The following is a 115,305-nucleotide window of genomic DNA, read 5'->3' as shown; positions in this document are numbered from 1 at the left end:
AACTTCCACAAATTTTAAATAAAATTCATTATAGTCACAAACATTTCCACCAAATGATGGAGAGTAAGGTGAAAAAAACAAGAGAGAGAAAAAGCAAAAAACAAAACACAAAACCCCATATAGTAATAGATGAATAGACTAGTAATACGTAAGGGATAATGCCCGCTTATACCATGGTCCATTACGAAAGAAAAAAATACTGAATAAATTATTAATGCGTTAATGTTGTTTTTACCGGTGAAATCGTAAGTTTTTCACAAGAAGCGGCTGAGTGGACTATTTCGTTGTGACGCGTTGCCACAGTAACAGGTTCTGACACAGAACCTGCAGCTCGGTGGGCAGTTATGTTACACAAACAATTCAGAGGGCGAGTGCAGCTCTTACAGCTTGTGTGTTCAGAGGATGATGCGACATGTTATTTCAAACAGTCAAAGTCCACAGATAGTGTCCTACATCGCTAAATAAGCCTGCAGGCTGCTTTAACAGCGACGCCCCGTCACAGACGTGATCTGGCATGCAGGGGCGCTGCTAGAGATTTTGGGCCCCATGAAAAGAAACTGAGTGGGCCCCCCCTGAAAATTTTAATAGTGTAATACATCCAATTGGCAATTTTAATGCTATTTTGACCACCAAAATAGCATTAAAAGGAATTAAATTAAAACAAATTAAAAGAAAAACATGGCAGGCTAGTTGGTAGGGGAAACACTAAAAATACAATGAAGTTAATTTAGATTCAACTATTTGCTGCAAGATGGATGCTTTATATTTAAAAACCCATCTATCTTTTTTTAAATACTTAATTATCTCATCATAATTACAAAACAAATTACAAATACAAAACTTAAATACAAAATAACCTCGTTCATGAAAATGAAATGCATTTATAATCTGTGGAGAAATAAATAAAATCTCAGCTAAAACACCAAGAAAAACAAAATGGCCACTCATTTTTTATGATTTATTGTATTGGAGGCATTATCATCAGTAAATTAGATGCAAATGGTAAAATAAATTAGGTAGGCTAAGAAACAAAAACTAGCAGGACCTCACATGGTTTATTGTGTTATATAAACTAAATGTAAAACTGTCACAAGCAAACCACTGTGGAGATTTACAGCCAAACAACGGCTGGGAGCGTCTTTAAAGTTAAATAATCACATTTTAAAAGGTAGAACTTTGTGTAATAACATATCAAGGAGTGGTAAAGGTAAACTATTGCTGAGTCAAGCTATTGCAGTCTCATTCAAAATAACTGGTTCTTGCTCAGCCTTTTTCACCAAGAACCTAACATGGAGTTTTCTCCCTGGAAAATCGCTTATCAAGTCCTGAAGTCCAACTTTCTTTTCTATCAGCTGTTCTATTATATAGTATCTCCAATCGTGTAATGTCATGTGTAATAGCATCACAATCATTATTTCTGGTGGCCTTCCACTATTTTGTTTAACTTAAAGGTGTTTTCAGGGATTTTACCAACAATGTCAAGGGAATGTGATCTGACCAATCCTCCACGTCATTGTTTCTCTTATGTAGCAACATGAAGTCTAATTTATCTCCAGATTTGTAGACTCAGAGATGAAGCATTAGATTAGTGGGGGAACATATATGATGCTATATGGTTGTTGCTAGTTAATCTTCTGATATCTAGAAAATATAAATATTTCTCTGAATGGATTGAAAGCAGTCACCCAGTCTGCTGCACTGCAAATGTCTCTGTTCCTACTGCAAAGCAGAAGGATGAGTCCAAACTACTGACCTGACCTAATATTACTATGATAGCTGAGAAAATAAATGCAAACTAATTTTATTTAATATTAATAATTCAGAACTTTTTTCCCATTATATGTTTTTTTCGCCACAATAATCAATTAATTCAACACTCAGCTGCTCACCTCGTTCCCCAGGGGGAGAGGGGAGGGGGGGTCTGGCAGCATCTGCTTCGGATGCTCTCGTGTCTGTTCGGACATGCATGTTTTAGTAGGGCAGCTTGCTAATCGTTTGCCTGCCTTGATTATTTGATTAAAACAACATTGAAATTAAATAAAATCCAGTTTTCTTCAGAAATATGAGCTAATATGGAGCAAAGTGAGCTAGCTTATATGAACAAAGTTTGGAAGAGACAACAAGCTGATGTTCCACAACTTTCCATCAGACGAACTAACTGACCACCTCGCCTCCGAAAGAACTGGGTGACGTACTGTCCACCCTCTGTTCTCTCTCCAGTCTCAGCTTATTTCTTTTCATTTTAAACTTCCCTATTTGGAGGCATCTTACCGTCTTACCATCCACTAGCTGTCTGTCTGTTTCGCTGCTCCACAGCTGAAGGAGCAGGTGGACTGAACCATTTAAGTGAAACATAGAGGGGGGATAAGTGTTCAGAGATGTTTCCAAAACAAAGAAACTTAGTGATACCAATGCATTGTAACTAAAATGTTTATGTGATTGTAGGTTTATCATTGAGTATTAGATAATTTTGTTAGTATTAATATTGTATTGAGGGCCCTTCTGGTCCCCCTGTCAGTCATGGGCCCCGAGAATCCTTCCCCTTTACACCCCCTTTTCGGCACCCCAGCTCCTAAGTCTATTTGACCGGAACTTCTTTCATAGGTGTCCATTATCACTTTTTAATGGACACCTTCCAGCCAATCAGATTCGAGTATCCATACCATAACATACACACTAAATGTGATTTACCAACACTATGATAGAAATAATGACAAACCAAAACAAGAAATAAAGAAAAAAAAAGTTTTTACACTGAATTATGATCATTATTTAGCAATACTTAGCATTATCATCAACAAAAAAACAACTTAAACTACACTAAGTAATGAACACGAGGGAGGACGATATGGAAAAACAACAATAATCTGGCAGAGAACAAATGAAACCAACAATCTGAGAGAAACTAACTAATAAGGAGCAGGTGAAGCAAATTAGCAAAAGAAACCAGGTGTGAAGAGAACAGGAAGTCAGAAGAACATAATACACAAGGGATTGACTTTACAAAATAAAACAGGAAACAAGATAACCCAAATTAAAAGACAAAGAACAGAAACTAAAGAATAGATTAGAGCAAGAATATGAATATGAAGCAAAACCCATAAACTATGACCATTCTGGCCCATTTTGTCTCAACAGTTTGTTCAGATAGAAACCTGCCAGCGAACAAGCGTCTGTGATGATAAAACGAGACTAACCTGTGCTAAATCTGAGGATGGGGTCCTGCTGTTGTGGAAAACTGCAGTGTCTGAGTCAGAAGCAGATCTACAGTGAATCAATACAGCCTCTGCTAATGTTAAGTTTAACTGTTGCCATGGTGACCCTGGCAGTGAATAGTGTATATTTTAGTGACATGGCAACTTATGCAAAACAAAAGCCATCTCACTGGGTGTTCAGCTGCTGCGAGCAGTTTTTAGAGCAACTGACACTAAAGTTTAGATTCATGTCATCTTATAAGATCAGTTCAAGGGCAGAGTCTCGATGAGTAACCTGAGAGGGTAGAAGAGGCAGGAAGGTAAGGGAAGCGAAGGTTGTCCGTAGGTTTCGGTGAACATTCGGGAAACATTTTGGAAAACTGTTGAAATACATGTTTGACATAAATATAAACATTCTAAAATAAAGGTTAAATAAAAAATAAATGAATAAATGTTAATAAATGAAAAATGAATGAATACATGAAATAAATAAAATAAAGCTGGATTTATACTTGTTTGGCCTCGCCGTAGAATGCTGCGCAGGTAGAGAGGCTTGACACACACATCTGCCAGTCCTGACACGCACCCTGCAAGACGAGGTTAAAAGTTTAACCCCGTCTTGCTGCCTGAATGTGTTTTAAAAACACACCAGTTTTTTTAAATCATCATATCAGTTTGAATGCAACCCGACCACCACTCACTTCTGTTAAAACGTGTCTCATCTCAGCCAAAAAAGAGAAAATCCTCTTTTCAGTGGCGATCCTTTGCAGTGTCACACATTTCCAAAAGCTTTTGAAAGTGCAGTTGAAAGAAACACACACAGCTATAGAGACAGGCTTTATTTTCTAGAACAGCGCACTTGGTTTTCCAAGAGCTTGTTGGAAGTTGCCAGCATCTTGATCCTGTAAAAGGTTACGTTAAAGCAAAAAGGTAGTTGCAGGAACAATTTGGAAATAAGCATAAAATTGCACATGCATCTATGGAAAGAGCTCTTTCAGTGAAAACATAAAAGCTATAGAAGATGATAGTCTCTTTCTCAGAGCATGTTCTAATGTTTGGAAGGAGTGCAATATATGAAGAAATCAGACCTGCCTTCAAATATGCCAACAGTAATCAAGTTACCAACTCAGGGATAAGTGGAGGACTGCAGCATGTGAGCTGCAGCAGAGATGGAGCCAGAGAGCTACATCTGAAGACATTGTTCGTTTTTTTCAGAGAATGTTTGACCTGCCCAGACTTTATACACAGAATAGTATGCCTGTAAATGAAGGAAATATTCCAAAGATCTACAGGAATGGCCTCATTTAAGGGATGTCAAGTTGCCTAACTTTACATCTAATCTGTGGAGATGTCTGCTGTCCATCTGACCGGTAGGGAATTTCTTATAAAATACTTTTTGGAATCTTTTAGCTTAACTCAGTTTGTGGATAAACCCTCACACCAACTTGGACACACTCTGGACCTGATTATATCATTTAGGCTGTCAAGATCTCTTAAGAAAATTGCTGAGAAATCCATCTCAGATCATTTCCCTTTTGTTTAATTTGTAGCTCCTGCAGCAGTTGTGTGAGCGACACATCATTACTGCCTCAACTGCAGATGCTTTTAGAGATGCTTTCAAGGACTCACAACTTTGTCTCGCAATTGATCTAATTTTCATTTCTGGACACTTTTCTTTTTTTCTTTTTAATTTTTTATTATATACCACCTGCTTTGAGATCCTGGACTCTATTGCACCCTTTCAACTAAAATCTGCCAGACCAAAGACAGGCCTTGATTATGAGATCACCCACACGATTAGTCAATGCTGCACAAGGACAGATTGGAAATGGAAAAAGGACAAACTACAGGTGTCATTGGAAATGATGAGGGATGTCCTTGCTGATTACCAGAAGGCTGTGAAGGAGTCAAAATCTAAATAACTGATATTATTTCAAGTAGTAGGCATTGTCCTAGAGTGCTTTTTAGTACGATAGACTCCTTCCTTAATCCCCACATTACTGTTTTGACTGTTGCTCCTGTTGCAATGTGTGAGAATTTTCTCCGATTCTTTCGGGACAAGGTACTTCCTGTCAGGCAGGCTTGTGGTGGTATCTGTAATAATGTCTTTCCTGTTTGCTCTGCACAGACTAACACGTTGGAACACTTTCAGTTGGTTTCTGTGTCCCTGAAATCTACAGACCGTCCTCTGGATGTTGTTCCTATCAGAATACTGAAGGGGGTTTGTGGTACTCTATGGCCTAGCCTTCTGTTTCTTATTGATACTTACCTTAGTTCAGGAATTGTCCCCGCTGCTTTTAAACATGTGTTGGTGAGACCCCTTCTTAAAAAAAAAACTAGCCTTGACCCTTTAGTTTTATCTAATTTTAGACCCGTTTCTCGTTTACCCTTTTTATCTAAACTTTAAGAAAAAGTTGTTTTATTCTGTTCGTTCTTTCTGGAGAACAACTCTATTTTATTTCCAATCCGGCTTCAGGTTAGGTCAAAGCACTAAGTCAGCATTTTTGAAGGTTTATAATGATTTTGCTCTGTGGGCTGATGCTAAGTGCAGCCTTTGACACGGTCGACCATACTGTCCTCCTGCCACATCTCAACCATCATGTTGGCGTCAGTGGCACAGCACTGACGTGGTTCCAACCATATCTGTAAGGCGGGAGTTTTTCGGTTTTTCTTCATCCAGTGCGTCTCTCCCCTGTGGTGTTCCACAGGGCTTTATTCTTGGTCCTATTTTTTTTTTTCATTTTACTTGCTACTACACCAAAAGAGCTAAACACAACATAACCTTTCACTGCTATGCTGACGATGCAGATTTATTCTCCGCTAAAGTCAGAACAATAATATTCCATAAGACTGTTAGCAAATTGCATTATGGACATTTAATTTCGGATTAGAGAGAATTTCCTACATTTAAAGGAGGATAAAACTGAGTGTATCGTGTTCAGTGACACTGTGACGGACAGTCCTGGCTCCTTAACTCCGACAGTCAGCTCTGCTGTCAGAAATCTGAGAGAAATTTTGGATAGTTTAAAATTTGATAAGCAAATCAATACTTTTTTAAGTACCAAGACTTCACTTAACTACAGCAACACTCTGCTAACTTGAGAACACAGCTGTCCTTTTCTCTCTCCACTGGTTTCCACTCAAATTTAAGATAGATTTTAAACTTTTACTGTTTGTTTTTAAAGTTCTTAATCGACTAGCACCTCCCTATTTGTTTGGGCTTTAACTGTGAGCGTGGCAGGGATTTAATGTCATCCCACCAGCTTCTACTGAACGTACCCAGGTCTAGGGAGAAACAATGGGGTGACCGAGTTTTCTCAGCTCCGAAGCTCTGGAATAAGCTGCCCCTTATTCATGTCTTATCACAGATCTAGTACTTTTCAAGTCTAAATTTAAAACCTATTTATTTACGATAACGGGTGGTAGTTTTACCATATTTTATTTCCGTTTACTTTTTGATCTTTAAAGCTTTGTGTTTATTACTCATTTATTTTTCTGTATTATTATTATAATGGCTTTTGTGTGGTTAGTCTTAATGATGTTTTATATTTTGTAAAGCATTTTGGTCACCTGAGGGTTGTTGGAAAGGGGTATACCAATAAAGTATTATTATTAGTAGTAATCTTTACAACACAAAGAAAAACAGCAAACAATGTGCTGCATTTATCTCAGCAGTCCAGATGTCTCCTCCATTCTTTCCCATTTGTCCTCAGCAATATAAAGTCTTCTTCAGGTCCAGTCTGAGGACTGGTGTCAACTTTTGATCCTGTATAAAATGCAGGACAGACCTCCAGATGTGGACCGTGTGCAGGTTCCTCTGTCACGTTGGAAAACCTTTTTCACGGGACCTTTTTCTTTTTCCTCAAACTGACAGAGAGCAGGAGGTCTACGCCACGGCCGGGATGAAATACTGCAGCGACACATCTTCATGCAGCAGAATCAGGTGGACGACTGTCTGATGGACGATGTCTGAGGAGACAGGAGGACATCAGTTAAAATACAGTCCAACTCCTGAAGAAGTGAATCAAAGTACCAGAAAAGTATTTCCTTGTTTTACTGCCGACATCACGCCGTCAGCTGAGAACTTACTGCACATGGCCTTGCTGGGGTTGACCTGCTGGCCCATGAGGAACTGCTGCAGCTTCCTGATGTCCACCCTGGCCTCCGCCATGATCTCTGGGTCCCTGCTCTGAGACGGACCTCCGTCCTGAGAGACATCATCACCTGCAGAGATGGAGGAAGATGAGTGAGGGATTAAAAAAAAGAGGAGATGGATTTGGATTCTACTTTCATTATACGTATATAATGTCAAATAAGTTTCATTCTGAGCAGGAAAACCTGAAAAATGCTGCCGTTTTCTGATCTCCTGAGAATGAGGTTTTCTAGGACATTTAAAGTGCAGATAAATACAGCCGTTGCCATGACAACAGTTTCAAAGATGGGGTTAAAACCATCCCTGATTCAGATCATGCCGATGGCCTTTCTACCGCAGAGCTCCTACTGGTGTAAATTCACAAGTTTGATTCTGATGCAATTTATGATTTCAGTGGGAGATTTTATGTTTACTGGCATCACAAATTCTGCCAAGTCATGATTTCAATTTCATTCTGGATCCACGCGATCAATACAAGACACCACATGTTGCTTTAACACGATCACTTCCATTCAGATGAAATTACAAAAAGCAGCTGAAATATTAACAAATAATTTTCTTCCTGAGCTCAGTCAGATACTTAAAAAAAAACAAAGCAAAAATAAAAAAAGAAATGAGTACAGTCTGACTTTCAGATGTTCTTCATCAAATTGAAATAAGACATTTTGGCTGTTAGAATAAAGAAAATGGAAATAATTCAACATGTTCTTTATTAAAAACCTCTTACAAATTATCACTGCAACAACATTTGAGATTTTCTATTTACATTGAAGCTATTGGTTTATTGATTATTAAGTTGATGTATTTTTGTAGATTAATGTATTAAATGTTATTCTAGAAAGATTTGATTTTGGAGAAATACCATCATTTAAATTCCCTTATATCTGGACTATCAGCTGCTTCTAATGAGTTTTTTAAGCATCCAAGCTGATGAAAACATGGGAAATGTTGGAAACCTAGAACATCCTGGTGTGTGGATGACTGAAAGCAGTTGGGATTAAGACCCTTCATGACCAGTCCTGTATTATTTCTGCCCAAGTACAGATTCCGGTGATTTTATAGTATCGTTGCTACGACCGACTGTTTCACCCCATCATGGCCTGGATTCTCTGTATGCCATCCTCATCATAAAGATTGCTAGGACTTTCTGGTGAATGAAGCTTAAACATTAGCTCAAGTTAAAGTTAGCTAATGTGCTGCTGTTGGCCTCCTACTTAGCAACTGCAATCTTCTCGAGTAAAACGAAGTAGCTACAGCTTTTAACACCTCATTAGCTTTAATTTAGCCACAAAACAGTAGAAACTAACAGAGAAGGACCTTAAGTAGGCGATTTATAAACCTTAAACCAGGTGATTTGTGCAGACTCGGACATGATGTGACTCAGCTGGATCCCAGACAAAAGTTCACAAAACTCTTTTCTTCAAATATTTTATAAAATCGTTGGTAACCTCGGACAGTTTCACAATTTGAAAGACTCAAACAACCAAAAGCAACAGAAACATCTGTTGTGCAACTGCAAATGATTACTGTACCAATGTTTGATCAATATTCTCAGCTTACTGATCAATGAGCTGTTACCCCTTCTGTTCAGAAATGACTCCAGCCTAAAGATGAGCAGAAATCCAATTAACAAAAACTAAACTTGCTGTTAAAGCCACTAATTTCCATCCAGCTGTCGTCACCATATTTCGCTGTGATCCAGTTTGAAGGCAGCTGGATTCATCCTGCAGGGAGGCTGAACGTCTTTCCGCCACACTGGATCAAAACACGGATGTTTCCATCCCAGCAGCCCAACTGTTGCTGCTGTTTAAAATCAGGTAAGAGAAAGAAAAAAAAAAGGTGTTTTTACCCCACGGAGGGTTTCCCAGGTCTTTAAAGTGAGTGGTGACAGAAACAAGGTCCGTCTCGATCTTCAGGTTCATCTCTCCGTTCAGGTTGGCCTCGATTACCTGACGCACACACATTCATTCAAACAGAAACATTAGTCGAGTTTCGTCTGAGCTGCAGCCGGTTTCAAGACAAACCTGAGCGCTCTTAAAGCTTCCACATGGAAATCTAAGACTCCGGTTTAATACATCAGTTAGACCAAACTCCTCCAGAGATCTACTGAAATCAGCCTGATGGGACTGAAACATGAGCAGCAATCAGACAAATAACCAAATAAAAAGAGAAATTGGTGAATTTTAGGAATAACCAATTAAAACGTTAAAAACAGAAAAGTATCTGTTTAAAACACATGTAAAATGGACACTTTGGGTTTTGGGTTATTGTTTCTGCAGAGGAAGAGACTAGAGTCTTCACTTAAATTAATTACTAATGATCATTTCATTCTTATAAATATTTATTATTTTGTTAAATTTTAACATGTTAGAAGATGGTTTACTCAGAGATCATTACAACTTTTTGGGTATTTCACTGTGACTTAAAGCTCCAGCAACATGGATTTATGTGATGTGTATGTTAGTAAAAAAAAAAAGCAGTGCAGTCAAAATAAAATAAATAATTATAGTTTTCAGGCACATTTTAATGATGGATTATCAGGTGTTCTGTCAGATGAGCTCTTCTCTCTGTGGAAAGGTTTGGGTCTGTATGTTCTGTGATGGGAATAAACCACATTAACATTAATCTCACACACTCTGTCACCTGATGAAACACTTTAAATCATTTACACTCAGATCTGGAACACAAACACAGCTGCTTACGTCAGATTCAGCTCAGGATTTTCATCACCATGAAGCTGGTTCACTTTTAACTAATCTGTATCACCATAGCAACTGATGCTGAGATCAGAAATGAACACAGATGAAAGCCCCGCCTCCTGACTCCATGACTTTTTCTCATTTTTCCTTCCTGCTTTAGAAGTTTCAGCCTTTTAGGAAGCTAGAATTCTGGTTAGTCCCCTGCTGTAAACTCCACCTCTTTTACATAAATGAACACATAACCAGGGTAAGAAAACTTTGCTGACTAAACTAAAGTTCAGGTCAAATGTATTTATAAAACTCATTTCTGACTACTGGTGATGGCAAAGTACTTTACAAACTAAAATAAATAAAATACACACCAGTATTTCCATGAAACAATTACAACCAGCCATGAACACGCAAACATAACATGGATATGTGGAATTTGCTTCATAGTTCAGGTCATGGTGACATCACAGCGTTCACTGTGATCCATCGCTGCCATCTACTGGTTGTTTAGAGAAAGATCAACCCCGTTAACACGAGGCTTTAGTAGAAAATCTGCTCCTGGTGGCACATTTAGGTTTTTTAATCTTTAAACTCTGCCTCAACAAACATGGAAAACTGTGCCGTCCATGTCATGTTTAACTGTTGAATTAAACATGTTTGGAGCTACAAGGAGGTGTGATCCTACCAGGAAGTTGGAGAGGTTCTTCATCCTGTCCACAACATTCTTCATGGTCTTCAGAGGAGGCAGGTAGATACTCACCTGCAGACACACAAGCAGTGAGACAACTTCAGCTGATGAAGGGAAATGTAAAACAGGAGGAATACTTCATTTGGAAGATAAATATGATGTGGTGCTTGGAAGAGTGTCTCACTTCACAGAAAGAGTGGTACTTACATCGAAGTCTGGCATGTCTGGTTCTTTGAATTCGTGCCAGAGTCGGCGAGGGATGACGTCAACCGGGACGTCGTGAGTGACGACTCGGCTGATGCTGGACAAGGTCGGCTGGACAGGAAAGAGGGAGGTTAAAGCACTCACAAAAAGTTCTATCACTGCTAAACTTAAATCATCATCTCTCGTAAAAGAGATAATAATGCCCTCACAGGGTCAGAAAAAAAGTTGTTTCAAATAGAAACACAGGAAGGGTACAGTGACTCTCACCAGCTCGGCAGCAACAGTGAGGCATGGGCAGTGCTTCTTGGTCAGTTTGACTTTGACAGACTTGGCGCACTGGACTGTCTTCAGGGCTCTGGACAGGTTCTCTGGAGTCACCTCCAAACAAATCTCATTGTCCTCAGAGGACACACCTTCCATCTGGTACTCATCGAAGAAGTTTTCCTTCAGGGAGGAAGAACACACAGAATCAGATGGAGGCAGAAAAGCTGAGTTCATCTTTAAAGTGCTAAGATTCAGATGGCAGACAATAGCAGATAACTGTAGTTGTTCTAAAGTATTTTACATTATACAACATATCATTTTTTCTGCATTTTCACTGTTCAGCTTTACAAGAAACAAACAACAACATTTTGGATTTAATATTGGTCGATCAAAGGATAATTACATACTTATTCATCAGTTTCTCTGTTATTTAGATAGGAAATGCTGATGGAAAACAAAGCCCTGCCTCTCATTTTTTGGATGGTCTTTTATAATCAGTCTCTCTTCTCAGATAGCAAAGAATATGAAGCATAGCCCACATATTGTGCTGTAACTGAGCTATAGGAACCAAAAATGGCCCAGATGATCCCCAGTGCTGTGACAGAGCTCTTCTTCCTCACCTGTGACAGCTCACACCACATGCTGACTCCCCCGTTGGTCACTTTCCCAGACAGAACGAAGAACAGATTATCTGGAGTAAGCCGCAGGACGCACATCTTTGTCAGCTTTGAAATGGTGGTGATGACACCTGAGGATGATGGATGGATGGATAAATAAATAAAAATTAAAATACAAGTTTAAACACGTTCACTTCTATTTGCCAACAATATGAAAATAAAGTCGTTCGTTTTTATTTTTGTAAATATTCTGAAATAAAAAAATATGTTTTAGGTTATTTAACTCTTTTTAGGATAATAACCTGAACAGTTTTTATTCATGTGCCATAAAATTCTAAAACTGTCTTTGGTGTGTTATGGAATTCAAACGTGTGCAACATATATTAACACAGGATCTTACTGATTATATAGCTTTTTTGTGATTTAATTTTCATTATTTTGCACAAAATTGTCGTTGTACAGCTGTGCAAGGACAATAAAGACATCTTATCCGATTACTATTTCATGTTTATATTCGCTATTTTAATTTGCAGTCACCTCTACACCCTTTATTTTATTTATTTTTTTATTTAACTTTTTTTAAGTACAGTGTCATCACATAACAACTCAACAGACTCGTGGATGATGTGGGAAAGTAGCTCAGCATTTTATCACCGCGCACAGAAAGTTGTGCGGTTGTTTCGAGTGAAGCTAACGTGTTAGCAGCTGTTTAAAGAGACTCACGGGTGAAGTGGTTCAGACAGGCGATGTCTATGATTTTCCCCCGGAATTTCATGGTTAATTTGAAGGAGAAGTTTAACAGTTTGGTTAACGTTCTGCTCCCGACGAGGTAGTTTTCAAGCGCTCAGCATTTGTTTGGTCCGTCCGCTTTAAAGGTCCGACCGAAACGTTTGTCTCACAGAAACTGTTAAAGGTTCCGTCCAGACAATATTTTTAAATTATATTAAATCATATACATCAATCCACTGCAAGCGATGTTATATAAACTGATCATTAATATTGGTTGATTGCCATTTACAGCTGTTATTTTATATAACCCTTACATAATAACACGAAAAAAATTTAAATCTTCTGGTATGCTGCTGTAAGATACAATCTTTTGCGTTAAAATTAAATATGGTGCTTTTCTTATTAAATGCACAAATATGCTGAACTGATTATGAGTGTCAACTGTTTTTCTTTTCTTTTAAAGTAAAATCTGTGCATATTCCTGTTTGTTCCTGCATTTTCATGACTGGACTAAACTTAATTGATAACTTAATGTTCTGTGTGTATTTTTTTCTGAACTTGTGGATTTGCCCTTCATGCATATCTTTTTTAAGGTTTTCTGTAAAACACTGAATCCCCTTGTTGTTGAACTTTAGTGAGTAAATGTATTTGAAGAGCACAGTTTTTCCACACTTTATAAAATAGAAAATTAAATTTATTTCAAACTGTCTTAAAACACAAAGATTTTTTACCTACTCTACATGTTGTTAATATTTTTGTTTATCAAGTATTTGCAAATGATCAAATCAATTTAATCTTAAGAAGGAGAGCAAACATAAATCACTATCTTTGACAACTGTAAGTAAGGCCCATTTAAATACTACATTTTGTGAAAATGGGCCCCATGAGATTATCCAAAGTTTCCTTGTTGTGGGTTTGATGCAGGAGCTCATGTGAATTCAAAATTAGTCCTTTTATAGAATCAGCTTTCACTCCTTTTATGCATTTACAGTCTTCTTTTAAATTAATTAAAAATAAGTAACACTGACCAACTGGAAACTGATTTGTCCATATTTTTTTCTTCTCTCTGTGGTGTTACAAATGAAGCCTTGATTTTAGCCTTTTAAATAAAAATGTTCTGTCTAAACTCTGAGCTTATTTACTCTGAAACAAAGGAAAACCAGCTGGATTCCTCCGTAAACCCCTTAAATACCTGGACCAGAGTCCATTTGAAGGTTTCTTACATCACAGGGGCAACCAGAGGTGACTCATGTAACACTACGAGCTGCTCGCTAACTTTATTTAACAGCTGCTTTCACCAAATTTCTGTCAGACATCTTTTCTCAGCAGCAGGGATTCACATTATAAGACTAATCATGACAGAACAAATAATACATTTGTAAAATGTATAATTAACCAGGATTTTACTATACGACCCATATTGGAGTCAAATTTATGTAACATTTTCTCAGATTAATCCTCACAACATCGTACTTTTGACACAGTTTGTTGTAACTGTTTCTAGTAAATTAAAACATTTTGAAATGATAAAAAAAAAAAAACTGAATTATTTGATCAATTCTACACTAATTTACTAATTTTAGCATCAAATTTAGTTGTTTTTAGGCTAAACTGCAGCATAAATATGACAAAACCACAGTGGTGTTGAGAGCCATATCAATACCATCAACCTAAATGTTAAACTCTTCTTGTTATTTTTTTTTCTATTAATCAGTAAATAAATGCTGACACCCTACAAATAAAAAAAAAAGAATCACTTCATATTTAAACTATTGTGTCATAATTAACTTTTTAAAATTATTATTATTTTATACCTCAGAACTCAGATATAATATAATATAATATAATATAATATAATATAATATAATATAATATAATATAATATAATATAATATAATATAATATAATATAATATAATATAATATAATATAATTCTCGCTCCTTCTTCCCATTGGCTCTCCGCTCAGCTCGCTGACCAATAACATGGCGCCGTTGTTGATAAAAGGTTGCTTTGGTCCCCACGCCAGCAGGTGAAGTGGTGAACGTCGTCGGTCTGTTTAAATCGCTGCAGGACTATAATCTATCATTCTGACTTCACTATGGCGCCGCTGTCCATCCAGTCCGGAGTGAATTACGCGAAAACGCTGCTGCCAGAGACTCTAATGAGGTGAGAGGAACAAACAGCTGCTGGTTTTATGTCTCTGAAAACACACGCTGCTTCTTTTATCATTCTAAATGTGAAGATCTGATAGATTTGGTGCGTAATTTGACGAGGTTGGTCTCTTAACAGCAGATAGACATTCCTTCCGCAAGTGTGCTGCGTTTTTCCAGAGCGGAATGTGGAAATAATTAGTTTGTTCCATCCAACAAACTTTAGGCTCCAGTATGCGGAGGAAGTTTGTTTTCTCACAGTGAAACCATCTTAAATCACTTAATTTCACGCTTTCTAGTGAATTTATAGGCACTAATCTAGCTCTTTTCTTCGGTTTTTCAATTTCATGGAAAATATCAGCTCATTTTTAATCTGATGGCAGCAACGCATCTAAAATAGAAAAAAATAGTTCCATGGTGATTTTTGGCATTTTGTAGCATCCCCTCTTAACGACTGTCTGTCAACATCTGGAACATGAGGAGACCAGTTACCGGAGTTTTTGGAGAGGAATGTTGTCCCATTCTGGTCTGATGCAGGATTCTAGCTGCTCTACAGTCCTGGACTTTGGATGCTGGATTTCTGCTCTCATGATGCTTCACATATTTTGTATGGGTGAAAGATCGGGACTGCAGGCAGACCAGTTCAGCAGCTGGATTCTTCTCCTTTGAAGCCATGCTGTTGTGATGGATGCAGGATGTGGTTTAGCTGAAATCTGCCTGTCTGAAATGCTCCTTTTACACCCAGTCATGTTACTGACCTTTTCCAGCCTTTGTTGGGCCAGTTCCAACTTTTTTTGAGATTCGAAATGAGGTAATATTTTCCATGAAATGGTAAAATGTCTCCGTTTCATCATATGAAATATTGTTTATGTTCTATTGGGAATAAAATAAGGGTTTGGTTTTTTTACAGTGTCCCAACTTTCTTGACATTGGGGTTGTACCCATTTTCCCTGTTGCTGTCCTGCATAATTTGATATAAAACTGATTCTTTCTTGCAGGGTGTGAGGCTGTAACTCAGGAAGAACATTAAAGTCTTAAAAAAACACATCTGCAGCCCTTCTCTATAAACCAGATGGCAGAATGAGTGGAAATGCACTGAGAGGCCTTTCTGTAATAAGCATTGTTGTGTAACCTAAAAGTGCACACACACACACACACACACACACACACACACACATACATATATATATATATAACTTATGTCAGAAGCATAGTTCTCATGCTTAGTATGTCCACCTGCAGACTTTAGACTGAACAGCCTCAGTAATCCTGAAAGGAAGTAGTTTTGTAACAGTTAATACTTATGGAAGAATTAATGTGCATCAGCACACAACAACCTTGTGTGAAACACTAAGAGCAGCCTGTTCTTTTCTTGGATATGAACTGGAAAATGAATTCAGAGATGGAGGTTTTGCTTTGAAGAACTGACCTCTTTTATTGGTAGAGAGTAAAACAAAGGAACACAAAAAATATTTTAATAAACAGAAAAACTGTGATGCTGAAGACAGACGGCATCTTCAGAGGTCCACAGTATAGAATAGAATAGAATAGAAATGCTTTATTAATCCCTTTGGAGAGTCCTCAGGGAAATCTGGGTATCAGGTCGGTTCTCCAAAAGAGCTGCAGAAGTCCTACCTGTAGCCAAGAGGGAAAGATTTCACTCAGTCCATGCAGGGGTGCCCAACTCATGCACATCCTGGAAATGAGGAATGTTAACCACAGCGAGGAGGAAACTAGTAGGACACAAATACTTTTTTTTTTTTTTTTTTTTTGTCTCTAAATGTTGCTGCTCAGTATAACACAGACAAAACCTGCAGGCAGAACAAAGAAATGGCCTGAAGGACCCTGGTGTGAGCCTGTGATTATACAGATCAGCAGATTAAAGGTTATTTAAGGCTTCAATCCCACAGCTGCAACATTTAATACAGAGAATCCATTTATAAACCAGACGGCAATCAGTTTTTATTTATAGAACACTTTTTCATACAAAACAAATTCCAACACAAAGTACTTTACATTAGAAATATAAAAATCTTAACCCATTGAACCCCTCAGACCACGAGTCATATATACATACATACAAATAGATAAACACGCGCATACATATAAATAAAATGACGTACAAGCGCTGTTGTAACTCTCACCTGTCGCATTAAACAAAAGATGTTAAAGTGAGAAAATAAAATAATATAAAAAAAAAGGACAATAGAAAAATGGATCAAAGGTCATAAAAAACAGGAGTTAAATATTTAAACAAGTTAATATTGTGTTTAAAGAACATGACTAACCAGATTAAAAGCTGAGAGAAACATTTAAACATTGTTGACCTTTTGTATGTCAATGAGTCACATTATGGGTAGTTTCATAAACCGTAAATAGAAATTGTGAAAGCTGCTTTTCAGTGAACAAGCTCTTTAAATCTGACTGAGATCAGCCAGGAAACGGCTGAGAAACCTTTTTATGTCTGGACGAACCAAGTCAGCCACGACTGTTTGTCAGTCTGAGTTTTCATGAGGAAGTTTTGGCTGCAAAGATTTTCAATTAACTACAAAACATAAGTGATTTTGCTTTTGCTAAATTTAAAACACGACCAAACAATTCAGTTTTCTTCCATCTATGGGGGAAAGCAAGCAAGACAAGTTAAAAATGAGAAATATTTTCATTTTTAGCTGAAATAAACATGAAATATGCTGAAAAATGAATCTCACATTCAATGTTTTTAGACAAAACGATTAATATCAAACTTCATTAAAGCTTTCTTGTCTGTTCTGGTTGTTTCAGGTCTGTGTCGACGGTCCAGACCACCATCTCCCGCCGCATCCTGCCCTCTTCTCAGCCTCGCTGTTACAGAGTCTGCACCCACAGCCGGAGGCGGCGCAGAAATCTGCTGGCGTCCTCTCTTGATGAGCTGCTGGAGCAGGTGAAGACAGACTGTCCCACTGGGACGTTACACGAGCGTTTATAGCTGCTGCTTTTTCATCATCCTGTCAGAAAATTAGCTCGACGATGGCATCTTCTGTGTAATGGTGTCCTTTCTCAGGCAGAGACGGTGTTCATGATGTCCCGTTACAACTTCCTGACCCTGGTCCTGGAGGAGGACGGGGCTGTGGTGGACTCTGAGGAGTTCTTCCAGTCACTGCCCAGCAACATACCGCTGATGGTGCTCGACAAAGGAGAGATGTGGACTGAGAACAAGGTGAGAGTTACTTTATCTTTAAAATGACATTAAATATTATCTGCTACAATCAATATTCAGTCAACATAACAGCACGAAGATGCACTTAAAGTGAACTGTTTCTATACACATTTTGCACAAGTAGTCCCAATACATACCACTAAATACTAAAAATATATATAAATAATAGGGCTGGCTAATGATAATAATAATTACAGTTTACAAATGAATGAATTAGTATTAACAGAAAGAGCCAGTGCTCACAAATATTTAATGTTAACTGACCTTTACTTTTTTACATTAAATGATCTCTTTAGTTGTAATAATCAGTTCAATATTTGATAAATTTGAGACCTTAAATAAAGGTCTCATTTGTGCCACCTTTTTCTTGCCCTCTGGGTACAGATGTAGCTGCTATGCAGGAAGGTTTGTTTTGGGAAAAACTTGATGCTCACAGCCATAGCTGTCCTGTTTTCTGTTTTTCTTTTTCTTGCTCTGCTTCATTATTGTTGTTTTTGTTTGGTTCAGTATGGTCTACTTTGGGGATGTTTATTATGTGGACTTCAGGGTTCTTGTCTGTCTGTCTGTCAGGGGACAATAATGTCTAAGCTAACACGGACGGGCTGAAAAAGAAAAAAAAGAAAAGAATTAAGGTGCTGCAGTCGTCCAGGCAAAGTTCAGACCTCAGTGTGATTGAAATGCTGTGGTGGGCCCCTCAGAGAGCTGCAGAAACCAGTCCTGCAAAACTTAATGAAGTAAAGTAACGCTGGAAAGAAGAGTTTACCAAAATTCCTCCACAACCATGATATAGAGAAGAAAAGCTGAATATTGGTAAATGAGCTTTTACAAGTTGCAGAATCATGGAGTAGATGGAGTTTTTCACAAACTGAGTTTTAGTTTAATAAATAATGAATAATTTCAGCACCTGGTGAGGACCAGGTGATTATGTTCATGTCCTGACAGCTAAAACCTTAGAATTGAACCATTTTCATGTTGAAACACACAGTTGTTTCTTGCAGTTCTTCCAGCAGATGGCAGCAGAGAGCTGATGTTCAGTAAGCGCGTGCTATTTCAAGCTTTTAGAGTTTGGTTTGAAGCCGGTGGTTAAGATATTTACAGATTTGTTTTCTGCATGTTTCAGATCCTCCCGAGTTTCCGCGAGCCAAAGAAGAGCGGAATCGCCAAACTGACCTTTGACCTGTACAAGGTGCACCCCAAGGACTTCCTGTGCTGCCTCGCCATCAGAGCCACTCTGTATGAGGTCTACACGCTGTCCTATGACTTGAAATGCACCAGGGTCAAACACGTCATCAAGTAGGTTAAAATCTGTTTGGATCAGCCTCCAAATCAGATTAAAACTGTCAGTTTTACCTGAACACACCATCCTGTTAACCTGAGGAGGCAGTTTTATCTAATGTTAGCATTTAGTAGCTAACGTTAGCTCACATGTTCTGTGTACATTTCATTCCCTTTCAGTTTGCTGCCTTTCTCTGCTTTTCTACTAACTCTCTCTCTCTCTCTCTCTCTCTCTCTCTCTGTGTGTGTGTGTGTGGTCAGATCGGTGCTTCGCTGCGTCACCTGTCTGACCAGACTGACCGGACAGCTGCTGCTCTGCACGTCCTCGTCGCTGCTGCAGTTCACCGGAGGAGACGAGTGTTAGCGGTTCGATGCTGAGGCGGGACTGACTGATCGGTTCACGTTGGAGACGCCGCGTAGAGCTGAAACAGATGATCAGATCTCAGATGATGAGCATGTTTAACGTCTCCTGTCACTGAATCTCCTTGTTTTATGTTTGTGTGTGTAGATGTAAAGGAGGGAATTCATCATTTCACAGGGTTTTTCTGGATGTTTTTAAGTTTTATTTGAACTGTTGGAAAGTCAGTGGCTGTCAATTTGATTAGTGTGTGATTGTAAATCAAATTTATGAATAAAGGTTAGTTTTTTAGCCTCTGGGGTTTTGTTTTCAAGAGTTTGATGTTTCTTTTCTTTTAAGCGGTGAGTTTGACGTGTTCCCACAGTTTTTCTTCAGGAGGAGCAGCTGGAGTAAACTGACACCAGCAGCAGCTGACCCATGCTTCATCATCCTCCTCCTCAGTGGGGGAATGTCTGGCACATGTTCAGCCAGAGAAAATATCTGTAACAGTCATCTTGCTTGATTACATCCACTCATGCTGACAGTTTAGGAGAAAGTGTGTGTTACAGCCAGCTGATGTTAGTCTGAACCAAGTCCGAGCAGCTTCTGTTTGCAGCTTTGTTGCCGTCTTACTGTGATAAAGAAAAGTGCATTGATTCAAGAAATATACTGCATCATACTCTTGAATTATTCTTACTGGGCATACTTCATGAAGTCCACCTTCGTAGTTCCAGGTTGGACCCCCTTTTAGATTCAGCATGGTGTTGGAAACATTTCTCAGAGACTTTATACCAAACTGACATGATGGCATCACACAGTTGCTGCAGACCTGTTGCCACTGATTTTCAGTCCAGTTCTTGTCATACCTCAGCCTTTTCTCCCTGTTTCCTTCCTTATGGCTTCTTGACGTTTTTCCTTTTCATGGAGACCATTTCTGATGAGGCTTCTGCCCACAATAGATGAATCAACTGAAGGTCCAGTTTGTCCTCCATGTGTCCAGTTACCTCAGACGGCACACCATGCTGAGATATAGAAAGTTTTCAGCTAACCATTCTTTGGCATTTTTTTTATTTATTTATTTTTTTAGCAGTAATGTTAATATCAAACTGTTCTGTGTTTGAAGGCTGCTAGTAATGAAGAGCTGGGTTCAGTTTAAAATTGGTTCTTGTTCATTTGTTATGTGTTGACAACACTGGTTCATCCCTTGAGTTTGGAGCCTTTTTATCTGGTTGAATGGTTCTTAGGTCAGAGTTAAGTGGCTGAAATAAGCCAGTTACAAGGACTAGACCAGAGGTTTCAATCTGCAGCTCCAGAGCAGCAAGTGTCTCTCTGGACCTTCCACAATTACACATAATACATGTTAAAAATGCCAAAGAACTAACTAATGTCGTTATATAGAGATTAAATAACAAATGCATTTTTTTAAATGATTTGTAATTTTTTTTCATTAAATAATTGCATTGAATTTCCACAACAAAATGACAATAAAAGTACCAGTAATATGTGTGTGTATATATATATACATACATAGTTGGAAACTTTGGGCTTTTAAAATTATTTTTACATAATTTTCCACAAATATCTACATTCCTATAGAAAGTCTGTCTATCCTTTTTTTGCAAACGTTTTGTTTTTTCTTTATTTTGAAACCCAAAAATAGATATTAAAAGGTGGTTCTTCAAAAATTACAACAAATTTCCTATCAAAAATGATAAATTGTCTTCTTTTTAAGGTCTGATAACAGTTTTAATTAGCTGAGCTGAGGGAAAATGGCTCTTTGGGTTATAAAGGCTGGAGACTCCTGGATTAGACTGAATATAGCCTAAGTGAAAAAGCAGAACATGTCCAGAGAGAAACTTAAAGTGGTCTTGATCAATAGTTCTCCAGCTTTCTGACTTTTTATAGTTTACAATCTGAGTACTGGGAGAAATGTAAAGCTCTCTACTTAGATCCAAAACTTTATTTTATCATTTAACTTTGGTTTTTAGATGAGATGAGTCAGAACCTTCCTCCTGCTTCTCTGTGGACAAACAGCTCTGAGTTTTCTGCTGACTGGGACGCAGTAAATGGTCACAATGAAAGCGGAATCCCGTGGGATGCCAGTTCCGCGATCAGGGCGTGGTCGCGTGAACGCGCGTGACCGTAGAAGGAGGCGATCAAGCTGGACGCGCACTCGCGCCGCGCAGACACACACCGGCATCCAGCGACAGAGCACAGAGCCCAGAACCGGGAGAAAACACAACCATGAGGGAAATAGTTCACATCCAGGCGGGACAGTGCGGGAACCAGATCGGAACCAAGGTACAGACCCGGTTCTCCTTCTCACTCACAACTTTTTAGCGCAGAATTTTCATGGAAATGTAGATTTTTGTTATCAGAGGCCTTAACTTAAATCAGTTTTTGTTGCTCAGTCTTACAGAAGATCAGTGCTGAGGAGTTCCGGATTGGTTTGGTCGTAAACTGGTTCTGAACCAGCAGAACTTTATTTTAAATCCACTAAAATACAAACTATAGGGAGACTTTATCCAAATAATGCAAAAATGTTTATTCACTTAAACGGCTTCAAACAATCTGAATCCAGATAATGAACAACTTTGCAGAAAAATATGAGTTTTTAATCAATAAATAGACAGTTGCAGCTGCACAGCCTGTAAATCCTCCATTCAGTCAGTCACATCCAGGAGAACGGCGGCATTTTACAGCTGATTATAATGACATTATTCTAATTAAATTAACCAATTTCTGACAAATAAACGTGCTCTTTTCTTAAATAATTTAGTATAACTAAAGTTATTTAAACGAAACTCTCTTTTCTACCAGTGTTCAGATGAAAAGAGGATGTTTCGGTGGAGGATATATTCAGCTGCTCTTCACAGAGTGACTGTTGTGGGGGAGTGAAGTGAACTCTGAGCCACTGAGACTATGCAAGGAATCTGCATGAACACACACTCACACACACACACACAAAGCTGCGCCCGTATGGCTTCTCAGGACTGGATGTTGAAGGAGAGCGAGCAGTTCAGACAGAGAGGAAAGTGAAACTTGAGAACCACGTTCTGAGACTGCAGAGGGATGAGAAAATAACTGAGGAGTGACACATCCTTTTTCTAAACATGACTCAGCCTGTAGATAAAAGTTTCATTTGGCTTCAGATCAGCCTGCAGAAATCAAGAAATAAAACTGTGACTGATTAAAGTCAGTCAGAGGAACAGAAGTGACCTGCATGGGTGGGTTAGACTGCGGACCACACGAAAAAACTCTGAGATTCATCATTTTCACTTTAAAATTAAACAGCTTGTAAAGTTGTAAGAAGGAAAACTAGAAACTCAGTCTGTTTTCCAGCAGGCTGTAGACATTGGTTACGCTTTCCACATAGACGTCTAGACCTCTAATTCAGTGGGTCAGATTACTGTCTGCAGACTTTAATCCAAACCAACTGAACAGAAAATACTGGGACTTGATTGTAGATAGTTGTACAGAAATGGGCTGGAAGTCTGAGTCTCTGTGGAGCAAAGCTGTTCAGAGGATCTGCAGTTTGTCAGAAATTGTGTGAGAAAATCACTGAACATGTTGAAGGACAAGAGAGAAAGTCTAAGACTGATACCTACAACCTTTGATCCTTCATCAAGAATCATAATTTTTAACAGCAGATATCAGCTCATAAACAAGGGAAACCTTTGTCATACTCTACAAATACAGAGATATATTCGCTAACTTGTGCAGAAAAGAAGCCACATGCTGACCTTGTCTGGAGTTCCAGAGGTGACGTCTCTGGACTCGGAGGCATCTGGACGGGACCATCACACAGTGGACAGTGTGATGAATCGGCACGTTCTGCAGACATCACAGCAGCGAGGCTGAGGAAGAAGAGGGTACTGGTGCTGGTCTGGCCTATCTCTAGTAGAGAATGTTGGAGAATTTAGAAATGACTACTACCCTGTTGAACACCTGAAGACAATGTTGGATTCTTTTGCACAAAGATGTTTCTCAAATTATGTCGGCATGACAGTCAGGGGCCAAAGTGAGTTGTTTTAAAAATGTTTTTTCTGTGTTTGGACTGTAATTAATAAGTATGGGGGTTAAAACCGATTAAGACAGAGATGTTGGTCAGTGAACGCACCATGCAGACTGGAATGGCTGAATCATAAAATCAGATGATTAAAATGGTCATCTTTTTCTTTCTGCTTGTTGCTATGGCTGATTCAGTTCTGGGAAGTGATCAGTGATGAGCACGGCATCGACGCTGCAGGAAACTACGTGGGTGACTCGACTCTTCAGCTGGACAGGATCAACGTCTACTACAATGAAGCATCCTGTAAGATGTGTGTCATGAACATCCCCCGCTTGGTGTGAGTTTGTACAAAGCTGCAATGACTCTCCTGTTTGTGTAGCACATAAATATGTCCCCCGGGCCGTGTTGGTGGACCTGGAACCAGGAACCATGGACAGCGTTCGTTCTGGGACCTTTGGACAGCTCTTCAGACCAGACAACTTCATCTTTGGTGATGTGTTTTTCTGTGTTTGGAATGATTAATCTGTGGCGTTATGGAGGTTTGTGATTACAGACGAGGAGCAGCAGGAAACTTTCCAGCTTTTAATCCGTTCAGTAAACAGACAGAGACGACTGCAGCATTTGTTTTATAAACTGATGTCAGAGAAGAGGAGGTGGGATGTTCTTGATGTGTTTTGCCCACCATCTGAGAAATGGGTCGCCACCAGCTGCAGAGTGTATGTCATTTCATGTTTCATACCTGGATTTTCTCTGCAGGTCAGACAGGTGCTGGGAACAACTGGGCCAAAGGTCACTACACAGAGGGGGCGGAGCTAGTGGACTCGGTCCTGGATATAGTGAGGAAGGAATGTGAACACTGCGACTGTCTGCAGGTAAAATAAGGTGTTTTTTTTTTTTTTGTTGTTGTTTATTGGATGGGCTCCAGTGGTGGAGTCAAGAGGCTGGTGGGTCTTAGCCTCAGGGACAGGGTAAGGAGTTCAGAGGGGGGCCCCTCCTACACATCAGAAGCAATCAGGCTCTGATCAGGATACCTCATGGTCACCTCTCTTTGGAGCAGGGGTAGCCAACGTCGGTCCTCGAGGGCACCAATCCGGCAGGTTTTCCAGATTTCCCTGCTCCAACACACCTGACTCAAATTAAATGGATCCAACAGCCTATAAGGATCTCCACAATGACTTGTTAGTTTAAGTCAGGTGTGTTGGAGCAGGGAAATCTGGAAAACCTGCCGGATTGGTGCCCTCGAGGACCGACGTTGGCTACCCCTGCTTTGGAGGGTCTTGGAACACACCCGACTGGGACAAGTCCCTGAAGTGGACCTACAACACTCTGGAGAATGCCTTGGGATCCCTGGACATTGTCTTTGGGGTGAAGGATGTCTGGGGCTTCCCTTCTTGACCTGTTGCTTCTGTGGCCTGACCTCAGATTAGTGATAGTGTGGTGGGAAAGACTTCCACTTTTCACTTTCCCTCCAATTTGCACCTAGCAGGTGCAACCCATTGAGGGGTAATTGTAAAGCAGAGCAGGCAGCTTTTTAGCTGGCTTGGTGTCTGCTTCTCAGGGTGTGGCTTCTTCCTTCTGGGGCTGGTTGGCAATGGCGCGGTCGGTCTTGCTAAGAGACTCTGATCGCTGATTCACCTGTGGCAGTTTGCTGGCCGTGGTTGGGGCAGCCTGTATTGATTCTGCCTTTGTCAGGTGGACTGTCAAGTTTCTTTCAGATACTTGAGTTTCACTTCAGTGGAGAGAAAAGGTTAGACTCAAAAGAATATAGTCTAGACTCGGGTACGATTGGGGACTCGGAATGTTCTTCCGGTCCAAGTTTGCTTTCAAACAGCTCTTTGTTTAATGAAGTGAACCTTTTGAACAACATATTCCCCTCCTTGCTCGAGGTGGTGCTGCATCATTACTAAAGGAGAAGACAAGACAAACAACGAACAAGAAAACTTGCTCATCTATTAATTAATGGAGAACAAGTTCTGTTTCTTATAAGTTGTCATCCATTTCTTACATTTGGCCCACTTGAAGTTAACCAAAACCTATGTTTTTAGGTGAACCAGGGTTTGCTTGTTTGATGCTCATCAGTTCGGTTGCACATTCACACTGCCCCAAACGAACTGGACTTTCTATGCATACAAACCAGGATTAGATTCAGAAGGGCTGGTGTGAATGCACCTTTAAAAAACCAGTGGATTAAACCAACTTTATGTAAAAAACACATGTTGATGAATGGATCAATTTAATAAAGTTCACAATTATGAGAGAAAAACTTCACAGTGCATCTTTGCAGCCGAGTTCTGTTTCATCGGTTTGCTGTAATTCTGCCTGCAGGGCTTCCAGATGACTCATTCACTGGGAGGGGGCACCGGCTCAGGTATGGGCACTCTGCTGATCAGCAAGATCAGGGAGGAGTACCCCGACCGCATCATGAACACCTTCAGCGTCATGCCCTCCCCGAAGGTACCTCATCTGTTGCTACTTTCACTGTGTTGCGTCATTCTGCTGCAGTTATCCAAAATTCATGTCATGACTATGTTTCGGCCTCTCTTCTGTGACACCTTGATGTTTTTATCCCTAAACTGCCTTTGACCCATCAGGTGTCAGACACGGTGGTGGAGCCCTACAACGCCACCCTGTCGGTTCATCAGCTGGTGGAAAACACAGATGAGACCTACTGCATAGACAACGAGGCCCTTTATGACATCTGCTTCCGTACCCTAAAACTCACAACGCCCACCTACGGCGACCTCAACCACCTGGTGTCAGCCACCATGAGCGGTGTGACGACCTCGCTCCGTTTCCCCGGACAGCTTAACGCAGACCTCCGCAAACTAGCTGTCAACATGGTGCCCTTCCCCAGACTCCACTTCTTTATGCCAGGGTTCGCCCCTTTGACGGCGAGAGGCAGCCAGCAGTATAGGGCGCTCACTGTTCCTGAGCTCACTCAGCAGATGTTTGATGCCAGGAACATGATGGCGGCCTGCGACCCCCGCCATGGGCGCTACCTGACTGTCGCCACAGTCTTCCGTGGGCCCATGTCCATGAAGGAGGTGGACGAGCAGATGCTGAACATCCAGAACAAGAACAGCAGCTACTTCGTGGAGTGGATCCCCAACAACGTAAAGGTGGCCGTCTGCGACATCGCCCCCCGCGGGCTAAAGATGGCCGCCACCTTCATCGGCAACAGCACAGCCATTCAGGAGCTGTTCAAGCGGATCTCGGAGCAGTTCTCGGCCATGTTCAGACGGAAGGCTTTCCTGCACTGGTTTACCGGCGAGGGAATGGACGAGATGGAGTTCACGGAGGCGGAGAGCAACATGAACGATCTGGTGTCGGAGTACCAGCAATACCAGGAGGCCACAGCCAACGACAGCGAGGAGAACTTTGAGGATGAAGACGACGAGATCAATGAGTAAGGAGAGCGAACACACCTGGTAAAGAACACTGGTTAACATGGGAAGTCAGAATAATACAGTTTAGTTAATCTAACAGCGAATAGGAGTCACTTCGACTTAGTAACTGTCAGCTGTCAAAAATCAACTTAAAATAAAAACTTTGGAGAGGTTTTTAATTATTAATTATTTAAGATTTGCGCTTTAAAAGGAATAAAATATTTTTATTATTAAAGCATCTAATAGATGTTGAAAAGTTAACAAAATGATGATTATAATTAACCAAGTTCTTCAAATCCAAACATGTACTCAAAACTCATGACACTTTCTTTTCCTGAGCCTCATCAAACCTCATCATACCGATCACATGGATGTTAGAAATGTAAAGATAAGTTATGATACTGTGGTTTGAATAAAGTGGTAACCATTAAATTTAAAGCTAAGCTGCACACTCAACACATTTGTTGCCTTTTGACCTGCAGAGATCTGCCCTGATCACATTTATAAATGTTGTTTCAGGCATTTAAACGCCTACAATAAAGGTTGGTTTTGAAGCTAAAATTTTGGTTAACAGACCATCTCGAGTGTGCGCTGAACTTGCAGCAACAAACGTTGTGTTGCATAGTTGTCTGAAGAAGCTTGCGTTACTGCCCCCTGCAGGACTAAGTGTGGAAGTGATGCTGTGATCTGATGGTGTCTGTTTGCTACAGGCTGACTGGTTCCAGTGGTACCCTAACAGAACCAGTTCCCAAAATAGGTCCCAGACATGTTCGTTGTTCCTCATTTAACTCCTTATTGGCACTTTTTGTATGTGTTTGTGTTATGATTTTTGTACATCTTTACAAGCTGAGAGGTTAAAATAAAAACTTTGTTCAAGGCTTTAAGCTGGTAGTGTGTCTATGTGTTTGCAATCAAATCTGTATCTTGGGTTCCTCTGCATCTGACCTGCTGCAGTATATTTATGATAAACATGATGATAATCTGAATGAACGAGCTGATCTTGTAAAACCACATTATATGGGCATTCAGCTGTGAAGCTGTTCAAACTGAAACAATCCTTTCATTTCCTGTGATACTACTACTTTTTTAAGATGCCTTTTTGACAGACAAAAGTGTCCATGCTGATTAATAACCGGATTTAGATTAAATCCTGCAGCTTTCTGCAAATTTGCTGAACAGGATTTGATTTTATCTGATATTAAATAATACTCACATTATTTTTTTTACAAGCAAAATACTGGCTTTTACTATTTTAATAGTAATAATATTAAGCTCCGATAAGGACCTGATTTAATAAGTTATTCTTTTTCTTCAAACTTCCACAGAATTCAGTGAGACTTGACTTTGCAGTTTTTGCATGATACTCTCTAACAAACATCACAAACATCTGTAACATTCACACTAAACCTCAAGTTCAAAGTCTTTACTATCATAATACAAGTAAAATGAAAATTTAAGGGGGCAACTCTTTAAAGTGCTTACATAATACACTAAAATAAACAATAGTATTAAATATGCATGGACTAAAAGTACAGTTTAAAAATCATAGTAGCACAGAGGATGACATACTTAGAAGAGCAGTATTTACCACTGTTTAAAGAAAAGACTGCAGGTTTTGGGGGGATATTGCACAGAGGTAGGGAATATTTAAGTGCAGGTGGGAGTTGGTTAGTACATATTTGAGTTCAGAGTGGTGATAGATTTGTGAAAGAAATCTGCTTTTTAAGCTTTTTGTTTACAGATACTAAAAGAACAAAATAGCAGGACACTGACCTGCTTCCTGTTCGGTCTGGATTAAATCCTTTTCTTTTTAAATACTCAGTTTTACTTCAGGATCTGCTTTGCATTGAGACTAAGGATGTCCCATTTACAGATTTCTTTTTTGTTATGATTATTATAAAAAACATAATCACAATTTTAAGATTAAGATGATTATTATGCATTATTTTCCCAACTCTAAATGTGTAAAATCACATGAACACAAAGGTCTTTATGTTTAAATTAGGGCTGTCAAAATAAACATGCTAATGCAAAGAGATCAATCTGTGGAAGTAACATGTTTTATTTTTCTTCTTTTTACACAGTAACATGTAAAGTTGTTACTTATGTTGTATCAAAACTCAGAATTTGGCATTATGATTGCAAGAGAAGCTTATTTTTGGCATATCGGTATCTTATCACACCGGGTAATGGAGTCTGCCAAAAACCAGTTTCTCCAGCTTATTTATGAAGACAGTTTGAACCCTACATTTGGCGGATGGCCGCAGGACGACCCATGTGGTATATCAAATAACTTTGTTTTCATTCCGTATGCAAGTTGCGTTGATCTATGCTGCTGCTATCGTTCACACATGATCTTTTAAGGAAAATGATTGTATCATCTCTATTTCAGACAAAACTGAACAGTGAATTTCAGAAATGTAGAAAGGTCCTGTACAGCAGCAGAGCTCAGAGTCCGGCCCGCTGTACTGCTGAGCTGAGCCTGTTAATCTGCCTCCAGCAGCGCCCTGTGTGAGAACTGATTTCCCAGCACTTCTGTTTGTGTGGTGGATTAAATGTACAGCAGCAGCAGCAGTCGCTGTCAAAAACAAAACGCTTGGCTCATGTCTGTGGATCCATTCTCCATCTGTGGCTCTTTGTCTCTGCAACATGCAGTTTTCAGCAGTGTGGATGTTTCACAGCAAGGCTGTTAAATCATGTTGGAGACGCTGAACAGTGATGAAGAGGAGGGACCGTGGTGCTCCGGACTGCTTCATGCTCACAACATGACCAGTCCTTATAAAGGCAACCACCGCCTTCAGGAACAGCTGCCCATATGTGTAGATCATCAACTAACTGGTACCTCCCAAAGTCCTCAATACTGGGACAAAATAAAATTTCTCAAGCAAAGTTTTCTCCTCTTTAACTTTTCACAATCTCCTTCAACTGTGTGTAAGAAATAACTGGAAAATGTCCGATAATAAAGACTGATGGAGGGAAAAAATCATGAGAACTTGGAAAGAGATGACTAAGCTGAAAATCACAAATCTCTGCAGGTCATCTCCACATGTACACGACCATATTGACAAACACATTCTTCTCTGTGTTTGTGCATTTCAGCCTCATGGAAATGCATGAAAATTAATTCTCTTCTAATGTGAATATTTTAGATTTTTCAGCTGTGCAGTCTATGTGTAGACGGGATAACCGTTTACACGTAGACTGAATCCCTGCAGCAGAAATAACATCTGCTCAAGGGCTGAAACACATCTGCAGGGCTTATTTATGACTGCATATGTGTGTTTTTTTATGACCTTAAACTCACTGTTGTCGTTTGTCCAACAGGAGCTGGGATGCAGAGCAGCATCCCGATGAGCCAATCAGAGAACAGGAAGTCAGCAGCCCAGGCAGCTAGAGGTGGAGGCGAGATTAAAAAAAAAAAAAAAAACCTCCTGATTTTTACTTTTATTAAGAAATCTTAACACTGAAGTGTAATATTTCACAATGAGCTGCTTCATAGGATGAGTGTTTGTGTCTCTGGATGATGTTTTCATGTTTGTTGAACAGAAAATAAACAGGAAAAACGTTAAAATGTGCCTGAAATGAAGAGTTTTGCTTTCATATGTTTTCTTAGCAAAGCTGTACCAAAAACCTGAAACCACAAAGCTTGAAGTCCAGAATAATAACAGCCGAGTCAGTGGGCCTGTGAGGACCTCTAGTGGTCCCACCTGGAAACTACAACCTCATTAAAAAGAAATCAGCCTGAAGTCACAGTGATGAGATCGTGTTAAAAACTGTGACAAAGTGCAGGAACAATAAAAGACTTTAATCCTGACACTCACTCTGTCAGGATGTTTTTTTTATTCCTAAATGCATTTCTTAGTAAAACAAATTAGATAAAATATTGAAGTACAGTACTTCAATGTTTAATTTAGATTAATAATCTTTGAAATATGCTTTCATGTTATTTTCCACACCTGTCTCAGAAACACAGAAACTAAGAAAATTTGTGTTTGGTTGTTTGTTTCTTTTTAATAAAACCAGTGGTGTTGTATTATACATTGTTGGGAAGCCTCATTAATCACCTTTACAACAAAGTATAACTTGTAGGAACGGTGCTTCTGTGGAATGAGCAACAGCAATTAAAATCGACACCTACTTATCTCTCTCACACACACTCTCATTCCCAAAGCACCTAACACACACACACACACACACACACACACACACACACACACACACACATACATAATAATAATAATTTAATCTGGCTCGTGAGGAAACGTTGAACGTAGAATGACATTCTAGAGCCAGTGGTGTTCCCATTACCTCCAGAATCTGACACATAACTCCATCCTCCAGGATGACAACACACTCCGCTGGGAGTTCAGACCTCAACCCAACTGAACATTTGTGGGAACCAACACAACCACATTGGTTGGCTTTCAGCAACTGCTGGTTTAAGAAAGGGATGCCAAAATATGACCAGAAGCACCTTCCTTACAAGTTATACCCCGTTCTGAGGTCTATCCCACTCGTATTATTACAGGGAAGAAATCAGTTCAAGCTGACGAGCTCAGAAAGCAAGCTGCATTTTAGGAAATAAAGTTTATTGTTTTAGTCTGACAAATGACTTTAATAGTACAATTTCCTTATAGTCATAGTAAACAACATATGTTTTTATTCTCAACAAATCAAACATTTAAAAGATGTTGTAGTTCCTGATGTCCTGTAACTGTCAAAATTGACCAGTAGATGGTGCTGCAACACAGCTCTATCTCCAAACGAACATCTGCTGCTTCCTTAAGAGTTAGAGGGTTAAAACTTGATTATAGAGAAATGCCTTATTTAAATAAAGGCTTCAGATTTACACAGCAGGAGTAAGAAGGTGAGCATGTGCATTTACCTGCAACATAAATGAATGCACCTTTTCCCCTGATGTAAGCAGCATTCTGTCTCCTCTCCTGCAAATTAAATGAACATAAAACCTGAATGTGCTGAGCCAATATCTTTGCAGAAAATGTCTCTAGTTGTTTAACATACCTGTGAGATGTGCTGCCTCCTCTAACGAGCCAGCTCAGATAATTGGCTGCAGCTAACAAGGAGGCTCAGATGAGTGGATAATGGGAACGAGAGCCATGCCATGGACTGACAACACCTGCAGAGATGAGGATTTAATTGGCAATTACACAGAGAGACTGCTGACAGAGAGTTGCAGAAGCTGCAGCTGCTGTCCTGCAGAAACCAACAGGTTTCTGTTTTCCACATTTTTCCTACAATCTGTGTGTGTGTTTATCATTACTGACTTTGCTTCTATATTTAGACTGAAGCAGACAGTGTGAATCTGCAAGCACTCAAAAGTCATTTTCAAAAGAAAGATAAATAATTCAGGGCTCAGGTGAAATAAATAGTTTTCTTTCCGTAGAGCTCAGACTTTGAAACTTAAAATGACTCTGTTCTGTTCAGTAAACAGAAACTGATGAAACAGCTCAGTATCTAAAACTGCTGAATGACTTTCTGACGCATCACTGCCAGTTTACTTTAGTTAGAGGAGCGAGTTAAAGTGTCTGCAGTACCGCTGTCAGATCTTTATAAGTTCTGTTAGTAAAAACAACTTTCATCAACCTCATTACATATCAATTGGACATCGGATGTCAGGACAACATCTAACACCACCATTACTCCTCGTGACAGCACAGTGCTCATATTCTATTGTTTTTTAATAATCTTGTCAAGTTACAAAGATCATAGATCTTCAAATCTCAGCCAACACCATCCTGACCAAGAGTACCAACATTTAAGACCAACCTAAATTCCTCTGCCTGGTCCAACCAGCTGTCCCAGCACCTCCATTTTACAGATGTTTGGCATGTCTTTCCGTTGAGCATATCGATCTGTTGAGGTGACTACATTTGGATCTCAAAAAGAAAAGCTGCCGTTACCCGTAAAGCCAGGAGGAGAATTTGGTTTGGACCTTGAAGATTGGTGACCTAAACCCAAAGCTGAATCACTGATCAATAGATCATCTTCAGTGTGAACACTTCTGTATAAGCAGAAGTTTGATCAGTTTGCTGCTCTGCTGCATCCAGATGTGTGTTAACACAATGCCAAGGAGGAAAGACATCAGCAATGATCGTAGTTGCTACCCATCAATCTGAGAAGTTTTGTAAGGTCAGGATACATAAAACCTGAGAATTGAAAGACTGTACTGATTACTGAACATATTAACATGCTTCACAGATTATTTACAGTAATTAAACATTGTCACTGGAAAAGTTTGTATTTACCAGAAAAGTCTGTGGAAGAAGCTGAACCTGAGTCTGAACAAATTCCTCTCATTCAGTCTTTTATTAAAAAGAAATCCAAACAAAGTCAGATTGTTTTCTTTATCTGAAATCATACCAACACAGTTTGTTTTTGTTTTTCTTTTCTTGCTGTTCAGACTGAATGAAAGAAAACTAAAGGAAAACTTTAATTAAAACTGTTGTTTGTGAGCTGATCTTATCTCCACCCTCGAGGCTACAGAGCACCTCTGTCATTTGGATCTCAAGTAAATATCTCAGCCTCAGAGGAGGAAGAAAAACAAAGCACAGAATAATAATGAGCATATATTTAAACAGGAGCCAGTTCTGTCACAGCTAAAATGTTATTCCCTCCAGGATCTGGAGGAGACCAAAAACAGAGCTGGAAGAGGCTAAATAAATTCCCACTATGGATTCTGTCCAACTCACCAGTCAAATCTTGGCTCAAATAAAGTAATTTCTAACAATTACTGCCATCTAGTGGTCAAGTTGGAATAACAACAATCTCAAATACAGTTTCCCTTCTTCTGTCTTGATTTCTCTTCTTCATGTTTTTGCTTTTTTTGATGTGGTTGATTCATGAGCCATTGTCTGCTATTATGTGACAAGTCTTATTCATGCCTTGATAGCAGTAACATGGTTGCTCTCCTGTATGAGAAGGCCCATTACATAAATCAACACTCTAAAGTAACAAATCATTCTACCCAATGTTCACATTTTAATAGAAAGATAGTTTTTAATAATATTTCTTCTCACACGTCTTGGCTCTTACACAGTGTAACGTTAATGACCAGAAAGATCAACGATCGAGCATCTCGTTGTGTTTCTTGTTGCTGCACAGGCTGCAAAATCGTTGCATAATTTTTGTTTAAAGAGCAGCACGACGACTTGAACGCAGGAAGTGATGAATGGTTCTGGCTCCATGTGCCGACTTGTCAGCAGAACTCGGTTCATGTTTTCTTCTCACTGCAAAAAAAAAAAAAAAAAAAAAAAAAACCAGTGAAGTCATCTCCATGGCAACACTTCGTCTGTTTCAGCTTCACCCTCCTGGTCACATCTGACTCCAAGAAGACCAACATGGGAACAGCTGATCTTGACAGTTCACAAACCAAAGAGAAATAACGGATGATTCACCCTTTCAGTTATATACAGAATGTGAACCATTTTCTTGCTACAGTAGCCGTGAATGGACACAACAATCCAAACACAGCAGAGAGTTCAGGGTGAAGCACGGGGTATCATTAGATATCACCATGTCCTACATACTAGACCTTTAAGGTGTCTTAACATTAACATGTTTTTTTGCCCTAACATGTCTTACAAAAAGCATTTTCTGGCATTTCATGAAGTTTGCCAGACCTCAGACGCCTGAGTTGTTCATAGCTCCAGGTACTGATTTATTACTCATTACCTATTTCTCTCTCATGAAACCAACTCCAAGTTTGGGTTCAGAAGGCAAACACCATATTTACATTTAAGATCAGGCTTCAAACTTTTCATTTTGTAAAGCTTATAGTTAAGGTTGGTTAGGTGACCCTTAGCCATCTCTTTAGGCATCCCTGCTAGACTTAGGCTGTTGGGGGATGTCTCATGGTGCACTGAGCACTAGCAGGTATCCCTGGTTTAGAGTTATGGTTGACCCCTCTTTCCTGTCTTCTCCACTCCAAACCAGTCAAGGCGGATGGCCCTACTGGCACATTTACTTACAAAAAAACCATCTTCTAACACCAGTGAACCATGTGCGAAATATGACTGAATTTTAACATGTTTAACGCTTAAATCAGAGCCGTGATCATAACTGTTTTGGCCTCATTGAAAGACAATTTAAGTTTCTGTAAAAACCACCCTGACAACGAGTTGTGTGTGTGTGTGTTTTCTACACCCCCATTAGCGCTGTTAAAAGGTGACCTCCCACTGCATTTCTTACCCTGAAGGCATCAAACTGCACATTGAGCGGCTTCTCCTTCCTGATGTTTGCACAACTTTATTGGCATTTTTACAAATAGAACAATTACACACATGCGAGCCCCTGAGCTGTTATTGAAGTGTGTGTGTGCATGTGTGTGGAAAAGCAGAGTAAGACGAATTGAGGGAGAGTTTTTAATTTGAAGAGGCTCAATGAAGCTGCATGCGGGGACTGAACCTGAACAGAGACTTGCTGCCGTGGAAACGGGGTACAAAGAGGGAGGGGGGAGAGGAGTTGTGGTTTGAGGATGACGAGGGTGCACACATTTGCATGCACACACATGCACACAGTCATGTTTCCATCACTTCTGAGGACATTTCATTCATTTATGTTGACTTCCTGTAGACTTTCTGCAACATAAAGTTTAAATGGAGACTTGCTTTTTGTCCCCAGAAGAAAGGTGTTAAAACAGATTAATGTCCTCATAAGAAAAGTAATAAAAGTGTTTTGTGTGTGTTTTGATCTCCTAAATACACACACACACACACACACACACACACACACACAGAGAGAGAGAGAGAGAGAGAGTTAGTAGTAAAGCAGTGAAAGGCAGCAAACTGAAAGGAGAAAGAGGAATGAGGCTGCATGAACAAGCCTGAGCGCGACACACTTTCCCTCCCACACATACACACACCTCTCTCACACACACTCTTTTCCAGCCGGGCAGTGTGGCGCGTCAGACCTGGAGAGAGGAGCGAGGCGGCAGCAGCATGGAGAGAAACCAGAGCTGCTGAAACACCAGGCGACTGCTGGAGCCTCCGAGGCTGCATGGCAGCCCAGAAACAGGCGGTGACCCTGAGAGCCGACAGCTGGATCGTCACACTTTATCCCCTGGAGCATCTCTGTGTGCTGAGACCTGCTTCTCCAGCTGCCGCCACTCATTCAGCTCGGACTGGAAAACCAAAGAACCTGCAGGATTACAGGGAGAAAACATCTGACAACTCAATGATTTGGGAGTAAATTTTCAATCAAATCACAAGCTGATGTGTGTGTTTATTTGGACATCTGACAGGATTCTCTCTGCAGCTGCTGCAGACTGGAACAAAAAGTTCAGAGTTGGAGCATCACTTTTAAACACACATAATTTAGTGTCTTTATCACGGAGGTGGTGGAGGTGTGACAATCTTGCAGTTTATTCCAGGATCTGTAGAATCATCATAAACTCAAGGAAAAGGAGGAAGATGTCATGGTAACCAACAACTATCACAGCTGCCCCTGTGGTTAAAAGTCTACGCTGTTTCTGTTTTGGGACTTTTCTGTTATATTAAACAGACAAAAGAAAGGTTTGACCTTAATTATGAGGACTTTATCTACCTGAGTTTGGAGTTTTCTGTCATGTCCTCAGAAGCAAAACTGGTGAGCAAATATTTTTTTAAATCTTTCTTTAAAAAAAAGAAAAAAAAAAGGAAGGAAGAAAGAAAAAAAAAGCCATATCTGATTCCTCCTTTAATTTAATTCCAACCTTTGGCTGGTGAGGAGTTTAGTTCATTCTGTTCTGGCAGTAACAGACCACTGACAGCAGAACTGGAGGTGGGTGGATTTTAGAAAATGACTCCATTTTTCCAACCTCTAAGAATAGTATTTTAACCCGTTTATCTCCACGGTCCTCCTGTGGGAAACACCATCTGCCTCTGAGACTGAGAGGAGTTAACTGTAGCTGGTCTGTGGTGGCTCGCACGGTTTTACATTTCAGAGACGTGTCATGGCTCCAACAGCCGCTGCTGAAAGTCAGTAAGCTTTATCAGACTGTAAAAGCTAACATTAAGGAGTTAACTGCTGCACTGACTGGCTTCGGGAGCCACTTAACGGGCTCGATGAGTGAGATAAAGCTCTGTGTGCTTTACTCAGACGGAGGAAATCTACAGGATAATTTATGAATTTTGGCACCTGTTGCATCTGAACAGTTACTAATAAATTTAAGGACACCAGGTTTGACTTCGGGCTGCACAGTGGTGTGGTGGTTAGATCCACGGCCTCATAGCAAGAAGGTAGCTGGTTCAAGCCTCGGCTGAGGGGAGGTTCGAACCTGGTGGACAGTGGCCTTTCTGTGTGGAGTTTGCATGTTCCCCCTGCGTGTATGCTCTCCGGGTACTTCGGGTTCCTCCCACCATCCAAAGACATGCATGTTAAGTTAATTGGAGTGTGAATGGTTATTTCTCTCTTTGTGTTGGCCCTGCGATGGACTGGTGACCTGTCCAGGGTGCACCTGCCTGACCCTGATCTGCTAAACGCTGGGTTAGGCTTCAGCTTCCCTGTGACCCTTAATGGACGAAGCGGTACAGATGGTGGATGGAAGTTTGGCATTGTTCTGCACAAAAGCAGTAAAGGATGGTTTGTCTGTCAGATAAAGACTGAAACACAAATTAGAAACCAAACAAAAAGTAATTATGCAAAGCTATGGAAATAAACAAAAATATATGATAAAGGGAAACTACAGACAAAATTTTAAAGGGTCTCAATTGTAAATTATTGTGAAAGTTCCTTTATAAACATGTACTTTATAGCAGTACACATTGATTTAGCTAAACTGTAGTATGCAGTGTGAAAAGTTCCCAGACGATGTACTGAGCTGGAAAAATTCTCCAGTAAGCACCGAACTTGTCAAAGTCATATACTGTATCCCACAATGCAATGGGCCCATAAAAAATGAAAAAAATGTATTTATAAATTATTATAGCTGAATGACATACAGAACATCTGACAAGTTGTCTTTTTCTTACCTGCAGCCCGTATTTAATCCACAGCAGGAGAGAAAAGTGTTCTCTCTCTCAGGCCTATGAGAAAATCGTTCCATTTATTTTCTCGCAGTCCTGGTTTTGAAGTTCTTGCAGCTTCTTCTCGGCATATCTGGCAGAACATTTTTCTTGTGTGGTCCCTGACAACTTTTGAATGATTGCTTAGAAATTTTAAGAGGGTGTGTTAATGACAGGATTCAACAAAAGGTTGTTTTGGTGAATGAGATTAAATGGATAGTTTTGAGGAGCGGCTGGCCAAGGCGGTGAGGAAGTACAATAATCAGTGAAAGGCTTATAAAGACTTAGACACCAACCTGCTCTGCTGTGGACCAGTGTTCTCATGAAATATGAAACAATGGAACCAAAACTAACTTTATTCTTGTTGTTTTCACTTTGAGAAAACAACTAATTTCTCTCTTCTTACAGAGTTTGTACAGGCCTTACTTACACTTTTGTTAGTAAGACCGTAATAGATGCATTACGTTGATGCACGTTCCTCAAATTTCTACTACTACAAACTGTGAGCATTAACCCTTTAATGCCTAATGTATCATATTTGATACATACAGTTTCTAAGACCTGTTTTATCACTTTATGGTAAAAACATTGCTCAGAACTCAGCACTCCAATTAATCTTACTGCAATGGCAGATTATTTAACTTGATTATAGGCTGAATTCTCTCAATTTAGTTGTTTTTATTTAATTAAGATAGCTCAGTTTTCAGTGTAATCTGGCTTTTTTGAACACACAGTGGCTAATTCTGCAACAAAATGTAAGAGGACATTATTAGAGGAAGAAAGAGAGAAAGGAACAGAGCAAGACAAGACAAGAGTCAACATAAGACTGACTTTTGCTGTCTGGAGAGAGCTCATAGTACAGGTAGGATGCAAAATGGATCCTGAATTAATTTCCGTCAGGGGGCACGTCAATAGGAAAGTCTTCCAAAGTTCCATAGTGCCTCTTTAATGTAACATGCCTGAGTTATAAAGCTCTGAAGAGGGCTTGGCAAAATTCCATTACTCTGTGTGGGGAAACTTTTCATGCAATGGCAACCTTTACTCTTAGGAGTCCTTTTCTCTCTTTTCCTAAAGTGATACGTAAGTCAAAGTTCTGTAGCTTGTCTAAACACTTCACAGCTCACCTTCTAAACTTCATCCAGTCAGTAAAAACCATTTGTGCTGTACCTGTGGAAACATTTTAGCATGATTTAAAGTTTCTGGGAGAGAGGCTTTGCTAAATGGATCAACCGGCTGTACTTGTCTCTGAGGGGCTGTTTTAGAACAGCTGTTTAGTCTCCACCACACACGTTCCCATCAACAAGAAACAAATGCTGATATTTTAAGAAGCAAATGATGATCAATTCTCTGTTTTTCAGTATCTGCGGCGTTAGATTTTATCATCTGGACATCTGCGGAGTCTGTCTGGCAGAAAGCGGAGCTCTGGGATCCTAACAGTGAACTGTGGTTATATCTGGTGAGTGTGTGTTTTCCATTTTGCTGCTTATTTTTTTCCAGTTAATGGTTTGGATACTTCAGTGAAAGTAACCACAACCACATCAAGGACTCATAATGCTAGCTAAACCATGGGGTGGATGAGAATTTTGACATTTGAGGAAAAGTTATTAAAGCTGTACAAAAACCAGCCTGAAAGACAGCAGAACTTTCTTTTTTTTCCATGATGTCATTCTTAATTCATGTGTTTTTTTCTTTTATTTTTCTCCTTTTAGATATGCAGGGAAGTGACTAGCTCTTTCATTATTTTACAATGGTGAAATCCTCTTTGAGAAGCTCTTAACTCACACTGAAAAGAGAGACAATAATTAGCTCTTTCAATCAAACTGGAGGAGGAAAGCAGCTCTCTGAGAATGCTCCACTCCTAAAAACCTTCACTTAAGAAAAAAAAGCTCATCAGTGTGGTTTCCTTTTTAGCTTAAAAAGAAGGAGACAAACCATCTGATTGAATTTTGACTTATCAAGAAACCTCCGAATCCCAACTGCTGCTTATCTACAGGGTCAGATTACTGGATCCAAAAATGCAAATGGCAGCCTTTGTCTCATGTAGCATAGTGAAAGCTAATTTTTTTTAGCATTTAGGATTTTTTCCATGCAAAAATTGAAGCAGTTAGAGCCCATCCATTTTTTTTTTACTTTATATAAATTCTTCTGACATTAAGGAATCTTATCTCTATCTCATTCTCTTTTTAGGTTCAAAAAAGCTCTTCTTACATACCAGGACATTTTCCAGCTCCTTTCCAGAAGGATATTCCAGTTTTTGGGCATTTTATTCTCTCCTTTTTTCCTACATCAAGTTTTACTCCATTGGATGTGCAAAGGTTTGTTCTCTGTAAATGAGTTTCAGTGACAAATTTAACAGCAAGAAATACAAAAAGCTGAGTGTTCTGTGCAAACATGCTGCAGTGAGAGAGCATTTCTTTGGAACAAACAGACTCTAATGTAAAATGTAAAAAAACTTATAGTTTCCAGACATGCTGATGATGACGACACATTCCTTGTTGCTGAGAAATTTAACTCTGTTGGATATGAAAAGGCAAAACCTCACCACGAACATAACCTTCAGAAATACTTGCGGTGGGACCGGCACTGAGCTGAACTGGAAGTCGGACTTGTTGACCCTTGGTGTCTGGATCGTGTCATTCTGAAAAGATGATCGCAGACTGTTCTTCTTTTTTCTTTTACGATACGTTTTTCCAAAACTTTCAGTCGTTTTAAAGGCAAAGCTGTTGCTGACAGAATCAGAGGCCAAAGCCTGCATGATACGGATATTTCTCAGGACTTTTTGGATTTTTTTATTCCTCATTCCCCAGACTGACCGGCTGCAGAGCATCATGGAAGACAAGGAACTGTTGGATAAAAACCTGGTTCTTTACTGCTGGTGTAAAATATGCAGATGATTAAATTCACCATATAAGACAAAAAGACACAGTTGAAGATTATCTGAGTTCATCCCGTCTCATTTTAATCCTAAAGGGATTATTTAATATTGTGAAACTGAAACTAAACTCTCTGGAAGCTGGAAAGTTTTGTGCAGCACTAAATGTTCCAGAATAAGTAGCTCCACTTTTCCACGTTTCTGTTTGGACATCATTCATCACTATGCTCCCTGGTGGGCTGGTGTCAGGAGGAGGGGGCCGCGGTGGAGGGCTTTGTCTGCTCAGGTGGCTGGGCCTCAGGCTGTGGTCCCGCCGGGGGACCCTGGTCTTCGCTCTGCTTTGGTTCGGGTCCTGGTTGTTCCTGAATGGTCTGGTCCTGGTCCATAGGAGCATCCTGTCTGACTACTGCACCGATGATAAGAGCAAGAAGATCCTGCAGAGGCTGGTGAGTTAAACCTGTCATTTCCACTGTATATATATATTCATTATGGACAAACTATCCCCTAATACATCCTTATACTGTATACTGAGCGTCTTTCTGGAAACTTTGGTTTATAAAAAAATCTTTGGAGCAGTGGATCAGCAGCATTATGCTCTTTTTGGTATTTTGACTGATGCTTGGTTACACACAAATGTATTTGGATCAAACCTGATGCATCTCATCCTGGAGAAAAGGCAGAGCTGGTTTTATTAGTGGCTGATGGCTGCAGGGAACCGGAGTTTATAGCTGTGTTGCAGATGAATAGTTTGGTTTCAGTTAGACACTTTAATCAGTTCTTTTGTGCGGTTAAAACTGTAATAGTTTTGTGCTGCAATGCAGAAAAAAAACTGTTCTCTCCTTTAATTAGAGTTTAATGGGCTTGGTGAATTGCCTGGTGGTTGGTGTTGATGTGTGGCCTGCAGTTGATGCTTGTTTTTCTAGTTTTAGCTGTTACAGTAAGAAAATACTGGAACACTTGTGGTACCACAGTTAGTAGGTGAACAAATCTGCCAACATTGGTGCCAACTGAGCGTGAAGTTAAAAAGCAAAGCCACTCCACCCAGCTACGATCACTGTTTGCTGTAGATGTCTTGCAGAACTCAGCCGTGTTCTTTTCTGAAGATGATGCAATTAAATGAGGATGAATTGATACCTCAAAGATAAATAAATCCAGGGTAGACCTGTTTTGTTCTGTGCTGCTATTAAATATGGAAGAGGACATGAGAATCGGTTGTGATCTGAGGGAGTTTGGTTCCTCGGTCCAGTTTGTTATCAGGTTTCTGATGGTTCCATTAAAGCAGACGTGTGTGGACTAGTTTGGTGAAAGCTTCCAAACTTCCAAAGCGAAGCTAAATGTGCTCCTTGGGTTAGAGAGTATGGAGGTGTTTTTACCAGCAGAGACTGGCTTCATGCACATGTAGATAAATATATGTGCTACAAGAAAATAATGGTTCTTTAAACTTTATAGTGCAACAAACCTTCTTCTTTAGTCTATTTCTGTCAAGGTCAAGCTGAGTAAAACTGATTTCTTTATTGTGTTCAAACATCAAAACAAATGCAGGACTGGGACAGACTTGTTTTAATACTTAGTATTTTGGTGTTTGATTTCAACATGTTGGATCACATGATGTAAATTATGTGCAGTCTGTTCACTATTATGAGGAAATAAATTTCTTCTGCTGTTGTTTATGTTGTATAAACCAAAAATCTGAGTACTTGTCGTTGTCTGTGCAACATAGTCATTAAAATTAATGGAGGTCTTTCCTCAATTTGCGCAGAGCCATGTGTTTGTTTTGTGAATCTCAGCCACCGTATTTATTTACATTCTTCACTCATTTTGAATCATAAATGGAAACCAGTTTAAATTTAACAACAGCATGCCAACACCTACTAATAATTGTGTTCCTGAAGACATCAACATAAAACAATGAGATTAGTCAGTGTGAGAGATGAAGCATTGGCAGCAGGTTTCGGTCTGATTGCCAGAGAAATGAAGCGACAGCAGCATCTGCCTGAAAGGAAGGAAAGCTGGATTTTCTGTAGGAATGTGATTTAAGCTGCAGCAAAGTTTCCAAAAACATGAAGAGTATTAATGTTTTTCCTTCTGCTTCCTGCTTAAAAACCTTCCTCTGTCTCGATATTTTCAACCTTGAGGACAAACGGAGCGCCGCCACCGTTCATCAGTCGGATGTTCCTGTAATCTGGCAGGCTGTAGAGACAAACGGCCAGAGGTCAATAGCTTTTAATGGCCTGCTGTCTTATCCAGTGCAACATCTGCTGGAGCGCTGTGGGTAAACACCGATAATAAGATGCTCTCTTTGCCGGCTCCTCAGGGCCGCACAGACACTTTCTGCACTGCATTTCAATTACCTTTAGCGTTCTTTTCATTTCAGCCTCATCAGTCTCTTTTTACTCCTCATCTGTCTTCCTTTCTTTAATTCTTCTACCCATTAATCACCATGTTTGGATACTGTGACTGTTTTCTCATTCCCTTCATTTCCATTTATTCCTCTTTTCCTCTGAATATCCCTTTGTTCTTCTCTGAAACATTGCTACACATTTTATTCCCCTCTCTGTTATCTTTTTCTTCACACACACAACTTATTATGCTCATCTCATCTTTCTCAGAAGAAGGAACATAAATTAAATAATGAAAGCCGGCTGAATAAACTGTTTTGTCAAAGGCTTAAACACCATGAAAGTTTACATTCTCGTCTTGCAGTCATGTGAGCTATAACTATTGTTTTAGAGCCAGAAAACTTCACAGGAAGGAGGGGTCCTTTGAGGTTTCTGTTTGTTAGTCAATGGTTGTTTCTTTAGCTAAAACCACCATTTTTTTATGTTTTTATGTCTTAACTAAATCATTTGCTGGCAGAACAGAATATATTTATTTTGGAAACGTAACATTAGGCCTAATTGTTCACCTCAATGTAAAAAGTCTCATGAAGCACAAAGAATACTGATAACACAGAAACCAGCATGAACCTTTCGTTGAGCTGAACTGAGCTTCATTTTCTGCCAATAAGAACACCAATAGCACATCACATCCAACGACAAAAACAGATTAATATAAAGCTTGAAAACCGTCATCAGAATCTTCATAATTAAGGAGAATAAACATTTTTGGTGAATTAGGTTCACTGCTGTAACAAAACAACTACACGCCCAAACTCAGCTTTCCTCAGCAAGATAATGCCAAATTCAGATAAAAAAAAAAAACGCGCATGTAATAACTTTGTTTCTGTTTGTTTCACCCCATTATAAAAATTCTAAACGGAAGTCATGAAACCCATCAGAAACTTCATAAATAAGGAGGATATGCCATTTAGGGGGGGAGGGGGGTCAACTATGACTCCAGCACACGATGATGATGATGATAACATACATCACGCTGCACCGGAACACATTGCACAAAGACTGGAAACTAAATGGATTAATTAAGTGCTTTTAAATCCAAACAGAGATTAGTTGAGACTGATTCCGTACTGATTCTTGTATTTGCTGCTGCCTATCTTAGACCAAAGCTCCCTTGATTTTTTTAATCTCAATGGGATTCTTTTTTCCTGGTAACAAAAAGGTTTAATAAAAAAATAAAACACAAACATACATGAACTATATGAGGGCAAATATTTGAGATTCAAGAGTTTTTTTTTTCTCTCCACAAACTCAGTTGTACATGTACAATGTACAGTTAAGTAACAACAAAGTTATTGATTTGTAAAATAAATAAATAAAAAATAAAAAATAAAATATTTAACCTTTCACTTGATTTGATTTGGCTGAGGAGCTAAATATTTTAATATATTTTACAGAAAACCGAAGCCTGAGGTCATAATGTGAAAAACATGATCCTGACTACAAGACTATTATTATTCTTTTACATATTTGTTGTGAATATCCTTATTTACCAGTGGCTGGTTAGGCTTAGGTATCAAACTAGTTGATTAGGTTAAGGAAAAGATTGCAGTAAAGGTTTAAAAGACAGTGCTATATGTTTTTATGTATTCTGCTGGTTAACCTTAAATGTCTATAATCTTACCAACATAAACATAACATGTAAAACTGGAGATTTGATAGTTTGAATCTGATAGCACAAAAATATTTATCTGATCATTAAAGTGGGATCATGGGCAGGCGTTGCATTTCTTTATATATATAAGCTGCATTTATTTTCATTGTACAAAATGGAAACAATTGTATGTTTGTGGGTTTTATTATAACAAAAAGTAAATTTTTCACTTCAGATTTGATGATTTTTTTGTGTATTTTTCGACCCAGAAATTATTGCAATAACATCACACTATTTTATATAGTGCTGACATGTAAAAAGTAAAATAAGATTTGTCTCCATTTCTTTGTTTGCTCAAACAAGTCCAGTTTATTTGAAGATATTTTACAGCCACATTACTTAAACAACCACAGATATATGCCACAGTTTTCCTAAACCTAACCAATAAGTTTAGATTCCCAAACTAAACCAAAAAGAACCAGAATATGCCAACTAAAATAAAAACCCAAAACCTCAGATGTGACTTGAGTTTCTTGGATGAAAGTCTTGATTTTCACTATTAACTTATTTAGAAACTTACTTACATGAACCGTTGATTGACTTTTAAACATTTAACCAAGTGACCAGGGTGAACTCTGTCATGCTTGATTTAGTTACATTTCATAATTTTTCATAAAATCCTTTGCTCATTCTCCTTTTTTATGATTCACGAGGAGTCCTGAAGAAACCTAGCTATAATAACAATACTATCAAAAATATACAGAATCAGTCTTCTCTAACTGAGATCTCCTCTGGCAGCTGACCAATCATAGCTTTTGTAGTTGTAAATATGTCAGTGTTCTCACTATGATGTGTAAATTTCTCACGATCCTCCGGCCTGGAAAGTACTATCACTACTTCTGATAAAGTATGACAACATGAACATACTGTTATCGTCCCAGCAACAGTTTAATCAAACTCATACATAGTTTCATGGAGAAATCTATTTTCCACCACACGGGCCGTAACGTTACCCTCTCTGCCTCATATTAAACCTCTCAGAGATCCAAAGTGGACACTGATGAAATCCCAAATAAACACTGAGATCCAAAATCAACAAACAGATCATGTTTGTAGAGCTACGCTTTAACTCCATCAATCATGTTGTTTAATGAACGGGTCCAGTAACGTGTTTGAGAGCAACGAGAGGTTTCGTGTCTCCTGAAGCTCATTTGGCTCTCAGCGATAATAAAGGCCAGATGTAGTTTTTACTGCAAAACCTCAGACTGCCTTCACTAACTTGGTAAGCCTGCTGTCATTGCTGTAAATGACTGGATCTTTGCTTGGATCAGTTCTGGTCTACCCTGGTGTTTCAGGTGTTTTAGTAACCTTCCTGCAGGCTCATCCCTTCATTCTCAAACCTTTCAATGCACTGGATTAAAGAAAAGATTGTGTCTTTTTCAAGACGTACTTGAAGCTCTGCTTCATGTGGGTGTTGGTGAAAGGTTTCATTTTGTGTTTGCATTTAGCATGCATGTAATAAATTATGTGGAAAATTGCTTCAGGCAAGGGAGGAATTTGATCCGAAAAGATAACCTAATTATCCAAAATGAAATATTAAAGATCCCTGTTATAGAGCAACTCGCTACTTAGTAACCCAGGAATTTAAGGTGTGGGAAAATGGTGGAGGAAAAGATCAACAACATTTGGTTGGAGCTATACTGGTGATGTAAAGGGGGTAAACTGGTTTTAAATGTGAATGTTTAGATGTCCCCTGTGTATTGCACTGATGTCATGGGACAAAAATACACTCTTGGGAAACTCTCGTCGGAGCTTGTTTATCTCTGAGACAATCTCTCTTGGCTGAGAACAGAAGGTTTCAGCATGAAAACTATTTTTCTGTGACAGAAACTAACCGTATGACGTTATTGCTCTTTTTTCCTGAATCAAACTCTGCTGTCTGGATCAGAATTGTTGGCTGACTTCACCTCCGAAGCATAGATGATGAGTTTTATCTCAAACACACTTGTCTTCCTCGTCCACCTGCTGCAGGATTCAGTTTTTGCCTTTTTTTCGAGGGGGAAACACATCAAAGAGGATCCATACTCCCTCTGCTCTTCTACCCGTCTGCACTGATGTCAATATTAAAACATCAGTCCGAGTCATAATGTAAAATTCCTTATCAAGTCCATCTGGATCTTGCAGATGTTTAATTCATGTCAGGTTTTTGAGCGATATTGATCAAATAGAAATCTAAAGCATAAGCTGGGCTGTATTGATATTGGAGCAGGAATGGATCTTATTGTTAGCTTGGCTTGTTAAACTTTGAGTGCAAAGACAAACCAGTAATTAGAATATTAAAACATAAATAACTTTTTAATTACCCACCTCCTTAGAGGTCTGTTGAACTTGTTCACCCACAGCTAAGCTAACCATCCCAAGCCTTATGAGACTCTCACATGCTTCAAATCCACCTCAGTTTGTTTTGAAGCAGTTTTTAAAGACAATAATAATAATAAAAAAAACTTTTAGTTGACTATATAAGCCTGCTATTGAGCTTCAGTCCATGTCAGAAAAACTGCAGGCGGCTACTAAAACAACAGCTGGTAACATCCTTGTGCGAATTAGGTTAGATGAGCAATTAATTTAGCCTCATTTTTTCATGTTCTTGAGACAAAAATTACAAATATATTGGCATATAGTTTGGTCCGATGTACAGTGAGTTTTCTATCCTGTTAGTTGAAATATTTACCCCAAATCGTAAGTTAGGGCTTTTGAACATGAAAACAAAGACCCACTCCGTAACTTTCAACCTTAAAACTCTGCATTCCAGACTTGTTTGATGGCCAAGTGACGTCTATTCTTCATTTCTGAAGCCCAGCAGCGTCCCACGGCTGAGAAACTGCACTATGCAACTGTTTCATCCAGGATGCTTCGTGACGTTGCAGTTTCACTTTGTTCACGGGTCGCACGCTAGCAAGCAGATGTTAACAAACCAGTCATTTTGAATGCACACTGTGGCTGATTCAGCAAAAAAACACTAGAAGACATTATAGAAGACATAAGACAGAGAAAGAGAGGAAACACAAGAGAGACAGAGCAAGAGATAAGACTAAAGTTAACATTAGACTGACTGGAGTGAGCTCACAGTAGTGGTAGGATGCAAGATGGACGCCAAATTAGCCATCGATAGGGGGCGCGTCACTGAGAAAATAGCAAGAGTTATGTAGTGCATCTTTAAAACCAAGCAGCGACAACTCCGTGCTGGATTTCATATATACGTCTTACGTCTCAGAACCTCTGTCCATCTTTATATATGCGAGACTTTACCTCTTTCAAATGCTACCCATGTTACCCAGTTAACCTAATTAGTTGTCAAATGCGTCTCCAGTTGTTTCTCATTTGTTTCAGTTACTTTTCCAGCCGTTTGTTTCAGCTTGTTGAAACAGGGGCATGAAACGGTAAAATGTCTCAGTTTCAACATCTAATATGTTGTTTACATTTTATTTGGGAATAAAATAGGGGCTGATGAGATTTGCTAATCATTTCATTATTTTATTTTTCACAGCGTCCGGGGGTTTTTATGGAACTTTTTTTTTAACGGTCCAACTGAGCTACATTGATAGTAAATATTTCATCCTTCACATAATGAAATATGACCTGATGAATTAGTTAGCTGACAGCTCCTGATGTTCAGACTAACATAAACAGTAGTTTTAAGACACGTAAGTTTTTCTAACACAGCTAATCATTCATGACCGACAAATCCCGCCACGTCCATTCATGTCAGCCGTACTGTTGTTACAGCTCCACTGTGTTTGTGTTGACTGTGCAGCTCTGCACACATGGTCTGTGTTGAGGGAGAAATCTGTTCGTTTGTGATGATTCACGGACTATTAATAGTTTCCAGACGGATCAGCTACATGCTCTGAACTTGTCCCTGCTTGTGGTTGGAATTCCTCTGCCTATTTATGGTCTGATGCTACTTTTTTTTATGACCTACCTCAGTTTTTAATGCAGCCTCGTTTGTTCCTTAACTGGGAATTTGCTGTGTGTCATCGTCTCTGTATTTCATCTGGACCAGTGTCAGCAGTAAAAATGATGCATTTATGACACAGTACTATAACATTCCTTGCGGTTGTACTACAAACATGACCATTTGACACAGTGATTTCTTCACTTTCTGAGTTTACAAGAAATAATAATTTACTCTCAGATGTTACAAAGTCAGGGCCATTTGTGAAATGAAGCTATTTAACATGATCTATGTCACCTGTGTGTAAAAAAACACTTTTCCTTAAATTATTAATTTCTTTGTGTAAATTCATTTTGTTTTAACTAATTTATAAGAAAAAACTAAGAATGTATGGATGGAAACTGAGAAAATGACATTTCTCTTATAGCAGCAGCTTTATAGACTTGAAATAAAACATTAGATAAATATTGTGGCCATTTCCAAAATAATCAGTTGAGTTGTACAAACCTTTGTGACTCTCCAAATAAACACTGACATGCTTCTACGATGATGGAGCAGAGCAGGGCCACTGCTAGTCCCTGGTTGCCCTGAGTACTGCTGCTTTGTAAAGTTTATTTGGGTCAACATAGTTCATACTGGGACAGACTGGGACATATTACATGTAACTGTCATGTTAAGAACGTTAACATATTTATAAAATCAGTTCAGCTGAGATAAAAATATTGTGGTACTATAGTTGTGACATTTACAGAGTTTCATTGAACATATCAGAAGTTCAAATCAATGCAGTGAATGATAACGTTCTCATTTCAAGTCTCTGATTTGCTGGAAGTTAAAAGTGGTGGTTCTCCTCATGTTTTCCATGTGTGTGTGTGTGTGTGGAAAGAGGATGGAGTGAGTCGATATGGGGTGATGTTATAGCTGTTAGTGGCTGAAAGCAGCAATTTTTTTTTTTTTTTTTTTTCGTTTTGGCAGTGTTGTGCCCTAAGCAGTCTGTGTCATCCTGTAAATGAAACAACAACAACTCTTGGTCACACTTTGTAATTTAGAAGGCTGTAAAATGTGTCATTTTAAATATGCCATGATTATGATTAATCAAGACAGTTTTGTTTTTTAAAGAATAATCTCCATTAGAGCCAAAACCAAGAGCGGCCATATTCTCTCCCTGATAACAGCTAGCTTTTTCTGAAAGATCCACTACGTTCCAAAAAAGTCCTTACATGATCTTATAGCTCATTAATTCATTACCATCTAGCATTTTCATAGTCAGCAGGAGTTGTAAAACTCAAATTTTACTCACGAGTATTTTCAGATGACTGGATGTGTTCACAAGAAACTTCAATCCATGAAAAACTGCTTCAAAATTCCACATAATCCCCTGCAGAATAATTTTAACTCAGCCACAAAGTGGTGCGTTTCCCATTTTTAGCTGCAAAGGCTGTTGGTTTGCTCATGCACAGCTGTGTCTGTGCAGATGTTAATGTCAGCAGCTGTGGGTAAATGTGCCGGTAAAGAGAGATGAATGCACCAACCTGACAGGGAGTCTAAATCCCTGGTAAATCCTGGATTTGTGTTCTCCGTCCAGGTGATTTACAGCTGCACTGATTTCTGTTAGCGGCAGAAAGAGGCTCACTCTGTTCTCTGACTGGAGGCTGAACTCCAAACAGGAAGAAAAGGGAGCTTCACTGCAGGCGGCCATGGAGCTGTTTAATGAATGAATGTGACAGCTGGACAAATTAACTACTGCTGTTCAAAAGAATGGAGGGCATGCAGGTAACCTTTGACTTAAAGCTCCATTAATTCTTTTGACAAATTAGATACATTAAACAAAACCCTCTAACATGATGAGTGTTATATTTACGAATTCAATTTATTCAGTTCATTTTATTTCTAACAAAAGTCACCTCAAGACACAATTCGAAGATTGTAGTTAACCCAAACAATGTATTTCAGTCCAAATTACTCTAATTCACTACGATTGTGTTTTTTAATGCCAAGTTAAAAATTTTTTGCCAAGCTAAGCATGTACAGGTGTCAAAGAAAGGGAACAACTCCCCTTTAGTAAGAAGAAAACCTGGAAAGTCATCTGCCTGAACCCGTTGGAGCTGGAGAGGACAGGAAACAGCCACCAAAAGTCTAAGCCAGGAATTCCTGCTGAGAAAGAAAAAGAAGTTTAACTTTAGTTATTGCTTACATATTTTGGGTTTATTTGAATGTATAAAGTAAACATGTTTATTATCTTACAGAATTTTATTTTGGTGCTTCAGATGTTTTAGGTTATTATTTAATAATCCATCGCAGCGTTTTAATTCAAGATATTACAATAAGATATTCCAGTTCCTCTTCCACTACTTTGTTAGTTTCATTTGTGATCCCTACCCACCCCTGTTTTTTTTTTTTTTTTGGGGGGGGGGGGGCTAGTGGTGTGAGAGTGTTGTTGAGAATATTCAAACTTCTTATTATCTTTAAGACATCTTTGTAATCTAACCAGCTGATGGAATCATCAGACTTCATGGAGAAGCATAGCTGAGTATAATCTGCATAAAATTAACATTTATGCTTCATGCTATTTGTCTAGAAGCATGTACAACATGAACAATATCGGTCCAAGTACAGAGCCCTGGGGAACTCCAGGATTTACTCTATAAGAAAAAACTGGAATCTATCAAATAAAAGTGACTTAAATCAGCCTAATCCAGCTCCTTTAGTCATGATATTCTTTCTTTCTTTTCTTTCTGCTTTTTATTTCGAACATGTGCAAATAACAAAGGAGTAAACTGAAAGAAACAAGACAATTCAAAACATGAATAAATACATAACACAATGAAGATAATAAAACTAATAATGTATAAACCCAACATGTCCGAAAAGGACATAAGGACATTAGATATTTACAATAATTGGAAAAAAAAATAATTTAAGCAAAAAATAAATTATATATATATATATATATATATACACACACACATATATATATTCACTTGATGTAAAGTCAGATTTTTCCATATTTACAATAAAACCTGTTTGTGGTCCATAAAGCAGCTGTTTAGAAATTAACTAGTCCTTTAAAAATGTGAATCTGCGCTTTAAAAGTTTTGATTATTTATCCCTTGATGTCAATGTTAAAAGTAAAAATGCATTTGGCAAACATTACGAAGGCTGGTACACACATAAAGATTTACAACAAAGTTCGAAAGCTTTCATTGACCTGTGGGGGGGAGGAAGGGAGATAAGGTTGTGCCAAATCAATAACTAATTCAAAAGCTACACTGAAAAGCAAACCATCAACAAAAGTCATAACTAACTTGTCAAAGAAAAATTATTTGCCAAAACATATACAAGGGGTGGCACCAACCACTAACAGTGTGTTTACACAAAATAAACTACATGCAGAATGTGTACAGGGTGCCCCAACCTTAAGGCCTGGTACACACAAAAGGATTTTATAAATCTGTAGAGATTTATTATCTGATAGAGACCCCACACATGAAAATAAAAAAATCTGGTATTTAACATTGTTGATCGTACTGTGTGTGGTGTGTTCTGATAATCTCAGCACAGAACGACACACACATAACGATGCTGTCCCGCAACAGATCTAGAATCTAGTCCTCGGAGCCAGAAATGTCACATGATCAAACGTAATCTAACAAAAACAAAGAAGAAGAAACGTAACAATAACAAGAAAAACGAAGAAGAAGAACCATGGCAACAACCGGAAAACACAACACCCAGCATGGCAGAGGACATACATGATGAAGTAATGATGGTGGTCTTGCAACTATTGTTGTATCGTAAAGTCCAGAACTGGAAACAGACGACATGAACACAAACTTTATATCTTTCCTTGCTCCCCAGCCAGCTCACTCTCTGATTGGCTACTTTCCGTTCCACATCACAACTCACAGGAGTCGTTGGCTTTCCGCACACACGTGAGGATTTTTGGTTGTAAATATTGAACATGTTTAATATCTACGATTGTTGGCCTTGACCCGTTTTGGAGCCACTTATCAGGACAAATTTGCTCTAAACAGACCTAAGACCACATGATAATTTTAAAGGAAAAGACTTAAGATGATCAGACGTTTGCTGTCCTTGGTCATGAAAATCGGGACAAAAAAATCGTTATGTGCGCCCAGCTTTAAGTAGATAATCAGTCAAAAACTAATGAGCTGAAAATGAACCCTAAACACAATCAGGGAGCTTAAAGATGCAGAAGCAAAGCAAAGTCCTTCAGTAACAAACAAAAGAGGGTAAGAATGTCTTCACTGATCTGGAAAAAGATGCACCTCTAAAAAGGAGCAGAGCAGAAATATGAGATGTTGAAAATGAAATTAGATAGAAAGACAGGAATGTTGGCAGATAGTCTCTCTCCTGCAGCCAAATCCTGAAAAGGTTTCACTTCAGAGATCAATGAGCAAAATGACTGTAATTCAGATAAAAACTGCTCATCAGTCTGCTCACATTTCCTCTGAGTTGCAGCTGGCTTCAGAAATGAAGTCAGAGTGTCTGAAACCTGCTGCATCATGGTTGTTCAGTGAAGCAAAAATAAAAAAATACAAACCAAAACAAGGCAGAAATGTTTTGATATGAAGACCTAAGTCAGGCAAAAGTGGACAAATGCATTAAAATTAAGGTACAATTGATTAAACGTGTGCATGTAAATAGATACTCTAAAGCACATTACAGGATAGAAGGAAGTGATAAGTAAAAGATGGAGTAACACACATCCAGGCTCAGCTGAGTTATAAAGACATACTGATTACAGCTATATTTCATGATTTTAATTAGAGCAGCTTGTGTAAAATCTGCACTGTAGCCTGTTCTTTCGAGGCTCCATCAGTCTTTTACATGACGGGTGATAATTAAAGTGGCAGCTGATGTAAAGGCTTCCTGCTCTGTTAGCAGCTGTTAGAGCTCAGAGCAGAGCAGAAAATGACTGTTTAACCTTCAGTTAACGTCGTGGCAACTCGGCCGGGAGGAATTTAATCAGCTCCGTTCCTCAGGCAGGGGTTCGGTCTCTGACGAATTCAGCTGCAGCCTGGACTTTTAATGTTTTGAAGAGAGGCAGAAACAATGACAGATCCTGACTTCTAGAAGTTCTCACTACATTATGACCTTGTCTCTTTCTTACTGTAATCACTTCAGCTATGAGTACACGACCTGCATAAAGGTGACAGTCTGATACAAAACACTTCATCTGCGGCTGTTTGACTTTAAACATGTTATATTAGCTGTAGAATTAGGCCAACACAATAGATAAGAAATTTATTGTGATCTTAAGAGTCGCTTGAAATGAATGCAAGATAAAAACTACACAAAGTTCTGCTTCTGTGCACGTTTACAACTAACCAGCATACACAGGTGCAGCAGTAAAATGCAACCCTTATTAATACACCTGGAATATTTGTTATTAATTTATTTTAATTAAAATATTTATTAATCACAATCTATATTTCACATTTTACTAGTATTATGCTGCATGATGCAAAGGTAACCTCTGATTTGGTTTCTTGTAAGATTTTGTTTTCCACAGGCACGACTCTATCAGAAGCCACTTTACTTCTAAGTGCTGAGAAATTGTGTAATTCAGTCCTACTCTTAAACTTAAAAATAAAAAGCTTTTTATCAACTTTCTCAGGTCTAAGAGTCACTCCTACTCCAAATATTTAAGAGACCTCCAGAGGTGTTTTAAGTAGTTAGGAGTTGCATGTAGAGCAGGGCTGTTCAACTCTGTTGATGGAAACTATCTAGTACAGTGGTCATAGAGGGCCAGTTTGAAATTTTCTTCTCAACGAGTGTGCCACTATCAATGATAACACAAAGTTCAATTATGACAAAATATAAAAACATTTCCAACATACCTGGAATTTTATTACACCCATATAGAGGACATCAATCATATTTTAAAAGATAATTTTCTGTTATTAACTCAAAAACTACTTTCATAAATAGAATAGAATAGAATAGAATGGAATAGAATAGAACTTTATTGTCATTGCAACAAGTGCAACGAAATTACAAAGCCCTATAAGCAAAACAGAATAAAAAATAAACGGAATAATTAACTAACACAAAACGCATGCGCTCATTTTGTGATGATGTGTGATGATAGGCTGTCATTCATGTCAATCACTTTGAAGTGTAGCCAATCCCTGGGCAGTAACACAAACACTTCTGGCAACTTCTTCTTTGTTGGTGTTCGGTGGCTTCGTCTTCCAGTCGGCCAACTTGAAATTTAAAAATTTGAATGATTCCGGGAGAATTGGAAAGTAAGTCCCGGTTCCAATCGATGCTCGATGTCCAATCCTAAGGAGCTGTCACTCAAACCCAAGAAATCAGGCCACACATACAGAGACAGCCGTCATTTATGTTCTGGTGTGTCACCTGTGGCACGAGTGCTGCTCTCCATTTTCCTCATGTGGATTTTTTTTTTCCCAGGTTTGTTTCCTTAGAACTTTTCCTGTTGAGCTGTAACATCTTAGCCTATGCTGCCTCTCTCTGGGGTCTCTACTCAGCCAACTTTATTCACATCAAAATAGAGACATTTCTGAATCACAGTCATTTTTTTGTGTGACCTTCATTTTTATTTAAATAATTTTAGAAGATATTTTACATGTTGTAGAGAGCAGGCTGTCATCCTTACACAGATAAAAGTCCAGGATGTTTGATTAAAGCCCACCTGAGGTCATACTGAATGATAAACTGTTTTTATTTGAGCTGTACAATATATCACTGAAATACCAATATGGGTTAGGGTTAATATTACCAATTTTCCTGGATTCAGACACGTCCACCTGCTCCTTCTTTAATTTGTTCCAAATCGTGTAGAAAAGCTTAATTAGAAAAGTTGAAACGTTAAGCAAATTTTTACAGACTGACCTTAAAACACATCAGCTTATTATACTGCAATTCATTTTTACTCAGATTAATAGAAAGATTAAAGTATAATTAAGTGAATCATGATAGTTGTTTTAATGGATTACAGCCCGTTTTCTCCTCCGTTCAGCTCAGCTGAAAGAAAACTGTTTTTAGGACAAATTATCCCAATACCTTCACTGTTTCTTGATCTGCATTCAGCCATGTCTGCTGCATCGAGAGAAGAACAGAAGGTCAGAGAGGGAGATAAGACGAGAACAGAGACACTTAAAAGACAGAGCTGCAGTGTTGGAGATGAGGGCTGCATAGCAACGAGGAGGCCTGCAGGGTCACAACAAAGGAGCCTGAACATCGTCAACAAGCCTGCGACTCTACTATTCTCTCTGAAGCCACACTGACCCCAAAACAGCAAAGCGACATCAGCTTTGAGCTGAGTGTTCAAACTGCTGTTCTGCTTTTGAACTTTCTCATCAGAAAACAACCAGACTCACAAGTTTTCTATCTGCAGTGCACTGAAGGAATTTAGAAGTTTTGATGAGCCAAGACTTTGAAAACACCTGAATTTAAAATGAATTTTTATAGATTCTGGTTCTGTTTTAGTCGATAAAGAGGTAAAAAAAAAAAGAAAACATTTCAAATTTTGCTGGTGAGAAAAATAAAAATTAATTTTTAATTTGGCCTTTGCTTAAGCTAAAGAAAAACTCAATTTTTACCATCTTGATTTAGAAAAGTGAACACAAGCTTATTTAGGATGTTTAAAAATGCACCACTGCAGGAAATATTACAAGGCTGAACATCTACTTTCACTTCTAACACACCTGCTATTCTGATTTTTTGTTGTTTCAGATGATTCTTTACAGCAAAAATGTAATAAGTTTGCCTTCTAAAACAAGCTAAATTCTTCCATGTTGCTTGTAGTATTGGGTTTATCATCATGTCCATGGGTATGAAAGTTATTATCTTATCTGTTACCTATGCAATCAGTTTCAGAGCCTCTTCGTGAGGCGTTGCAGTCCATAAACACGTGTTTGTTGAAAGAAAATACAACATTTTTGTTGTACTGGCTGCAGCTGGCTTGGTGAAAATTAACTTGTACATCCAGACTTTTTGTTACCATAGAAGCCGAGCTGGAGCTGAGTAACATCTTAAAAGAGACCATTTTATAACACTTTAGTCTTACAATATGACTCAATACAATTCCAACACCTTGTCTTTAAGGAAAATTTAGTTTACAAAATCCAAACGAAGAAAATCGTAAAGGTTTTAAAATCATGTTGTCATGGAGACGAGTCACTTCATTATTCCCATAAATGTGTATCAAAGAAATTGAACCTAATCAAGACATAGTGAAGACTATAACAGATCTAATAGTGATATTTACTGACAACTTTCTTCATGAGACAGTTTTCTTATTGCTCAGACAGAACACTGCTGTGTTTTTGCATCATCCTTGATCATTTCTGACAGTCTGACATGTGTGCCATATTAACCACAAAGCAGATAAACATTGCTTTCAAATCAGTCCTTTATTTAAACCATTGTTGTGTAGCTGTGTGTGTGTAGTCTGAGAATGTGTGTGTTCATGTTTGCATGCATCTAGTCTCTTCCTCACGCCCTCTTAAAGCCTGGCCTGAGAGCATGACTTTCTCAGGAAGGATGAATGGGAGCTTTGACAGGTTTTTAACCCAGCAGCCAAAACACGACTCAGCACAAAGCCACTGCCGCTTCTGACTGCAACGCTGTGTCAAACTGTTTCACGCCTCATGAAATATTCACCCTCCATATACAGGCCGTCATTAATGCAACAAAGTGCAGCTGCACGAAAGAGGATGACAAACAGCTGCTTTCTTTGCAGTGTGTTAGCTTCAAGCTGTTCAATACTTAACAAATTATTTTACACCCGAACATGTCTAATGACTGAGTGCATGAGTGGTCAACTGTCGCATTTGCTGTCTGAAGTTGTAAGTTTGTTTATTTTATTTAGATCTTTTGAGTTTGGATTGTCTACAGTTATTTTTGCACTGGTAAAAAAAGTTAACACCAGTTTATAGTGCAGGTAAGATGTTTAATAAGCGTTCAGCAACACAAACCACATTCTGCAAGCCTAACAAATAAAAAACTGATCTGAGAGCAGTCCAGAGCTAAAAGCCCATAAAAACACTGCAAAACAGTCCTGAAAACACTTCATTTTGAAATGATAGCAATAGATGCAACCCACAGCTGATCACGCCCCAATAAATTTAAATTAGCTGCAGATAATCTACAAATTTTTTCATTGATTCTGCATTTAAAGAATCAATGGAAAAGCTTAAATGTTGTAAACAGCAACGCTGATCTGTTTCTGTTCAGCAGGGTACCTGAACACATCATTTCATGTAAAAGGGAGCAGCAGCAGCAAAACTCACACATTTAGAATTTAGTGAAGAACTGAGCCATTTATTAAGAAAACAAACACCTGTAGCAGAAACAAGGAGAAAAAGTTGAAAAACCTGTGGGTGCACGCCCATGCAACAGTAAATCTGACACAAAGAGAGCATTGAGTGTGTGATCCTCTCTGCAGAAACATCAAGTCTATGCAAGTTGGTTTTTACAGAGAGCAGTGAACTGAAGCCAGCTGTAAGAAAGAGCAGCTTAAAGAGAGGAAATCTATCCACAAACTGACTGCGTGTTTTGGAAATTTTAAGTGTACAATTCAAATTATCTGTGGTTTGTGGAGCAGTGAAATGAGCTTGAGGGAGAAGACAATCTAACCATTGTGTTTCTGTAGTCGACTCATGTTTTACTGGCATTTATTTCCGTAAAATGGTTCAACTCTCATTGTTGTTTTATTAAAAAAAATGTCAGCAGCGTTCATGTTGATCATCTGCTCACACGCTTTCGTTCCTGACGCAATCACCAGCAAGGCTGTTGCACGCATTTGTCGTGGCCTCTACAGCAAAGCTGGATTTTATAACAGTTTAAAGTAGACAAACTATTGGCAAGAAAACTTTCACAAGGACATAGATTGACAACTCCACTCAGCACTTCTCGATTCTTTGCTACCAGGTCTGACAGCGAGTCAGAGGAGTTCTCATCCCCAGATCACCTCAAAAGCACCCGGGGCACCTTTTCAAGCAGTCGTTGCTTCTCAGCAGTGATGATGAAGAGGACACTAAAGAGTGGTGCGCAGCACCAAAGACAAAAGGTTTGAGGAGTTGACCAACCTCATAAAGACTGATTGCAAAGTTATGAAGATCGATGACATGACCAAGTGTCTGGAGGAATTTGAGCGGTTACGTCGAGTCTTCCTCTAACGCAAGAATAAAGTAGACGAAGATGGTGATCCCTCTTTCTACATCCGTCTCTTGGCTGACTTGGAGGACTACCTAAACCAGAATCCACAGGAGTCTGCAGATGAAGAGGAGGAGAAGGAACAAGGGGATTCAAGTTCTTCTTCTAGTCTAGTCCTTTCTGAAGAAAAAGACGATGTTCCTTAAGAGTGCAAAGGTTCAGGGGATGAGTCCTCTACTAGTGATGATGATGATGATGAAGACTGGGGTGAAGATACAGATGAGAGAGACAGTGACAGTTCAGATGATGATAAAAAAGATCACAGTCTTCCTGAAGATGGCCCCCTAGTTCTGACAGACCCAGTGACAAGAAGGATGCAAAGAAAAAGAAGCTGAAAAAGAAGGAGCAGGTTGGAATTGAGCTTGAGGGTGGGGGCGAAGAGGCGGCTGGAAGAAAGTCAGAGGTGGAATCTCTATAGTCAAGCAGAAGCCCAAGATGTTTGCCAAAGGCACAGATATCAACACAGCGGTGTTGGTGAACATGCTTAATGAGATTCAGCAAGCAAGAGGTGGAAAAAGCCCGGACAGGGAACACTGCAGCAGCCACTAAATCTCCAATCCACATGGACTGACTGCATATTATTATTTTTGTCCTCATTTCTGTAATTTTTCCTTTCACGTGGAGCTGCTGCATTTACTTAAAATTGCCAGACTATCTTTTTTAATACAAATAATTTGCATTAAGGTGTTTCTATGTTCAATTTTATGCCACAATTATACTGTAACCTTTTTAAAAATTAAATAATTCTCATAGCAAAGAAAAAAAAAGAGCAAAAAAGCATCATTGAAGGTCTTATTGTTCAACTATTCTTCAATTTTTACTTAAAACAACTTAAAGAAAAATGCATTCTCAAAGTAAATTTAAGCTGTTCTTGACCCATTTGGAACACAAGCATGATTGAGGGCTCTTCTAAGGGATAACACTGATTTTTTCCTCCCATCAGTCAGAATTTGTCTTATTACCACTGGAACTGAGTAACAGGATTAAATAGAGTGAAACATATACATAGACACAGCCTCAGCCAGCTACTGAAAACCATCACAATAGTAATAAATGTTGTTATAATAAACCCTGTAGTATTAAAAAGGTTCCATGTTCATTCAGATGCTGTCAGACTGTGTCTAAAAGTGGGACCAAAGACTCTCGCATATAATCAACAACATAGGCTGGATAACATGTTAATGTTATGAATGACAAGTAACTGAAATAAAAATGAAAACAAAAACAAGCAGCTGTTCATTCTTACTGTGAAAAGTAAATCCTGGTGATCACATTAAAAGAGTGTTGCGGTTACAGAAGTTTCAGGTGTCTTTCCTCCATTTAGTCCTGTTGAAAATTGATAACTTGCCAGGACCAATATGGCGGCACCGTTGACGAACAAAGTGGGACCAATGCGGCGTCTATGGTGGGAACACCAAGCAGCTAACAGGATGAAGCTAAACGCGTTATGATGGAAAATATGTGGAACATATGTGGGTCTAATGGATATTTTTAATGCTTTTGGCAGCAGTTAATGGGTTTTTATGAATAAAGGCTGATGTAACAGGACCTTTTTTGTTGCAGTATCATGTATCATGTACTTACATGAACTTCTGGTCTGACATAAGCGTTTACTAAATCTACAGTTATGGTTGTAGCCTGGAATGGTACACATCATTTAATCTTAATAATCTTAGCTTTCCAGTGGTGTATAACATGTAAGGACTGGGAGTGGACACTGAGTAAAATGCGTATTAATTTGTGAAACGATGTCCCGTCTGATACCAACAGGTTAAATCCAATCAATTCTGCTCCTGCTTGAAAAGCGCCTGCAGAGAGATGGCAGCTGATGGATAAATTATGTGTTTTGTGTGTTTAACGAGTGTTTTGCTGTTGGAAACATTCAGCTACAGGTTTGTTGGTTTTATTGGATTCACTTAAAGAGTGCTGAGTTTCTGCCTTCAGATCCTGTATAAGCAGTCTGACAGTGACTGACTCCAGGCCTTCTGGCGTTTCGGTGACCGTGTCAGGGCCTGGTTAATGGATGGCTGATTTTATCTGTCAGAGCAGGCGGCAGTGTCAAGTCTGCACACAGCAGCATGAAATGTGTGAATGTAGCTGCAGAAAATACAATATTTACCCTCAACTAACACAAAAATAATGATGAATCAAACAAAAGCACAAGACATGTATGGTTACCAGATGTAACATTTATTATTCCAGATTTTAACCCTTTAGGCCTTAGAAGTTTTTAAAGTTTTTAAGGCATACTGTAAAAAAAAATAAAATAAATAAAAACAAAATATTATATATATATATATTTGTATATATATATATATATATATATATATATATGTATATATATAGAGAGAGAGCGAGAGAGAAAGAGAGAGAGAGAGAGAGAGAGAATAAGAAAGAGAGAGAGAGAGCGAGAGAGAGAGGGAGATAAAGTTTTCCGATACTGCAAAACCAATACCGATGTGAAAAAACTTTCTGCTGTCAAAACCTTTAATTTGGCTTTATTTCAGCAAAACAAGCTTATTTTGTGCATGTAGGTGCTTTGTCACAGCGGTGAACCAAATCCACCAAAACCCAATTAATGGGATTTATTAGTACTCGTATCGGTACTCGGTATAAGCAAGTACTCAAATGTAAGTAGTTGTATTCGTACTCTGTAAAAATGTAGTATCAGTGCATCTCTAATATATATATATATATATATATATATATATATATTTATATATAAAAAATCCCGTAGGTTTTTTGAAAAAGTTGGGACGGTGCAAAAAATTTTGAAAAAAAATTATTTTATTCAGTTTGACTTTTTTCGATTGCAGACAGAATGGGCTGAGGGTATTTTCTGTCATGTCTTTTCTACTAATCCATGCCATGTATTCTAGAAAATTTGCTTTTGGTGATTCTTTTACCACTTAATAATGTCTCCATTCTTTCTCCCAACACTTCTGACATTGAGGTACCAAGTGATGAAGAGTTTCTGGTGTGGTTATTTTGCCACATTCTTCCTGCTGACTTGTCTGAAGGTGTTCAACAATCTAGGGTCATGGTTGTTTCTAAACCCTCCGACATTCTCTAGAGGGAAGGGCAGGATTACATGCCAGACCAGTACCAGTAGTACCAGGAAAAGATATGGTCTTGAGGCAGCATGTTGCTGTTAAATATCGGTGAACTTCTCTGCATGAAGGCTGCAGGACTCTCACCTGACCCCATACCATCTCAGACCTTTTGGACTTTTTGTTAACAATGGTCTGGATGCTCCTTCTGCTGTTTATTCCATTTCTTCTAACACAGATCTGGAATAAAGATTGGTCTGACCACAGTTCAGGTTTCCACTATGTGATCGTCCATCCCAGATATCAACGTCACCTCAGGAAGTCTGGACTGGGTTAACATGCGGCTTCTTGTCTGCTCAGATCTTAGGTTTCTTACAGTAATCCTTGTTCACAAGATTCTATTAGCTGATGATGAATAATTCTGGAAGCAGGTCCATCTGAGGGATCAGAGATCAGTGTCCAGCTTAGACTTGCTCTTCTGTCCTTCACACAAAGAAATTCCTCCAGATTGCTTGGATGCTTTGATGACTGAAAAGGGAAAAATATGGAAACCCCTTCCAATCTTTCTCTGAGTAACATTGTTCAGTTCAGTGATTTTATCACACATTTTCTGTCAAACTGGAGATCCCCTGAAGATCTTTGACCCTCAAATGCTTCATGAGTTCTGCTTTTGGACCAAATGATCTTTACAATCACTTGACTGGATTATTATAACTTTATTAAAGGGGCAATAAGAGGAAATTTATCATTTCTAGATTGAAGGAATTAAAAAAGGGCTATGTGAAGCTATATGAGTATAGCATGACATCACACACACCTGTCTGTGTTGATCTCCAGACCCGTGTTTCCCAGCCGGTCCGGCTTTGGTTCATGTACGTTCATATGAATCGCCGGCCCCTTGCTCCTCTCGGAGCCCTCCCTCCCTAAAAAAGGCTGAAGCAATCGAGCAATGGCAGCTCATATCTTTGAAGCAAAATGGCGGAGAGCTGAATGGAACGTTCACCTGCAGATGATCAGGATCCGACATTCCCTCTAAATAAACTGCAGTCGTTGGCAAAGAAGTTATCGGATAAAGAAAGGGACAGAACCTGGATTAACACTGGCCTTGTATTTCTAAAGTAGAGAAAACTGTGAGAGCTAAAGAGGCTACAATTTGACTTGGAGCTAGCTCTTCTCCAGGACAATAAGTAACAGCATAAACATTATAAGTTACTGCAACACTTTCCACAAAATGGTGATGTTGTTTTGCTCAGTGTGTTTGCACCACAGACTGTATATAAAAGATGGACAGAGCCTCCATGACGTCATCTGTAGGTTTCTTGAAGAGCAAAAGTAAAGCTCGTTGGGCGTTCCCACCATCACCATCTTGGTAGCGTCACACGTGTCATCAGTCCAGGAAAATCCAAAAATGGGCAAAGAGGTGGAGCTGGAAGGGGGACTGTGAAGGTGGTGGATGATTGACAACCATCAAACTTCGAGCTGCCTGTAGCTGCTAGCTGAGCTAACCCTGAGCAATGGTAGCTAACCAGCTAACAGAGGCAGGCGGGCTAAATCTAAGGCACTCTGTTAGCTGGCTAAAACCTGTGGTTGTGCTGCACTCTCCCTTCTTTCTGCAGATATTGGATACATGTCAATCAAAGGTACACGCCCCTAATTATGCAGAATTTTAAGATTAAATAACATCCAAACGGAGGAGTCAGAAAAAATTTCACCGTCTCACAGTTGCCATGAAGATAAACTTGACCTATTAATCCTAAAATGGATTTTTGTACCAGGCTTAAAGCATGTTTATTTCTGCTGTGAAGTTGGCCTTTTTTACATGGGGGTCTATGGGGATTTATTCTGTTTTGCAGCCAGCTCCTAGCGGATGAGGGGTGAACTGCAATCTTTTGCACTTCCACATAGGCTTCATTTCATTTTACAGGCGGAGGTTACTGCTTGGTTTGCACTCTGCACATTCGTTTGCAGACGAGGCGAGTTGGGGGTGGGTGGAAGAGGTAGAAAAAGGTAAAATACATATTTACAGCTCCAGTTTTCACTCTTCATTATGAATTTCCTGAATAGCATAAAACAAGAGTTTGCAGTGAAACTCATGATTTTCTGCTATCTCATTAAAAACTGCTAAAGTTCTTCTTTGCTTCAGCTTTCAACTCTCTGGATGTTTTCTGCTGACTTCAGTTTCCTCTGGTGCTTCATCGTTGATGCTCAGAGGAACAGATGTGTCTCTTTGTTTTCTACCATGACTGAACACATCAGTCTGTATGAGCTGATTTTACCTGGATTGCTTCATCGGAACTGCTGCACAAAGTCTGGCTGCAAAGTTTCTATGTGTGTGTTGATTAGGGTTAGCCTAACCCTGCAGCCTGCAGCTGTGGTCTCACCATCTGTGAGATCAGCCTACACTTCTAATGAACTGACCTGAGGTCAGCCAGTCCACCCACAATGCAAGCGCGCGTATGTGTGTGATACACTTCATATACGTGCAGTAGTGAATACGAGCCATTGAGCCCACAGCTTGTTCATCCCACAGGCTGTAAAAATCACACTATTGTTCTGCTCTGCACAACAGGAGCTTTTATGAGGTGTTGATTTACTCTGCGGTCCTATGGAGTTACTGTACATTACTGCTGCTGACCTTTGACCTGCTGTCAGCGCTGATTAATCACTCACTGTTGTTGTTAAGGACCTGAACTCACAATGACGTTTATTTCTTTATCTGATTGTTTGATTCATCCACAATTTTCTCCTTGTTATTGAACAGCGTCAGTGTTCAAAGAGACTTTCCAGAACAGAACATGAAGCATTTCCAAGTAAAACAAAGCATAAAGATGAGGTGAATTACTGAGGCTTTAGTTTAATTGTTCATGGATTGACTGGGTAAAAAGCTGCAAGTCTTTTCAGGGCTGCACAGCTGAATGGTCAAAAACAGCCACAAGCTTAAGATGGAAAACACATAAGAGATTCAAAATGACCAGTAGATTAAAAAAAATTAACAAGGACAAAAAACTAAATTTCATCAGTTTTCAAGTCAATAAAAAGTCTCATTAAAAGGAATCTGATGGAACATGATAGAAACACAACTCTGTTCTGCTGTTACATGTATTCATGAAAACACTGAAAGTCATTTCTTTGCATGTTTGTTACATAAAGGTTCAAACTAACTCACATTTGGTAAATCAAAGTTTTGATGGTCACAGTCATTAGAACAGAATGACATGTTGACATATTGATCTGATTTTAATTTATTTTAATTATTTTATTAAAAGTATTTAAAATTTTAGTGTCTTCTTTATGCGATTTATTTTAAAAATTTTTAATGTTATGTGCACATTGTAGCACTTTGTTCAACTGTGTTGTTTTTAAATTTCGTTAGAAATAAAGTTGCATCTGCAGCTGATTCATATTACAAGAACTTCCATTGTTCAGATTGTGTTTTTCAAACTTGGTTAACAGCTCAACTTACACTGGGGCTTGCATGAGAGCCTTAGTTGCTGGGCATACACTGCAAATTCACAAGTCACATGCACACGCAGTCATATTAGTGCACGTAGCGTGGTCAAAATGGGTTACCACCAAAAAACCTTCTGTTACTGCTGTATGCAACTTGTTTTCTTGGAAACAGGGACAGAAACAAAAAGAAGCAAAGCAACAAGCAAACAATGCTGACGGAAACACAACAGATCACCCGCGTCGATTCAAAGATGGAATTAATTTAATTATTTTAACAAAATAAATTAATAAACACACAACACCAGCAGATGAATGCTATGCTTTTTTAAAATATCTGGATCCTTATGGAAAATTTAAATGTAATCTGAACTTGGACTATTTTTAGGGCCTCCCTTGAAGTATCAGCTAATTGTCTTATAGGAGAGCTCTTCTGCTTTTAGCCGAGCTCCCTTCAGCTCCCCCGCAATTCAAATCATGGTTGAAAGTGATTTTTGCTATTTATTGTTAAAACTGTTCAATCACATAACTTTTGCAGGCTCTTGTACTTCCGGTTAACAAAGTGGTAATCAAACAAGCCCAAATGGCTAATCTTCTGTAGGGAAGTTGTGAGACTTAGTCCAAATATTTTCACAGTTAAGGTGTGAGTTCACACTAGATAACTTACAATTGAGCTATGTGATGTTTTAGATCAGGGCTGAATGACGTGAATGAAGGAATTCAGCCATTTAATTCAGGTGTGTTGGAGAAGTGATGCATCTAAAAGTTGCAGGATAATAGCTCTCAAGGACTGAACTTGGGCATTCCGGTCATAGATCCTCATACATCATCCAAAAAAGCTTTCAGTTGGAGAAATACCTCCAAGTTAAGTTCCTCGATATCTAGAGCTATCTGCTGCATTCTGCTGCTTCACTTGAGCTTCTACACAGCCATCAGATGAAAATATGGAAGAAATCTAGAACTTCTTCGTGTGTGAATGAGTAAAAACAAAATTAAAAGACCAAAAAGCAGTAAAACAGATTAAAACAAATAGATGTTTAGATCAACTTATGCAAAAAGCCTGTCCATCTTCAGTAGAGATTTACTGTGTTCCAGTGTTTGTGCAGATCAATGCTACAGAAAAAGCTCTGCCACTTCCAGATTTGAGTTTTGTTCTTGGAATTAATAAAATCAGTTAATACTGGACCTGATGTTCTTGCTGGAGCATGAATAAGCAGCAGCTCAGAAAGGTCAGAAGGAGCTCGGCCATTAAATGACTTATAAACAAAAAGTAAAACAAGAATGACAGCAGAAGCTAAGGGAGGACTCTAGTCAACTGAAATAAAGTGATTCACAAACCTTTAACCAGATGATCACTGCAGACTCGGACATGCTTTGACTCAGCTCCTTTTGGTCCTGACAAAATACTTTCTTGACATCTTTTTATAAAATCATTGCTTCTCTCACAGTTTTTTTTTATAGGAATTTATGAAGAATTTTGAAGCAACTTCAAACACATTTTACAGAGATCACAAATATATTCACCAGACACACCAGCATGGGGTTTGTGCAGTATAGGCTGCAGTTTGGGGAATTTTTTTTTACTGTCACATTTATACACAGTTTTAGCTTTTACAGTCTTTTTACGTTGTCGAATAGTCAGTGTTGGGTTGTCATAGTCTTGCAGTACATGTGAGCACCCTTTATCATCTGACGTAGCTATTGTAGCAACTCTCTGCTCATGCTCTGGTCTACATGGAGCTAAATTGACCTCCACTTCATATTATGAACAACTAATGAGGCCTATGGGATTTCCAAAAATTCAAGCAATGGTGTTTATTTTCTCATTCCAATGTAAAATTTTTTAGACGTCAACCTGACTGGGTGTAATTAGTTGTAATCGTATTACAAAGAGGGAAACTGAAGTACTATTTGTACTATTGTGATATTTTAAAGGTCATTGGCCCATGCTGTTTATAAGATTTACCAACATACAACAGTAATGTAATTTTTATTGTTTCGTTTCACTGTGTGTTTAAATAAAATCAGGCTGTAAGAAACTCAGCAGGTCACAGCTGGAGCCCATCTTCATCAAGAAGCTGCTTTTACCACCACATTATGTTTTTATGTAGTAAACAACGTCTGGAGAATCATTTTAACTCTGCTCTAATAGTTTCCAGCAAAACACTTTATGAAACCTTCACGAGTTCAGACAGAAGGTCTTCAGTGGTTTTCTACATGATCTGCTTGACTGGTCAAAGACTCAGTCAGCACACAGGAATGTCATTAAGGAGTTTTAATGTTCCTCGTGTGTTCGGCTTTATGGAATGTAAAGCTGAGAGAAGAACAACAAAGCCTGCCTTTCTCTGTGAGCGAGACCATCTGAGACGTCTCAGTTTTCGCTCAGTTCACAAGAAAAACTCACGTCTTTACTGCAGAGGAGGTAACAATGACTTCTAAAGTACCACGTCCACAGATTACTGCAAGAAATATCCAGGAGAATAACAGCTGAGTACTCTCAGGTGTCGGCTGGGGGTCAGACGGACCAAAAAGAAAGGAAGGAAGGGCGAACAAAAGAGGAAAATTAAAGGAGAATTAAGCAAGAGATGGTTGGGATGGGGTCATAGAGAGGGAGGATTGAAGGAAGGAAGGAAGGAAGGAAGACTAGGAGGCAGAAAAAAAACGTGAAGACTGAGATAAAAAGAAAGAAAAATAAAGATCAGAAGGACAGAAGTGATAGTAGAAGGACAGAAGAGAGGAAATTTGGAAAGCCAAATATAGAAAGAAAGCGATGATACTGAAAAAATAAATGAAACTTTGGAAAAAATAAAATATAAAATAGGAGAAAAATGGTAGAAAAACTCATTTTTCTTATGTTCAAAGAACATTTTGAATAAATAAAAATCAAAAACAGTTGAAATGCAGCGCAGTGACATTGCTTCCCTCTGTGGTTTCTGCTGCAGCCCAGCAGGAAATCCTGCAGTAGTTAACAGACTTCTGGAGCTCGTTTGTTCCCGTCGTTAGCTCAGCCTCAGGTGGGCCGCGCAGAATCTCAGCATCAACAACAGCTGCACATCTGGAGCTGCAAACACCACAATCCACACATCCCAGAGCATCTAAACCATCAGTCATCATGACAGAACATCTGCTTGATCTTTTGATAAGCTGTTGTCACACATTATTTGTATTTAATCAGGTGACATTTGCAGCTTCATGAACCTCCAGCGAACAAAGTCATGGTCAAACAAACCAAAAAAACCAATTATGTGCAAGGAAGATGTGAGATGTTGGAGTATTTTCAGAGGTCAGATTTGAGTTTGTGTGTGAGATACCTTAAAAAAGGTTGAGCTATGTGACAGCATAGATTCATATAAGATTTAAGCTTTGGATTGGAGAAACACCAGTCAGTTCAGTGCACTGATATCTGGAACTAAGTGGTTCCAACAAGCTTCTTTATGAAATCAGCCAGACTTCATTCATTCAGCACTTTTCTTACAGTTTGCAGCTCAAGGTGCTCTACAGAAATAACAACAGAAAAAGCCAAAAACCATCTTTGTCACACACAGAAATCCCCTGTTCTTTAGCCCACAGTACAAACCTGAACAGAGGAAGAGACATCAGTGAGGAAAAACTAGAGATGAGGTAAATAAGATAAAAATAAAATAGACTTACAGTAGTAAAATAAAAGGAAACTGAAATAAATAAATTATTATCTGTAATTACTTTAAAAAACATATAACTAAAAATAGAAAAAAATAGACAAATTTAAATACTTTAAATGGGCTTATTTTGTTTGTTGAGGTAAAACTCAGTTGAAATCTTTAAAAAGGTAAAATGGTTAAACTCTGCAGAAGCCTGGATTTGGACCCGGCTGCACCCTTACACTCAACTCACTAAAAACTCTGTTTTTATTTAACTAAAAGTCCTTTTTGTGACATTAAACAGTCACAAAAAGATCCAGCTTCCTCTCACATGCTCACTTCATTGTACAACAAAGCTTTAACATCCTGTTTGGGTTCAGCTTTTTTTTTTTTGTGCTTGGTTATCTTTCCACCTCTTTGTCCATCTGGAAGACCAACTCCCTCCTCTAAGGGGATGATCTTTGAGCCGAGGAGTTCTCCCAGCAGACTCGGATGTCTGCGGTTTTTGTTCCAGCTGTGATCAGCTCTGAAGCCTCCCTGTATCACTGTAATTCCCTGGATTTCCTTGGTTTTTGCTCTGCAGCTGCATCCTCCTAGCTGAGCTCTGCAGCAGGCAAACTTTCCCACCGTCAATTTAGAGAGGATCAGCTGACGTAGAGGGAAATGTGTGAACATATGAAAAGGATAACTTTGTCTTGGCTAGTGCAGGAATGTCATATTTCTTACAATTTTATTGCATTTAATACAGATATTTATTTATTCATCATTTTTTGGGGGGGCGATATCCAGTGAAGAAAATCACAAACTGTCACTTCCTGACAGGTTTGGCTCTAAAGTCACTTAGCTGGACTCAGATATATTCTTATTACTCTGACACTGTCACTTGAAGGGACCTGATTCTGACACTTCACTTAGAGTTGCTTTCATGACTATCAGAGGCTGCATATTCCATCAGTTTTCTTCCAATTATCCAAGACTGGATTGTGGAAGCAACAGATTCAGGCTATGTCCACACAGCACCAAAGCCAGTTCAGGTATGAAAACGGTGGTGAAAACTAGAAGTAAGGCTTCAACATCCCCATGAAACCACATAGAACATTCTACAGGTCTGTGGGGGGCGCTGCAATGATTAAAGAGTAACACTCCAGAGCTGGAACAAGACGAAGTGCATGTGCAGATAAAGACACATCGTCTTGCTCCCGCTGTTGATGGTACAGTATCGCAGCCCTCTGGTTTCGTGAGGATGAAAGGGTGGATTGCTAAAATACTTTTACAGTTTTATTGCAATTCAGCATCGTGGGGAAGGCCAGTCAGGAGGGAGACCCAGACCGCTCCTCCACAGGGACACTTTCCAGCTCCTTTTAGGGGGAGCCCGAAGCATTCCTGGGCCAGAAATCATTTATAATCTCTTTAGCTTGTCCTGGGTCATCCCCTGGGATTTTCTGGTTCAGTGTGCTCAAAAGACCTCCAATGAAGGGGACTGGGAAACCACCTCAGCTGAGTATTTGATATGGAGGTGCAGTAGCTCTACTCTAATGCTACCCCTACCCCTAAGACAGAGCCTCAGCACCAGCTGCTTGTATCTGTGATTTATTCCTTCTGTCACCACCCAAATCTCTTGACCATAACAAAGATGAAGAAGTAAAACAAAGGCTTCACCCTTTGGCTCAGCTCTCTCTTCACCACAACAGACCAGTACAGAATCCTCATCAGATTATGAGTATAGTATAGTTCAGGAAGAGCTGCCAACTGGTAGGTCAATAGATTGATTTCTTTTAGCTTCCACAGACTTATATGTCTAAGTGTCTTTGTTCAGGACACTGAATTCCATGTTGCACTTACTATAAGAGACATTTAGTTCAGACATACATTGTTTTGGATTTTTGAGAAGGTTGTGTGTTTCCCCCGAGGCTACCATAGAGAAGCCACTGTTGAATGATGAACCCGGTGTCCCGTCCAAGTCTTTTTCGACGGGACACAACTTTACGTTTGTTTTTTGTAGTTAAACTATTCAGTCCAGTGAACCTAGTAAGCTCTGTCACAATTATATAACTTATCTCTATATAAAAATACAATCAAATTAAATTATAATTGCTCATAAATAAGCACTTAACTAACGTGTGGCCACAAGTTAATGATCTCATTCCCTCATGTTGGTTATCCACGGCCATGACTTAATAATGCGTGGGATGTCATCTTGTGGCCACTAAAAAATATGGTTAATTTAATATTCAACCCATCACCTGGAGGGGACACTCCATTCTTTTACCAGTTGAAACCATGGGTTAGAGCAGGTTCCCAACCTGGGGTCCCTGGACGCCCAAAGGGGTCCCTCAAAAAGCACAGGGGTTCCCAGAAGCCCAGAAGCTGTTCAGTGCGATTTAAATAAAAGGCCACATCCACACATGATGAGTTGAGGTGCATCCACTTAAGTTTTTAAGATTTGAGTATTTTAAATACATGGAATCAGTGTTTTTGGAGCCCAAAAACACTTTGCACCATTTCAGTAATGAGACATTTTTGAGCAAAGCCACAATGCAGATGATTCATCCTTATTTTGAAAAGAAAAAAAGAAAAAGTAAGACTATTTGTTGATAACTATCTTGGCTTTGGTTTGATCAAAGGAAAGGAGCCAGCCAGAATGATGAGAAGCATAAAACCAAGCATAGTTTCATCATGGTGCAGGCGGGGGTGCACAGCTTTTTGGTAGTTGCATGAAGGGGGTCTTCAGGGAAAATAGATTGAGAACCACTGGTATGAGGAAATATGAGGTTCTTTTGTCTTCTAATTGTATTTTTTTTTCTTCCCCTGCACCTTGCTGTAATGTTTTTATGTTTTATGTAAAGCGCTTTGAATTGTCTTGTACATGAAATGTGCTATACAAATAAATTTGCCTTGCCTTGCCTTCTAATATTGATTCGTTTTCCATTCGTTTTCCATATTTTACAACCAAGACAAATCCCTTGTTTTTTTAGCTGGGCTTTTTAAGTGACTTCATTTTGCTTTTTAAACATAATCTGTATCACTCAGAATAATAGACAATCTGTTTAGAGTGCAATGCAACACAATAAAACAGGGTTTTTGATTGAATGGTAAAACTGCTTGCCACAGGCTTTAACCTTCAGGTGGTGTTTGTAAACAGCAGCCAATCACATTGACAACTCTCAAACCATCGATCAGCTCCAGTAGAACAGGATATATCAAATTGTGTGTAATAATTATTTGCCTTCTGCTCAAGGGAAAATCCATACTGAGCCAGATTCCACTCCAGCACCTTGTTTTCTCTCTTTATGTCTTTGAGTGAGGCAATAAAATAGTTGTTCAGCTTCAGTTTTTAGCATCATTCTGCTGTAATTTTTGGATAATCACGTACAAAGTTTCTTCATTTAACTGTAGAAAAGTGGAGCTTTTTCCTTTGTCAAATTTTAACTGAGAACCTTTGTCTTCACTCTGGCTTGCTGCTGTGTGCAAACACACACCTCATGGTACCTGTTCAGTTCATTGAGAAAATGCAGAAGCAGCATGATCAGTGTCTGAAAGAAGCTTTTAACCAGCTAGAAAAATGCACACACACACACACACACACACACACACACACACACGCATACACACACACAGTCATCATTCACTACGATTAAAGACTGCAGGAACTCAAAAAAGAGGGGGATGAACAATAAGTGCAGAATCTCCTTTGACTGTCAACACTTCCCCTCCCATACCTGTTGAGTCCATCAACACACACACACACACACACACGCACACACACACGCACCTACACACACACACACACACACACACACACACACACACACACACACACACAGAGCGAGAGAGAGAGAGAGAGAGAGAGAGAGCCTGCAGGCATGAAGGATGCAGGTGAGGTTGAGGAAGTTTCCTGAATCTACCTGCATGTGCAACATTTAGCCTGAACACCATCGCCCCTCCTTAATCCATGTTATTCCCAGTTTGTCTTCCTCTAGGTGCTCTTGATGGTTCTCTGCTTTGTTTGAGGCTGTGGGATGTTTTCTGTTAAGTTTCTATACAGGTGCAGCAGCTGGTTGTCTGGTTTTTCTCTTCAGGTTTGATTGTACAGTTGTTGCCTTTGTTTTGATTTTTTTGTTTCTATCTTTTCTACCTTTGTCTCCGTTTTCTATTCTTTTCACTCTCCCCTTTCTTTTGTTCCCAGGTCCAACATTAAAATGTAATTAAGCAATAAACATATTAAAATATGAATGGCCAAGAGGAGCCTTATATCTAAAAGCTTAATTTTTTTTTATCTGTAAAACTCACCCTTGGCAAAATTAATTTCTTGCACACAACATGGCAGACAGACCATCTTTCTGCAGCCATGATGCTGGACAATTAAGATAAGGTTGCTTTTGTAATTAACTGGTTAAATTAAGATTTTCTCCAACCATCATTTAAAATAAAAGAAGAAATGTCTTTACAGCAGCTGAAAATGCAAAAATACTCCAATGTTGGAGTCCTAATGGAGTTAGTGTTTAATAGAGAAATCTTTAATTAAAGAAATATGGCCATTAAATGATTATAAGGCTTTAAATCAGTGTTTCTCAATCCTGGTCCACGGGGACCACTGCCTTGCATGTTTTAGAGGTTTCCATCTTTAACACACCTGACTCAAACGAATGGCTCGTTAGCAGGCTTGCAAAGAACTTGACAAGGAGTTAATTTAATATGAACCAGGTGTACTGGAGTTGGAAAGAACTAAAACATGCAGGGCAGTGGTCCCTGGGGACCAGGATTGAGAAACACTGATTTAAATGAATCATGAAATGAAAGAGGTAAATTCAGATTTAAAGATTTTTTTCAAATTAATATCCCAGTTGTTGAAGGACAAATTCAATTTAGTGTATGTCAGTTTAATGTTAATAAATGTTTCATGAAAAATCCCTTGAAAAAGAGTTTTTAATTTTTAAAATGATCCACTCATTTCTTCTTTCATATTCATTTATTGGTTTTGGGATTTATTTCATAGTCATATTTATGTAGGAATGAGATAAATATTGAATGTAATTAAATTCCATAAAAATCTATTGTATGTTTTACAGATTTTAAAGACATTTTTGGGATTTATTTCATTTTAAAACTCTGCAGTTCTGAATTATTGAAAGTAGAACCAACTGAACAGAAGATGGTTCAGTTTTACTGCATTTCTAATAAATCAGAAACTCCCACTGCAGGAAATAAAACCAATGCCACCTGTCTGATAAAACAAAGACCAGATTAGATTGTAACTGTCACTACTGCATCTAGTACTAATGTTTGCATTAAACAGACCAGAAACCTGCAGCTGCCATCAGCTCCACATATTCACAAAGAAAGACGTCATTAGTCTCAAGTTGTTGTTCTGTCTGAAGGAAGGAAACCTGGCGTCTGCTGCAACTCATTACTTTCCCACAGTGCATGTGAAACCAGCTGATTCTGGACTTTATCAGATCAGATCCAGCCAGCAGAAAGCGTCAGTATGAGATATGCAGCACTTTCAGATTGTGAGGATTTATGGACCATCTGCAGGAAACAGATGAAGGGCCAAAGAAACACATTATCTAAACTCTCCCCTCAACAGATCGACTGTGTGATGCTGAAAAGATGAAGGAACGTTTATCATTGCTTGGATGTCTTTTATCAGCGTTTCTTTCTCAGGCCAATTAACCCTGTCTGCATACCTGCATGTGTTATCTGCTCTGTGCTCACCTGTCTCCGTGTCTGCTGCACTTCCTGCCTCCTTAACCACGACTCAGGTTACTTTCAGTCTCATCTGATCTGAAACAACCAGACAGAAACATTTACTTTCAGCGCAGAGTCCCACTTACAAAAATATGTTGTGACAGTGTGTGAAATGTATGAAAACCCTCAAAATTTACATTTTATTCACTAGAGATCATGTAGCGCTAAATATTAGTGAATATTTTAGTGAATTTCCAGGCTGAGACCACATTCGGTCACATTCATCAATATCTTCTTCTTATGCCCTCTTTAGGCATTTTTGGACATTTTTCTCAACTTTTTTTTTTTTTTATATCTGGCCAGTTTAGTTATCTGAATTATTTATTATTCATTAAAAAAGAATTAAAAAAAAACATAATTTTCTACATAATAAATATTAGGTGGCTGGGACTTTGATAGTTTATTAGAGTCTCATGTCAAAGATTAGCAGCAAACTGATTTGATTGCATTTGGCTATTTTATGACACATCAGATACTCCCTTTGGTGACCTTTGTGGCCAAAATGGTCCCATTGACTTCCATTTTTTAATCTGACTGTCATTACAGTTTAAAACTCTCTATTCTTTAATGTCAATGATTCATTTGGAAGAAAAGTAGTGATATTTGACATTTTTACTGGATTCCACCAGATTCAGTGGTTTTCTAATAGCAGGCTAATGCAGAGAATTTGTACCAACTATGGAACCGTGGGTCCGTCAGGGTGTAGTGGATAAGGGGGAAGCATTGCACCATGTTTCATTGTCATGTTGTGCAGCATACAGAAGGCCATGATTATCTTACAGACCTGGAATGATGAGGAAGATTCAAGAATTAGGAAATGCAAGGAGTTTGATTAAAACTGACCTGATGTAGTGTTTTTTTTGTTTTTTTGTTTTTTACAATAAGTTATCTATAAAGTCCATCTCCACCTTAAAAAGAAACTAAAAATTTAGCAGTTTAATTCTTATATAAATAGCTGCAACCATAGAATAACTGATCAATAGTAAACTGAATGTAAATTTTATTGCTAACTGTCTCATTGATCGATGACCCCAATCACTGAGTTTATCGATTAACAGAGGAAATGGTTGAATGATGAAAAAGAACCATTTGTTGCATCTCCACAATATACTATTCTGTAACATCTTACACTCACATGTTCTGAGAAAGCTTCTGTTGGTATGTATAGGGTCCATAATTGTCTAATGTCTGTTAATGTTCAATATAGTGTATTGTTTTGTTTTGTATATCCAGGCTCCCTCAGGCAGCTTTAAATAGTGTCCATGGGATAGCTCAGTTGACAGAGCATCTGCCAACCAGGTGGGAGACCAGAGTTCAACTCCCCCTGGGGGGATGAATATTAACACCTTCCAGTTGGGTCCATTGGCAAGCCTAAACGCTACTGTCTGACCCCTGTAAGTTGCTTTGGATAAAAGTGTCTGCTAAATGACTGTAATTTAATGGAAGACCTGGTCACACACAGTTATATAACTCTCCTTCAGTTTAAATGATGACAGTATATCATGTGTGCGAATAAACTAACTATAAACTAAACCATAAACTATAAGTGTAGAACAAATTTCCATCTCTCTTTACATACCTCAGGAGTGTAAAGCAAATTGCAAAATGCAGTGTCAAACACATTCAACATCATTTATGAAGCCAGTATGGTGTGCCAGATGGCAGAGAGAGTGCGTTCATCTGATGAAATAAAATCTGGTGAGTCTGAAGGTTGTTCTGAGGTGGTGAGAGCCAGGGCATAAATGCAATCTCATAATAAAATTATTCACTATGATAAAGAGAGAAAATGTTCTTTTTCGAGAGATGTGCATCACCAGCTGCTCCTTGTTGGAGGAACATGCCCTCAGAGTCATTCTCTAAGATAAAGAGAAGTGGTGGATCACATTCAGTCAGTGGTTCTGGGAGTCAACGATGAGTTGGACATCTATGGAGTGATATAGCATGGAGTTTAGGTATGGAAACTGATAAAGATCTGATACTAATTGATGGTACAGCTTCCACTAAACCTAAATGAAGGTGTTGGTGTACTTAATTTGTTTTCAAATATCACAGGAGTTTGATGCAAATTGCATTTGTAGAGATTATGTTCAGATATTGTATTATGATCTAATAGAGAAGGAAACACAGCGAAGCATCTAATACCTACAGGACACTGACCCAAGAGGTCTGGAGTTGGTGATCCCTGTCATAGAGGCTTAGAGCTACAACATTATTCCAAAGAGATATTCTTATTCATCCTGAAAGTGTTGTTTTTTTCTTCCTTTTCAGTGAAAATGAAACTTTCTTCATTTTTCTTGTGCTGTCTTCAAACTTTTGACTGGTAGTGTATGTATGCATAACTAGTAAAAAATAAATGGACACTTACCAAACCTTGTGTCCAAACCTTTAACTGGTAGTGTACACTGATTTTTCACATCTTAACAGATCTCAGGTAGGGTGTCCTTAAAATATCATGAGGAACCAGAGAATATTTTACAGATAACACTGTAAAAAGCTTGATTATTAAGTATTTCTTTGCTCTTTAAACAACCAGCGGTTGGCGGAGCAGGTGTGAGCAGCTGGTTTAGGCTCTGATCTCCTGCTGACGGATGTTTGTGTTGGAATGCAGACAGAGCGAGGATTAGTTGAGTAATCCTCTGATCCTCTGTGATTCTCGGCCTCGTCCTTCACACCTCTGGACACTGATTCATTCAGATGTGTGTGTCAGAGTGTGTGTAACGTGTTGGCTCATTACTGTGCTCACTGAGATGGAAGATCATCTCAAGGTTTTTCAGATTTACAGAAAGAAAAACAGATGAAAAAAGAAGTGATAGAGAAAGTTTTTGTTCAGTGACTAAAAAAGTGGTGTAATATGTTTGTGTGTTTGTTTTCATATTTATATATATGTGTGTATATATATATATATATATATATATGTGTGTGTGTGTATACATATATCTGAGGTTTATTTACCTTATTTTCACATCTGGTAAAGAATACATTTTCTTTTTTATTATATCTTAAACCTTCCATTGTTATGTTTACTGCAGTTACAACAGAATGAATGAAGTGTAACTTTTTCAGCATTAACTCAGCCTCCTCCTCTTCCTCAGTGTCTGGAGTTTGGTGAAGGCTCAGTAACGGGGGACATGTGTGAGGATCTGTGTGTGCTCGGCCTGGTCGAATACAAGCGTTGCCTCTACTATGAGAATGGGAAGAAGGTGATTGAGGCGCGCTGGAGAGGAAACCCTGTCATCCTCAAGTCCAAACTGGAGAACTTCTCCTCCTACGAGCCACTGGGAATACTGGACTACCAGGTGATGTCTGTGCTTCATTTTCATCCCTGAATATTTGATAAGTCATTTACAGACTTTTTTTTACTCAGCAGGACACAGCAGAGGAGCTGTCTGCTCTGGATGTGGTTTTCTATGCCACTCTGGAGGTAAGTCATCTCAGATTTATAATCTTACTGTTTGTCAGACCCCACAGTGATGGTTTCCTCTGAATGCAGGTACGGAACTCCTTAGGGCTGGCTGAGGAGGATGAGGATGAGGGAGGAGGAGGAGGAGGAGGAAGCAACAGCTCTCTGGCCAAGCTTTGGGAGAAGAAGCTGAAAATCCGAGACAAGAGTTATTCCAGAGCAGAGCTGTCCTCTCTGTGGTCTCTCCTGCAGCAGGAGGAGTACACCTTTCTCAGGTAAAAGCTGAATTTGAGGGTTTGAATCATCAGCCTGAGATCTGAGTTCTTCTTCCTTAAACACAGAATCTAGTGGTAGGACAGAGAAACTGTGAACATAAAGTTTTACTGAGTCACAGCAGTTTTATATATATATGTATATATATATATATATATATATATGTATATATATATATATATATATATATATATATAGTCTTGGGACCAGTGTTACAGTTATACTAACTTAAAAAAATTTCCAGTGAATATCTGACGTGAGGTTGGAGACAAATTGGACATTTCCCAACTGTCACTGAGCTGGATTGTAAGATCTTGTTGGACACACAACAAGTTGATGTGAAACAGAAAATGGCTGCACCTGTGATGACGTAGAAGTTCTTTTGGGTTCTGTCCTCCTCCGGCTTCAGTTTTGTCTTGTGGGTGTGTCGTAAAATAATCTTTGCTGCTGAGTTTCATATCAAACCATTTTTTAAATTTCTGATAGTTAATTCCCGTGATTCTGAATTCTTATTGTTATTATTAACCGTTCCCAGTATTTAATTTCTTTTACAGTGTATAATAAAATTTATTGTTAAACAATAATCTCCATCTTTCCTCTCCAAAACACCAGGGAGGACTACAGACAGTTTCCATGTGATTTCATGTACAGTAAATGGATGTTTTTGAACACTTGTGGGATTTCTCCACAGCATATATTAATGTGTACATTTGGTGTGCACTAGTTTGGTAAATACAGATGTTACTGTATTAGTCACATTTTAAATTATATTTGTAATGTATTTTATTTGTAAGATGGATGTTTCTTCACAAGGTTGGGAAATGGAGAGAGAACTTGATCATAATTAACTTCCTCTGCTCTCCAGAGTCCTGCAGGACCTCAGCAGCCACGTGGCTAAGGTGCTGGGCTCCTGTGGTCACTTCTACGCTGTGGAGTACCTGTCAGCCGGACACGCCTGGGACCAGAACATCTTCTCCCTGGATGAGGTGGAGGTTTCGAGGCTGCGGGATCAGACCCGAGGCAGGTGGAGCACCAGGGAGATGGTGCACCGCATCGCGCTGAGCTTCCTGGACATGGTGTGGCACTTTGACAACGAGTTCACCCACAAACTGCACCTGTGTGACATCAAACCAGAGAACTTCGCCATCAGGAAGGACCTGACGGTGAGTTTTTGTCTGAGATAAAAGAGGAGTGTTTTTTTAAAAAGCTGTCAGTTAATGGAAGTCAGACTTTTCTTTTAAAGCAGCTTTTCGTACATGAGTCATTTGCTGAGAACATACGCTTACTATGCTTCTGTCTTTATAAGGACATTTATTCTGAGGCTGTTCTCTAAACCTTCTATAAAAAACTCACCTTAAATCCTGATCTACAGTCCTGATGTTTTGATCCAGACCTTTACCTTTCTTTTCTTTACACTGGACTTAGTTGTAATCTTTTAAATTGGTTTTGATCAGCAATTCTCCAGCTTTCTGACCTTTTCCACTTATTCTCAGTCACGGCTTCATACCTGACCATTCTTAGATTAATTTCTTTCATTCTTTGTCAAAATAGATCATTGAAAAAGGCTCATAACTCCTAACCAGTGTTGTGGTGACACATTACACTACATGCTTAAGCACTTTATTAACAGCCTTTCTGCATCAACTGGGCCCGTTTCTTTAGTTGAATCTGAAAAACAACAAAGATGAGACAGTTTGACAGACAGAAAACAGGATTTCAGCAGCAACAATTTGATTTTTAGAAGAGTTGTTAGCTGAAAACCTGGCATATCACAGCTTGATTTGCAGAACCTGGACAAATGGAGGGCAAAAGAAAAAGAGTAAGGACTAAAATACTATCTACAGCAGATTAACAGGATCCGAAAGTGATGTCCTGAAGAAATAATAGCAAATCTAGTAAAGACCTGAACTAAGACCTGAGAGATCAGAATCAGGTTTTATTTGCATTAATTTTATTTCGTTTACCTTTTGTTCAACAATATCTGCAATTTAGGTAGAAATGCATAAGATAAACAATAAATACTGAATAATATATACTCTATATGTATATCCTTTCCAGCAAGATTATGTTAGAATATGTAGTAAGAAGGATGTGACAAGAGTGTGACATGAAATTATACAGTGTTGTGGATGTATGTGATTAGGAGTCAGATTGGTTATCCATCTACTGGTCAAAGCCTCATCAGAAATGGTCTCCATGGAAACGTGGCTGTCAGGAAGTCATTTTGAAGGAAGGAAAACAAAGAGAAAAGGCTGAGATATGTCACATGACACAAGAACTGAAAATCTGTGATAACAGGTCTGATAGAGTGATGGATAAAGCTGCTCCGACCAGATATTCACTTTCCATCTTCTGACTCATATGTTGAATTTATACTGAAGTTTGCACATGTTTCGATAAATTGCAAAAACTTTTTTCTGTTTTTCTGGAAATAAAGAAAGAAATGAGTCTGGATCAAGACTTTTGCACCAAATTGCAGTTATTGTGAATCTTTAATAAGTAATTTAGTTCTTATTCGATATGTTTAATACAGTTTTGTAATACTTTTTCAACTTAACCCAAAACACGAGAAACATGAAATTCAGCCCTTGTTTGGTCATGACTGAACATATTAGATGTGCAGAAGCTCCTGGAGGATTAAAAAAGAAAAGAAAAGAAAAACCAAATAAAGACTTCTGGATGCCTGGAAATGGAGGTCATATGTAAAGTTTTCCACGAGCTGCAGACAAACATAATTTTCATCTTGAACTTAGACTTAATGACTCTTTAATCAAACTTCTGAAGATGGGTGGATTATCAAACGTGTCAAAATTAACTGCAAGAGTTTGCTTATCTTAGTGGCTGCCAAAGCAAACCAGAAATGAAATTATTCTGCCTGTCAGCCAGCTGATTACTGAGAAATGAGGAGTTAAAGAAAAACAAACCACTAAAAGAGCCGTTTGTTTCTCCAGAAACCAGAGCCGTGTTACTGGTCTTATTGTCTCTAAAGTTGTCTCACACATAGAAAAAGGCTTCTAGCTTGTTTGTGTTTGTTTGATTTAAATAATTTCTTAAATTAAAAACATTAAAAACAATGTGAGTCAGGCTGTGGATTTTTTAAATTTATTTTTTTGCCTTGACCACAAACATAATGTAACAAACTGAAATAAATGTACAGAATTAAGTCAGCAAGTTCCTCACATGTAAATGACTGGGGACAATTAGACTGTTTTACAGCAAAGTAACTGTCTGAACATTTTTTTAAAGCCGGTAAAATCCTTTCTTGTTGTCAGCAGCAGTGTTTACTTTCAGCTTTTGGCAGCTTTAACAAACAAGCAGAACCGGATTTATGTCCGTTAACTTCGTCCCGGACATCAAACCTGGAACAACACAAAGGGTGTTACAGAATATCCTGCAGACCCTGCTGGACCAGTTTCTAATAATTACGACTTTTTAATAGATACTTAAACTTGTTTATTGTTTTTGATTTGACTTGAGTGGTCAGGCGCACGACAGCAAGAATGAAACTGAGCTTCCTGCGGTCTCACGTACGGAAAATCCAGTTTCATCTTATTTAGCTGATGAGTTGCTGCTATCAGTTTTAGTGCCTCCTGGTGGACGTTTAGGTAAATGTGGGTTTCATTTACCCTTTAAAGTTCATACGGCAGCGTAGAGCTGTCACCCAAATAAAAAATAATTGGGACCTTATCAGGTTATAAGATCATAAATTTTATTATAAGAACTGAATCAAAGTAATAATCAGAAACATTTCAGTTCTTTTTGTCAAGAATTAATTGTTCTACTCTGATTTATTGTCGTACACACAGCAGTGTGGGACAGTTATCAGCAACACAGTGTGTCACTGCCTGCACAGTGAGATGATGTGTGTATGTGTCTGAGTTGGTATAGAGTGTGTGTGCTGCCTTATGCCGATGGCTGTCTTCTGAAAATTAAAAATTAAAATTATGAAGGCTTATATGGGCCAGTGGGACTGGGAGGATTAAGATGCCAATATGAAGACGTAGTCTATTCTGCTTTAAAGGTGCAACGTCAGCAATGTCACAGTGTCCTCCAAGCTTCACCAAATCGCTCCAGTGAAGTTCAACTTAATCCCATGTGCTGCATTAGACATTTCTCTGACCACAGACGTTTCACATTGTTACTATAAAACTATCACATAGCTTCTTTGCTTTTCTTTTTCTCCTTTAGACAATGACAATAAGAATCTATGTTCTTTTTTTATTTTTTTACTAAAATGATTGAGATAACAATATAGTTATAATATAATATAGTAATATAGTTACAATAGTGAAATGGTCAAAATGTGAAACAGTAATGAGATAAAAAAAACACCTAAACCAAATGGTAAAGATGGCTCAGGCATGTTTATTTTAATTAAATTTATTATAGTCTCTGCAAAATTTGCCCTACCAAAGGAGGGTAGGCATAAAGGGCTTTACAGAAACAATGAACTGGATTAAATTATACAAATAATTATTATTATTTTTGACTAGTGTGTACGAATATTTCCATACAAAGTGTGGCATGAATATAAGCTCAAATATAATCTGAGATCTTACTTATTAAACACAGAAGACCAGATAAGATGTACTTTATCAATACCCATAAGCACATTCACATTAAGAGGTGCAACAATAGTTAAAAAGATAAATACGTAGACAAGTAATTAATAAAAGCAATAAGAAAGTAAAAGCATAATTAGCAGTGCAGTCAACAAGTCAAATAAAATACTTAAAGCAAAATGGATGAAACGGACTGGACATAATTAATCTATTATATTATATGAGCTCACTACATTTTCACTTTTACTTAATAGTAACCATAATGTGGTTATCATTAGAAGTTATAAGCTTAAATCAGTGTACATACTTACAAGTTACATAATACCCAGTCATGGTTAGAAAACTGTAGGATACATCGTCATGGATACACAGTTCAGTATTCACTGTTGTTGTCCATCTTGTAATGCAACACCAGGCTGGAAATAACATTTCCAAACAGAAATACTGACGTTGTGTAACCCTGAATGGCTAATGTTTTTATTTATTTATTTTTTCTACATGTAAACAAACCAGGCTGTATTAAATTCCCATTCAGCTGTTTAAGGACCAAAACACACCTGGTTTCTGTCCGAAAGGTAAAACAAAGAGATTAGAGCTTTACACACATACTGTTGAGAATTTCTTTCTGAAATGGCTGAAGTATCTCACATTCCCACATGAAACAAAGCTACTATTAAAGGTCCCATATTATACATTTTTTCAACAATTTCATATCAGTGTCAGAGGTCAAACGACATTGTTTTCAAAGTGTGTTTCCCCAAATTCATCCTTGGTCCTTAATTTCAGCCATTCCAGATGTAGAGGGCAGTCTCAGTTAGCCAGGGGACGGGTCAATGACAGCGTCCACTACCAGGGACAGTGGTTATTTCTCTTCAAGGTCACAAAGGGAAAAATCTTAAACTCACCTGTTTGAGCACACATTCGCTAAAAAGTGGAGCCAGCAGGTGAGAGGAGACAGAATTTTTTAAATTTTTGGGCCTCATACACAGGCTATGGGGACACATATGATTGTTAGAAAACCTTTAGAAAGTACATTTTTATAATATGGGACCTTTAATTCAAACATCAGAAATGTTGGGAATGAAACTAGTTTTACAGGATTAATATATGAAGTTTAATCACTATAGTTTGTTTCAACATGTTGTAGTTTTGTCTGTGTATTTTAAACATGTTGCCCTTAAAAATGAGACCTTGTGTCTCTGAGATTTACCTGTATTAATAAAGGTAAAATAAAATAAATAAATAAATAAATAAATAAAGCAGCCCTTTTTGCTGAGTCTTGTGTTAATAGTTTGGATTTGGCCTTCCTCCAGTCCAGACGTGCTCTCTGTAAGGATTCGTTGGACATTGTGAGCTCTGCCTCCTGCAGGTGGTGGCGATTGATGTGGACATGGCGTTCTTTGAGCCGAAGATGAGGGACATCCTGGAGCAGAACTGCAGCAGTGACGACGACTGCAACTTCTTCGACTGCTCGTCCAGGTGTGATCCAGTCAAACGCAGGTGCAGCCCCCACCGCAGGAACAGCAACCTGCAGGTGAGGAAGGTCGGACGGTCCGTTAGACTTACGTCAGTCATTTCAACGTTTAGATTCAGAGAGTTTTCAGTTTTATTTGATCAAATAAAAAGATTTTTTATCTTTAAGCAAACAGAAAAACTAAATCTGCTTCTTTATTTTGGACGTGTTGCTGTACAAAATGTGTCTCCAGTTTTGCGTCGTCTGTTTGGAAAGAAAACTTCAAAACATTCACGTCTTACTTTGACATCTGTTTGTCTCACACTCAGAGCAACCGGCCTCTCGCAGCTTTTAATTATCTGTGTGCGGAAAGGAATGAATGTGGAATTATAATTACCGCTCGGCAGAGGCGAACCCGCAGGCCTGATGAGAGCCGGGGAGGAAGAGGAGATCTCTGAAAAACATTTTAAATCTTTTTTCTTTTAAGATACTTGAAACATTTTTAATTTCACCTGCAGACATGTTTTTGTGCAGAAGAATCTTTTCCCATCATTCTGTGATCTGTGTGTTTTAACAGATGCATAAAATTTAAATTTAATTTTCACAGATGTCAAATTATTTATAATTTTTCTTTAAAAAAATTCAATTTCACATTTTTTTTATTTTCTGGAGATATAATCTAAAATCTAAAATAAAATCTAATAAGAATAAATTATATTTTGCACAATGCAGCCGACTTGTACTTGCAACAAATAAGAGGTAATCCACTGCATGCAACTTTTACGTTTGCTGTGGGACTTTAGTAATAGTTAAAATTACACAGTATTTGTTGAGAAAGTACCTTTTTCAAAAGTATTTATTTAGTTAATCAATAATTCAAATAACACTAAAAGGTTTATGATGATTCCAGAAATATTTGAAATGAATAGAAATCAACTGTAATGTCATGTCTAATTTCCAATCATCAAAAACAAAAATCTCACTGTTTCTCTTGTTTAATTTTTTTGTTTCTTCTTGTTTCTAATAGTTCATTTTAATGATCCAAACTGAGTTATTTAGGAAGAATAAAAAGTCAAAAATTCATCTCTGGTTCCGATAATCACCTCATATCAGCAATAACCCACCTTTCACTGTAAACATGTTATGGACATGAAAGCACAGTTCACCTGTTATAATGTTGTTGATGAAGAAAATGAATAATTTTTAATTAGTTTTGGTAGTGTCATGTGACTGCTCTCCAGTTCCTGGGCATCCGTGTTAAGCATGCAGCGGCTGCACCGTATCAGAGGGATCATGGTGGCAAGTTCTCGCTGACAAGCAAGAACAATTCTGAGTTCACCAATAACTTCAAGGTCGGTGAGCTTGAAATCATAATGTAAAAAAACAAAAAACAAAAAAAAAACAAACAAAAAAATCATTTAATTTATGTGAAATTGATCACATTAAGTTTATTCTATAACCACATGCACTTATGCAAACTAAAAGTCATCAAGTTCAATAAAGTTCTACAATCTTAAATCATTCCAGTTATTTGTACTCAGTTTACAAAAATATATAAAAATTTTTTAAAAAGTTAATTTGCTTCTTTTTTTTCCTTTAAAGTGGGTAAAGCATTCTTATTAGATTTTAGACTGTGTAAATGAACATGGAAATACATGAAAGTACATTAATCTATTCTCATTTACAAATATTTGATTTCTATTACTTAAAAAATAAAAATGAATAAATAATAATAATAATAAACTTGTTCATATAAACGTCTGATTAACACCAACAACAGTAAAATCTGTGTGTGGGAGTTTTTAAGGTTAGCATAACTTTGCTTTTTTACCCTCAAAAGATGAAATTCAAAGATACGACAAAACTGAATTAAATTTATTTGATTTAATTTTAGAGTTTATAGTTTTCTGATTAATCTTTTTTTTTTTTAAGATTGTATGAGATATAAAACCAGGGATATTTCAGTTCACTCAGTAAATGTATTATTGGTGTCTAAATACTTAAAAAAAAAACTTAGAATGAAAACTTTCATGTTTTTATTCTTATTAGTATCATGTATTCATTTATTCATTAATCATTATCATGAAAATCTATAGATTAAATTCTAATTAAATGTTTTTGTAGAACCTTAAAATGATTTTTAAATAGTTGAATTCTAATTATATTTCATATAATATATAATTCAACATGATATAATATAATAATGTTAAAGTATTATGCATTAGTTGATATGTTATATCATGACTGACAACATTTTAATGGTAATAACAAGAAAATCAACACATTTGATACAAAAATTAATTTATATTAATTACATATAGGTACTGTCAACATTGAATTTAAACTGATTACCCAGAATGCAGTGAATGCTACTTTTTAAAGTTATATATTTAATAAATCTTAAAATAATATTATATTACCTGAAATAATAATAATAATAATAAATACAGTTCATGCAAGACTCTGGAAGTTTGAGTCCATCGTATTTGAGGAAAAAGTCCGGGACACACAAAAATGAGGCGCATATCCTCGTCACCACCACAATCGCCGTGGCAACAACCGGACAGCCTCTCATCACCCTGCCAGCTCCTGGATCAGATGTCTCATGATACCAGATACTTTCATTCATCAGAGAAGATGGAGGGAAACTGTTTTTCTTCAGGTGACGACACAAACACGGCAGCATCTGATGTTCAAATGAAGACTCTCGTTTCAGCTGTAAACAGTCACAAGATGCCTTAACAACAAAAAAATGAATCTACACAAGAAATTTCAAATATGGAAAACAAAATATACAGGACAGATTGAAGGGGGATATTACAAGTGTTGAGAAATTAAAAGAAAACAACCAAAACAAAAGAAGAGTTAAATGAAAGAAGAATGAAGACAACAATAACACAAAGAATAAAATATGAAGAAAATAAGAAGGTGAATGTATGAAAAGAGCAGTACAAAGAACAAAAGCTGAAAATGTGATTGTTTTGAAACAAAGGAAGCAAAGAACAAAGGGAGAAAGAGGAGAGGAGTAAAAGAAAATGAAGATGAGAGAAGATGTGACCTGATGACATGTTGATGACACGCTGCTCTCCTATTGGCTGATCTGAGGCTCCACATGTGTTTCCTGAGGTTGACCTGTGATGACCCTCCGCCTGCCTATCTTCTCCTCAGAGAAAGAAATCTTTGTTTTCTTAACTGTGTGTGTATTTGTCCTGACTCGTGTGTGTTTGCTGATGAAAAACAAGGTATCATCTGCATAAAGACAACACCATCAGATCTTTGGTCCTTTTCTTTTTTTCTTTCGTTTCCTCCTGAACTTTTAACTTCTCTCCTATTTCAACCCCTTTCACATTTTTCCACTAATCACTCATTTCCACCCCTCTCATTTTTCCATAGCTGTTTTCCTCTTTTATCTTACTTTCAAGAGAAAGGTTTATAATACTCCTCCTTCTGTATCTTTATTTTTCACTTCTTCTTTTGTTATTTTCTCTGCAGGTGATTTGTGAGAAAATTTTCAGGCCATGGTTTTCTCCCACACTGCTCGGAGCCAAAGCAGGGCTTCCACTGCAGGTATCTCTTACCTCTTTTAGTCACATTTCTATGCATCAAAGACTCCAGTTTTGTGCCTCTTAATTTTGTGATTTTAATAATTGTTTACAGTTTCTAATATATCACATTTGATATATACTGTTTCTGGGAACTATTGCATCACTGATAAAAACTTGGAACTCAAATACAAGTTCTATGCATTACGGTTAATCCTAGGTTTAAACTTTAACTATTTACTAATGTTCCAGATCACCAAAGGACAAAAAAAGGCCTCTCCCAATAACTCGTATAAAAACATTGCAGATGAATATGTTTTTCCACTTTTTTCTGAAATTGTTCAGTCCTTATCAAAACTACAAAATATGTAATTAGATTATTTTGACCCGTTAAATGCCAATTTAATTACATAATGTTGTAGTTTTTCTGTAAAATACAATAATTTTAATAGTTATATGTTTGATATTTTTTATTAGAAGTTAGGTTAACCCATAAGAACTTGACATAACATATTTGTCACATACAGTTTCTGAGACATTTTGCTTCAATTTATGGGATAAACTTTGCTTAAAATCCTGTTGAACACAAGTTCTTCTGTCTTCTGTCCCCTAATAGATACCCAGAAGCAGAAAACCACATTATAATATTTTTAAACTATCACATGGTAATAAATGGTAGATGTCCCCCCTCAAAAAATATAAATTTTTTAGTTACATTTTGTTAAAGGGCCAAATAAAGACCTCGTATAAAAAAATGGACTTTTCTTACCATTTTTTCATGGGTCGGGCCTTTATGGGTCAAAAAGAAAAAGTGAAAAGACTTCTAATCTGTAAAATGTAGCAGTTTTTAGAGAGGACTTTCATAGTAAACCCAGTGGCATGTTCACCTTAAAGAAACATTTAAATAAGAATTTCAAAGTTCTTTAAGAGAGACACTTTCTTACAAATGATCATCCCTTATACAGTAACACCGAATATTGAGAAAGAGATTATTGGAAGGACAAATAACCAAGTCCCTATTAATCTACAAGGGTTAAAGAAACTGACCAGAGTTTGGGTTGTGCCATCTTTCAAATAAGCAGATGAGTTTTACCAGTTTAACTCCAATCACATGTGATGTGCCTCAGGGTTCTTTACTAGAGCCATTTTTATTTACCACAATCTTGTCTTTTGAACAGATAGAGTTGCAACAAGCAGTGCAGGAGTGCTCAGAAACAGATGGAGGTGTGGACGAGACTGAAGAGGACAAAGGAGGAGGCAGGGATGTATACCAGCGTCTCGTCACCATCCTGAACCGCCTCATTCAGGATGGTGGAGAATCAGGAGAGGGGGTAGTATCCTGGGAGGGGAAGGAGCACGTCCACACTGCACTGAACTTCTGAGGAGGTGAAGAGAAGACTGGCAGAGACCTACAAATCTCAGAAAAACTAAAAAAAAAGCTTTCTGCATGATGTGGAGGCAGGTTTTCCACTGGGAACTCCTTTAGAGAAGCTCAAAAATGTTAATGTGTTGATAGAAGAGAAACTGATAACTGAGCCACAGTTTAAGCCAGCTGGGTGGAGTCCTGTAAAACTATGGCCAGTGCCTAAGACAATGTGGATCATCCTGTCTGTGTCATTTTGGCCGGGATCTATTTTTATCATGCTAATGATTTGGCTTAATCTCTACTTGAGAAATTTATGTTTAGTGTGAATAACTTAACTTTAGCCTTTATTTAGCTCTTGTATTTCACATTAGATTTTCCTTGTTTGGTTTTAAAGCTGTGATTTCAGTTAATCTGGAAACAGATTATCTGAGCCGACCTTAGACTCAGCTCAGTAACACCTCAAGTGTCCTCATCAAGAGAATCTGTTTTTGATCCAAAACACTTGGATTCTCTCAGATGTATTCATTTCTTACTTGAAGCAGAACTTGGTAACCTTGAGAACATGATGGACTAAACTGGAACAAATATGATCCCTCCCTCTCTGCTGTGTTTCAGCTCTCCAAAGCCCCTTCGTTGCAGATGAAAGTTATCATCATACCAACTGTCATAACTGCCCACAGACATGGTGGATTATTGCAACTAGTATGAAGAAGAGCCAAAGGATGTTTTGTCTTTTGTTTCGTTTTTTTTTACTACCATGTATTTCGAATTTTTCTGTTCTTCAGCAACTTGGTTCTTTTAAATGACCAATTTCTGCTTTAAGCATTACGTCTCAGTGAGATTAAAGTACATTTTTCTCATTTGAAGAGAAACTGGTAAACACATAAAAATATAACTGTTCATAAGAAGATATGACAAAAATGCTGCAAGTGAAACAAAAATGATTATTTATAGGTTTTTAACCCTTCACTTAATCATTCTGAACTGATTTTTGTTTTTGAAGACAGATAACTAAAACACAATTGAAGCTGCTAACGCAACTTTTTTTTTTTGTAATTACATTTAATTCCTACAAATTGTACTTGAATTGTGGTTTTTACAGAATTCATGACTTATAAATATATAATGTTTCAAAGGACTAAAAGAGTAGTTTTAATACAGGATATAAGATGGTTGATGATTTAATTCTAGATTAGCTTAGCCTAAAGACTAGAAATGGGTAAAACAGCTTGAATCAGGGGCAAATACTACCAGCACCTCTGTTCTCTAAATAAATTAACACAGTACTTTGGATGTTCAATCTAAAATAATTGTTTGCTGTTTATCTGTGGTTGTTAGTTGGATGGTTTAAAGCTAGAACCACTATGTAAAGGAAACAGATTTGGAACAAAACTATGAAAGAGTATAAATCAACAAGGAATTTTGTTTTGTTGTTGTTGTTTTGTTTGTTTTCTTTGCTGACACACACCCTGAACCTGTTTCCATGTTGTTTCCCAAACCACAGCACTAATTCAGCCTTACTTTAATGCATAGGAAGCAGTCCCGACACCAGGACCGAGCACCAGGGCAGCCAATTGATCTCTGTGGGTGGGCCCCATTTATCAAATGAATTTTGACTTCATAAGAAGACATTCAAATCGGAACCAGCATATTTCAGGACAGATTTAACAGAAAAGAGAACAATTCAACCAATAATCAGACTTTAGAATTTTTTAGAAGCTTTAGAAGTGGACGAGATCAGTTAACCATCGAACCTAAACAGCAACATTATGTGAGAGATGTACAACACCACATTCCTGGCTCGTTGGTCTAGGGGTATGATTCTCGCTTCGGGTGTGAGAGGTCCCGGGTTCAAATCCCGGACGAGCCCTTGAATTATAATTGTTCACTATAGATGTAGTGTCTTAAACAATCTGGATACAGAGTGTAAACAATAAGCTGTAGTATTCCATCAATGGTGGAAGGATCTTCTTCCAGCCGGATAGCTCAGTTGGCAGAATGTCTATCTCCCATGCAGGAGACTGGAGTTTAATTCCCCCAGGGGATAAATATTAATACCTTCCAGTCGGACTGAGTTTGATCCAGCTGCAGACGGTGGTCCAGAGGAACAGAAGATGGGACACATGTTGCTATGGTTACTATCTTGCTAGGTCTCGTCACATTGCTGGAATCATCCAAACTGCTGGAAGTGGTTGATTCTTGCTGTGTGACACCTGACACATGGTCCTTCACGTTATCATTAGATCTCTGTCTTATATCCATTGTCCACAAGTATCAGTCTGCTACTACTTTATTGAAGCTAGTTAATAACTGTGCACCAAATATCACAATAACTTGTAGAACGCATTATGTTCTTTAAGTTTTCGCAAGATTTGGTGATTATGTGCACACATACATTAAATATGCAAACACACACACAGCTTGCAAATATATCAAAAGTTAAGTTTTCTCAATACAAAAAAGCATATGAATGATCTACTTTTGATATTTATTACCATTATATTAGTATTTAGTGCCACTAAAAACAGCTTTAATTATAAATGAAAATAATAGGCAGTGCTGACAGATGTCTTACCGAAGAAAGAGTAAATATGATTTCCACCATGTCTTATGAAGTTATATTTATGATTCCTTTTGAAACCAATGTGTGAAGTAGTTCCCAGAGGTTGAGGATGTAATACTGAAAGGCCCCGCCCCCTGCTCCACCTAAATGAACTTCATGTAGCCCAGTCACTAACGTTTTGGTCTTGACTTCTTTTGGACATTTACGTTACACTTTTTCTCAGTACAATCATAAATAACTGCTATCTGTTCAGTTTGTTAGGTTAAATCAAATGTTTTCCTTATAGATTTTTAAATAATTGTACCAATAAAATCGGCTTTGAAGTAGAACTGTTATTTTCTGAGCTTTAAAATGTTTTTGACTCATTTTGATGGCACAACGACATGTATTATGTACATTTCCAGAGCCGTTGTTGCCCAGTAGTGTCTCTAGGTTGAGAAATCACATTTCACAATGTTTATTCTGTTTTTTTTTTTTTTTTTATGAACACACTGGTTGTTTTGAATGTGCATTATGGCTGATTCAACAAAGAAGCAGGTGGGCATTATTGGAGGAAGAGAAAAAAACAAAAGAGAGAAAGTGACTGAGCAAGAACTAAAATCAGACTTATTTGTACTGGCTGGAGACAGCTTACAGAACAAGTAGGATGCAATATTAATTGTCTTTATGGGGGCAACTTAGTAATGCTACTTTAAAGGTGCTTTCAAACCAGCCTTTCTGATCAGAATTCTAGTTTGTTTGCTCAGAAAATTTGGGCAGATGTGAATGTGCAACTGAACTCTGAAGCATTTCTGGTCTGCCGACAAATGTAGGTCTTGGTTCACTTCAAGTGAAGCAAAAGCAGGAAGCAGACTACAATGTAAAGGCATGCAGGAAAATAGTAGTCTCTGGCCTCAAGAAATGGCTCAGGGTTAGACGTGGAATGAGAATGTTCATTCACTACCTACCCTACCACAGAATGTTGTGGCTTCATATTATCTTTTAATTCCACTGAAGAGATATCCCTGGATGTTGCAGAAAGAAAACAGAACACAATAACAAACTGGTATCACCACAACGTATTTATGTAAAGATTCACCTGGAAATCTGCCAGAGTTCTGCAGGCGCTGTGTGCAGTTTAACCCGACTTCTTTCCACTGTATAATTGCAGCAACAACAGACCTCAGATTCACCCTGAGAGCAGAACTCTCCTGATTCAGAGTCCTGATATAAAACAGAAAACGTCTCATGGGACATTCATCAGGAGCAAATCTCTGTGTGTTTCCTCATTCATAGTTGTGCTGCTTCAGATCCTGATTTTTCCTTTGCTGGTGTGTTTTATGAGATCATTGTTGTTTCTGCTGTTGTTTTTTTTCTGTTTCAGCAGAGCAGATAAAAACAAGCAGGCCACCCTGCCCAAAGAACAAGAAGGTTTTTTTTTTAATTAACCAACATTTTAAAGGTACTGAGGAGAAACAGATTCATAGTTGGTGTTAGGCTGAGTGGTGGTGTTTTGCTCCGGCTTTTATATTTTATATTTAAAGCAAAATACTTTCTACTCTTTTTCCTTCAGACTTCACTCTTTTCCAGATGTTGTTTGATTAGATTTAAAATGTAAAAAAGAAAACATGCTTTTGAATTTTTTTCTTTTTAACCACAGAACAGTTTCCCACTTTGCCTCCGATCATTTAAATGAACTTTGGTTTAGAGAAGACAACAGTGTGTTCACAAGTGGCTTCTTCTTTGCATGATAAAGCTTTAACCTGCATTTTAGTTGTCAAATGCTCCTCCAGTAGTTTTTGCTTTTACAGCCTTTGTTGCCCGTGTTCCAACTTTTTACAGATGTGTTGCTGCCATTAAACTCAGAATGAGCTCATATTTCCCATGAAACGGTATAAAATGTCTTAGCATGTAACAAGTTGGGAATAAAACTGGAGGTCTGTAAGTCAGTGCATTCTGGTTTAATTCACACAGGCATTTCAGAGTGTGTCAGCTTTATAGAAATTGGGGTTGCAAAATAATAGTAATATTACTAAAAGTCTAAACATGATTTTTATCTCTCAAACACAACTAAACAGTGAGGTAAGAGACATTCAAAAGGACAAAACATGAAGAACTTTGGCATCCAAAGAAGAACCACCACTAGATTTAACTTAATGTCTCCTTCATTTCTGATTGACTTGTTTTGCCACCACCCTCACACATCTGTTTGTTGGTCGATTAAAGTCAAAGACTTTCATGCTGACTGAGTTTTCCAGTATCATTTTCAGGGTTTCCCTTGAAGCAGGAACTGGACAAGCTGATCTGACAGGATGTATAATCTGTGATGCTCATCAGCGCAGCATGTTGTTTCCCCACAAAGGGTCAAAAATGTGATTCAGACACAAACTGTAATAATTTAGAAGGAAGGATGGATGGGTTGAAGAGCCAAGTTTAAGAAGCTTTCCACATGTTTTCCTTGGTCACTTACTGTATGTCAGAAAGAGATGTACATGGTTAGGGCTTTCTATCCTGTGAACAGACACACCTGTTATGTTTGCTCCCTGTAGCTCTGATCCCAGTAGATCAGCAGTGTCTAAAATACTTAGACCAACAATCATGCTACGTTCAAAATCCCTTAAATCCCCTTTCTTCCTCATTCTGATGCTCAGTTTGGACTTCAGTAAGTTGTCTTCACCATGTGACTAAATGCTGCCGTGATTGGCTGATTAGATATTTGTGTGAACAAGCTGCTGAACAGGTGGAGCTGATAAGTGGTTGATGAGTGTTCTTGCAGGATATAATCAAGTTAACCATCAGTGCTGATCCAGTTTTTAGAACTTTGTGCAAACTTTTGTTGTTTTAAAAGTGCAGTTTTGTTCAGACTGACAGAATAATTTGTTGTTTTGTTTTGTTTTCTTTTATTTTCTCTTAAAACCTTTTTCTCTTTAAATCAGTTCTGGACTTTTAGAAGCAACCTCTCTGGATTCAAATCCTCTAACTTCATCAAGCCGTGAGATTTTTCCATCTCAGTTCATCCGCTGCTGTTTATTCGACTATTTGACGGTTGTTTCTCAGGAAGCCGTTTTGCATTTCCAAAGTGGAGTGAATTTATTTGGCTGAACCGGTCCCAGTTCAGGGAGAACTTTTTAACCTCACGGTTTCATTTGTCTGTCACGATAGTTATTAGTGATGAAAGACGGCAGTTTGATTTTCAGCCTTCAGGGAATCTTTACACTCTGAACAAACACCTGTCCAACACGACCATCTGGTTTTAAAGACATCTACTGAAAATAAAACACACCCCGTCCTGCTGGCTCACGATTAATCCCACTCTGACTTGAGATCTGTACATTTGATTAGATTTTTTCTTCCATTAGTGCAGAAGCTGACTTACATCTTTGGATGTAACTGCAGCTCCAGATGTGATTTCCCTTCTGTTAAGCCAGTTTGGCCTGAAACCAGCTGAAATGTTTCCTGGACTGGCAATCAGACAAGTTATCTGCATCCACAGAAGACTTAATGTTTCCAGGAGCCACTGGAGGACCCCAGTCGAAATGGCCTTCATTGTCTCTGAGAGGAGATGTCTGCTGCGCCACGCCTGTACTTTAACACAGTAAATCACTTCAGTTTAGCTGCAGCAGAGAGGAAAGTTAAAGTGAGCAGGATGACAGCAGAAGAAGAAACAGCTGAGAGAGGCAGACAAGTCCAAACAGCTCAAATAAAATTCCAATTCTCTAATAGGACATGGAGGAAACCAGTAAGCACTTAAAATCAAGATGGTTGAAGGATAATTACAAGTAGAGCGAAATTCAACAGCTACATCTGCATGTTCTTAGAGTTCTTCCAACACTGGTTTTACAGCCTGACTTTATAAATAAGCATTCATTTCAGTCCCAGTTTGAACTCTGCTGTTCTGCTCCAGTTCAATTAAACAACTTGAGATAAAAAAAAAATGTTCTGTGGAAGCCAATTTTACAATGTGTTGGATCTGAACTGGGAGCAATAAACCCTCTGAGCCATGATGAAGAGGAGAGGTGGAGTGTGAACTGTAGAACTTTAATATCTGCTGGGTTAATACTCATGTAATCCCATCCAAATATGAGCTGACAGCAGTCTGGTCCAGAACCAAGATAACTGGGCCTCTTTCCCACTAATCCCTCCTTAAAACTAGGAAGTTAAAGTGGAGGAACATGAGATAAATGATGCTCTTGAGGCAGTTTGATAGTGTAGTCTTTTGCTCAGCTGTATCTACCACTGGAGAAAGTTCTGTCATTTGGTTTGAGTTTATTCAAAATGAGCCAAAAAAAATAAATAAATAAATAAAAAACAGATCTGGTTCAGCGGAGACTATGTAATCTCGTAACAAAACATAAACCTGTAGTAAAAATACTGGAGGAAAGTTTGAGACCATGAGACAGCCTTTCTAATCTTTCCCTCATGTTTAAGCTTTATAACAGCTATCCAGTGTGCTGAATAATGACGTGGAAATCCTTTGTTTCCTTACTTTTATCACACACGTTGAAAACGGGCTCTTCTTTCTGCATTGATTTGTTACAACAAGGTGTCCTGATAGAACACATTTTATGATGCTGTCACAGGGAAAACAAGCTCATTTAAAGCTGAATTTTGTCCAATTTTGTTACTGACTGCAGCAAACCCCCATCTTTCCTTGCAAAAAGTACCGAATTGTACTTTTAGGGATTGTTAAGGAAATTTACATTCTGATCACTTTCATATACATTTATCTTCGTATTAATGCAGTGATTTATATTAATGCCAAGGTAAAGTTTCATCTGAGAAGACAGACAGAATCTGCAGAACCCAGTCTAAATCCAAGCAAAGTTTGTTTCAGGCTATATCAATCAAATCAATTTTATTTATAAAGCACTTTTCCTGCCAAAGGCAACACAAAGTGCTTTACATGGTAAAAACTATTTCTGCATATCAAAGTAAAACAAGCTTCAAACAAAGGACTTCATAAAAGGATCCACACCACAGCCGTAGGGCTGCAGTGCAGGACCCCGAGCCACCCAGTCAAGGGTGATCAGCATGGCAACAACCCCCAGACCAAGCAGCCAAAGCTCCTGGTGCAAACACTGAAGTTAAAATAAATATATAAATAATAAATAAATAAATGCACATAAAGAACTTCAAAAAATAATGTGCTAAAAAAGAAATAATATTGACATGATCATAGGCTGTCTTTGGGTTTGGGTTCAGTCATGATCATGGTTTGTGTCATGTGTTAGTTTTGTCATGATTTTGGTTTATAGTTCTGGTTTTTGTCATGTTTAGTTCCTGTTAAAATCATGGTTTTGGTGTTTGTCATGTTTAGTTTAATTTCCTGTTGGTAGCTTTCCCTCATGTGCTGTGTTCTGTTCCTGCCTCATTAGTTCACCTGGTCTGATCACCTATTGACTTCACCTGCTTCTGATTATTCCCACTCTGTATAAATACCCCATGGTTTTCAGTTGTGGTTGTCAGATCCTTATATGTGGTTTATCCTCTGTAATGTGTGTTTCCCTGTTCCTGCGTTTTGGGAGAATAAACCCTTTTGCCTGCACCAATTCTGCCTCTTGTCTGATCTGCCTGCATTTGGGTCCTCGCCCCCACTCCCACCCACACACAACAAATATAGAATAAAATACAATAATATAAAAATAAAACATGAATTAGATAAAGATCTAATAGAATTCAGTTAAAAGCTAAGCTAAAAAGTTGGGGACTGAGCCTCTATTTGAGAAAAACATCAGCAGTCTCTGCAGCACTGAGGTTTTCTGGCAGGCTGTTCCACAGACGAGGACTATAGTAATGGAAAGAGGCCTTGCTTTTGGTCCTTACTCTTGAAACACGCAAAAGGCCGGCACCAGAGGACCTCAGGGTTCAAATCAAGTCAGATAAATGAGAAGGCCCAATACTATTAAGACATAAATGATTAAAAGAACCTTAAACTCAATCCTTAAATGCACGGGGAGCCAGTCCAGAGATTTTAGAACCGGTATAATGTTCCTGCCCTGTGGTCCTCGTCAGAACTTGTACTGCTGAATTCTGAAGTAATTTGAAACACATTTTTTGGGAAGACCAGAGAGCAGGGCATTAAAGTAATCCATTCTACTAAAAATAAAAGCATGCATCAGCATCTCCGTGCTGGCAAGAGAGGGAATGGGTGGACTCTGGTGAAGTTTTTAAGATGAAAAAAATCCTGTCTTTATGACATTACTGAAGTGTGGAATAAAATCCAGCTAAGAGTCAAAAAGAACACCTAGCTTTTTCACACGTAGAAGGAATGATGTAATTTTGGTAAAATGATCTCTCTCGTCTTCAGGGCAGATAATTAAGACTGTCTGAAAGGACAAATAGGAAAAAGATGATTTAACTTTAGCTCATTTTCCACCAATGGGTCTAACCTGGTACGGGATGCGTCACTACTCATTTCTACTATGGTAACAGACTCAGGGTAAGACTTACCTCTTTTTCTGAAATGGAAAACCCAGTAAAAGTGTTTTTTTCAGTGTATCTAGTTACAGGTTGTGTCAATGGGGAGGTATGACTTACAATCACTGTGATTAAATAAGAGATAAAATGAAGGTAGTTGATTCAGAAACAGTCAATCTTAACATGACAGAACTCTCCTGTCTGCTCTGATTGCCTCCAAAAGCTGGAAAAGACAGAAAGGTGTCCTCTGACAGAGCTGCAGTCGACTGGAGGGCTTCTGCAGGATAATCCTACTCTGCTCATTCGCTGCTGCTCAGTGAGTAAACCCTTTAAAGTAGTTCAACCAATGAGGAATCTGATACTGCATCTAATACTCCTCCATTATGTTTCTCCGCTGTGGAACGAGTTTCTGTGGTGGCAGTTTGAACTCTTCAGACACATTTCACATCAACAAGATGTGAGTTGATAGTTTTACAGGAAGATATTTTTACAGGTGAAATATTCCTGAGCAGCTGAGCGTGTCTGAACAAGCTGAAATCCTCTCAAAGCTCAGTTTCCCTCGTCCTTGTTGAAACAAACACACACACATTGAGTTTGTTCCAGGTGACCTCTCCTGGGTCACGGACATGCCACGAGGAGGTTCTGACATGTGATCAGTTTCCTGCCATCTGGCTGTGCTTTTTGCTGCTGCTTCTCTGATCACAGAGCAGCGACTTCAAAGACCTGCAGCCTGAAGGAGGACATGTAGGATGTGTGTGGAACATTTTGCTCGGTCCAGTGTTCCCACTACATGTGGAATTCTTCTATCTGTGTGATGTCAAATCACTCCACAGTGTCTTGACAGGATTGAAATTCGGCCGTTTCTTGAATACTTGCTTGGTGGATTTTCTATGCTTACCATGTCTGAGTTATACCGTTTCTTCAGAATGAGTTTATTGACTAATGTTTCTCCATCACATTAAGATAATCTGATAGATTCTAGCAGATTCTGTGACTGCTAGCTGAGCCCCACACCATGACATCCACTCCCCCATGCTTTAGAGCTGGTATCAGATTATTTTGCTCAAATCATGCTCTTTGCTGAAACATGTCCTCTGATCCTGAGTCCAAATAATTAAATAATGATGGACCCTTCTTTATCAAGCATGCTTATACACAGATTTGTGCGTATTTAGTGTGTGAGAATATTTTGATGTAAAGAAATTACCAACGTGTACTACACTTTTATACCGGCCTGTTGGGCCAGTGTCCTGCAGTTTCCAATGTGTCCCTGCTCCAAAACACCTAACTAAAATTAAATAGCCCCAGCAGCCCACGAAATTCTGCACAATGACTCATTATTTTATTCAGGTGTGAAACATGGAAAACCTGCAGGACACTGGCTCTGTCAAGACTGTGGCATTGATGAGGTGTGGACCCAAATGCACGCTTACGAGGTGGGAGGCAGACCAGTGCAAGAACAAGGTTTTAATAACAAAAAAAGCTAAACTTACAAAAACAAAAGCTATGGAGGTAAGACTGTGACATGACCTGAACCAAAACATGACGTGAAGACTATAGGGGCATTCAGACAGAAGTTCTAAGAACTGTCTGCCTGGAATTTAGTTCTGGGAACAGCCTTTCCCCAGAGTAACTGTTTTATTTTGCATTTGCACACGAGTTAGGGGGGCCGATGTGACGCAATCGTCTGTGACTGTGACGTGTTACTTTAGCGCCACACAACAACAAAAGAAAACTCGTGAAAAATAAAGAGAGAGGAAAACAACACCACTAAGAAGCTAATATGTAGAGCAAAGAGGCTGCCGTGTTCATGCTCTGCATGAAGGGAACATTAATGATGGACGGTCAAATCATGCTCTTAACATCGAGGCTGGAAGAGCACACAGAGACTCAGGAGACGAAGAATCCAGCGGCAGGCTATACTTCTTCGTTACATGGAGGAATAAAGAAAAGCAAATTGCCACAGACTAACAATGGACTGGCAAGGAAGAACTGAATCCAACAGGCTTAAATACACTGAAGGACTAATGTGGAACAGGTAAGGTGAATTAGCTAATTAAACCAGGTGTACTAATGGGGGGAAGCAGAAGCCTTGCTAGTCTCCTGTGTAACTTAAATTGGATCGTGTAGCTCTAGCTACATAGCACTAAAAATTGATTAGGTGAGCTGATGTGTAGTCCCTAAATACACTCTCTGAAACTAAGTATGACATGGCTTCCCCACATTATCTTAAAATTTCTATAGTGCTACTACCACATAACTAGATTAACAGTGCCGTGTAGTTTCATGCTAACATCAAGTTAATACTCAACATTAATAATTGTACTGGGAAAATGTCTTAAATGTGCACCAACATGTCATTATTTTTAAAGGATGATTAGGAAACCCCTGTAAACTTTACTTCAAATTGGTTTAGTGACACTAAACGTATTGTACTACATGAAATACTTGGTGGGTCCTGCCGGACCAAACACACTTCCACAGGTGGGTTGTTGCATGATAAAGTTTGGGAACCCCTCTTAAAATTTGGCAGTCTCCTATCTGTCTAAGTGGAGTTAAATTTTAATTTTCTAACATTAGATAAATCCCATCAGGTGAAGTTGCTGTTAACCACTTCATGTTTATACTGTAGTAGGGAATGTCGGTGTTGGTGTACTATATATACTACAGTAAACAGCCATCTAAATGATTTGCTGAAAAAAAATATACTATCATGTTGTATATCTCAACATACTACCATCACATACAGGAGTCCTTTTTGACTGATGTATTGAACTTTTCATGAGGGTAGAGAAGAGAAAAACACTGGACTAGGGGTTAGTCATTTCATGTGAGTTTTGGTTTAGAACAGGGTTACTCAATGTGGTCTTATGAGAGCCGCAGTCCAGCAGGTTTTCTATGTATTCCTGCTTCAACACACCTAAATCAAATTAAATGGGTCAAACAGCCTATCAATGACTCATTAATTTGAGTCAGGTGTGTTGGAGCAGGGATACATGGAAAACTTGCTGGATTGCCCGGATTGAGTAACCCTGATCTAAAATAATAAGCTTTGGTGATTGCTTAGTCCATATGTGTGTTACGTACACTTGTGTGTGTGTGAGCATATGTATGCCTGGTGGCCTGAATGAGTGTTTAATTCCAGTCCGGCCCTACCCTCTACTGTCCCACAAAAGGTTTATCCCTGATGGTTTTTCTTCAATTTTTTATCAATATTGACATTCTGTCTTTTGCCAGTCATGTCTGTTTCAGGATGATTCCTTCATTAATATTTGAAAACATGCTGGATTAATGATTTGAAAATGTTAGTGTTGTAATGTTGGACTCATGGATGGCTGAACTTCCTCTTGCAGCTCCACCCCAGAAATATACCCTCTCCAGAGGGTCAGCCCCAAACATTCAACAGATACAAAGAGTCTGAACAATTATACATAACATATCTTCAAAAGAGAAAAAGGTAATGAAAATAAAGTGTTTTAAACCTTGTGTTTCAGGGTCTTATTTGGGTTTTTCTGGAAACCATTATAAAGAAAAAGTGTGAAACCTGGAGTAATTATCAGGCTCTCAACTTGTCACCTCCTGCGCTGATGGATGTGTGAGGTAGTTTTCATGGTAAACAGTTTCACATGTTCAAAACTGAAGGGATATGTTTCCACCCCAACACACGCTGTGCTGTGGTTTTGATTTTTTTTCTAACACCTGATTCGATCCAGACTGCATCTTCTTGACTGGAACTCATGGAGGCAGATTAGATGGTCAGGTTTTGGACATGTGACCTGTGACCAGAGTATTCATGCAACATGATGAGTTGCAGAGCTGCTGTTAACTTTTAGCTCAGACATGCATTTCTCAGAGTCATGCTAGTCTCACATCTCCTGATGCTGGTGAGAAAACACACTCAGGTTTCAGCAGTTTCAGCCAACATGCACGTGGTTCAATATCAGCAGATAGGCGCAAGCTGTTTCTCTCATATAGCTATGGAGGAATTTTGTTCCACTCTTCTTTAAAAAGTTGCTTGAATACATTGAGGTTTGAGGTGTCTTGTCAGCAGCTTGATTCTTTTCTTTTCCGGGCATTCTGTTGTAGATCTGGTGCTGTGTTTGGGGTCATTGTCCACTTGCATGAGCCAGTATCAGCCAAGCTTTAGCTGTCAGACAGATGAACTAAAGTTTTACTCTGAAATACTTTGGTATCCATTGGAGTTCATGGTCCACTCAATTACTGTAAGGTGTCCAGGTTAAGAAGCCCAAATCATCATCCCTCCACCACCTTGTTTAACAGTTAGCATGTAGAGTTTGTGCTGATATGTTAAGTTATCAAATCAAATCAAATCAAACTTTATTTATAAAGCCCTTTTCATACCAAAGGCATTACAAAGTGCTTTACAAGATTAAAAAAAAATTTAAGCAAATTCAATTCATGCATATTAAAAACAAAATAAGCCTTTGCACATCAAAACTGGCAGACTGTTCCACAGTCGAGGGCCATAACAATGGAAAGAGGCCTCACTGTATGTCTTGGTCCTCACCCTTGGAACCACTAAAAGGCCAATACCAGAGGACCTCAGAGTCCCCGAGGTTTCATAATTTAAAAGAAGGTCTGATAAATAAGAGGGCCAAAGACCATTAAGACATTTATAAACTACTAAAAGAACCTTAAAATCAATCCTGAAACGCACGGGGAGCCAATGCAGCGATTTTTTAACCGGTGTGATGTGTTCCCGCCCTCTGGTCCTCGTCAGAACTTGTGCCCCTGAGTTCTGAAGTAGCTGTAGGTTTGAGATGGACTTTATGGGAAGACCAGAGAGCAGGGCGTTATAGCAATCTAATCTACTAGAAATAAAAGCATGCATCAGCACCTCCATGCTGGCAAGAGAGAGAAATGGGCGGACTCTGGCGATGTTTTTAAGAAGATAAAATCCAGCTTTTGTTATATTATTGATGTGTGGAGTAAAATCCAGCTCAAAGTCGAAAAGAACACCTAGGTTTCTCATACTCTGAGAAGGATTAAAATGATGTAGTTTTGATAAAATAATCTCTCTCTTGTCCTCAGGACCGATTATTAAATCTTCTGTTTTGTCCTGATTGAGCTGTAAGAAGTTCTCTGCCATCCATGACTTAATATCTAAAATACAGTTAAAAGGACGTTAACTGGCTCCAGGTCATCAGGAGACACGGCGATGTAAAGCTGCGTATCATCAGCATAGCTGTGAAAATCAATGCAATGTCTCCTGATGACATCCCCAAGCAGTAACATGTACAAATTAAAAAGTATCAGGCCTAGAATTGATCCTTGGGGAACCCCACATTGGATTTAATGGATTCTTGAGGAGCATGTATTAGTACTTATATAAAATTGGTGATCTGTGAGTTGGAAGTAAAACCATTTAAGAACAGTACCTGAGAGGCCCACCAGACTTCTGAGTCTGTCTAGTAAAATCTGGTGATCAACTGTATCAAAGGCGGCACTAAGATCCAGTAAAACCAGGACAGAAAGTTTCTGTGAGTCTAAGTTAGATCTAAGATCATTAACAATGTTTAAAAGGGCCGTCTCGGTACTGTGGTCTTTCCTAAAACCAGAATGATATTTTTCTAAAATCTTCTGTTTATCCAAAAACTCATGCAGTTAAATGAAAACAGCTTTTTCTGTCATTTTACTTAAACATGGTAAGTTGGATACAGGTCGGTAATTATCAATAATGTTTGGATCTAAATTACTCTTCTTCAGAAGGGGCCTCACCACCGCTGTTTTAAAGGCAGCTGGGAAGACACCCTATGCGTAAAAGCTCAGGCTCAAAGTAACCGTAAAAAGGTTTTTAAAAGTGATGAGGGAATTGGGTCTAAAAGACAGGTTTAGTTGGGAGAAAACTTGACCAAGCTTCTTTGCATCAACCAGGACAAAACTCTCCAGTGTTTCCTCTGATAAAAACAAAGCTTCAGTTCTGTTAAAATCAACATGTCGTTGAGATAAAAGACTGGATCTAATAATATTGATCTTACTTGTGAAGTGGTCTGCAAAGTCCTCGCATGCAGGGTGTGATGCGGACATGGAGGACTTGTTAAAATCTGTGTTTATTAAAAGATCAATGGTTTTACAAAGGAACTTTGGGTTGTTTTTGTTATCTGTAATGAGGTTTGAATAGTAGAGTTTTCTTGCCTGTTTTACTGAATTATTGTAGATTTTGAGTTGCTCCTTTAAAATTTTATAATGGACTGTTAATTTTGTTTTTCTCCATTGCCTCTCTGCTCTCTTGCAGCTTCTTTTTAACTCATTATTTTCCAGGCTTCTCCACAGTGTTTTTGATTTAACTCCTAATGTTTTTGTTTTAAGTGGGGCTGCTGAGTCAATGGCTGTTTGTTGTTAAAATGATCAACAATAAAATCACACGATGCAGGTAACATCTGAGCAGGAGTTTGGTTTAAAATTTCAGTAAAATTTGCAGCCACTTCAGAAGTAATATATCGTTTCCTCACAGTTCTCACTGAGGTCCTTTGGCTAAAACTGGTGATGTTAAAAAAACACACAGTAGTGGTCTGACACAACCAAGTCAACAACAGAGAACACGCCAGTGGACAGGCCATAAGTTATGACCAGGTCCAGGGTGTGTCCTCTGTTGTGAGTAGGCTGTGTTACATGCTGATGAAAACCCATACTATTTAAAATGTTTAAAAACTCGTTGGCATAGGGATCACCACTGTTATCAGTGTGAAGGTTAAAATCACCATTTATTAAAATTTTATTGTATTTAATATGTATAGTTGATAAAAACTCTGAACATTCTTTAATAAAACAGGAAGGAGGGCTAGGTGGTCTATAAATTGTACTGGATAAAACAGGCGGGTTGTTAAAAACAAATGAAAGATGCTCAAATGAATTGTAGTTTTTCAATTAAATTATTTGTGCTGATATGAACTCTTGAGCAATCGAAGCTGTTCCACTGCCTTTTAAACCTTTTTTAAAATTTGGGGGAGATGCCTCGGTGAGAAATACTGATACATCAGTGCCAAGCCAGTTTTCCGTTAAAAAGAGACAGTCAATGTTATTATCTAAAATCAAAACATTAATAATAAAAGATTTGTTTGACAGTGATCGGAAGTTTGAAAGAGCCATGTTGAGTGTTGCAGGAAATTTCCATTGTAAAGTTGTGAATATGGGTTCTGTACTGGGAGCTGTATGTATGGGACGTATAAACCTAATGGTAGAAGTATGTGGATGTGAACGAACATGTTTGTACTGTCTACTGGTGATTTGTACTGGTATGTGATGTGTCTGAGAGGAAGTTTTAACTGGGGCAGGTGTGGCTGGACCATCAATATGAGAAAGCTTTGCAGGACTGGAGGGTGAGATCAATGTTCAAGGTGAGAAGATGAGAACCTATGTGATTTGGATGTATGCCATCTGATTTGGGTAAATACTCTTCTTCTCTCATCTTTTAAGACAGTCATACAGAAAAAAAACTCTCTATCGCCACCTGCAGTCACAGAATCTGATAGGTCACAGATTTTGGTGTAACACCGGATTTCTGTGCTGCTGTGTGTCGAGCTATGAACAATCAGACTTTGGCGTTGCAGGAGCTAAATCGTAAACTGGAGGCTATTCTAGCTGAGAATGGCAAGCTGGTTGTGATTCCGAAGCTCGGCTGGATGGAAACTGACCCACAAATTCAGATGATTTAGAGTCGCCAGTGGGACCACTGAGAGACTCAAGGCAGACGAAACAGCTCTGGCCTGAAACTAAAACAAATGCTGTTATCTAATTTGGCTCCCTGTATTGGCCTTGGATGGCTGGTTATAAAGTTCTCCTGGAAGGTTATGTTGACGAATCACCTCCCCCGATGATTCACTGCCTTGGTTGTTAATATGATTAGTATATAAATGAGTGTAACAATGTTTTACGACTACATGACACATCAACACTTCACACATTTGCTCTGATGGTTGTTATCTTTATTCTCTCATGTTCTCCCATGATTTGAGACTTGATCACTTTTCTGTCTCCATGTTTTCTTATTGTAAGAAAGAGCAGATAAACCAGTGGTAATGTGGAAGAATGAAGATGAGGAACCCCACACAGCACAGCGACCTCAGCTGAAATGCAGTTTATCATTCAGTCTGCGCACCGTGAAACAAAAACACTTTCTCCATCACTAATCGATTTAAGGCAGCAGCTGATTTCACCTCAGACCTGTAAACACAGAAACATGATCGGGATGTGTTGTATTGATCAATCAGAGCAGGCTGCAGAAACATGTCAGATCCTTCAAAACTGAGTAAGATCTGCTCTGTCCTGACTCACCGGCTGGCTGCTGGGATCAACTCCATGCTTCGTTTACCTCCATCCTCCAGTTTCTCTTTGAACAGATGGCTGTCAGTCTCTTGGGCCTGAGGAGACCACTGACCCTTAAAGGCAGGAGGGTCAAACTAACTGTTGGTGTAACATTACGGTGGCCTCAGGCACCAGTCCGACTCCACCACCTGATGGAGTCCAGTTTCACAACACAAGCCTTTCATTTGTCCTTAACAACTAAAACATTCAGATTCAGTTAAAAACGGGTCCGTTTCAGATAAATATTCAGATATTCAGAGGTCACATCCTGAAATATTGTGTTCACAAAACATCGCATGTCTCATTAGTTCTGTGTTACATGAAGTGGTGGTCAACCTAGCCAGGTTGTGTCAAACGGATAAAACAGGCCCACCAGAGAGTCCAGTCTGGTCTGCTGGATGAATTTGGTAAATGAAAATAAGATATAAGACATTAGCTAAATTTTTTCCTAATTTGACCGCATCAGGTTGTATTTTATTAAAACATTTAAAAGGCATAAATAAAATTTGATTTAATTTAATTTTGTATGATGAGGTCCAGATGGTTGGGATTACTCTGCTTTATGTACATTTATGTATATTTATGATCAAATTGGAAAATACTTTATATTTCAGTTGCACATACCTGTGATTGAATGTGTGATTTTCAGATCTGTTGTGCTCTGTAAGTCTTAATGCTTGTGTAAATGATAAAAATGAAGCTAAATATTGTTCAAATTACGCTTATGTTTCTCAAGAAATTTCATATAGTTCATAATATATGTTCTTAAAGAACAGTTAATTAAATATAAACATCTTAGTCATGTTTTTAACTTCTTTGAACTGAAACAAGGGAAACATTAATTTTTTGATAGAGCAGCAGTAAATACAAACTCATTTTAGCTTTTCCTGGTAGACATGCTACAAGTAGCTACCAGGACTAGACTATTATGCTATTATATTACTGGTCTGGCCCACTTCAGATCAAATTGCGCTGTATGTGGCCCCTGAACTAAAATGAATTTGACACCCCTGGCCTAGCTCATTGTAGACCAGTGTGTGTGTGGTGAAAGTGTTCTTATCTCTGGATAAAAAAACTTATGTATGTGATGTTTTTGGCTGTTTCAGTTTCATCATGAAACTAATCAAGGTTTGGGTTAAATATGAAGTCATAATAAAGGAAGCAAGCAGTAGTATTTAAATAAACACATTGAGAAATGTGTGTTGGAAACCTTTAAATGGGATCAATAGGAGCTGAGTCAAACCGTATCAGAGTCTTCATAGTTTCTTGGATATACATTTGTAAATCAATTTACTTCAGGTGGAATGGTGTGCTGTGGTGAAATTAAACCAAATGGGAAAATAAAATTCTAGCTGCTTTCTTGGTTTACCCAAGATCAAGATTAGACAAAAGTTTCTGAGACCAACTACATTTGCTTACTCAAAAGTCAGCACTCAGCTTCAAACAGCTAAGTTCAAAACTAACAACCGAGACAGAAATCTGGGAGTAGTCATGGACTCAGACCAGAATTTTAGCAGTTACATTAAGACAGTTGTGAAGTCATCCTATTATCACTTAAAGAACATATCATGGATTAAAGAACTGATGACTCAGAAGGATTTAGAAAAACTGGTCCATGCATTTATCTTCGGTAATGCTATCCTCACTAGTCTCCCTAAAAAGTCCATCAGACAGCTGCAGTTAGTCCAGAACGCTGCTGCTCGAGTCCTCACTAAGACCAGGAAAGTAGATCATAGAACTCTAGTCCTCAGATCTTTACACTGGCTTCCTGTCTGTAAACTAACAGCAGGATTTTAAAGTCAATTCTTTGACAAAGAAATAAATGTTTAGGACCAAAACACATTCAGGATCTTCTGGTTCGTTGTGAACCAACCAGATCCCTCAGGTCATCATGGTCTATTTTCTATTTCCAGAGTCAGAACTAAACATGGAGAGGCAGCGTTCAGCTTTTATGCTCCTCACATGTGGAACAAACTCCCAGAAAACTGCAGGTCTGCTGAAACTCTCACACTCTCACACAAATCCCCACACTGGAACATTATTTCTAGCTTTTTATCTAATTTATTTTAGCTATTTTCTTTCTGTTTTTATTTAATTTATTTCTTTTAAAGTTTGTTTTTAATGCACTTGTTATTGCTTCCTGCACCCCGCTGTAATGCTTCTGTTTTATTTAAATCACTTTGAATTGTCTTGTACATGTAATGTGTTATACAAATAAATTTGCCTTGCCTTGGTTGTTAGTTTGACCATAATTTCATTGAATTGAATGTAGGTTTTTTCATGTCTGGAAATTAAACTCTGACCTTAAAGAAAAAAAAAAAACATCTAAAGTTTTTTCAAACATTTGTTGTGTTAAATTTTACTTACTGATGGGAAATCTAACCACATTCCTTCTGTAACACACAGCTAAGAGTGTAACACAAACTGCACTGCTTTCACAAAGTTTCCAGCAAGTCTCATGCTTCATTCTAAGAAACGATCCTAATGTAACATCCGGAGCAGATTCCAGTGTTAAAAACTGCTGGGATTTCTTTAAAAGGTGCAGCAATAAATCTGTGGTTTCTTCAGCTGGTTCTGTTGCATGTGTTTGTTGGAGTTCCCCTTTCATAGCATGAAGTTTGGGAAGGAGAGTCTTTAACAGCTCAGTGTCCAGAGAATTGTGTTGCTGTTTCAGGAAACCACAATCATAAATTATATGAACCTTCCCAAGCCAAAGTGTTTCAGCCACAATGTGGCATGGTGACAGATTCATGGTTGGCATGGTGAGGAGAGTTCTGTTTTCAACAGCAAATCATGTTTTCACTGGAAGTGTTTTGTTTTATAATACTAAGCAACTTTAGTGCAAACACATTTACAAAGAAAATCTTTAAATAGAAAAATTAAGGAATATAATGTGTGACGGGATTATAGGAGCTTGAAGTAAAATAGTTTTATTACTGGTAAAAGAAAGAGAAAAAAGCTCATCTCACAAGTGAAAGGAAATGTTTTCAAACCTCATATTTACCAAAAAACACTTATTTATTTGATGAAACAGACAAAAGACCCAAAACCTGATGGTAAGTCTGTCAAAAAAGAAGGAAAGTTGAATATGTCTGCCAGGAATGTAGTTATTTTACCTGTAACTGGATTGGTGTTGAAATAATTCCCTCGTCTGTCACTTTTTACAAATAAAATCTTGTTCTTTTTTTTGTAAATGACAATTAAACAGAATAGTGCAACAAACAGTTCCTGAGACCTGTTGCATCACTTAATGGCAAATCCTGTAGTTTACAATCTGAAACTTGTCCTCTGCCCCCTGGTGGTCATCTTTTGCACTACAACATTTCTGGTATATCACACAGTAATAAACAGTGAATACGCAAATTATTTGTTGAAAGATTTGGTGAAAAGAAGTTAAATTGTGTGTGTAGGTGTAATACATTGATGGTGTGATAATGTGTTGTGTGTGCTTCATGAAGTCATATACTATATATCAGAAAAATAATAATTATACAGATGAAATTCATGACAATATGAGTAAAAAAAAAATTATCATGATGTAGACGATCGGCACCACCGCTCATGGCAAGAAGGTTAATGCTTCAAACATCAGCTGGTTTCCTCCATGTGGACTTGGCATGTTCTTCTCATGCATCTATGAGCTCTCTTTTGTTAGAAATTAATGGTTCATGTGTTAGCATCAGTGTCACAATTGGCATTCATGTCTTATTCTGATGACTTCTGGCTTCTTGTAAAGCTGAGCCTGTTGGGTCTGTATGTGGAACAAGCAGAACATGTGTTGTTAATAATGACCCTGCTGCATGTTTACATTTCTCTTGTTAGGCTGCTTTGGCCATGAAACATCCAAGTTTGAGCAAAGTGGTCAAATCGAGTGCCTCCTTTTTGCTGTGAAAGAGTAAAGATGAGAGCGGTGAGTCCTCTGAGTTTTATCTCCAGAGGGAGTCTGAGGCTGCCACTTTCATCTTCTGCTTCTCTTAATTACTCTCACCTCCAGCAGCAAAGTTCAACTTCCTGCAGGAGCTTTAATTAATCAACATTCATCACATTCACCTGACAGATGAAGGAGGTGGAGGACATTTGCTGAACTTGGAATGGCCTCCACATTTGAAAAATTCATGCTTGTTCTCTGGCTGACTCTAGAGCCGCTTCAAAAAAGCTTTAAATGACCTTTCTGATCTTTACATGTGCAACACAGTCTAGATCCTGGACCGACTTACAAATAATGTAAAGTTAGCTGCATGTCTGGGACAGGAAGCAATGTCTGTGTTTCTTCATTTAATCAGTTGTAAGATGGGTTCTTCTTCCAGCCAGAACTGTCTCGGGTCCTTTAGCCTGATGGAAGGACCAGAGACAGTTCTTGCACTCGGGATTAAATGCCAAAGTTTAAAAGTAGTTTTTTACAGACTGTGTAGACTGCAGTGTAAAATTGAGTGACAGTTTAGTCCAGAGTCTAGGTCAGGGGTGTCCAGAAAAAACATGACCAGATATAATGAGCTATGCTTGACATCAGGAAGTTGTGGTTGAAAATACTGAGGATGCTTATATTAATTGTAAATGTCGCCTGATTTGTTTGTGTGGTGATTCGTGCATTTTTTAAACTAATTCTTTATTTTAAAACAGGACAGTATTGTTATAATGCTGTTTTTAATTAAACTAAGATGGGTACAAGTATAATAAAACATTACAGAAAAAGATTAAAGCTAGAATAAAAGAAAGGGTTGATTATTTCATTACTTTGCAGGAAGAATGAAGCAAAATATTTTTGCTTCAGGCCTCCTCTGCTGATAAATGAGACAGATGTTCCTGCTGTGTGGAGACAAAAGGAAGTTATGGGAAATATTGAAATTATTCTTTCTGGAGCTCATGATGGATTATTGCACCTCGAACAAATTAATCATGTCCCAGATAAAATGTCCTCCCTGCGACAGAGGCTGAGGAGGGTTTTGATCAGGAGGAAAAAAGAAACTTCTACAGAAAAATAATCTCTCAAGTGTCCTGAGAATCATTGTGTTCTCTGTTATTGGTGTAAAATGTTGGATTATACTCTCCCCATCAACTAATTTTAACTCTTATATAGTTGTGTTTCCATTACAGTTTTTTGCAAAATAAAAACGATACTTCTAAAATTTCAACAAAGTACAATTGTGATTTGTGATCCTGCGAAACTCCACTTTGAGGAGAAAGGAGATTCCTAATTCTTTGTAAGACTCTTGCATGTTTGTTTGCTTTTAAGGATGGCAGTTATATTTTTTTCTCTAATTGTTTGTAAAAAGATTTCCTTCTCCTCTTGCGTCTACTCATACCGCGCCATGTTTACTGACATGAACTGGTCACGTGACCCCTTACGTCATGTCCAGGGACATGTAAATGCGAAAAAAGTGTTTCCATTACACTTTTGCTATATACTTCTATACCGACACGTCTGAAAAACCACCTCATGAGAGCGTAAAAACTTAGTAGCAATATTTGAGAGGTTTTTCGACATGTAGGTGTTTCCATTTTTTTTTATGTGATATTTAGTTTTTGTGCAATTATAGGGGTAACGGAAACTGAGGTTAAGTTAAGGTGGCAACCAGTTTAACCAGTTGTTCTCATATTCCTATCCCAATTTTTCTCAGAGAATCTTAAGCATGGACTCAGAGTCTTTCTTGAAGTTGTCAGAAAAGTGATAAAAGCACGACTGCCCGACAGAGCAGCCATGCCTCAGAGCCTCTCAGATTCATCCCCGTGAATGAAATTTTGTAGTCATATCCCAAGACACTCAATGGGAAATCTACCAGGAATTCCTTGTGTCAAAATTCCTCCCACCATGGAAGCGTGTAGAGGAACACAAGGAAAGGAGGTGAGGTGAGAGGCTCATGAATTAGAGGAGGTGTTGCTTCCAAGTGTCATTTACACCTAATGTAAATGCTAACTACCTACTAGCTGAATACTGCTAGCATTTAGCTTTAGGAACACCAACTGGAGCAGACCGCTGACCTATTGGGAAGTCATAAACTTTAAAGTGTTGGTCCATGATGTTTTTTTTTATTGTTCAATAATATGTTATGATGCTCACCAGGCATATTTACTTCAGGCGGTTTCAGCTTAACAAACTACCGTGGTTAGCAGCAGCATAGGCTATGTCAGCTAGCACTGTCCATGTTTATTCTCGAAACAGAGTCATCTTAGTGACATTGTGCTTACATCTTATAAGTAATTTCTATCTGTCCTTAATCAACGCATCAACTTTAGGGGAAAACCTATCTAACAGTAAACATTCTTAGAATTTTATCATTTTCATCAAACTTTTTCAAACAGAACTATAAGGCAGCTAAAGATAAATGATGCTGTACAAATCCAGATGATTTAACACATAAAGAGAATTTTAATTTTATAGAAGAGCTTTATTTTTTAGCAGCTACCAAATTCATACACAGGCTTTAACTTTTAAGTGACAAAAAACATGCCTATGAATAACAGCAGATACACTTAGATGTGGAAAAATTTACAGCTGAGAATTAGCAGAAATAGCAGCTTCCAATTTTCAACCGCATCTTTTATTCTTCTCCCAGAGAATTAGCAGCTTCTTTCCAACAATAATGATAAAAAAGACTCAACTGCTGAGAGGAAATCAATACAAGAAAGCACATGAATGCTAACGAGCTGGATGCTCATTAGTCATGTTTGACTGCTTCGCTGTGCAGTATAAATACAATTGATTTTATATGAATATTTTGTGCATTGAAATGCAAACTTTTAAAAAAAAGCTCATATTTAATTAAAATGTGCTCTAACTGATCTGAACTTTTTCTGTTTTTATTCAAGGCAGTTGAGCAGTGCCTCAGAATAACAAATCAGCCTCACAGAGATTAAACTGCTTCATCTTCATGCCAGACACCTTGTAGGTTAAAGCCACGAGGAGGAGGACACACTGAGCATGCTCTGTTATAAGCAATCTACACCTGGCTCCTTCACAGGCTGAGGTCACAAAGGACATCTAACTTAGAAACTGAATCAAACTGCTGCTTCATTGTTTTCTATATTAAACATCCAGCACTCATCCGGGCTCCATCAGTCCAGCAGACTAGATTTATTTGCTTCTGGTGCAATACACCAGATGATCACTAAAATCGAACTGTTCAGAATCTTTTCATGGTGCACATAACCATTTAAGGTAGTTTGCTAACCATCATAGCTCAAACAACTCAGCTTTTAGGGTGTTTTTTTAAGCTGCTATTGCAGAGGGCCCTCTATTGTTATTGTTCCAGGCCAACTGGTTAAACATGCAAAGGCAGCATTGGTACCCTTGACAAAAACAACAAGAAGTAAGAAAGAGTTCTTAACCTCTTCAAACCTCATTATAACTTAAAGGAAAAGACCAAAGATTCTCAGGGTTTACTGAGCGATACCCAATGGAGGAGCTGCTACATGATTTTGACCCGACTAGTAATGAATGTAAGTTGTCTTTCCAAACAGAGGAAAGACCTCAAACACCATCAACTTCCATCCTGAAATACTAAGTTAGATCATTTTTACCACAATTCATTATGGCATCATCAGCCCAGAAATATCCTTGTTTTTTAAATATACATAATTGTCATGGCTGCTTCACGTATTTTGCATTTGTTTGTAGTAATATTGGTGCACGTCCTCTGAAATTAACGCAGTATGTTCTAAAGCTGCAATATTCAACTTATTGCTTGGGGCTAGTGTGGGGACGAGTACGGAGGATTGACCGGGCATGGCGTGCCTGTTTAAAGTGCCTTAAATATATCTAATTTTTTTCTGCCGTGATCTCAAAATGAACCAAATGCTAACTTTCTGTATTGTTGCCATGTTTATCATCTTTTCTACAAATTCAGTATCTATCTAGTCTGAGTTCTCTGATACGCCCCCTAGTGGAATCCTCCAGTAACAAGTGTGGTGCATAAGGAAGTATATAAACAATTACAATCACAATGGAGCCAGTTTATTAAAACACAAGGTTAAAAAGCAACTATATTATTGGCTTTTATTAGATTTAGACTTCTGATCAGTCATCTGATCAACCACCTGAAAAAAACCTCTATCATTAAATTAGATATTAGACCTAGATTACAGATAAAGGTGTGTCCAATCAGGCTTCCAGGATCCCGCTCCAGCTCTACAATCTCGTCCAAATATGGTCACTTCTGGTTCCTAAACATGAAGAAGGCGATGGTCAAATGTTAAAATACATATTAGTTTAAAAACTAACAGAGTAGTTTTACAACAGATATCTCATCATTTAATGCTATCATTACTATGAAATCTAGTGCGTCTTGTGGGTGGAGGAGGAAGGTCTACTTATGCTGATTTTGATAATTGCTTGTCATTTTTAGGATTTCTATTGGTGTTTCAGACCCTTTTTGACATCTATTGTAAGTAATTGTGCAAAGGGGGGGGGGGTCTTTTTACTTTCCAAGCTTTCCACAGACCAAGTGATGACTGGAATCAGACTTAAATCCAGGTGAGTTTAAGAGGAGACATCACTGATGGAGAGAAAGGAGCAGGAAGTTGAAACTATTTCTTTGCATTTTCAAAGCTGTCGTTTGTTATTTGGAAACACAGCTGAAAAATATTGCAAAATTCCACAATAACAATAAAAGAAGGGGGAAAAAATGCCTATGTTGGTTCA

General features: G+C 38.4%; 4 protein-coding genes, 1 long non-coding RNA gene and 1 other non-coding gene across 12 annotated transcripts; 4 read left to right on the top strand and 2 right to left on the bottom strand.

Moving 5' to 3' along the window:
• Positions 1–6,787: 6,787 nt before the first annotated feature.
• On the bottom strand, positions 6,788–12,684 carry hus1 (HUS1 checkpoint clamp component). Its single transcript, XM_041967917.1, has 8 exons — positions 12,534–12,684; positions 11,814–11,941; positions 11,197–11,373; positions 10,933–11,040; positions 10,723–10,797; positions 9,197–9,296; positions 7,284–7,418; positions 6,788–7,163 (listed from the first exon to the last, which is right to left on the bottom strand). The coding sequence occupies exons 1-8, from the start codon at positions 12,583–12,585 to the stop codon at positions 7,081–7,083; spliced, it is 858 nt and encodes a 285-aa protein (XP_041823851.1). The 5' UTR covers positions 12,586–12,684; the 3' UTR covers positions 6,788–7,080.
• Positions 12,685–14,568: 1,884 nt separating this feature from the next.
• Positions 14,569–19,810, top strand: cidea (cell death inducing DFFA like effector a). Of its 2 annotated transcripts, none has more exons than XM_041968464.1 (5): positions 14,569–14,706; positions 17,472–17,610; positions 17,731–17,886; positions 19,007–19,072; positions 19,423–19,810. In XM_041968464.1, exons 1-5 carry the CDS (start codon positions 14,639–14,641, stop codon positions 19,537–19,539), a joined length of 546 nt encoding a protein of 181 aa, XP_041824398.1. In that variant the 5' UTR covers positions 14,569–14,638; the 3' UTR covers positions 19,540–19,810. The 2 variants fall into 2 exon arrangements, with proteins under 2 accessions (XP_041824398.1, XP_041824397.1); XM_041968463.1 differs by having other exon boundaries at positions 19,007–19,179.
• Positions 19,811–21,659: 1,849 nt separating this feature from the next.
• Positions 21,660–27,775, top strand: tubb6 (tubulin, beta 6 class V). 3 transcript variants are annotated; one of them, XM_041968703.1, is made up of 6 exons: positions 21,660–21,799; positions 23,705–23,813; positions 23,890–24,000; positions 24,267–24,382; positions 25,836–25,964; positions 26,102–27,775. In XM_041968703.1, exons 1-6 carry the CDS (start codon positions 21,743–21,745, stop codon positions 26,918–26,920), a joined length of 1,341 nt encoding a protein of 446 aa, XP_041824637.1. In that variant the 5' UTR covers positions 21,660–21,742; the 3' UTR covers positions 26,921–27,775. The 3 variants fall into 3 exon arrangements, with proteins under 3 accessions (XP_041824637.1, XP_041824638.1, XP_041824639.1); XM_041968704.1 differs by lacking the exons at positions 21,660–21,799; positions 23,705–23,813; positions 23,890–24,000 and adding an exon at positions 24,012–24,163; XM_041968705.1 differs by lacking the exons at positions 21,660–21,799; positions 23,705–23,813; positions 23,890–24,000; positions 24,267–24,382 and adding an exon at positions 24,802–25,257.
• A 3,730-nt stretch (positions 27,776–31,505) lies between these two features.
• On the bottom strand, positions 31,506–32,009 carry LOC121629353. Its single transcript, XR_006008364.1, has 3 exons — positions 31,919–32,009; positions 31,782–31,839; positions 31,506–31,677 (listed from the first exon to the last, which is right to left on the bottom strand). It is a non-coding gene; the product is annotated as an uncharacterized LOC121629353 (long non-coding RNA).
• Positions 32,010–35,733: 3,724 nt separating this feature from the next.
• On the top strand, positions 35,734–92,270 carry dipk1c (divergent protein kinase domain 1C). Of its 4 annotated transcripts, XM_041968644.1 has the most exons (11): positions 35,734–36,499; positions 39,255–39,352; positions 40,084–40,211; positions 40,356–41,214; positions 77,880–78,083; positions 78,152–78,208; positions 78,278–78,462; positions 79,326–79,623; positions 84,392–84,556; positions 87,968–88,042; positions 89,196–92,270. In XM_041968644.1, the coding sequence occupies exons 4-11, from the start codon at positions 40,993–40,995 to the stop codon at positions 89,397–89,399; spliced, it is 1,410 nt and encodes a 469-aa protein (XP_041824578.1). In that variant the 5' UTR covers positions 35,734–36,499; positions 39,255–39,352; positions 40,084–40,211; positions 40,356–40,992; the 3' UTR covers positions 89,400–92,270. The 4 variants fall into 4 exon arrangements, with proteins under 4 accessions (XP_041824578.1, XP_041824579.1, XP_041824577.1 ...); XM_041968645.1 differs by having other exon boundaries at positions 35,734–36,099; positions 40,084–41,214; XM_041968643.1 differs by having other exon boundaries at positions 35,734–36,332; positions 40,084–41,214.
• trnap-cgg lies at positions 91,182–91,253 on the top strand. The gene has a single exon. It is a non-coding gene; the product is annotated as a tRNA-Pro (tRNA).
• Positions 92,271–115,305: the final 23,035 nt, after the last annotated feature.

The sequence above is a fragment of the Melanotaenia boesemani genome, chromosome 18 (genome assembly GCF_017639745.1).
Source record: "Melanotaenia boesemani isolate fMelBoe1 chromosome 18, fMelBoe1.pri, whole genome shotgun sequence".
In the NCBI taxonomy this organism is placed as follows: Eukaryota; Metazoa; Chordata; class Actinopteri; order Atheriniformes; family Melanotaeniidae; genus Melanotaenia; species Melanotaenia boesemani.
The sequence above is the reverse complement of the archived record's forward strand: the minus strand, read 5'-3'. Positions and strand labels throughout refer to the sequence as shown.

Excerpts from the sequence above, each read along its gene's own strand:
- tubb6 (XM_041968703.1), top strand. The coding sequence starts at position 21,743 with ATGAGGGAAATAGTTCACATCCAGGCGGGACAGTGCGGGAACCAGATC. Across the intron at positions 21,800-23,704 it reads GGAACCAGATCGGAACCAAG|TTCTGGGAAGTGATCAGTGA; the intron begins GTACAGACCCGG and ends TGGCTGATTCAG. Across the intron at positions 23,814-23,889 it reads CTACTACAATGAAGCATCCT|CACATAAATATGTCCCCCGG; the intron begins GTAAGATGTGTG and ends CTGTTTGTGTAG.
- cidea (XM_041968463.1), top strand. The coding sequence starts at position 14,639 with ATGGCGCCGCTGTCCATCCAGTCCGGAGTGAATTACGCGAAAACGCTG. Across the intron at positions 17,611-17,730 it reads TTGATGAGCTGCTGGAGCAG|GCAGAGACGGTGTTCATGAT; the intron begins GTGAAGACAGAC and ends GTCCTTTCTCAG. Across the intron at positions 17,887-19,006 it reads AGATGTGGACTGAGAACAAG|ATCCTCCCGAGTTTCCGCGA; the intron begins GTGAGAGTTACT and ends TGCATGTTTCAG.
- dipk1c (XM_041968645.1), top strand. The coding sequence starts at position 40,993 with ATGCTCCCTGGTGGGCTGGTGTCAGGAGGAGGGGGCCGCGGTGGAGGG. Across the intron at positions 41,215-77,879 it reads AGAAGATCCTGCAGAGGCTG|TGTCTGGAGTTTGGTGAAGG; the intron begins GTGAGTTAAACC and ends CCTCTTCCTCAG. Across the intron at positions 78,084-78,151 it reads TGGGAATACTGGACTACCAG|CAGGACACAGCAGAGGAGCT; the intron begins GTGATGTCTGTG and ends TTTTTTACTCAG.
- hus1 (XM_041967917.1), bottom strand. The coding sequence starts at position 12,585 with ATGAAATTCCGGGGGAAAATCATAGACATCGCCTGTCTGAACCACTTC. Across the intron at positions 11,041-11,196 it reads TCACTGTTGCTGCCGAGCTG|CCGACCTTGTCCAGCATCAG; the intron begins GTGAGAGTCACT and ends TTTCCTGTCCAG. Across the intron at positions 7,419-9,196 it reads CCTGGGAAACCCTCCGTGGG|GTGATGATGTCTCTCAGGAC; the intron begins GTAAAAACACCT and ends CCATCTCTGCAG.